The sequence below is a fragment of the Colossoma macropomum genome, unplaced genomic scaffold (assembly GCF_904425465.1).
Source record: "Colossoma macropomum unplaced genomic scaffold, Colossoma_macropomum, whole genome shotgun sequence".
NCBI classification, from domain to species: Eukaryota; Metazoa; Chordata; class Actinopteri; order Characiformes; family Serrasalmidae; genus Colossoma; species Colossoma macropomum.
Genome location: NW_023494793.1, coordinates 42,655,116 through 42,779,539, shown reverse-complemented (window position 1 = coordinate 42,779,539; position 124,424 = coordinate 42,655,116). Strand labels below are relative to the sequence as shown.

The 124,424-nt window shown below is 40.5% G+C and overlaps 3 protein-coding genes across 7 annotated transcripts; all 3 read left to right on the top strand.

Annotated features, from left to right (window-relative positions):
- Positions 1-3,592: 3,592 nt before the first annotated feature.
- On the top strand, positions 3,593-81,311 carry LOC118813965 (choline transporter-like protein 5-B). 4 transcript variants are annotated; one of them, XM_036579606.1, is made up of 23 exons: positions 3,593-3,776; positions 35,049-35,097; positions 43,942-44,015; positions 47,278-47,362; positions 48,426-48,510; positions 50,308-50,436; positions 53,583-53,643; positions 54,636-54,759; positions 54,941-54,964; positions 60,486-60,569; positions 61,384-61,496; positions 62,692-62,823; positions 64,421-64,520; positions 65,124-65,216; positions 65,307-65,394; positions 66,068-66,330; positions 66,698-66,792; positions 67,874-67,977; positions 69,887-69,960; positions 71,008-71,078; positions 71,724-71,812; positions 71,913-71,997; positions 77,820-81,311. In XM_036579606.1, the coding sequence occupies exons 1-23, from the start codon at positions 3,665-3,667 to the stop codon at positions 77,954-77,956; spliced, it is 2,271 nt and encodes a 756-aa protein (XP_036435499.1). In that variant the 5' UTR covers positions 3,593-3,664; the 3' UTR covers positions 77,957-81,311. The 4 variants fall into 4 exon arrangements, with proteins under 4 accessions (XP_036435499.1, XP_036435500.1, XP_036435501.1 ...); XM_036579607.1 differs by lacking the exon at positions 77,820-81,311 and adding an exon at positions 72,897-73,435; XM_036579608.1 differs by lacking the exon at positions 54,941-54,964.
- Positions 81,312-84,161: 2,850 nt separating this feature from the next.
- plin3 (perilipin 3) lies at positions 84,162-100,939 on the top strand. Its single transcript, XM_036579775.1, has 9 exons — positions 84,162-84,183; positions 88,687-88,768; positions 90,203-90,398; positions 91,477-91,559; positions 92,913-93,144; positions 96,545-96,900; positions 97,601-97,651; positions 97,979-98,197; positions 100,916-100,939. The coding sequence occupies exons 2-9, from the start codon at positions 88,703-88,705 to the stop codon at positions 100,937-100,939; spliced, it is 1,227 nt and encodes a 408-aa protein (XP_036435668.1). The 5' UTR covers positions 84,162-84,183; positions 88,687-88,702.
- Positions 100,940-103,413: 2,474 nt separating this feature from the next.
- On the top strand, positions 103,414-120,474 carry zgc:77486 (uncharacterized protein LOC405808 homolog). Of its 2 annotated transcripts, none has more exons than XM_036579605.1 (6): positions 103,414-103,609; positions 110,459-110,663; positions 111,247-111,352; positions 113,413-113,537; positions 115,758-115,865; positions 119,722-120,474. In XM_036579605.1, the coding sequence occupies exons 2-6, from the start codon at positions 110,504-110,506 to the stop codon at positions 119,868-119,870; spliced, it is 648 nt and encodes a 215-aa protein (XP_036435498.1). In that variant the 5' UTR covers positions 103,414-103,609; positions 110,459-110,503; the 3' UTR covers positions 119,871-120,474. The 2 variants fall into 2 exon arrangements, with proteins under 2 accessions (XP_036435498.1, XP_036435497.1); XM_036579604.1 differs by having other exon boundaries at positions 103,420-103,609; positions 113,410-113,537.
- Positions 120,475-124,424: the final 3,950 nt, after the last annotated feature.

Genomic DNA, 124,424 nt, shown 5'->3' with positions numbered 1-124,424 from the left:
GTAAAAAACATGTTTTTCTGCCATTTTAACTACAATAATCTGTACATGACTATGGAATATATGAATAAAATGACACAAAGTAAACAAATAAATATTATAAAATATATAATGAAAGTCATTGTCCCCAGGAGTCGTGTCACTGGTGTTACTGCATAACAAAAAATCTCTTATTTTAAAATAAAAGTCACACTGATGACATCACTCGACTTCCTTTTACCTGTTTTCTGAGGATCTACGAAGAAAAGCACATGGTGAGTCCACTGAGTCTTTCAGTTATCAGAGATTTTCTCATTTAGCTCATGATTTCATATGAAGCTTTTAGCTGAAGTCACTGGTGTGACCGACTTTATTCTGAGGTAATTGTGAAAAAATAGAACACAGATGGATTAAATTCCATATTTTAGTGGATATTCCATGATTGACAACATGTGGTTTGATGCTCTGTAGCAGTTATTTAGTAAAATGCATTTTTCATTAAAAATGTCACTGGTGTTACCTTTCTTGACCCTGCTATCTATCTAGATATATATATGTATATCTAAAGAACCATTTAAGCATGCAAACGGTTATATATAGAAATTATTCTAAATAGAACCATCGCCTTTACTAAGGAGCTCTTGAAGAATCACCTTTTTTTAAGAGTGCAGGAAATCAGTTTGCAAGCAGAATGTCCAAAACCCTGTTTAAGAGTACTGAACATGTAAACTGAGAACATGTATGTGTGTAGATATCTTTGTTATATCTGGATGTTAGTCTCATTTTTCATCTTGAGGAAACATAATCGAGCTGACTTGGCTGAAACATAAGGAACATAGGCGGGAACATTGGGCCCTGGCGATATGGGGCTGTTTACTACTAATTTCAATGATAAAATAGAGAACCTGGGCTTAGCTACACTGTTAAAAAGCTCTTCAAGGGTTCTTTAGCAAAGAAAATGGTTCTATATAGAACCACGAACACTCATGCAAAGGGTTCTTTGCATCATGAAAGAGTTTTTCAAAAACTTTTATGATAAGTGTTCTATATAGAACTCAAAAGGGTTCTTCTATTGTTATGACGTCAAGCTTGTAACAATAGAAGAACCCGATTGGGTGCTATATAGAACTGTTTTCAAAAAGGTCCTATATAGAACCACCTGCAGCACGTTCTCCATCACTCGGAAGAACCATTTCACCATGCAAAGAGCCCTTTAATCATGCATCTCCTGTGTACAGCCCTCTTCAGGTCTACCCACAGATATTCAATGGGATTCAGGTCTGGGTTCTGGCTGGGCCTTTCCACAACTTTGATCTTCTTCTGGCGAAGCCGTTCTTTTGTTGATTTGGAGGTCTGAGGGTTTTGTGGCAGAACTGACTGATATTTGGAACAGTTCATAATTCCCTCCACCTTGACTAAAGCCCCAGTTCCAGCTGCAGAAAAACAGCCCCAAAGCATAATGCAGCCTCCACCATGCCTCACCTTGGGTATGGTGTTCCTTTGGTGATGCGCAGTGTTGGCTTTGCGCCAAGGTCCTATATAGAACCACCTGCAGCACATTCTCCATCACTCAGAAGAACCAATTTCACTATGCAGAGAACCCTTTATCATGCAATGGGTTCTTTGAGTGTTCATGGTTTTACATAGGACCATTTTCGTTACTAAAGAACCCTTGAAAAAACAAAGTGCATTTTAAGAGTGCATATCAGCTACAGTAGCTCCAGTGTTAAAACATCAGAAGCCAAGCTTATCTGGGCTGATCGACTAAGGTTTTGGTAAGAGAGGAGCTTTGCGTATGTTTGTTCTTTCACCAAACTATCACTGTAGCTCCGAAACACACCTTAGACCCGGTCTGTCCGCCGCTACCGCAACCAGAAACTGCACAACCCACTTCACTGATTTAACTGATGCAACTGTTGAGAAAGAAAACCTCAGAGAGTCAGAGAGGCCTTCAAAGCTGAGCCTTCAAACTGCAGCCCTCAGTCTGCGAACCATTCTCACAAGAAACGTCCGATAACTGCAGATACCAGCCTTTCATTTAAAATACTAATGAAAATAAGCTTGTAGACCTCGGCTCCTCCAGCGTTTCTCCTGAGATTAAGGTGTTAATAGTGAGTCTGTGCTGCAGTAACAGCCTCTACTCTTCTAGGAATGCTTTACACTAGATGTCGGAACATTGCTGTGAGGATTTGATTGAGCATTAGTGATGTTGGATGGTCAGTCCTGGATCTCCAACTCATCCCAAAAGGTATTGGATGGAGCTCCATCACTCCAGAGAACACAGTTCCACTGCTCCACAGCCCAGTGTTGGGAGGCTTTATACCCCTCTAGCCCACGCTTGGCATTGGGCATGGTGACCTCAGGCTCATGCTTGGCTGCTCCAAAGTGTCCCATTCTACTGGAGGTGTTTCTAATAAAGCAGCCAGGGAGAGTCTGTGGTGTTTTAATAAGTATTATGTTATTTTTGTCTCATTCCTTATTTTTACATATATATCATCACCGGATCTCCATATATCTAGCACAGCAGCTGTCTTTTTCTTGGAACAAAATCTTTCAATACTTAATACTTATGGAACTTACATATAGGTACTTATGTATAATCATACATATATACACCGATCAGGCATAACATTATAAACACATCCTTGTTTCTACCCTCATTGTCCATTTTATCAGCTCCACTTACTATATAGGTGCACTTTGTAGTTCTACAGTTACAGACTGTAGTCCATCTGTTTCTCTGATACTTTGTTAGCCCCCTTTTACCCTGTTCTTCAGTGGTCAGGACCCCCATGGACCCTCACAGAGCAGGTACTATTTGGGTGGTGGATCATTCTCAGCACTGCAGTAACACTGACGTGGTGGTGGTGTGTTAGTGTGTTGTGCTGGTCTGAGTGGATCAGACACAGCAGTGCTGCTGGAGTTTTTAAACACCTCAGTGTCACTGCTGGACTGAGAATAGTCCACCAACCAAAAATATCAAGCCAACAGCATCCTGTGGGCAGTGTCCTGTGGGCAGCGTCCTGTGACCACTGATGAAGGACTAGAGGATGACTAACACAAACTGTGTAGCAGCAGATGAGCTATCGTCTCTGACTTTACATCTACAAGGTGGGACTGACAAGGTAGGAGTGTCTAATAGAGTGGACAGTGAGTGTACAGCAGCACTGCTGTGTCTGATCCACTCGTACCAGCACAACACACACTAAAATACCACCACCACGTCAGTGTTACTGCAGTGCTGAGAATGATCCACCACCCAAATAGTACCTGCTCTGTGAGGGTCCATGGGGGTCCTGACCACAGAAGAACAGGGTAAAAGGGGGCTAACAAAGTATCAGAGAAACAGATGGACTACAGTCTGTAACTGTAGAACTACAAAGTGCACCTACATAGTAAGTGGAGCTGATAAAATGGACAATGAGCGTAGAAACAAGGAGGTGGTCATAATGTTATGCCTGATCGGTGTATATATATATAGAGAGAGAGAGAGAGAGAGAGAGAGAGCAGAGAGAGAGAGAGAGAGAGAGCACATATCATTACACACATCTCCCCAGTACACACTGCTGCGTGCGCGTGCATGTGTGTGTTAGCTCCGCCCCCTTCCCCTCCCCCGCGCGCTGTAAACACAATGACGCGTTGAACACACGCAGCTGAAATCCAGGCGCTTCAAAGCTTCACCTTTCATATGCAAGCTCACCAACACGGAGTGGAGAGGACGTTTATCCCGAGAAAGACGAGCAGAGTGGACCCCGACGGACAGATGGCCAGAAAGAGCGCCGTTCCTCCGTCCTACTACGGTGAGTGTGACACGCAGTGACCATTCAGCCCGCTGAGCTCGCGGTAATGAAGTTTCTCTCCGCTCAGTCCACAAAGACACCGACGCGTCCGCTTTGTGTCCGAGCGCCTCGGCCGGCGGTCACTCGCCGTCCTGTGGTCACCGTCTCACATTTTCCCGTTTTTCCTAGAGGTCACTGTTCGAGCTCGAGCAGCTGCTGCTGGTCGGAGGTAAACAATAGCGGCTCCTGCGTTTCTGCGCTGCTCGCTGCTGTGCGGGACTGACGGGACGCGGTTGTTTTTCTGCCATTTAAAGGGAAACAGCGCGTTTCAGCCCGAGCTGCGCGCGCTGCTCCGCTGCCTGGGGGGCTTTTCTTCTCCTCCAGCGGGGTCTTTGTGCTTTTACCCAACTGCAGATCCCACCAAGTGATCCGACCTACAACTTTAACCGGGTCCTCAGTGCCCTCGTGCCTTGCCTCGGCTTTGTTTTGCTTCGTTCTCTTGTTTTAATAAGGTTCTTCAGTAAAGGTGATGGTTCTGTTTGGAACCACGAATTCTGTGTAGAAGCAATTCATGCTTAACTGGTTCTTTGCATGGTGAAATAGTTCTTCAGATTGATTGGAGAATGTGTTGTATATGGTTCTGTATAGAACTTGTTTGAAAGTGGTTCTCTATAGCACCAAAAAGGGTTCTGCTGTTGTTGTGATGTTAAGCTTGTAACAATAGAAGAAGTTTTTTGGTGCTGTATAGAACCATTTCACAGTGAAATGGTTCTTCAGATAGATGGATAATGCATTGTATGTGGTTCTATATAGAACTTGTTTGAAAACAGTTCTCTATAGCACCAAAAAGGGTTCTGCTGTTATGATTTTGAGCTTGTAACAAGAGAAGAACCTTTTTGGTGCTGTATAGAACCATTTCACAGTGAAATGGTTCTTCAGATAGATGGATAATGCATTGTATGTGGTTCTATATAGAACTTGTTTGAAAACGGTTCTCTATAGCACCAAAAGGGTTCTGCTGTTGTTGTGATGTTAAGCTTGTAACAAGAGAAGAATGCTTTTTGGTGCTAGATAGAACCATTTCATGGTGAAATGGTTCTTCAAATTGATGGAGAATGTGTTGTACATGGTTCTATATACAACTTGTTTGAAAGTGGTTCTCTATAGCGTCAAAAGGGCTCTGCTGTTGTTGTGATGTTAAGCTTGTAACAATAGAAGAACCATTTTCAAAAATGTTCTATATAGAACAATATACAGCACATTCTCCATCAATCTGAAGAACTATTTTGCCATGGAATGGTTCTTTGAGTGTTCATGGTTCTATACAGAACCACTGTCTTTACTAAAGAACCCTTGAAGAAGCATTAGTGAGGTCAGGTACTGATGTTGGACGGTCAGCTCTGGATCATTAACTCATCCCAAAGGTATTGGATGGAGCTCCATCACTCCAGAGAACACAGCTCCACTGCTCCACAGCCCAGTGCTGGGGGGCTTTATACCCCTCTAGCCCACGCTTGGCCTTGGACATGGTGACCTTAGGCTCATGTTTGGCTGCTCCATAGTGTCCCATTCTACTGGTCAATGCTTTTCAATGGAGAAACACAAGCTGTGAATTGAGCTCCACCTTGAAGCAGCTGAATTCACTCCGTGTATTTCTCTCATGTTACGCAGTCTGGCTAATTATAAGAAGCAGCCTCGTTCCAAAGGACTGCAGCAGCCATCTGGCCACGCCAACGCAGCTGAAGCGTCCAAAATAGAGCCATCCTAGTGTGGGTTCCTACGGGCGAGAGGCTATTTTTGTTGTTTTCTTATTGTTTATTTATTTATTTGGCCTATTTGTTGCTGGTGTGAGAGTCAGAGCTCCTGCTTGGGAAAGGTTGAAGGACGTGAGTCACTCATTAGGGCAGTCGCTGATCACTTAAGAACAAAAGTTAAAGGTTCCCTTGACTTCTCTGGGCTCCCTCGAGGTTTCTGGTTTTACTGCAGACATGACTTTTGAAGTGTGAACTATACTGGGATGAAGGTGGAGACAGAACCCATAAAAACCCTTAAACATGATCCACACAGCTCATTATTTCTGCAGCTCAAACTAACCCGTCACGTTCCACCTTAAACAGTCCAGCAGTTCTGACGCCAGAAGCGCCAGGATGTAACTGCTGCTCCACTTAAGGTGGAACGAGAAAGCTGGCGAATATCTGACTTCAGCTTCATATCACTGAAGAATTAGGGGTGGGTGATAATAAATAATTGCCCCCGCTCTTTGAAGATCATATGATGCCCTAAATGTAACTAAAGCCCAGCAGTGAGGAGCTGAACTTTACCCTCCTCTGCTGTCACTGCAGACTGGCAGGGTCGCCTACAGAGCAGCGCTGGTAGCTGTTAATGAAGTGATGCTCTTTTTATTTGAGGGTCTCATTTCAGAGGGAAGAGTTCAACCACTACCCTGTAACTCAGTTCCAAGGGGTTAGGGTGACTCTCGAAAACAAGGGGTAGGGGTAAAAAGAAGAAATGGGACTGGGCCTAAGAAGCTCTTCAGCTCTATCTAATCTTTATCCACTATACGAGTCTCAGTTACAGTTAGCAAACCAGGGCTGTATCGCTTGGGGTGGGGAGGCTGGTTTAACCCCTAGATTACTTCAGATATACACTTTGATTTTGCATTTATGGCATTTTGGCAGACGCTCTTATCCAGAGCGACTTACAATTTGATCATTTCACACAGGTAGGTGAAGGTAGTGTTGGGAGTCTTGACCAGGGACTCTTATCGGTATAGTGTAGGGTGTTTACCCCGGCAGGGGATTGAACCCCAGTCTACAGCGTAGAAGGCAGAGGTGTTACCCACTACACAATACCAACCACATGTTTATAGTTTGTCTGAGGGATCTTGTGCCTGAGTTTATACAGTTGCTCACGGTATCCGGCCCAAATCTCTACGGGCCCATCAGGGGTTCTGCGGACTCTTCCAATCGCCCACTCCGGCATTGGACTGTTTTATTTTGCCCAGTCACCTCAGATGGAGGCATGAATTTTTACCCCTACCCCTTGTTTTCGAGTGTCTCTTTGCCCCTTGGAACTGAGTTACAGGGTAGTGGTTGAGATCTTCCCTCTGAAATGGGACCCTCAAATAAAAAGAGCATCACTTCATTAACAGCTACCAGCGCTGCTCTGTAGGCGACCCTGCCAGTCTGCAGTGACAGCAGAGGAGGGTAAAGTTCAGCTCCTCACTGCTGGGCTTTAGTTACATTTAGGGCATCACATGATCTTCAAAGAGGGGGGCAATTATTTATTATCACCCACCCCCAGCTGAAGTCAGATATTCACCAGCTTTTTGTCTGAATTTTCCCGTTCCACCTTAAATGGTGCAGCAGTTACATTCTGGCGCTTCAGGTGTCAGAACTGCTGGACTATTTAAGGTGGAACAGGAAAGTTAGCTAGCTAGCTCCGAGACATTAGCATGCTATTAGCGATTTTTTTTATGCTTGTTATGAAGAAAACGACCATAATACACTGAAACGACATTAAACTATGATAATATGATGGTTATCGTAATTTTTAACAGAGAAAATTCTCACATTTCTGTGTTTCTTTGATCTCTTCTCATATCACTCTGTTTGGAGTGTCTGAAAAAACTCTGTTTGGAGGGTCATGTAGCCCCAACACTTCGCCCTACCCCTCTATCTCAACAAGAATCAGGACACCCTACCCCTAGACGTGAACGCGCAATTCAGAGAGGTAGGGCTGAGTGGTGAAATGGGATTGGGCCTGAGTCAGTAAGGTGTCAAGGCCGGGACCTTTGATTTTTGATCATGTATGTTCATGTATTAGTATTAGTGCTCATGTGACCAGCATTCAGGAGATGTTTTACATGTTGCTGTTAACTTAGTCTCATTTAAAACCTCTTCGTTTATAAAATACAAAACCACAAAACTGAATGCTGTGTTAAGATGAGACTGATGAGAAGATGAGTCTTCACTCTTCAGTCAGACCTCTAAGCACTGAAAGATGTTTGAAATGGACCGAAATGAGCTGAAGAAGTGAATCAGATGTGTTTGACAGGTGGGCGTGGTGGAGGTTGATATGACACGCTATTAATAATCTCTACACTTTGTCATTCGTGATGCTTCACAGTTCCTTTTCCACTTTTTTCACATTTCCTGTGTGGAAGAGCAGCGTTTCTCGTTTAGTACAGGCTTCATCACTTATAAGTGAACAGCTGTATCCACTGGGTGGAGTTTATAATTAGCACTGTACCCACACGCCATGCTGAGGAAAGGGTGGAGTGGCTGGACTTTAGCCATAAAGACCAACAGGATGAAAGAAGAAATTGTTCTCATTGTTTAGAACAAAGTACTGGCATCACTTTGAGTCCTTGAGTGCTTTATTTATTATCAGTACAGATTGGAAAGACAAAGGAGGGGCAATATAACACAAATATCATGATACCTGAAGACAGGATGCACAATATGCATTATAATATTTATGTTTTTCTGAAATTTGATAAGAACTGGCACAATGCAGTAGCAAATGTTTAGAAATGCCATTGAAAACTATGAGTACAATGATTTTATTTAAAGTTTCATATCACTGCTGTCGGAACAAAACCTCGTATCTCCATTTATATCCGTCGTTTTTCAGTTTTTAACATAATTTGAAAATGTCTGTCGCTCTTTACATTGTGTGTAAATTTCATGATGAAAGGACCAACAGAAATTACCCAAAATGACTTGGAAAAAAGTCTGGTTCCACTGACTTACATTAAAGTAAAGTATGTTTTTCCTTCTCCTGTGAAGTTCTCATTTTGGAGATACGAGGTTTTGTTCCGACAGCAGCGATACGCTGTGCATCGTTGCATCCAATTAATCAGCATCATTGAGATTCAAAGTCGCAATTTCCCAATAATAGAGGGACATTTTAGACAGCTGTGCCACTCAGGAGCTCTGTTTAACTCTGTTTTTCACAGAACACACAGTTCTAGAAGTACTAACAGTACCCACAATATGCTAACAGACATGCAGTTTGTTGTAATAATATATAATAACATATCATCATATTGCTAAAATCACCCACCTGTGCACCCAGAGATACACTTTCCAGCTCTCCTTTCTTAAAAACAGCTCATATCTTACATTTTTCTTGTATTTTATTTTCCCCTTGAGATCCACTTATAACATTTGTGCGCTTTTATTTTATAAAAACAGCCATAATTCGTTTCTAGATGTCCATCTCTCTTTATCTCTGTAATGAGACAGAACTGGTCAGACACGTGTGTGGATAACGTCAACAAATAAGGCTTCACTGATGTTAGAGTTGTCCAAAGGTGTCGTTGAAAAACAGGCGAAGGTCAGAACCGGGATCAGACGAGTACAAACTAGACAAACCTAACAAATAGACAAATCCAAGGTAAACACAGTCCAAAAGGGACAAAAAGGCAAAGTCGAAAAGTGCTGAAAAAGGTCTGGTAGAAATACGCTCAGTAGCTCTGTAAACAGGAACAGTACAGTCTAAAACAAAACAAAGCAAAACAGTAATCAGATTTCTGTGCAACCAGCCAACAGACGCGCAGAAGCAGACATGAAGTAAACATAACGTAAAACTCAAACTTCATAACGTGGCTTTTTTTAAAACATCGCACCACTTTACCTAAAAACATGAACAAACATCATCTAGAAGATGAAGAATATTCAAATCCTTTATTTCGTGTTTGGTTTCAGCGCCGCTCCAGCAGTGTTTTGCTGCGTCTCTGACAACCACTGTCTGATCTCGCGCATGTGCAGACTGAGAAAATCCAAAAATAAATCAGAGTTTGCATGCACTGAGAAATCTGATTACTGAGCTAAAATCCAGCTCTGTTTATCAGATTACTTAATCGGATTTCTAGATCGGAGTATGGCGTTTACATGACCGTTTGAATAATCGGATAACTGCAGAAATCTGATTATGATCGGATTGTTGAGTGCATGTATACGCACTCAGTGTTTTGCTCTGAAACATTTTTTGGTATTTTAAGTAAACTACCATATAGTTGGATATAGATACAGTATGTTTCCATATCTGGACTGTTTTGAAACTTGAAAGGCCCGTTTCCTACATTAGTCTTGTTGTTTTTTTTCCCAGAGGTCCACTTTATAACATTTGTGTAGGTTTATGTGCCAAAAATCACACCACACACACACACACACACACACACACGCGCACACACACACACACACACACATCCTCTAAGCCGCTTGCGGTCTTCAAACGCAGACTGAAGGCACATCTCTTTATGCAGCACTTAAGTGAGCACTGAGTTACGTGTTCATTGTAATGTACTGCACTGCGCTGTGTTTAACTCTGTTTTCTCTCTGTATCAATATGGGCTTTTGTTTCTAGCAGTATCTGAGCTCAGGACGAGATTTCGCTCTAACCTATTTGTAACTAGCTAAACTAAAGATACTTTCTCTAGGTAGACAAAGCACTTTTTGTAAGTCGCTCTGGATAAGAGCGTCTGCTGAATGCTGTAAATGTAATGCTTATCCTTCTGGGGGATCTGGAGCCTATCCCAGCGGTCATTGGGCGTAAGGCAGAAAACACCCTGGACAGCTCGCCAGTCATCTCAGGGCAGACACACACACACTCACACCTAGGGGCAATTTTGCATGTCCAATCAGCCTGACTGCCTGTCAGACACGGGGAAAACATGCTAACTTAAATCATCTTAAATCATAATTCATTTTTACTTGACCATTTTATAACCTCTCTTTATCCCTTGGAATTAAACAGGCTGTTTTTGTCTCTGTCCCTTTAAGACTGACCTCTCTTCTGATTGGCTGCCCTGTGTTGTGCCTCATTTAAAAAGCAATCCAGGCTGAAACACTCCTTATAACTGTTATGAGTAGATGGAGCTAAACTGCTGTAGGCTGAACGGATAGAAATACATAGGTGCATTGTTTTTTTCACACCATCACAAAAGTAATGAATTCCAAATGGGCTATTTTGCAGCTTGGTTTCCATCCATGTGCTGGAGTGAAGGGTACTTTTTGAAACTTTAGCAATGTTTATCTACTAGATCATGCTACATACTGCATCTGTTTTATTTTAAAAGTCGAGGAATATGAGTTTTCCCATGATATTAGTCCTTTAACGATGCTTACATGCTCCTGCAAAATCTGAATTTCAAAGAATTGAGAAAAAGTCAGATATGGGTCGTTTAAGCTTCAGCTGACAGGCCCAGTAGAGACCAGCTCCTGCGATGCTGTGAGTAATGACTTCTTAACAGCTCAGTAAAGACACTGTAGCAGCTCATAAAGCTCCGTTTGGCCGCTCGGAGCTCAGAGTGCCGAGCTCAGCACCTCGTTAATTAAGGAGTTTGTGGCGTGGTCAGCGCAGCGCTCCGAGTTGATTCACACAGAGGTGGACATATTAAGAGGACTGGAGTTTAGCCTGTGTTACAGAGAGATTCAGCACTGCAGTCACTGTTAAAAGGGAATTCCACCAGTTTTTCAAAATATCTCAGTGGTAAACAGATTCAGAGTGGTTTGGTGTGAAATGGTTCAGATGTCTTTACAGTGGTGGTGATAGGAACCAGGGGTCGCCATGACTACAACACAGATTACAGATTAACAGTAAGTTGGCTTTTTCAAGCAAATCTTATCTTACTTTAGGAATCTTATCTTACATCATCTTATCTTAGGTTAGGAAATCTAGTCGGCAATCAGCCGACCGTGCGCACAGCTGGAACGTAAACACGTAATCAAAATAATCAATGTTGTTAGCCAGACCGCTAGCTACCCTGACAGCAGGAGGATAGTGGACGACTATCGGCCCTCTGATGGCAAAGCTGGTGGCCCACTGGTGTTTTGCTCAGTGTTGTCCGGGTGGCCCACCGGTGTTTAAGCAGAGTAATGGACAAAATTCCACTTATCATCACTCGTTTTCCACTCACAGTCCAGTTTACTGATTTTTCCTTCCTTGCTTTATTTATGGTTTGTAAATTAGTTTAGTTAATAATTTTAATGTAGCACAGTGCCAGCAACATTTTCTATAAAATCATTTTATTTCAGGCCTGGTCATTTTTTGTCTCTCAGTTGTTTGTAATATTTGTCTTAGTTTATTTTCTAAAATAAAAGTCTCTGTGCATTTAAAATCTGTTTGAGGAGATTAAAACTAGAGCTTGTATGCAGGACAGTAATCTGGGTGGTCCGAGGGTGGACCAGCAGTTGCAGTCAGTGGGTTATTGACCTTGTCAAGTGAGCGGACTGGTATATGCTTGCTATCTGGGTACCATTAGGTAGGTAGGTAGGTAGATATAGACATTTAGATAAATAAACTTTTAGATATATAGATAGATAGATTGATATATAGATAGATAGATAGATAGATAGAATATCCTGAAGGGAAATTGCAATTGTTTCAGTAGCAAGACATATAATTGCACATAATCTTACATACAGAAAATAAAAAATAGAAATAAAAATAGACATAAGTTAAATAAGAAATTAGAAAGAAAGGTATGTCTATTTGCATATTTACATACCATATGAGACGGATTTGTTGTATTTACATGATAGCAGGCTCTGAGTGGTATGAGGTAGACTAAAAGCACAATGAGCACAGACATAACTAGGAGTATCTAGCCGTATCTAACATAACTAGCAGTGTAAAGTGCGCAGTGAGAGTCATTACAGCAGCAGTTATGATATATTGCACAGTGTGTTCAGCTCAGTTCAGACAGCAGGAGATCAGTACCGTCTCTGCAGTAAGGAGACTCACTGTAGAGCCGTTTATCAGTGGGTAAGAAAGATCTCACACGGCCTCTTCAACACAGCACATCTGTAACAGTCTGACCTGAATGAGCTTCTCCTTTTATCCAGTGTAGCATGCAGGGGGTGTGAGGTGTTGTCCAAGAATTACTGATGTAAAAAGGTCAAACTAAACTAAAGTGTGCTAAACTGTAAGTAGTGAATACTGTGAGAGCGCCCCCTGCTGTTTATCAGAGCGTCGCCGCTCCCCAGTTTCAGTCTCCGTTTCCCAAACGTTTTAGCCGAGCGCGCTAACGTTACTCCTCCTAATAAACAGACACACGTTCAGCTCCGTCTCCTCATTATTCACCACCATCACTGTAATATTTCATCATCAACATTAACACACGAAGGTGATCAGAGGGGCGGTGGAGATCGAGTCTGCAGCGTCTGAGATCTTTAAAACGCAGAGTTAGAAAAGAAAATCATCTCACAGTGAAAGCAGCGTTTTACAGTAGGAATAAATGGAGCTCATTATGCTGGTAGTGAACTATGCTGCTGACACAGCTTCGAACCCTGGTGACGCCACAGTCATCCGGTTCAACCTGGTAATGTGAACGTAGCCTTAGTGTTCTCCTCCAAGCGTGTTGAGCTCCAGTGATGTTGTGTTAGCGGCAGTTTGAAATGATGTTTAGCATGGTGTGATAGAGGGAGACCCAGCTAGTGGCTTCATGAGGCTTAATAAGGGCATTATAATGTCCCCAATACTGGGTCACTGCAGTCCTGTATGTGTGCCGTGTGGTGTCTGCGCTGAGATAATCAATCCGTTTCATTTCATAACTCAGAGCTCAGACTGTCGCTGACCCCCCTGCAGAGCTGGACATCAGCGTTCCAGCTTTAATACGGTCCAGTTTTAGTCAGCTTCATCAGGGCCAGAGCTGGTCAGAGAACAGAGCGGCTCTTACAGCTGGTGGGAGAAGCTAAATGACACTGAGGGTGATTTATTGAACGGCTAATGGCTCATACAGGATCTCAGATGGGCTTCGGGTTGCAGTTCAGCTCTGATTTCCATCCCTGGCTTTACAGAAGGTTCACAACGAGACACAGACCTCCGACAGAACAGAGCACAGCGCTAATCAGAAACACGCTTCAGCTACGAAGGTCTGAGGAAAGAGTCTTTACTCTGGAGGGGGGTTAAACGAGAGAGAGAGAGAGAGAGAGAGAGAAAGGAAGAAAAGAGTAAACAAGAAAGAGAGAAAGACAGACAGACAGAGAGAGAGAGAGAGGAAGGACAAGGAGATGAAGAAAATAAGGAAAAAAAGGAAAGAAAGAGAGACAAGATGAGAGGAGAAAAAGAAGGAGAGAGGGAGAGAGGAAAGAAAGAGAAAGAGATCCTGAGCAAGAGAGAGGAGAGAGTCACAGAGAGGAAAGAAAGAGTCGGGGGGAAAGAGAGAGAGGGGAAAGAAAAAGGAGAGAGACAAAGGACAAGGAAAAAGAGGAAAGAAAGAGAGGGAGAGAGGAAAGAAAGGAAGAAAGAAAGGAGCTGAGCAAGAGAGACAGAGAGAGGAAAGTGAGAAAGACAGCAAGAAAGGAAAGAACGAGAGAGAGAAAGGACAAGGAGATAAGGAAAGTTAGAGGAAAGAAAAAGGAGAGAAACGAAAAAAAGAGAAAGAGGGAGATGAGAGGAGTAAAAGTGAGAGGGAGAGAGGAAAGAGAGAGAGAGAGAGACAGACAAAAGAGAAAAGGAAGAAAAGAGTAAACAAGAAAGAGAGAGAGACAGACAGAGAGAGAGAGAGGAAGGACAAGGAGATGAAGAAAATAAGGAAAAAGAGGAAAGAAAGAGAGACAAGATGAGAGGAGAAAAAAAGGAGAGAGGGAGAGAGGAAAGAAAGAGAGAAAGAGAACCTGAGCAAGAGAGAGGAGAGAGTCACAGAGAGGAAAGAAAGAGTCCGGGGGGGGGTGGAAAGAAAGAGAGAGTAAACAAGAAAGAGAGAGAGAGGGGAAAGAAAAAGGAGAGAGACAAAGGACAAGGAAAAAGAGGAAAGAAAGAGAGGGAGAGAGGAGCTGAGCAAGAGAGAGAGGAAAGTGAGAAAGACAGCAAGAAAGGAAAGAACGAGAGAGAGGAAGGACAAGGAGGTAAGGAAAGTTAGAGGAAAGAAAAAGGAGAGAAAAGAAAAAAGAGAAAGAGGGAGATGAGAGGAGAAAAAGCAAGAGGGAGAGAAGAAAGAAAGAGAGAGAGAGAGAGACAGACAAAGGAGAAAAGGAAGAAAAGAGAGAAAACAAGAAAGTGAGAGAGGAAGGACAAGGAGATGAAGAAAATAAGGAAAAAGAGGAAAGAAAGAGAGACAAGATGAGAGGAGAAAAAAAGGAGAGAGGGAGAGAGGAAAGAAAGAGAGAAAGAGAAACTGAGCAAGAGAGAAGAGAGAGTCACAGAGAGGAAAGAAAGTCAGGGGGGAAAGAGAGAGAGTGGAAAGAAAGAGAGAGGGGAAAGAAAAAGGAGAGAGACAAAGGACAAGGAAAAAGAGGAAAGAAAGAGAGGGAGAGAGGAAAGAACGAAAGGAGCTGAGCAAGAGAGAGAGAGAGAGAGGAAAGTGAGAAAGACAGCAAGAAAGGAAAGAACAAGAGAGAGGAAGGACAAGGAGATAAGGAAAGTTAGAGGAGAGAAAATGAAAAACAAAAGAAAAAAGAGAAAGAGGGAGATGAGAGGAGAAAAAGCGAGGGAGAGAGGAAAGAGAGAGAGAGAGAGAGAGAGCTGGTTTGGTGTCTCTACAGCAGTCCCAGTTACTGCAGGCGATCGTGCTGTAATTCTTTCTGAATTATTTCTCTGGCAGCTCATTGTAAGTAGTGGGTGTCAGTCCGGACCGCGCTCCTGTTCGTAAGCAGAAAAGGAGATATTTTATTATGATTCGAGTTTGATGAAAAGTTATTGCTGTGTGTACCAAAGGAGGAAAAACATCCTTTATATTTTTACTGTTTTTGTATTTCATTCTGATAGAAAACAGTCAGAAGTGCAGACTCAAACTGCGCCAACCAGAATGTAAAGTAATCATTGTGTAACTAAGCGATTGATTATGTAATAATGTGAGTATGTTTATTAATTTCAGAGCGGTTTGATCTCCAGGCGTGTGAGGGTTAACTGAGGGAGTCAGATCAGGATCTCATTAAAAACCTTCAGCAGCTCATTTCTGTCCTTAAGGACTGAATGCAGATGATCCTCCTGCCCTGCAGCTCAGAGAGCAGCGCAGTTGGAAATTATGTCACTGATTAAGAGAGCAGGCTGTTAATGACAGGCGAGGAGGTTTGCACGGGCATGTAATTGAAGTCCACCCCCCACCCCCACCCCCCACATCCCTGCACCCTCAACATGACCTGACTGGGCCCAGCTGGTTCTGCTAAACCTTAAACTCAAACTTGTTTCTTGCTACACTATAAATACATCACTGTAAAATTACAGTAAATTACTGGACACTAGTTGCATTACTTTCACAGTAATTAACCATAAAATAACAGCTGTAGATTCTGCTGTACACTTACAGTAATAAGCTGTTATTAAAATACAGTAATTTCCTGTATTTTCCATAACAGATGTAAAAAATATTGCAATTCAGTAGCTAATTATACACCGATCAGGCATAACATTATGACCACCTCCTTGTTTCTACGCTCATTGTCCATTTTATCAGCTCCACTTACTATATAGGTGCACTTTGTAGTTCTACAGTTACAGACTGTAGTCCATCTGTTTCTCTGATACTTTATTAGCCTCCTTTTACCCTGTTCTTCAGTGGTCAGGACCCCCATGGACCCTCACAGAGCAGGTACTATTTGGGAGGTGGATCATTCTCAGCACTGCAGTAACACTGACGTGGTGGTGGTGTGTTAGTGTGTGTTGCGCTGGTCTGAGTGGATCAGACTCAGCAGTGCTGCTGGAGTTTTTGAACACCTCAGTGTCACTGCTGGACTGAGAATAGTCCACCAACCAAACATATCCAGCCAACAGTGTCCTGTGGGCAGCGTCGCTGTGACCACTGATGAAGGACTGGAGGATGACCAACACAAACTGTGTAGCAGCAGATGAGCTATCGTCTCTGACTTTACATCCACAAGGTGGGCTGACAAGGTAGGAGTGTCTAATAGAGAGGACAGTGAGTGGACACAGTGTTTAAAAACTCCATTAGCACTGCTGTGTCTGATCCACTCGCACCAGCACAACACACACTAACACACCACCACCACGTCAGTGTTTCTCAGCATGTTTGCTCAGTACTCGGTGCACTTTAATACAGCAGCACCTGAATCGTCAGAATGACTGAATCAGCCAGGCGGCTAAAGGCGATAATATTAACGTGATTTGCACTGTTTGTACTAAAATCACAGTGTCTGTCCGGCTTTAGAGGACAATCAGCTACAGCTCAACCAGCCAAAAAGACTTCAACAAGATGAAGCGTGAGCTTCTTGGATGCGTCAGCCTCGGATGTGATTCCTGCTGTCGCTGTGCTGCTGCTGAAAGAGAAAGATGAGGATCAAAACTATGAAACCTACTTTACCTACAGCTGTACAGAAGAGCTTTTCTGACGGGGAACAAAACTCGCTCTTCTCCACTGCAGCGCTGCTCGATCCAAGCTGACTAACGCAGCATAGGTAGCTAACGCACTTCATTTAAAATCAGATAGATTTATTGATTTAACTGTTAAAGTTCATTGCACTTATTTACACTAACAGCTACTTCATTATAAGTGGGTTAGTGTGGTGTCGGACTTGGTTATCAGCGAATACTAAAAACAGTCTGAAAAAATGGTGTCAGTGCATCCCGAGGCATAAAGGTTATGACAAAAGTTGTTAACGGGTTGTTTCCCGAAAATCACTTCAGATTGTGAAAAGTTGTTGGGAGGGGAAATCGGGATTAAATTGTGCAGTGTAGTGTAGTGTAGTGTAGTGTAGTGTAGTGTAGTGTAGTGTAGTTGGCAGCTGCAGCCCCTACTTCAGTACTGGTTTTAATAAGCCCTTGTCCGCTTGGCCTCATCATTCCCAGCGCCATCTTAAGGGCTGGTTCATTACTTTATTAGCTGGAGAAAAGGGTGTTGGATGAGCCCTAATAATATAATCAATAAAATAATGCTGATAATTTTACTCATTTCAAGAAATATTGTTTGAAAGAAATAACATTTGAAACAGTAAAATGGTCTGGCAGTGGAATAAGACACTCCTCAGATAAAATGACTTAATGACAAGTACAAGAAGTGCAGAAATAAGTTAAATAATCTTATAATCTTCTGACAACAATCTCATAATTAGACATATTGACCAGATTTAAGATGTTTTCACTTGTTAAGATATACTTTTTTTGCAGTGTGTTGTTCGTTAGCTATGCAAGCTGTGTAGCTCCAGTGCTCGAACTAATGAAGCACTTCAGACACTGAACACATCTGGGCTGATGGGCTGCATTTGCACATCTGTTTTTTCACTATACTGTTCGTTTAATTCAGAACACATGATCTGTATAACGGTATAACAGCTCGCTGTGTGGTTATACAGCAGAAGGCCTCTTGGCTTGTTTTCCTGTTTGACCGATTGGCTTTCTGTGCTTTTGTCTGAGCCGTCTTTGTGTGTGCGAGTCAATAACAATAGCGGATTATGCTAAATCTCCTTGCGCTCGGCGTGTGAAACACACAATGGTGTCGTCTCCTCCCATCGCCACACATTGGACGATGCGCTCTGCAAGTTGTCTGGATTTAGTAAATGGACCCCTCAGCACATACACGCCATTCAAATCATAACAAAGCCCTGCCAAGCCCGCCGCTGACTCTGTCTAAAAGAGTCGTTTCACACAATAACGCCACACTGGCGCGGGACGGGAGACTGGTGGGTGGTGGTTAAAGGGCCCATATGATGGAAAACCAGGTTTCTCACTTATTTAGGGTCTGTAATGTGTAAGCGCTGTTAAAGGTTCAGCGTGTATCAGTCCAAACAGCACATACATGGAAACTAAGCTGAAAAACAACTGCCTTCTGAAGTCATTGTTTTTGTGAAGTCACAAAAGCTAACACGTTTACATTGCAGTTTAGCTCTAGTAGGATTACTGTTCATAAGGCTACATAAGCTTGTCATGACAACTGACATAACCGTACATAAATGTTTATAAATGCTTATTCCAAAAGGCATCATTCGCTATAAAGTTTACATTTGCCAGTATTGAAGAAAGTTAGCTAAAGTAGCCTTTGTGACAGATGATGCCTGTTGGAATAAGCCTTTATAAACATTTATGAAGTGTTGTGTCAGTTATCATAACAACCTTATGTAGGTGTCATGTAGTCTTACAAACAGAACCCTACAGTAAAGTGTTACCAAAATAACAGAAATCTAAAAATTAAAGGTCCATATATAACACAAATATCAATGTACAGTGGATTGTACATATTTTCAGTGTGTAAAATGAAATGTACAGTGTATTTATATATAAGTGTAACGCTGGTGTTTCAGCAGAGCTGCTGGATTTGAAGTGGAGAGGTTTTATTTAATTTTTTTTTTGGGTAAATGTGACTCAGGCCGTCAGGAAGTGCGCGAGGTGTGATGGCTGAGGAGGAGTGAAAGCTGTGGGTTCTTTTTTTTAAAAGCTGATAAAACTCTCGTCCACCCAGCAGACGCATGACTTGTAAAAGAGGAAGAGTTTCCACCTCCTCCAATCTGTTCATCTATCACTCGCTGACACGTCTGTCTGTCCGTCTGTCTATCGGACTGACTGATAGTTTTTCTTATTTATTTCATCTGCTGCCCTCTTCGCATGTCTGTCAACTCATCTGTCACTCTGTCTGTCTTGTGTCTGCCTGTCTTTCTTTTGGCCTTTGGCGTGTCTATCAGGTCATCTGTCTATGTTCCTGTCGCCGGCCAGTAGGCCGTCCTACTTTTTTGAAGGCTAAGTCTTAGAGCCTTTAGGTCCAATGTACACTCTCTGGTTTAGAGCTATAAGAGTAAAGGACAGGCTAAGTTTTAGAGCCTTTAGGTCCAACGTACACTCTCTGGTTTAGAGCTACAAGAGTAAAGGACAGGCTTAGTCTTAGAGCCTTTAGGTCCAACGTGCGCTCTCTGGTTTAGAGCTATAAGAGTAAAGGACAGGCTAAGTCTTAGAGCATTAGGTCCAACGTACACTCTCTGGTTTAGAGCTATAAGAGTAAAGGACAAGCTAAGTCTTAGAGCCTTTAGGTCCAACTTACACTCTCTGGTTTAGAGCTATAAAAGTAAAGGACAGGCTTAGTCTTAGAGCCTTTAGGTCCAATGTACACTCTCTGGTTTAGAGCTTTAAAAGTAAAGGACAGGCTAAGTCTTAGAGCCTTTAGGTCCAGTGTACACTCTCTGGTTTAGAGCTTTAAAAGTAAAGGACAGACAAAGTCTTAGAGCCTTTAGGTCCAACTTACACTCTCTGGTTTAGAGCTATAAAAGTAAAGGACAGGCTAAGTCTTAGAGCATTAGGTCCAACGTACACTCTCTGGTTATAGTAAGCTTTATAATTTAGGTGTATACGTGTAAAGGCCAGTGTTAAGTCTTAGGTCCAGTAGAAGGTCCTTAATTCTGTTAACTGCGGTGGAGAACAAATGTTGCCAACACAAAAACTAAAGAAACAGATGTTCATGAGCCCCAATTATCAGCAAAAGCACAATTTTGTCGAGACTGAAGCCTGACATTCTGTGGTTCTTTCACTCGGGACCTGACAGTTGAGAGTTTTCCTGGGACGAGAGGAAGAGACAAAGTGACAGAGAGAGGAAAAATAGACAGCTAGAGTGAGTGAAAGCTGTTTATTGCACCTGCACTCATCCTTAAAGCTGCTTTTCCGAATGGAGAGTTGATGAAAGAAACCTGTGTTTCACAGCAGGACCGTAGCACAGCTCGCTCAGTGTGTGGGTGTGTGAGCGAGAAGGACAGGAGTGAATGAAAGAATTCTTGTTCTGTAAGGGAGTGTACTGTGTTCTAGGTCATGCTGCTCGGAAACAAGTTGATTTTAGCTTCAAGTACAGTAAAGGCTTTATTATAAAAGCGCAGAGGCTGCAGTTTAAGCAAAGAAGCGCTTGACTTTTGCGAGAGTGCACTACTGAGTACATTGTGGGCATTGTGGGAGCTACGAAGCTAATGTAGCTATGTAATAGAAGCTTATGGCCCACCAATTAGCATTGTGCTAACTGCATGCCTAAGTCATGTTGAGCGGTTAAGGAATTTCAGAGTAATAGCTCTTTAGTCTTACTGTAAAACTCATACTCAAAAGGTAGAACATGCAGCTGTATGCAAATGTTTGGCCAAATTACAATTTTCTGAGCTTAATTAACTCGTTAAGCCTTAATTGACTTGTTAGGGCTGGTTAGGCTGGCCAAGTACAGTCATAAGGAATTGTCAGCTGGTGAATTCCAGAGCGCTATAAATTCTCCAGCTCTGGCACTCTTGTGATAGCACTCAACAACCGTGAGCTCCTCCAAGCAGCTGGCTGAGGATCTGAGAAAACTGATGCCTACAAAGCAGAGAAAGCTTTAAAACGATGTCAAAGCACCTCCAGCTCACAGTTTCCACTGTCTGAAATGTCATCAATGGGAACTGCGGAAGTCAAGGCAAGATCTGGAACACCAAGCAAGACCTCAGATATAATTGCTCGTATGCTGGCTGGAAATGCAAAGCAAAACCCCCACATGACAGCAAAGGTTTAGCTGACACAGGAGTGGTGGTGCACCAATATACTGTACAGTGTCACTCGCACAAACATGATCTGCATCAGAAGGAAAATCTCACCTGTGACCTCATCACAAAAGTCAACATCGGCGGAAACATCTAGGTAAGCCAGAGGCGTTTTGGAACCAAGTGCTGTGGGATGCAAGAATGGACCTGAGTCAATGAAAGGTGTGTTTTGGAGAAAAAGGAGCAGCATTTGATGAAAGGAACACCTTTCCAGATGTTAAGCATAGGGTGGATCTGTTATGCATTGGGGCCGTGCGGCAGCCAGTGGCAGGAGAAACATAGTATGAGTAGATGGAAGAATGAATTCCACTAAATGTCAGCAAATTCTGGAAGCAAGTTCAAGAAACTGAAGCTGAAAACAGCTGGCTTCTATAACAGGACAGTGATCCAGAACATACATCAAAGTCCACCACAAAAAGCTTTGAAAATCAAGATCATAGACGGACCAAGAAAAACTAGGAGCATCTGCAAGGAAGAGTGAGTGACAGTTCCTAAAAGAAGAATAGAAAGAAATCAAATGTAAAGTCATTTTCGCTGTCGTTGTTTCCTGCCTTCCGCCCGATGACCACTGGGAAAGGCTCCAGCTGCCCCCGCGACCCAGAAGGATAAGCGGCTTAGAAAGTGTGCGTGTGTTGTTGGAACAAAATCTCGTGTCTCCAAAATGGTAACTTTACAGGAGAAGGAAAAAACCCACTTTACTTTGAATGTAAGTCAATGGAACCAGACTTCTTTCCAAGTCATTTTGGGCCGTTTCTTTTGGTCAGTTCATCAAATTTTCACACAGTGTAAAGAACAACAGGCATTTTCAAATTATGACAAACTGAAAAACGACAAAAATGGAGATACGAGGTTTTGTAGAGATTTGCAGATGATTTTTTTTTAATTCTTTTCACTTCAGAAATCAACAAAATATGTAAATTTGTCCAACTTTTGCACAGAAGCTGTGTTGTTGTTAATGACACAGATCCATGTGATGCAGTCGTGCTGGCTGGACAGCTGTAACTGTCTGTGTTATGGAGCAGATGAAGCTCTGAAAGCTCATTTAAAGTTGATTTGTGTGGAGTTTGAAGTGGCGCAGCGTCAGGTCTGAACGCTCCTCTCGCTCAGTGCAGTGTTTGCTGAGGGATGTGGAGATGATGAGCACCGAGCAGAAATAAAGTCCACAGAGCTGCCGTTATGATGCCATTCCCACAATGCCTTTGGGCTTTTTTCCAAATGTCCGGACCGCTTTGTCCACGGACACACGGCCTCACATTGATCAAGGTCACTGCGCTCTCTCCCTCTCTCTCTCTCCCTCTCTCTCCCTCCCTCTCACTCTCTCTCTCTCTCTCTCTCTCTCTCTCTCTCTCTCTCTCTCTCCCTCTCACCGTCTCTCTCTCTCTCTCTCTCTCCCTCTCTCTCTCTCTCTCTCTCTCTCTCTCCCTCCCTCTCACCGTCTCTCTCTCTCTCTCTCTCTCTCCCTCTCTCTCCCTCTCTCTCCTCCCTCTCACTCTCTCTCTCTCTCTCTCTCTCTCTCTCTCTCCCTCTCTCTCCCTCCCTCTCACTCTCTCTCTCTCTCTCTCTCTCTCCCTCTCTCTCTCCCTCTCTCTCTCTCTCTCTGTATCTCTTCTAGTTTTTTTCTTTCTTTCTGTCTTGATTTATATTTCTTTTTCTTTCTTTTTCTCTCTTCATTTGTTGTTTATTCTGTCTTTCTCTTCTAGTTTAATCTCTCATTTTTCCCTCTTCTCTCTGTCTCCTGTTTATGTCTCTCTCTCTCTCCCTCTCTCTCTCTTTCTCTCTCTCTGTCACTTTTTCCAGCAGTGCTGAATTATAGACATCTGAAATCTTTGCGATTATAAAAACAAACATGCAGCCAGTTGTCCCCAAACTTTTGACTGCTGCTGGCTGTGCTTGTCTGACTGTAGCTGGTTTCTCACAGCGAGGCCTTCACTGTGATTGGAATCAGCTGGTTTCTGAGCCAGCCCTGCTTTCTGTTCTCCTCCTCCAACCCGCTCTCTGGCACTTTCCCAGAAACACTCACTCCGTTTTGCTTCCCAGTCTGCGTGCCAAGGTCAGTCTGGAGGGATCGGAGCCGCTTCCCAGCTTCTGCTGGCTGAGCGTGCTTCCCAATCTGACGCTCCACATGGCGGCCCTGGCTGAGAGATTTCTCAGAGCTTTGGCCACAGAGCTACCTGATCAAAACATCTCTCCAGGTGACAAACTACTACTTATAATGAGAATAATGATAATAATAATAAGAAGAAGAGAAACAAGAAGAAGAAGAAGAAGAAGAAGTAGAGATGTACAGATTATTCATTTTTTAAAGGGGAATTCCACTGATATCTAAACATTTCTGCATAATTCATTCATTATGTGGTTTGGTGTAAAATGGCTGATTGTCGTGACTCAGATGTCTTTACAGTGGTGGTGATAGGAACCAGGGGTCGCCATGACTACAACACAGATATAGACATTTTATTTACTATCAGAACCACCAGTGAACCTACACGAGTCTTCTGAGTTTATATGGAATGATGATGATGGAAAATCTGAAAAAATAAGTTTTCTTCGGGGACTATATTGTTTCTGTACCTCTCCACCATGAAAGGATGTTAAGTCTTTAGAGGGGAGCTTTTAGAGGTGGACGTCTGGTTCCTATCACCACCACTGTGAACGATTCTGACTCTGAATGACAGTGTTTACCATTTAATTATGCATAAATCTTAAACAATCACAGAAATTTCCCTTAATGCACAGTTTCACTGCGGGGCAGCACCGGTGCTGGACAGTTTAATGAAAACATTATCATGATATGAGACTGATTATTATCAGAATGTTTGAATTTACTGTATAACATAGACCAGGATTGGGTCTTTTTATATGGGATGTTGATGATGGTAAAATAGTGGAAAATCTAAAATAATAAGTTTTCTTTGGGGACTATTTTGCCTCACGGTGCCCTGCATGTATCCCTCCGCCATGAATATATTTTATAGTATATTTTAGGCCAAAATCTTCTCACAAGTGTCAGACAGCATATTCATAACCATTTCATGTAGTAACTTTCTGTGAGGGAGCTTTTAGAGGTGGACGTCTGGTTCCTATCACCACCACTGACCACACTGATTATGTGATTTCTGACAGTGAGTGAGTTTACATGCACTTAACATATGATAAATGCAGAAAATCAGATTTTGTCATTAATTCGATCAACAAGTTTGCATGCACTTGAGTAATCAGATAATGGGGAAACTCTGGGTCTGCATGAGTCAGACAGTAATCAGATTTCTGCTTTACGACCAGCCAATAAACTCACAGAAGCAGTCGTGACGTAAACGTAACGTAGAACTCAAACTTCAGCTTTTTTAAACACTTTACCTGAAAATATGAACAAACATCATCTAGAAGATGAAGAATATTTACATCCTTCATTTTGTGTTTGGTTTCAGCGTCACTCCAACAGTGTTTTGCTGCATCTCGCTACATCCGGCGTCTGATCTCGCGCATGTGCAAACTGAGAAATCCGAAAGAAATCAGAGTAAGAGTTCACATGCACTGAGAAATCTGATTACTGAGCTAAAATCCAGCCTCTTTATCAGATTTCTTAATCGGATTTCTGGATCGGAGTATGCCGTTTACATGACCGTTTGAACAATCAGATAACTGCAGAAATCCGATTATGATTGGATTATTGAGCGCATGTATACGCACTCACTGTTTAACACACTACACAGCAATAAACAGGACGAGCCACTGTTTTTATAGATAATGGCTTTTTTACATATAAAACAACACAAAACACGTCTTGGCTGATCGACTATGTTTGGGGAAAGAAGGGAGCATTTCATAAACTTGATTTGTGACTGAACTATCGCTTTAAAGACATGAACTTGAGTAAGAAGAGATGAGAAAACAGATGAGATGTGGTCAGGACCGTAACTCCCGCTGGACCACTCTGAACCAGGCGTGAACTTTCCCAGAAATGAGTGGCAGGCTGGTCTGTGTCGAAATCGTTTTTTCCCTTCCCTCCTACTGCTGTACAATCTGTCTTCCTTCCTTTCATCATCTCGTCCAGCCATACGGCTTTCAAACCCACACTTCGTCACGTGATGCCAGTCTAACTGTGCGGAGAGCTGGAGATGCTGAGGAGTTTCCAGCCAGTCAGATCATTCAGTTCCATTCCAGGCTGCTGGTTGTATTATAGAACACAAATACCAAACATTCTGAATGCCTGAAACGTTTATGAGCTCTAATGTGCTGTGAAAGGTGTCCCTTTATTTTAAAAATATGTTTCTTTGGGGACTATTTTGCCTCATAACTCACTGCATGTACCCCTCCACTGTGAACATGGTTTAGAGCAAAAGATTGTGTCTAAAACAGTGTCTCAGTCATCAGGCAGTGAATTCATAACCATTTCATGTAGTAACTTTCAGTGAGGGAGCTTTTAGAGGTGGACGTCTGGTTCCTATCACCACCACTGTGAACAGTTCTGAGTTTCTCTAACATGGAACATTTTACACCAAACCACTCTGAATGACTCAGAGTGTATTAACCGTTAAATTGTGCAATGTTGAATTGGTGGAATTCCCCTTTAAAACTATTAAAAAGGTTGTTTGAAGCTTTAAAAGTTAAGGGCAGGTTTAAAGTGTTCAGTTCACTGCAAAACCTTCTGATCTCCTCAAATGTCATGTCAAGGACTTTTATTCTGACGTGCCTTTTAAAAAGAGGGGGCAGGGTACTGCACCATAAAAAAGACCCTAAGGCTTTGTTAGGGCTGGGCGATAAAACAATAACGATAATATCGATAAGTATCGCGATATGACTTTTCCTCGATAGAGCGATAAGACAGGTTCGATAAATGTTCGATATAATACACCATTCTCACACTTCCACGTTTTAGCGAAAGCCCTGGTGGCGTTTTCTACTGCAAGGAAAGCGACACTACTCTGCTGTCGCCAGGAGAGGGCGCACTTCCAAGTTTTTCGACTTGATTAGAGAGGGAGGGGGCCACGAGTGAAAAAAGGGTCGCCAAATATACTTTAGCAACGGCTGAAACGCGGAGTTATACAGTCCCTGTTTGAGTGGAGCGCCCAGCGATCTGTACTCCTGTGACCGAGTGTGAGTGACGAGGTCAGTGGTGTAACTGTACTGTCCTACAGCGAACTCACCTTTTTACTAACATCCTAACAACTTTAGCGCCGTGTTACAGCGCCAAACCGCCATATTTTAGTATTAGTGCATTCTCGAGCAACGAAAGTGAAAGAAAGAAGTGGTTCATGTTCGAAAGTAAACTGAGGAAGCTGTGAGGCATTGGAGAGCGGGAGAGCGCTGTCTCTCCAGGCTAGCTGTTTTTAACTTGAAGCAGCGCTCCGGCAAAACACGGTGAATTGATGATACTGTAGATCAAACAAGACACAAAATCACCGCTTTCAGTTTAAACATGCCTAAAAGGAGGACTCTGTGACTGGTGTGAGAGATTCACACTGCAGATAATGCTTTTACACAGCGAGCATCAGATATACTGCGGTTCACCCCTTAAACTACTACGATAGCATAGAGAAACCCAGCCGTCTAGCTGGTGTCTGAATACTGTGATCTGCTCTGACATGGATGTGGTAGGAGTGACAGCAGTGACCTACCGGACCGAGCTGACGTTGTTGAGAAACTAAAGAGTTTAGCACTGTTGTTGGCCACTTGTTTAGCGTTTGTAGCGGGGTAGCCGAGCGCTCGTCACCAGACAGCTAAAATAATCTGTTTTCTTTCTTAAATCATGACTATTACAAAAATTGCAGCTGTGCTTTTCCAGCTGATAAAAACAGCTCAGAAACTTTCTCCCACTGTCCCAAGACAGATTAGTGAAATGTTCCACTGTTTGCCGAGTGTTTGTCATGATCGGACCATAAGTGATAGTGATAGATCAGCCTTCAAACGTGAAAGAAATCATGATTTGACATTTATCGCGATGTGTATCGATATCGAACGATATGAATTTTGTTTGTCGTGATAACGTTTTTGGCCATATCGCCCAGCTCTAGGCTTTGTTCACACAGCAGGTAAAAGTGGCCTAAATCAGATCTTTTTCTTCATATGTGACACAGATGTGTGTCTGTGTGTCAGTGTGAACAGATAAACACAGAGAATCTGACATTTTCAATTCTGATTTGAGACGCTTTTATATGTGGTACTGAAATCCGATACGTATCCGATCTGCAGCAACGCGACTCAGTCTGAACAGCCAGATCGGAATTCATGCGACTTTTATGTCAACCCAACTCGACATTCGTCATAATTTAATGCTGCTGAGACTCATAAACATCTGGGCTGATGTTTCTGTACAAAAAATTAGAAGGAACTTTCCGCAGCCACTCGGAAATGGCCGAACGCGGCCAAAGGAAAACGAGACCGCATCGTCAAGGAAAAGTCTGAAAGCACAGTTTAAAGAATCCGAGGACGCGAACCAAAGAAGTGACTGCGCCCTTTTTACGGCTCCAACACATTCTGGGTGATGAGCCCAGCTGTCAGTCAGTGAAGCTTCATGATGGCTCCTGTGATGCTGGTGAAGATGAAGCTGATCCTCCGGGAGCGACTGGCGTTCGTTGGCGGTCGTGATTGTTTACCTCTGGATGAGCCGTGAAGCAGCGTGACGCTCTGATCTTTAGAGGGTCAGTTTAGGAGCTGATCTGTTCAGACTGATGTCGCATACAGATCACATTTAAAAGATAATCTGAACAGACAAACAAAAAAATCTGAATGACCATTACAGAAATTAAATAATCATTATTTTTGATTCATGGTTAGACTAGTTAGTTTACCAAGTCGTTTGGTTTTGACTCCAGGAAAACCACGGACATGTTATTATTATTATTATTATTATTATTATTATTATTATTATGTTTATTTATTAGAAAAAAATATATATATAGAAACTTGAGTTCAAGGCCAAAGTTTATATGAGAGTCTAAGTACAAAGACTAGTTTACAGACGTTTTCTGGGTGGTAAAGTTGATGATCCGAGTCAACACATTAAACAGATTCTTGCAGATATAAAATAGCACAACATGTACTTTTTAATAGGAATTATAGTTTTAAAAAGCCTTATGTTTCCTTGATCCCACAAAGGGATAAAAGTACAGACACAATTCAGGCCTAACGATGCTATTGTTGCTGTTATTATCTATGCTAATGTACTTCAGTCCATGTTTATAGATCACAGTGAGTCATACAGTGTCAGAAACCACAGAATCAAGTCTATCAGAGACACTGAACACCTCCACACACTTTGAGGCGAGTGTGCATGATGCTAATTGGTGGGGTACTAGACTAAAGAGTTTGGGGTAAGGGGGGGGGCGGATTGGGTAAATGTGTCTACCTGTAGCCTAACCTGTGCTGCAGTAGACGGTGGAGGTAAGATGTGAGCATGTTGATCACAGAGTGCAGTGTTTTAAAGCCGGAGGGCTGAGCAGCGCCGTGAGGATTAGCGTCCAGGCGGGCAGTAGCACTCACTCAGGATAAGCTTTCAGTCAGTGTGAATACTGATAGAGTCACAAGGACACTGCTGCAGCTCTCCGGCTCCTTCAGCCGCTCTTTAATCTGCCTCCGTTCAGCCTCGGGCTCAGAGAGCCGAGCTCCGCGCTTCACGGCGACCTTGACTGAGCTGAAAGCCTTTCACGCGGTTTCACACTGCAACAGTGCAACAATGCAACCACCGACGCACTCGCGCCTCACGAGAGAGAGAGAGAGAGAGAGAGAGAGAGAGGCACGTTCTGAACAAGAGACTATAACCTAGACACAGAGAGGAGCAAAAAGAGAAAGAGAAGAACCTGGCGATGTGGTTTCTCTTATTTACTCTATTTGTTGTTGTTGTTGTTGTTGTTGTATATTATACATCACATTATAATGTTAATACAACTTCATGTTATTTTATATATTAACATTATAATGTGTGTTTTTTCCAGTTTTTGACATTATTTGAAAATGTTGACCTTTATACTGGGGCGGCACGGTGGGTAGCGCTGTCGCCTCACAGCAAGAAGGCCTGGGTTCGATTCCCGGCCGGGCGACCAGGGTCCTTCCTGTGTGGAGATTGCCTGTTCTCCCCGTGTCTGCGTGGGTTTCCTCCGGGTACTCCGGTTTCCTCCCATAGTCCAAAGACATGTAGTTAAGCTGATTGGACATGCTAAAATTGACCCTAGGTGTGAGTGTTTGTGTGATTGTGTATGTCTGTCTGTCTGCCCTGCAATGGACTGGCGACCTGTCCAGGGTGTATCCTGCCTTCCGCCCAATGACAGCTGGGATAGGCTCCAGCACCCCACCGCGACCCAGAAGGATAAGCGGTTTAGATGATGGATGGATGGATGGACCTTTATACTGTGTGTCAACTTCATGATGAATGGACCAAAAGAAATGAACCAAAATTACTTGGAAAAAAGTCTGGTTCCATTGACTTACATTAAAAATAAATTATGTTTTTTCTTTCTCCTGTAAAGTTACCATTTTGGAGATACGAGGTTTTGTTCCAACAGCACCGAGATATGTATATACTACTATATAGGTGCGCTGTAGTCCATCTGTTTCTCTGATACTTTGTTAGCCCCCTTTTACCCTGTTCTTCAGTGGTCAGGACCCCCATGGACCCTCACAGAGCTCCTACCTTGTCAGTCCACCTTGTAGATGTAAAGTCAGAGACGATAGCTCATCTGCTGCTGCACAGCTTGTGTTGGTCATCCTCTAGTCTTTCATCAGTGGTCACAGGACGCTGCCCACAGGACGCTGTTGGCTGGATATTTTTGGTTGGTGGACGATTCAGTCCAGCAGTGACACTGAGGTGTTTAAAAACTCGAGCAGCTCTGCTGTGTCTGATCCACTCATACCAGCACAACACACACTAACACATCCATACGAGTTGACCTGCTCCTCATAATTTACTTGGCTCTCCTGTATTAATTAACTTGCAGTTGAATTGGAGAGAAGTGTTTCGACACCTGAACATCGTTCTGATGCAACTGAATTGGCATGTGCTGATGTTCTAGATGTCTGTCATGTGCACATCATTAATGTAGTACAGCCACATTTTTCAGCTGCTTTATTGTGTTTTAATGATAATTCAGCCTCACTTCAGTCTCAGCTCAGTGTTATTACTGAAGAATCAAACTACCAGGAGATCAGACTTGAGTCTGGAGGATAGATTATATTCGTATGTGTGCAGGTCACAGACTGAACAAGCTGGCTGGGGCACTGAAGAGTCTCAGACACACTGCTGCCCTGGACCATCGCTAAATAAAGTATATGGACCAGCAGCTGCTCTTAGCCTATACATAACAATGCAACAGGTGACCATGACAGACAAAATAACTGTTCAGAATGTCCTGAGGTTCAGCAGTGAGTTCCAGCAAACGTATACAGATCACATACATCAGACAGTAATCAGATTTCTGCTTTACGTAAACGTAACATAAAACTCAAACTTCACGCTGCGGCTTTTTTATTAAAAAAACGTTGCGCCACTTTTATTCATTAATAAAATGTATTTAAATCTATTGTTTCGTCAAGCATGTAGTCAGACTGAGAAATCCGAAAGAAATCAGAGTAAGAGTTTACATCTGATTAAATCTGATTACTGAGCTGAAAATCCAGCCTCTTTATGAGTTTTCTTAATCGGATTTCTAGACCTTACTCTGATCTGAGAAACCAGAGTGTGCTGTTTACATGACCATTTGAATAAATCAGATAACTGCAGAAATCTGATCATGATTGGATTATCGAGTGCATGTAAACGTTATACAGGACCATGAACACTTGAAGAACTATTTGCATTCACATGGTGAAATGGTTCTTCAGCTTGATTGAGAAAGTGTTGTAAATGGTTCTATATAGCGCCAGACAGGGTTCTTCTGTTGTTACGATGTCAGGCTTGTATATAATAGCAGAAGCCTTTTGGGTGGAGCTATATAGAACCATATATAACACGTACTCCATCAGTCTGAAGAACCATTCCACCATTTAAGCATGCACATGGTTCTTTGAGTGTTCATGGCCCTGTCTTTGCTAAAGAACCCTTGAAGAACCACCTTTTTTAAAGAGTGTATAGTGTTTTGTAGAGCGCTGCCTTTAAATGATGACTATGGTGGGACGTGTTGAGAAGGCAGGGTGATTCATCAGAACCTCGGTTTGTTGTTGGGACTGAATATATTTCTTTCTTGCTGTCTTTGGCCTTCAAACTGCTGCAAACGAAGCATTAGATGATATAATGACTCCAGTAGAGTCGTGCGCTCTCTCACTGCGGGCTCTTCTCCACACCGAGCTACAGTCATGACAGCATGAACGGTTCTTGTGTGGTTCTCCGGTTCAGTGAAGAGCTCGTCTAGCAGTTTGTATTGTATGGATTCCACACAGCGCAGGACGTGGTGGGAAAAATAAATCTCCATCCACCCTGAAAGGTTGATGAAACTGATAAAACCAGTTATTTATTCATTTTTGAAAGAGGTTAGAATAATTTTTTTTTCCAGAAACTATTTTTTTGTGCTGCTGAGCTCTTATTTTGTAAAATAAGAGCTCAGCTCTGCCTTCCTGTTAAAGTGAAATGAGCTCGCCACTGCAAAAATGGCATCTTGTGAAGTGAAATGATCTCAAATCTAGTCAATCTATCTAATATTTCTTGTTTATTCACTTATTATAAGATCATTAAGCTTATTTCTAGACATGTTTTACTTGATTTAGGTCATTTTATTAAGTAAATTTATCTCACTGTAGGCACATTTCTTACAACAAGCACAATTATCTGCCAACATAGTGAGATACTTTTACGTAATAAAATGACTTAAAACAAGTAAAGAATGTCTACAAATAAGTTAAATGATCTTAAATTAAACTTACAACAATATCAACAGGAGAAATGGTACATTTCCTGACTGTATTTAAGATCATTTTAATTTTTAAAAATTTTAAAGAATTTTAATGAGATAAATTTGAATAGAACAATGTATTCGTCTGTAAGTGTTTCATTGTGTTTCAGCATCAGAATCACTTTATTTTGCGAAGTATGTTACACATATAAGGAATTAGTCTTGGTGAGTCACACATCAGGGTTCATACGGTCATGAAAATCCTGGAAAAGTCACGGAATATAATAAGTGCTGGAAAGATCATGGAATTTTCTTGGGTGTTTCCCCCACTCAGTTCGTCATCTCATCACATTTGACGTGAGATTTGAGTCTAGATCACAAAAAGCAGCACATGGACCAGCTTTACCAACGTCGTTAATATGAATCTCGACTAGCTGAGGTGTAACACTCAGAATGTGTGTGTTGTGGAGGATGTTTTTATATATTGTTTTTATAAACAAAAAAAAAACATCACTTCATTAACAGCTACCAGCGCTGCTCTGTAGGCGACCCTGCCAGTCTGCAGTGACAGCAGAGGAGGGTAAAGTTCAGCTCCTCACTGCTGGGCTTTAGTTACATTTAGGGCATCATATGATCTTCAAAGAGGGGGGTGATTATTTATTATCGCCCACCACTAATTCTTCAGTGATAAGAAGCTGAAGTCAGATATTCTCCAGCTTCTTGATCGAATTTTACCGTTCCACCTTAAATGGTGCAGCAGTTACATTGTGGCTCTTCGGGCGTCAGAACTGCTGTACTATTTAAGGTGGAACGGGAAAGTAGCTAGCTAGCTACCGAGACATTAGCATGCTGTTAGCGATTTTTTTATGCTTGTTATGAAGAAAACGACCATAATACACTGAAACGACATTAAACTAAGATAATATGATCGTTATCATATTTTTTTAAGGAGAAAATTCTCACATTTGTGGTTTTTTTTGGTCGCTCGCGCAGCCATCTTGCTGTTTTTTCTTTTTTTCTCATAACTCTCTGTTTGGAGTCTCTGAAAAACCTCCGTTTGGAGGGTCATGTAGCCCCAACACTTCACCCTACCCCACTATCTCAACAAGAATCGGGACACCCAACCCCCAGACGTGAACGCGCAAAACAGAGGACTAAGGGCTGAGTGACAGGGGCGAGGGGTGAAATGGGATTGGGCCTTGCTTCTTCACTGTGAGTGAAGCTAGGTTTCTACTTGACACATTGCAAGTGGCACGAGGGTGTGCACGCAGGAAATGACACAAATGCAGCGCTTCTGACCCCCTGGCCTTGCGTGCTCTCGCGGTGCGCGGTTGTGCGCCTCTACATTTTTTTAACTTGGCACTTAAATGGTCCTTATCTATCAAATATATCACTAAAAGGTCAGTTTCACAGCGTACCGGTTTAGATGATATATCGCCCATCACTATGCTAAATGTGTGGCATGGAAATTTCATTTTATGTCTTGGAAAAGTCATGGAATTCCATTGTTTTTAAAAAAAAAAAGTGTAGGAACACTGACACATATGAAATGTAGCATACTGAACAAACCAGACCAGTAAGCAGACTGTTAGGAAGTGTTTAACTAAGAGACACAGAATAATGTGTGAGTATCTGTAGGTACGCAGGTCTGAGTAGACATATACTATAAAGACTATTATATACAGAATATTACATACCAGGGGTGTCCAGTGTTATCCTCAACGGGCCGCTGTGCCTACAGGTTTTCATTCCAACAGCAGGAGGTCACCTGTTGAAATGTTTGATGACGAAGACAGACTGGCCCTTTGCGGATAAGATTGGACACCTCTGATCTATACAGTTGTGCAAATAAGCATCTTGTTACAGAGCAATAAGAGTACAAGGGGTGTATTATGTTTAATCTAAGGCCCAGTCCCATTTCACCCCTTGCCCTTACCACTTTCCACACCCGACCCCTAGCCCTACACCCTCCGTTTTGCGAGTTCACATCTAGGGGTAGGGTGTCCTGATTTTTTTCAGATAGAGGGGTAGGGGTGAAGTGTTGGGACTACATGGCCCTCCAAATGGAGGTTTTTCAGAGACTCCAAACAGAGAGTTATGAGGAAAAAAGAAAAACCAGTAAGACGGCTGAACAAGAGACAAAAGAAACACAAATGTGAGAATTTTCCCCGTTAAAAATTACGATAACCACTGTATTATCTTATATTATGGTGTATTATGGTCCTTTTCTTCATAACAAGCATGTAAAACGCTAGTACTATGCTAATACCAGCTAAATTTCCCATTCCACCTTAAATGGTGCCGCAGTTACCTTCTGACACCTCAGGCATCAGATCTGCTGCACAATTTAAGGTGGAACAGGAAAATTCTAATGAGAATCTGGTGAATATCTGACTTTAACTTCGTATCACTGAAGAATTAGGAGTGGATGATAATAAATAATCTTTGAAGGCATATGATGCCCTAAATGTAACTAAAGCCCAGCAGTGAGGAGCTGAACTTTACCCTCCTCTGCTGTCACTGCAGACTGGCAGGGTCGCCTACAGAGCAGCGCTGGTAGCTGTTAATGAAGTGATGCTCTGTTTATTTGAGGGTCTCATTTCAGAGGGAAGATTTCAACCACTATCTGTTGTAACTCAGTTCCAAGGGGCAAGGAGACCCTTGAAAACAAGGGGTAGGGGTAAAAAGAAGAAATGGGACTGGGCCGAAGTGTCTGTTGTTTGTTTGCTGTAAAGCTCGAGCACATTTTAAATGAATGACCTTGTTTACTAGTTGTGCTGTTGTTTACCTGAGCAGGGTGATGACAGGATAAACAGTGTAATGTATATTTCTGTCCTCTTGCTGTTCCCACACTGTAGTACTGACTGGTTTGACCATTAATCAGGCCATGCAGTAGCAGTGGATATATAACTGTGTGCAGTGTTTGTGCTGATCTGTGTTGTGTTATGAGTTGATGTCTGCTGTGATGATGTAATACGTTTCTTGTTGAAGCCGTAGCCGACGTTCTTCTTGACGCTGGTTTTGTTTCTGTGTTACAGGTGAGCCACACAAGTTTGACCCAACGTTTAGAGGGCCGGTCCACAAAAGGTATGATTGCACCTTCTTTTTAAAGCGATAGTTTGGCATAAATCATATTTTCAGTTGTGGTCATTCTGCCTAGTTTATCACACGCTCACCTCAAACCGTGTGGAGTTGTTTAGGAAACTCTAACAGACTTGACTGTGTGGTTTCAGGCTTCAGGCTGCTGCTGCCATTTTTAGCCGTGAAGTTGATTTTTATAGATACCAGTATGTCATACAGTGTCAGGTGCTAATTGACTGACCGGCCCTGTTATTGCAGGACGTGTTGCCTTCATGGACAGGCTGGTTACCCCACTGACCTCATTACTCCGCTGGCCTCGTCCTCTCTCTGCTGGTGGATCAGTGCTGAAGCGTTTAAGTCGTAGCTCAGGGGAAAAACTACACAGTTATTCTGGTTTGACATTGTAATGCATAAAAAAGGACAGAAGGATGTTGCAGAGCTGCGCCTTGAAAAATGAAAACTGTCCATTCATCAGCTCATGTTTATAGAATGAGTCATACAGTGTCAGAAACCACATAATCAAGTCTAATAGAGATACTGAACAGCTCCACATGGTTTTACACCAGTGGCGTAGGCAGAATTTCATTTTAGTGCGCATGGTTCAGGATGGGGGCTGGCTAGGGACCTTTATGCCCCCTAACAATCAACAACAAGCCTAATTCATTGTGTCTGGGTCATTCTAGACATGTCCACTTTTCTATCTCTCCCTAGGGGTCACTGGTGTTACAGATCCTCATTGGTGTTACACATAATAAAGGGAACACCAGAGACATTTTTAATGAAAAATGCATTTTACTAAATAACTGCTACAGAGCATCAAACCACATGTTGTCAATCATGGAATATCCACTAAAATATGTAATTTAATCCATTTGTGTTCTATTTATTCACAATTACCTCAGAATAAAGTCGGTCACACCAGTGACTTCAGCTAAAAGCTTCATATGAAATCATGAGCTGAATGAGGAAATCTCTGATAACTGAAAGACACAGTGGACTCACCATGAGCTTTTCTTCATAGATCCTCAGAAAACAGGTAAAAGGAAGTCAAATGATGTCATCAGTGTGACTTTTATTTCAAAATAATAGATTTTTTGTTACGCGGTAAAACCAGTGACACGACTCCTGGGGACCACAACTCACATTATATATTTGTAATATTTATTTGGCTATATATATAAAAATCTATATATTTTATAATATTTACAGATAGCTGTGACATCACTGGGAACCAAACTCACAGTCTCCTAAAGATGGGGTCAATGCTTAAACCGTTGCTCCCCTCTGAAGCCCATAAACGCAGAGCTAGCTAGGCACATGAAGCTCCACCACGTCATTTCATACAGCTGCTAACGCAGCGTCACTGGAGCTCAACACACTTGGAGGTGAACACTAACTGCTAATTCTGTTACCTCAGCTAACAGACGTCTACATTGGCTAACATTGCATTGAGTAATGGGGGGAGTGATTACGGATGGCTGTGGCATCGCTGGGCATCGAACTCGCAATCTCCTGATGATAAGGCCAACGCCTAGACTGTTCCTCCCTTCTGAAGCCCATAACCAAGGCGTTTCCATTAGCATTGGCCACCACGTAGCTACATCCCTGTTATAGGCTTCCACTACTTTCTGTTACATTAGCCTTGTAGCTCCTGACAGAAATATTTAATGAAACATTCCTGATTAATAATCAATAAAGTAAATATTAGCTAACTTGAACATTTGGAAATCTCCTAAAAAGGTAACATTGGGAAGCAGGTTATAGACTGCATGCATTTGGGATATCACCTCTAAAGGGGATGAACTCAATGAACTCTTGAACTGTACAAAGTGTAGCTACAGATTAGGGCTGAAAGGAGGGGATTGTTGGATGATGTATAAACTATAGCTGAGGTAAAAACTAAAAAAGGGGAACTCTGTTAGATGACAGTGTAAATTATAGCTGAAGTGAACTCCTGAACTTGGCTGAAGAAGCTGTGTCAGATGACCCTGAGAGGATGGAACAGCCTGATACAACCAGGTCAGCATGGTTTTTAAAAAAAGGACATCATGAGTGTTTGGCTTTAAGGGTTGCCAAAAAGGGTGCAGGTTCTGGATACAATGGGGACTAAGATGATATGGAATTGTGTAAAAATCACCCCAAAAAGGATGTAAAAACAAGACGCCTCGAGATGATCTTTGCATTGTGGTGGTCCGGGAACCATCTTGCCACTTAAAGTTCAATAAAGAGAAGTCCTTTTCCTTCCTTCCACAAGAACTCAGCAGCTGAAGTCTTTTAATTCCTTTTTGTTCCTTTTTATCCTGTTTTACTTTATTCCTTTAATTCTTTTTGAAGAAGTTAGACTACAGTTAGTCGTCAGGGCAATAGTATAGAACATATTAGAGATATTCATATATGTCTAGACCCTGGGCAGAAGAGACAGGTCTTGGTCGCGACACTCCAGTGCAAAACTAAAGAAGCAAACTTCTTTGTCTGTCCTGATCTACGTTAGGTGGCGGGTAAACACTGTAAAATTGATTTCTGAAACTGTCTCTCGAAACGTTTGTCATAGCTGACTTTGTCTGTACGGGCTAATAGACTCATGACGTCAGAGATGTTGTCCTGACCGGCCCTGTTATTGCGGGACGTGTCGCCTTCATGGACCGCCCGGTTACTCCGCTGACCTCATTACTCCACTGCTCTCGTCCTCTCTGTGCTGGTGGATCAGTAATGATTAGTGAGGCCGTGAAGGCGGAGGCCACAGCTGAGTGCTGTATTCTCACCCCAGAGCGTCGCGCACATACAGATCGAACAAGATTGACTTCATCAACACTTCGACTGGAAGGACCCCGGGGGGATTTTATTGCTTAATTACAGGACAGTAATAAACTGGCCGAAGCGCTTGGTCATGTTTTTACTGGCCGCTTATTTTTTGTATGCAGGCCTGTAGCTGTGGGTGGGCCTCAGTGGGGCCAGGCCCACTTAATTATACTGCTAGGCCCATCCAGAAAGTAGTCGACGAATAAATTCTGTATAGACTTCACACTTCATCACTCTTACATACTCATACGGTACATATATATTTTTGTTTGACAGGACATTCCAGCCAGTAGCAGTTTTGATTGGAGAAAATATAGAAGAGACATATTTTACTCCTTTTTCTCAGTTCAATATGTTTCCTAGTGCTCTTTGAAAGAAATCTGTGATGAGTGGGAGGGAAAAAACACTTTAATCCAGCTTTTCTGTGGTGTGTTTTGACCTAGTGCAAGGGTCGCAACCCAAATGTTAAGAAGAGCCATTTTGTCCTTTCAAGAAAAATCAAACCGCCTTGGGAGCCACAACATTTTACGTCCATTTTATTGATGTAATGTTTTACCATCTTGGCTGTAAATATGTCTCAGTATGTGCTGATGTCCCAGTGTAGACTAAAAAATATAATATAAACAAAAACACAGACTTACTTTGCTCTGCTTTAAGCTTTAGTTCAGCTATAGCCGCTTTTCTCGCATCTCCGGCAGGAAACTTTTCCGCAAAAGCAGAACAGTTTCTAATAAAATGTCTCTCAACATTTGACTTTTTACGAGGCTGAAATCGCTTCTCCTTCTCCAGCTTCTTGTTCTAATTTTCCCGTTCCACCTTAAATTGCGCCTGAGGTGACAGAATGTAACTGTGGCACCATTTAAGGAGGAACGGGACAATTAGAACGAGAAGCTGGCGAATGAGAAACTGACTTCAGCTTCACGATTTGTTAGTGTTTGTCAGTTTCTCGTTGCAGATTAAACGTATCAGGAAACCAGCTGGAGTGATTTATAAACACAAATAAGTCCATTCGTCTCCAAATTATCAATGTTCGTCTTAAATCTCTCTCTTTGCCTTTTCATTAGCTACTAGATTGTTGTCTGTGTTGCTATGGTGACCAGCAGTCTGCGCTGATCTTCAGGGTTAAAGGGTGAATCAGCAGTTCTACATTAACTCCAGAGTTTAAGACCATTTATTGTTAAACTGTGTTGAACGATCAGCAGAGCTTTATTTTACTGTAAAGGAGGATTATTTTATTTTTACCTACTAATCTGATTCTGCTGTGGAGCCACAACAGGACAGTCAAAGAGCCACATGCGATGAGCTAGTATTTTCTCATCTGTTAAGAAAGGGATGTTTGGTTCTATCTATGATGTTGATCCTATATTTAAATGAGAAGACTCTCATTGGCTGACTCTGTGGGGGGGGTGTGACTGGGCCACAGCATTGTGAACTCAAATCAGATACAGAACACAGCACTGCTGTGGAGGCCCGACTGCCAATCAGGTTGCAGCAGGATGTTTCTGAATGATGAAGGATTCAGGTTCCCTGTTTTTTCACTTTGTGAGAGTAGGGTGGTTTATATAAGCTGTCTTGCTGACTTATCCAGCGCACACAGGAATTTAGTGTTAACGTGTTGCAATGGAGGAGTGAAGCAAGTCGGTCGTAAGTGCGAAGTGTCTTTATGTGGGACAGTCCAGTAATTACTTTCATGACAGGCAAGGGTCAGAGCACAAGCAGGCAACATAAGAGGCAGATTCATACTCAAAAAGAACTTAAATGTCAAAGATTATCTCACCTGTCTTTACCATTACCTGTGTTCGACTTTTTTCTACAGCTGCCAGTACATTTTTCAAGTAATTATAAGGGACGGAGTCACAAGACCTTTAAAGAGTGGGCACTTAAAAAGCTGGTGTCATTTTCGTTACAGCAGAGTGCTTTAAGACAGTACCTTACACATGTAGTGGGCAGTATGGCAAAATATTTACATCACCGTTCTGAATTAGTAGTTCTACAGTTACAGACTGTAGTCCATCTGTTTCTCTGCATACTTTGTTAGCCCCCTTTTACCCTGTTCTTCAGTGGTCAGGACCCCCATGGACCCTCACAGAGCAGGTACTGTTTGGGTGGTGGATCATTCTCAGCACTGCAGTAACACTGACATGGTGGTGGTGTGTTAGTGTGTGTTGCGCTGGTCTGAGTGGATCAGACACAGCAGTGCTACTGGAGTTTTTGAACACCTCAGTGTCACTGCTGGACTGAGAATAGTCCACCAACCAAAAATATCCAGCCAACAGTGTCCTGTGGGCAGCGTCCTGTGACCACTGATGAAGGACTAGAGGATGACCAACACAAACAAAGCAGCAGATGAGCTATCGTCTCTGAGGTGGACTGACAAGGTAGGAGTGTCTAATAGAGTGGACAGTGAGTGGACACAGTGTTTAAAAACTCCAGCAGCACTGCTGTGTCTGATCCACTCGGACCAGCACAACACACACTAACACAACACCACCACGTCAGTGTTACTGCAGTGCTGAGAATGATCCACCACCCACATAGTACCTGCTGTGCTTATTTGTGGCGTACCGGTATAACAGTCATGACAAAACTCCTCCCTGAGGTAGAATTTCAGCCGCTAGACCACCTACTGGCACAACGAGTACTCTGCACAATTCTGGACAGTTGAAAACGTCTTTAAACTTTCCTACTAAATACTAAATTCTGACTGGATGATTAAACAAATGGTTAAATGATTGTGAATGGATGATTAAAAAACAGCCACATGCTAACATGAATAATTATTACGTGAATTTGGTTTGGGTGACGGATCTGTAAGTTTCTATACAGTAAGATTTACAGCAAACTTGCTCCCATAACAGCTGGTCACTTGGTTGAAGTTAATGGGCTGTCATGACTGACCATTTGTTTGGCCGGATTTGGCCTTGATTTTAATTAAACTGCTGTATATTTACATTTGTATTTAATTTTGCTGTTATTTCACCCCTGAAATGGAAACACAAGAAAGAAAGAACAGCTTAGGCTCCAAAATAGACATAACTTATAAATACAGTCAGAAAACTTGTGATAAACCATCATCAGAGCCTTCGAGGAAGGAAGGAGAGATTAACAGAAAACCTCTGTGCGTTTCCTTTGTGCTGTGCTCTGTGTGTCTCCATTAAAATGGATTCTCCAGAAGTCGCATCCTGCTGTGTTTCATTACGTTCCTGTTGCCTTCAGGATCTCGGTGACGTGTAGAAATCCGTACCCCTGTGTGATGGTGCGGCCTGTCAGCGCCGCTGCTCCGGAGCTTTGTAGTGTGTATAAATAAATGAATAGCAAATATGAATTGATTTCTGTGACATTGCTGTTTCGCTCAGTGAGCTGACAGTAAGGACATAATATTGTCTCCTTCTGCTTCCTCGTTCTACCTACGAGCCAAACATGTACAAACACCAACATTCTCCAATAAACACCAACGTTCTCAAATAAACACCACCAACGAACACCAACATTCTCCAGCAAACACCAACATTCACGGATAAACACCAACAAGCACCAACATTCTCCAACAAACACCAACATTCACAGATAAACACCAACAAGCACCAACAAACACCAACATTCTACAACAAACACCAACATTCACAGATTAACACCAACACCAATGTTCTCCAATAAACACAGACAAGTATGAACATTCTCCAACAAACACCAACATTCACAGATAAACACCAACATTCTCCAACAAACACCACCAAACACCAACATTCTCCAATACACACCAAGTATCAGCGTTCTCCAACAAACACCACCAAACACCAACATTCTCCAATAAACACCAAGTATCAACATTCTCCAAAAAAAAATCCTCCAATAAACACCACAAAACATCAACATTCTCCAGTAAACACCAACAAGCACCAAGATTCTCCAGTAAACACCAATAAGTATCAACATTCTCCAACAAACACCAACATTCTCCAATAAGCACCAACAAGTATCAGCATTCTCCAACAAACATCAACATTCTCCAATAAACACCAACAAGTATGAACATTCTCCAACAAACACCAACATTATCAGATAAACACCACCAAGCATCAACATTCTCCAATAAACACCAACAAGTATCAAAATTCTCCAACAAACACCAACATTCACAGATAAACACCAACATTCTCCACCAAACACCAACATTCACCACCAAACATTCTCCAGTAAACACCACCAAACATCAACATTCTCCAGTAAACACCAACGAGCACCAAGATTCTCCAGTAAACACCAATAAGTATCAACATTCTCCAACAAACACCAACATTCTCAGATAAATACCAACAAACACCAACATTCTCCAATAAGCACCAACAAGTATCAGCATTCTCCAACAAACATCAACATTCTCCAATAAACACCAACAAGTATGAACATTCTCCAACAAACACCAACATTATCAGATAAACACCACCAAGCATCAACATTCTCCAATAAACACCAACAAGTATCAAAATTCTCCAACAAACACCAACATTCACAGATAAACACCAACATTCTCCACCAAACACCAACATTCACCACCAAACATTCTCCAGTAAACACCACCAAACATCAACATTCTCCAGTAAACACCAACGAGCACCAAGATTCTCCAGTAAACACCAATAAGTATCAGCATTCACCACCAAACACCAACATTCACCACCAAACACGAACTCTTTGCCCCCCGCCTTTGGTTTAGCAGTGTAGTGTCCTACATGATAGGAGACGAGCTCTGCTGACACTCTTCTGTGAAAACCATCACTCTCTCACAGGAGAATGTAGAGAGAGAGATGGGGGAGAGAAAGAGGCGAGGTAAGAGAGAGAAAGGGAGCTAATGAGCGGGAAGAGAGAAAGAGAGAGAGTTTGAGTGATGGCTCAGATGGAAAAGATCTTGATCTGACATGAGAAGAGATCTCAAAACCTGCGTGCAGAATGATTGAGAGTATGTGTGTATGTATACGTATATGTGTGTGTGTGTGTGTGTGCTGTGTGTGTTGAAAGAGAGAGAGAGAGAGAGACAGAGAAAGAGAGAAGAGAGATTAAAAGCAGTGGAGTTGCTGAAAGTTCCCTGAGGAGGACTGCAGGATCAGCAGGGGTTTGAAGCTCTTTCCCATTATAGGTCCACCAGAGCTTCTCTACTGTCATCTACCCTGAACTGTACAGAGAGAGAGAGAGAGAGAGAGAGAGAGAGAGAGAGAGAGAGAGAGAGAGTTCCTACTGTAGTATCAGAAGTCAGTAAAGAGATGCTTTATCAGGACCACCTGCTTATTTACTTTCTTTCGTCCTTTTCTCTTTTCTTTCTTCTTCTCTTCTCTCTCCCTTCTCTTTCTCTCTCACTTCCTCTCTCTTCTCTCTCCTTTGTCACGATTCTCTCTCTTTTTTCTCCCTCTTTGTGCCAGTTTCAATGTTCTTTCTCTCTCTCTCTCTCTCTCTCTCTCTCTCTCTCTCTCTCTCTCTCTCTCTCTCTCTCTCTCTCTCTGTGTTGTCTGAATGTTTGAACGTTAATGTCTTTATTACTTTGATAATAATGAGTTTTTTATTTTTTACACTGGAATAAATAAACTAAAAAAGTCCATTTTCTGCATTACTGCCTCAAACACAGTTACAGTACAGATTTAATCATTTGATCAGATCCGTCAAAACCTGTTCATTCTTTTCTGGTCAGTTTGGTGACGTTTGCTTGAAGACCCAGATACTGTCATATTTGCTGAATATAGAGTGATTAAAAACAGTGAAATATGTTGATTCATATCAGTTAGATCAGATCAGTAACGAGCATGTGGCTCTCACTTCATCTCTTTGTCATTAATGAATATTGCTAATTCTGCTGTGTCATTCTCTCTCTCTCTCTCTCTCTCTCTCTCTCTCTCTCTCTCTCTCTCTCTCTCTCTCTCCTCTCTCCCTCTCTCCCCCCTCTCTCTCTCCTCTCTCTCCTCTCTCTCTCTCTCTCTCTCTCTCTCTCTACCTCTCTCTTTTTCCCTCCCTCTCTCTCTCTCTCTCTCTCACTCCCTCGTGTCCGTGATTTTGCTCCAGGGGCTGCACAGACGTGCTTTGCTGTGTGATCTTCGTCATCGTCATCCTCGGCTACATCACTCTCGGAGCAGTGGGTGAGTAACGCACTCATTACTGCCAGTTTCATCATCACATCACTTACATAACCCGATCTGTTCCATTCACCAAACCGGCCTGCCGGAGCGGGACAGACTGAGAGGGAGATAAGAACGGCGGGAGCTACTACTGCTGCAGAAATGCGTCAGCTTATCCATCATCTGCATTGATTATGGGATGTTATATTAAACCGGTAATCCACTGTCGAATGTCTGTTACAGTGATTTTCCCACATTGTACCAGAAAATCAAATGTACACAATAGAGCTGAAACAATGTAGACAATAAAGAATCATAAATTTTCCGTTCATGATTCCATTGACAAAGTGACGTCCAACCTAGAGCGAGTGAACGTCTTAGCTTGTATAATCTCCATAGAAAAGCATGACTAATAAGCTCCCCAGACCAAAAATTAGTCACCTTGCATGTTTAAGGTGGTAGTAACTACAGACTCCTGCAGATGGCGCACAAGGATGATCAGGCTATAAATACCTGCGGGGTGTGTGACGGGATTCATAGATTGAGAAAAGGTGGTACAGTGCAGTGAATGTCTCGTTCAATGTGTGGAAAATGGGTCGCAAAGGCGACGTTAATGATTGGCAAAAAGAGTGATTGCATTTGGGCTGCAAAGGCCACAGTGTGAGGGAAGTACGAGGCGTATGGTCATACGGGTCGACCAGCAGTGGCAAAAATCCCAGTCTGCAGGAAATTCCCAGTCTACAGAAGGAATTGTGGCTGAAAGACGAAACTGACGGACTGAGACCGCTGGCATGTTTCACGGCTTGTGAATAAAAACCGCTTCCAGGCAAGAATTGCTTTTTGAAATCAAACTGCACAAGCAGTTTTCTGAAAGAACTCTCCGCAGGGAACAGCATACCATAAACCTACGGAGCAGAGTGGTGCCTAAGAGGCCTTTGCTCGTTTCTGCTCACAGAGTTGCTCGGTTACAGTGGATGAAGAGACACAAACACTGGACTGTTCGTGATTGGAAACGTGTTATCTGGCCAGATGATTTCTGCCTGTATGCGAATGACGCTCAGCGTTGTGTTCATCATAAACCTCAGGAAGCCTTCCGTGAGGACTGCGTGCAGGGTGTGGTTCAAGCTGGAGGCTCTGTGATGTTCTGGGGGTGTTTTAATTATGCTGCGATGGGTTGTTTGGTTGAGGTGACAGTAAATTTGACCCACAGTGCCGGCACTGAGCTGCTGGACACCCAGGTTTTGCCTTTTGCTCATCATCTTACCGGAACATAACGTTCCTATCCCTGAATTCCAAGATGACAATTCTCACATTCACAGGGCTGCAAATGTGACTGATTGACATAAGGAGCATTAACACATCTGGACTGACCTGCAAAATCCCCAGATTTCCTCTTGAATCCTCTTGAAAATCTGTGGGATGACCTGGAACAACGAGTAAGACGCCAAAGAAGGCAGGTTTGCCTTTAATAACGCATTTGGCATTAACTGTGTCTCCTTTCTTAGCAGTGAATACTTTATCTGACTATGTACAGCGGCTTAGTTCTTCAGATTGAGGGAGAATGCGTTGTATATGGTTCTGTTTAGAACCTTTTTTGAAAATGGTTCTATAGCACTAAAAAGGGTTCTTCTATTGTTAGCATGTCATGCTTGTAGCCCTTTTTGGGGCTATGTAGAATCCATCAGTCTGAAGAACCATTTCACCATGCACGGAACCACTTAAGCATGAAATGGTTCTACGCACAACTCATGTTTCTGAATAGAACCTTTGCCTTAATCCTTGCAGAACCATCTTTTTTGCATCTGTAGCGTCCCACTAGCTAGATTTTCGTAAGTCTTCTATGTTAGGCATTAATAGAGATCACATCTGGCACCACAAGATTCATCCTCTTGTGGCTGAATGCAATCAGATTTACACAGCAACGTTCCAACATCTGTAAAGCCCTCCCAGAAGGGTAGAGGCTGTTACCTGCAACCCCTGTTAGGACCCTTGAATGCAGAAGAAACGCTGGAGGAGCAGGTGGTGGATTCAGAGACTCGTGGTTTGCTGCTGCATGTGTGAGTGTCCATCATCAGTGAGTGAAGAGGATACAGATGTTTTGGTTCGTGGTCTCGTCCCTCTCAGCACAGCTGTCTGTGTGAGGAGGAGTGTGTGAGTTAACTGAGCTGATGGAGCAGATCTGCCGGTCGTTCGAGAGTGGGTGTGTGGAAGTCTCGCTCTCTCTCTCCTTTATCTGAAGAAGCCATTCATCCTCCTGTTCGAGTGTAGATCAGACTGAATCAGGCTGAGCTGCACTGATGAGTCTTTGAAGTGCTCGATGAGCTCACGTGACTCCGGAGGGGGGGTGAGATCACTGCTCCTGTATTGTGGTCATCCATAAAGAGACGTAAACTGAGCTGTTGCTGCACTTTATCACGAAAGGAACGTTTATTTTTCGCATCACAGCCTTTATCGCTTCAGTTATTCATATTAAGACTGATTATTCAGTATCTAATATGAATAATTCAGTATCTACTATAAATTATTCACTGCCTACTATGAATTATTCAGTATCTGCTATGAATTATTCAGTATTTACAATTAAATTAATCAGTATCTACTATGAATTATTCAGTATTCACTACAAATTATTCCATATCTAATATGAATTATTCAGCATTTACTATTAATTATTCGGTATCTACTATCTACTACGAATTATTCAGTTTCTGCTATGAATTATTCAGTATTTACTATACATTTTTTCAGTATCTAATATGCATTTTAAAGTATTTACTATTAATTATTCAGTATCTACTATGAAATATTAGGTATTCACTACAAATTATTCTATATCTAATATGAATTATTCATCATTTACTATTAATTATTCAGTATCTACTATGAATTATTCAGTATTTACTATCAATTTTCGATATCTACTAAGAATTATTCAGTATTTACCACAAGTTGTAATGATGCGGTTTCATTGTGTTGAGAAAGATTTTGGAAATAAATTTACACAGAAAAATTTGGATGACTGTTGACTTCAATTGTTTGTTAGTGATGTTAGCCTCTCAGCTCCAGCTTACAACTTCAGAAGCAAAGTTTGGACACCAAACATGTCTCAGCTGATCACGCACATCTGGAGTAAGCGTGAGGAAATTGTGTAAATGTGATTTTGTATCGTATCATTTCTTTAAGGTAGTTTGATTTTCATACAAAAATGAGGGATTTGTAAATAACTTAATGAATGAACTGATTAATGATTATTCTATCGTTTTATTCTCTCGTGCATGTTCAGCATGGATGCACGGTGATCCGCGGAAAGTGGTTTATCCCACAGACAGCTACGGCCAGTTTTGCGGCCAGCAGGGGACGCCCAACGCGTGAGTAGACACTGTAAAACATCATACATGAGCCTATGTGTGTGTGTGTGGGAGTGTGACCAGGCCATTCAGTGTTTTATGTGTGTAAGAGGTGTGTAGATGCGTAAGATGCAGAAGTCAGAGACGACCCCCCCCATTTATTAAACTTAGTCAAAGCAGCTGTTGAGTACAAGTTAATCATTTTTCAGATGAGGAGATTAGATATCAGATAATCCACTTACATGAAGAAGGAGAGAGTAAAAGTGAAAAACCATGAGTTTCCAAAACTGGAGCTCAACAAACTGAGTAAAAGATCTAGAAAACATGAGACTCCTAATAACCACCTGGAAGACCTGGTCGACCCCAAAACTGCCCCCAGCAGATAAACAGCACTTAAAGCTTTCATCTCTGAGAGAGAGGAGAAAATCAAGCTGCTTCAGATCTGAAAACATCCACAGGTGTTTCTGTCCATCCTTCCACTGTGAGAAGACGACTCAGCGCTGTGGGTCTGAAAGGATGTGTAGCTGATCAAGAAGAACCTCACTGAGAAAAGGAGACGGACACATCAAACAAAGAAGCTGAACAATGGACTGACCACCCCAGAGTCCAGTGGGGTGGTCTGCAGATTCTTTGAGGAACTGAAAGTGAGTCTCCTGAAAAGAATGGAAGCTGGAATAAAGGGAAAAAGTGACTCACTGACTCACACAGCTGAGATTGATTTAATTGTTGAGGTTCTGTGTTGTTTTCTGTTTTTTCCTGATGCTGCTAAAGAGTAAGAGGTACTTAATGGCTGTTTAGACCTGAAACTCAATAAAGGAAGGGTCTCTGACTTTTGCACAGTGCTGTATGAGTGCATGACACACAAGTATGTTGAGTAAGTTTGTGATCTGTTTCTCACTTCTTGTGTTGCGGAACTTGTTAGATGTCACTGGTGTATGATAATGAAATGCAGTTTTTACTGTCAGATATTGATGTGTGTGTGTGTGTGTGTGTGTGTGTGTGTGTGTGTGTGTGTGTGTGTGTGAATAATAGATGTGAAACAGTCTGTGTGTGATCAAAAATTCTTTTTCATCTCTTCACACAGAAACAAAGCCATATTGTTCTACTTCAACATTTTACACTGTGCCAACCCAGCAGTTCTCATCAACCTGCAGTGCCCTACAACTCAGGTACAGTTTTAACCCTCCAGGGTCCAAAAACTCACCCACAAAGTCAAATTTAATGTTTTTATATTTGTGTCTGTATCTTTGTCATAATCCAGCACCAGTTCAAACATCTCCTGAATCTGTAGAGTCAGCCTTTCCATTCCATCTTATCATACGTGACTCACATTCAGAGTTATGAGCCTATATATATATATCTATATACATACATACATCATCTAAACCGCTTATCCTTCTGGGTCGCTGGAGCCTATCCCAGCTGTTATTGGGCGGAATACACCCTGGACAGGTCGCCAGTCCATCGCAGGGCAGACAGACAGACATACACATTCACTCCTAGGGGCAATTCAACACATCCAATTAGCTTAACTGCATGTTTTTGGACTGTGGGAGGAAACCGGAGTACCCGGAGGAAACCCACACAGCTATATATATTATACATATATATATATATATATATATATATGTGTATAATATATATAGCAGCGACATATATGTATGTTGCTGCTCTTGGGACAAAACCTTGTGTCTCCAAAATGGTAACTTTACAGGAGAAGGAAAAAACCTTCTGTACTTATAATGTAAGTCAATGGAACCAGACTTTTCCAAGTAATTTTGAGCCACTTCGTTTGGTCCATTTATCATGTAATTTACATACAGTGTAAAGAGAAACGGGCATTTTCAAATTATGTCAAAAACTGAAAAACATCAAAGGTTTTGTTCCGACAGCAGTGATATACATCGTCACTGTCCAAAGAAAAACGTCTCCATTTTTGTCTGTTTTCATTTTTCTACGTCATTTGAACAAGGCAGGTCTTGTTTACATTGTGTGAGAATTTTATGATGATTGGACCAATAGAAAAGCCCCAAAATCAGTTAGAATAAAATCTCTTTACATCAACTTACATCGAAAGTTAAGGGCGTTTTTGCCCTCTCCTGTAAAGTTACTATTTTGGAGATGCTTGTTTTTCTTTGGACAGCGCTTGTATATATATGGTGTCACATATATGGTGTTATATATCATGTTAGCTTCACCTGTTTATTACTGAAAGTCTTTTTCTGTACATATCATATATTGACACTGGTGACCGTGGCTGTTACAGCTAGGCCTTTAATTTGGGCCCTAAATCTCCTTCAGAACATGAGAAAAATAACTCCTCAATGACAATGCTAACTTCTGCTAGCATCCCTATAGGACTCTACTAGCTTGTTAGTGCTCAGTTAACAGTGATTCACGTGAACCTTTTCTGGCGAGGCTGACGTTAGCTTCTCATTTGAATTTTCTGTTCCACCTTAAACGGTGCAGCAGTCACATTCTGGCACGTTCAGGCACTGTATGTAACTGAAGATCATAAACTCCAGTTTTCAGTATCTTTATCTCTCGCTGGTTAATGCTGTTTTTCTTTTTAAAGGGTTTCACTGATCTTGCTGTATTTATAGCTTTCTCTACAGCAGGCAGGGTTGCCAGGTGAAGTAAAAATCCACAGGCCACCGTTTGCTTAAAAGTCACCCACCAGAAGCTGAATCTTTATCAATTTCTACCACGACAGCATTTTCAAACTAGCTCAATTTGGCAGGCAAACCTGGCAACCCTCTCAATCCGCAGCACAGCCAATGAAAGTGGAAGTACGTGATTGCACATAAGCTCCTCTCTTGTAGGTGCGCGTGCTCAGCTCTGATCACAACATGTTTATTTCACCTGAAGGACTCCTGTCTCACATATGGATGGAATGAAAATGAAAATTGATATATAGATATTCACTAACTGACACATCGTCTCTCTCTCTGTCCCTCTCTGTCCAGCTGTGTGTATCCAAGTGCCCAGACAGATTTGCCACATATTTAGACATGCAGTATAACTACAGCAGGAACCGGAGCTACTGGGAGTACTACAGACAGTTCTGCAAACCCGGCTTCGACAATCCAAAAAAGGTACACACTGAGAAAGTCGAGTCAAAGTTTATTTATATATCGCTTTTTACACCAGACGTCGTCACAAAGCAGCTTTACAGAAAATATCCGGGCCCAAAGCCGCCATTAGGGTCACCAGTGGCGACAGCGGCGAGGAAAAACGCCCTAAGCAAGAGGAAGAAACCTTGAGAGGAACTGAGACTCAAAAGAGAACCCATCCTCCTCTGAAAATGTTCTCCTATTCGTGGATTTTTAGTTGTGCTGTTCTCTTATTGGTGGATTTTTAACTGTGCTGTTCTCCCATTGGTAGATTTTAAACTTTACTCTTCTCTTATTGGTGGATTTTTAACTGTGCTGTCTTCTTATTGGTAGATTTTAAACTTTGCTGTTCTCTTATTGGTGGATTTTTAACTGTGCTGTCTTCTTATTGGTAGATTTTAAACTTTGCTGTTCTCTTATTGGTGGATTTTTAACTGTGCTGTCTTCTTATTGGTAGATTTTAAACTTAACTCTTCTCTTATTGGTGGATTTTTAGCTGTGCTGTCCTCTTATTGGTAGATTTTAAACTTTGCTGTTCTCTTATTGGTGGATTTTATAACTGTGCTGTTGTCCTAGTGGTGTATTTTTGCTGTGCTCTTCTCCTATTGGGTGAATTTTAGCTGTGCCATTGTCATATTGGTGGATTTTTAGCTGTGCTGTTGTCTTATTGGTGGATTTTTGGCTGTGCTGTTCTCCTGTTGGTAAATGTTCAGCTGTGCCTTTTGCCTATTGGTAGACTTTTGCCAATGCTGCCATTCTTTTATTGGTGTGTTTATCTGTGATGCTCTCCTTTTGGTAGATTTGTAGCTGTGCCCCTTTACTGTTGGTGGGATTTTAGCTTTGCCATCGTCCTACTGGTGGATATTTAGCTGTGCTGTCCTCTTATTGGTAGACTTTAACCTGTGCTGTTTTCGCATTGGTCGATTTTGTAGCCGTGCTATGCTCTTTTTGGTGGATTTATAGCCGTGCTGTTCTTTAAAAAAGGTTCTTCACACTTATCATTTACAAATATGGTTCAACAAGAAACTACTAACTGAAAGGTTCTTTAGGGAAACAAAAGTGGTTCCCTAAACTGTAGAGAGTAATAAAAGTGTAAACTGTGCAGAGTCAGAGGTGATGAGAGAAGGAGCTGAAGGAGCTGTGAGGAACATCATGAAGTAAGTCCGGACACAGCGTTCCAGAGACAGCAGCAAACGTAGCTGTGCTAACTGTGGAAAAGCGTGCGTGTGACGATGATGTCAGCGCGCTGTAGTGAGAATGTGCACGGACGGCTGTGACTGACTGTGTGTGTCAGCGTTAGCGCTGTGGTGATGCGGTTCGTTACTAACGCAAACCATGACGATGTTTTTCGTCCGAGTCACTGCTTCTTCACGGCTCTTCCCACGCTGTTTCTGGTGTTTCTGGAGCGGAGCAGTGCTAGACTGACACACACACACACACACAAACACCATCACAGACACGCACGTGCAGTTATCTCAGGGCCTCTTAAAAATCTGTTTTCCGCTTTTTTATCCCTTCCATTTAGATCATTCTTCTGAACTGGTTCAAAGTCAGAGTTGAAAACTTTGCTCATGTTGGACTTCAGACTAAAATCCTTTCGCTTTGAGTGACTCTGCAGCTTAATTATGTTGATTTCATTCAAACAGATAATTGAACATGGTATTGTGTCACTACCAAAACAATCATAACTCTACCTAAACTTTACTTTTAGTTCATTTTGAGCTCAAAAACGCAGCCAGTACATGACCAGCAAACAGCTTTGAACAGCTGTACACATTCTTAATGTTCCACAATAGCCACGTTTACATGCAGCCTGATAATCTGTTACTAATCAGACTGATAGCGCAATCAGAATAGAATACATCCATGTAAACACCTCAGTCGGAATAGTCTAGTCCGTTTGAGGCCATTCGGAATATAGTTTCTATCCGATTGATCGAGGTGGGTAATCCTGTAAATAATCCGTTAAATAGAAGAATAATATCCGTGTAAACGCCTGTATCTGATTACATTCCCTATCGGAAAGTTTAAGTCCGTTCTGATCATGTTCGTCACGTCATAGTGAGAGTTTATACCGTTCAACATGGCGGAGCAGAAACTGGTCTGCAGAGGAGACGAAGTTTATGCTCTGATCTTTAAAAGACGGCGGTGGGACGGACGTCCAGCTTATGTGTCTCAGAACACGACGTCTTCCTCTCGGCCTTCTTTAATAAGGACATGTGAAGGACGTTTTCCTGAGTCTGACATCATTTTAAAAAACACAAGCACTGCTCACTGCTGCTCGTCTCACTCTGACTGGACTCACGTGATGCTGGTTGTCATGGTAACGTCTACACTAAGCGGTTCTCTGCACGTGTGTAATTTGGATCGGAGTAGAGTGAGCATATAAAAACCTCAATCTTAATCTATAATCGGATGCATTCAATCGTTGCATGTAAACACAGACACTGATTTTCGGACTTTGGGACACATTTATGTCAAAACAATGGGATCTAACCGCTCACCATGTGGCCATGAGGGACAGGGATGCAGCCTCACTCTAAAATGCAGGGGCGTGGCTAAAACAAAGCCCCACCTACTGACTAAAACTCTTTGTTTCGGTAGTGACATGAAAACATGGGACAGGATTTTTTGAATAAACGTGGATGCATTAGACTGCACACATAAATTTTATCATGTCTTAATATGCTGAGGTTTCTATGTTCTGTAAAAGCAGCGAGCTACTCGAGGCACAGGTGTGTCACCCTGCTCTGCAAAGCCACAGCAACTCAGGGACGCAGGGAGCCTCGTGGCTTTTTGCTCTAAAAGCACAACACAGACAAAACAGGACCTAATTAAAGCCAGCAAGCCCAGACAGATCAGGGAACAGTGTGATTCGGGAAGTTCAGTGAACATTATCACAGTTATATCTTGCCATATATTCTGTCCAATCAGGTGTGACCTTTTACTCATATGACTTTTCTTTACATCTTTTAGTCTGATATTAAATATGTCAGCAGGAATGCTATGCAAACCAGAACTAAAGTGCAACAGTGAATTCATTTTCTGCTTTGGTCTGGACCAAGAGAACCGAGCAACAAGTATAAATGCACCCTAAGTAAATCTGTTTTTGTGTCTTTCTCTCTCAGTCCGTCGCTCAGGTGCTCAGGGATGAAGACTGTCCCTCCATGCTGGTTCCCAGCAGACCCTGTGAGTGAGTTGGTGAACAGTCTTAAAGCAAAAGCTCAACAAAAAGTCAAATTTACTCAGTTTTGCCCTCTTTACCACAAAATAGAGTCAATCAGCCGGGACATTTTTCAGGTCTGAAGGTTTTCTTGTTTGGTTTTAGTGCTGAACCTACGAAGCTAATGTACAATGTTAAAAATAATTCACTGTAAAATGACAGTGAATTACTGGCTGTCAGTGTCAAAGTAATTTACTGAACCATGTTAAAAGTACATAACCGTAAAATAACAGCTGTATACTGTGACCACAGGATTAGTGTGATTAGTGTGATTAATTAGCTGTAATTAAAATATAGTTTCCTGTATATTTACATACCAGCTGTAAAAGTCATTAGCCAGTAATTTATTGTAAACTCACATATGAAAAATCTGACTTTTAATTGCGCCAGACCTACAAATATGTACATTTTAAAAGATGTTAAATAAAATAAAATAAAAACAATAACAACATATTTGTTCCGCATATTTTAAACAGTTTATCTTTGCTCATAACTTGTACCAAAACACGTTTCTATGCTCATTGTCCATTTTATCAGCTCCACTTGCTATATAGCACTGCTGTGTCTGATCCACTCGTACCAGCACAACACACACTAACACACCACCACCACGTCAGTGTTACTGCAGTGCTGAGAATGATCCACCACCCAAATAGTACCTGCTCTGTGAGGGTCCATGGGGGTCCAGACCACTGAAGAACAGGGTAAAAGGGGGCTAACAAAGTATGCAGAGAAACAGATGGACTACAGTCTGTAACTGTAGAACTACAAAGTGCACCTATGTAGTAAGTGGAGCTGATAAAATGGACAATGAGTGTAGAAACAAGGAGGTGGTCAGAATGTTATGCCTGATCGGTGTATTTATGTTAATATATAAATGTGATTTTTGTTGAACTGTCACTCAAAACTCACAAGCAAAGTCTGTGCAGCAAATTAAAGAGATTTTTTTTCCCATCAGTCCTTCAGAGGTGCTTTCCAGATTTCATCACCAGAAATGGGACGCTAACCGTCGCCAACAAAACAGACTTTAAGGACGGTCTAGGTAAAACCCGGAGTGTCGTTGATCTCAGAGACGCTGCCAAGTAAGTGTAAACTCCCCACAGACTCATTCAGTCGCCTTATCACCTAAATATATCAGAGTTATAGCACCCCCTGCAGGATGTAGAGTTGGATGCTTTATCTTTAATAAATAAATTTGTGTTATTAAGTCTAGGCTTTGTTTTGTTCAGTCTGTATTCTTAAGCGTGTCGTCTTTCCCTCCAGGGGAGAGCAGTCAGCTTTATTTGGGTATGACAACCAGCCTCTCGAAGGCCAAGCTGGCCAAACAAAGTCTGGCCTTATACAGCTTGATCATACGCTCAAGCTGTGCATGCCTGCATGAGTTTACTGCTGATTGAGCTGCTCTCTTTGCACAAAACACAAGTCTGACAAACTGCTGTATCTGATAGCAGGATGGCTCTTCTGCCGCTCACTGTTCACTATCAGTGTTGGATAGAACAAGCAGAATCCAAACTGATCCATCCAGGCTCCGCCCACACGCATTCTTTCATAGCTACTGTTGCTAGGTTGGACAAGCTTTACAGAACTGGTATTCATCTTAATGAGAAACTTAGGTTGAATGAATAACCGACTCTAAATGTAGGTATTGTGATATAAACTGAGTCTGTTCTACAGTTTCTCATTAGGCTGAATGAATAACCAGCTCTAAATGTAGGTATTGTGATATAAACTGAGTCTGTTCTACAGTTTCTCATTAGGCTGAATGAATAACTGACTAAATGTAGGTATTGTGATATAAACCGAGTCTGTTCTACAGTTTCTCATTAGGCTGAATGAATAACCGACTCTAAATGTAGGTATTGTGATATAAACTGAGTCTGTTCTACAGTTTCTCATTAGGCTGAATGAATAACCGACTCTAAATGTAGGTATTGTGATATAAACTGAGTCTGTTCTACAGTTTCTCATTAGGCTGAATGAATAACTGACTCTAAATGTAGGTATTGTGATATAAACTGAGTCTGTTCTACAGTTTCTCATTAGGCTGAATGAATAACCGACTCTAAATGTAGGTATTGTGATATAAACTGAGTCTGTTCTACAGTTTCTCATTAGGCTGAATGAATAACTGACTCTAAATGTAGGTATTGTGATATAAACTGAGTCTGTTCTACAGTTTCTCATTAGGCTGAATAGATTTGCTTTTGTGCGTTTGACATTTATGGTGTTCCTGCACCTGTTTTGGTGTTTTTGGTTAACGCTGGTTGGTGTGAATTGTTCTCTTCACTGTGTGAGCTGAGCTTTAACGGGCTGAATGCTTCTCTCCTGTAGCGGGGTCACAGCCATGCAGCAGGGAACTAAAAGGTCTCCGTTTATTTTCTAGCCTTTAGCTCCTGAGCTCCTCTGCTTTGCAGGACTAACCTCCCTCACATGTTACAGCACATTATTTTCTATATTACACACCTAAAAGATACAGAAAGACAAAAACTCTTACAAATAAATGCACCACTGTACCAGGAGAATTGAAGGAGTATTTTGGTGCAAAATCAAAAGGACACAGTTTCCCCCTTTATTCTGAATGTAGTTGACGGATGTTTTGAATAAACAATCTTTATCTTTTGATAAAGTAGTGTTTATTAACCAATAGTAATCTTCACATTGTAAAATAGGCCTTAGCTTCAAACCCTGTTTGTAAAAGGGGTCTCCTGAAGCTTGTGAGGATCTGCTGTGTGAGCAAGAAGAACTGTCCTTGAGATAAGAACCAGCCCTGGAACAGGCGAACTTACAATGCAACCAGTCAAAGCTAATGTCCTTGGGAACTGGAACGTTCTGGCACAGCTAAGATATATTAAAAAAATATATATATCATATCATGTATGATTGGAAATAAGGGTTCCCAAGTGCAGATGTGACAGTTCCCACGTACATGTAAGGTTTGGAAATGATGGGAACTAAGATGGTATAGAATTCCATAGAAAAGGATATAAAAGTGGGTGTTTTTGACATGTTCTTTGCATTGTGGTTGTCCGGGAACCATCTTGCCATCCAAGCTCAATAAAGCAGAGGGCCTTTTTCTTCTTCCACAAGAACTCAGCGGCTGAAGTCTTTTATTTTCTTATGCTTTTTACACTTTTTGACATTTTTCTTATTTTGTTAGAGAAGTTATATTGCGGTTAGCTCTTAAGGTAACAGCATTAGAACACGCTAGGAGGATCCATCTCTGTCCACGGGCCTTGAGCACAGAAGAGAGGCTTTTGGGCCCGACAATCATCCAATCATCAATCAGCCAAGACATGTTTGGCGTCTGAAGTTTGCTTCTTTGTGTTTGCACTGGAGCTTAAAGGCTAATGTAGCTAACAAGTAATGGGGATTAATGGAAGCTTATTATGCTAAATCAGCAAATACCTCCCTCAAACTGTCGAGCCGAGCTGCTAACCTCTTATTCACCAGGGTATATTTTGGTTTTTCCCTCTGATTTTACGTGACCAAATCATAAGGCAAATTATTCAGTAACTGCATGAAATAAATGCAATTTTTTTGTAAAAGCTCCCCTCAAATTAACAGAACATGTGTTTTGATCATAAACATATTGATATATGCTTACAATTTACTGCTGAAAGCCAAAAATCTTAGACGCTCTTTGTATTATTTTATAAAAATAATGTTTACAGAGCAGATCACTGAAGAGACGCCGTCTGTTTATAGTTTATAGCCCAGAAAGCTATAAAGCTATAAAGCTAAGCTGTGGAAAAATGGGTCGACTTTCAGTAGAAAAAAAATGCTGAGTTCAGCTTCTTTTATTATAAGGGTTTAAAATTACATCACCCATCTATTTGACTGGAAAGAAGACAGTTACAGCCTCATACGACCCCCACCTTTAGAATGTAGCTTATGAAATATGAAAGTTATGAAGATATGACGAAGTGCGTTTTGGAACCACCGCTGGTCCCAGTGGACTTGCTTGTTTAGCACTGGAGCTATGAGACTAATGTTTGGTGTCTGAAGTTTGCTTCTTTAGTTTTAGCTCTGGAACCACAAGGCTAACGCAGCTAACAAGTAATGGAAGCTTATATCTCACGGAATAGCATGGTGCTAACTGCTGGCCTATATCATCACACACTTGCCTCAAATCATGTCGAGCTGTTAAAATCTGTAGTAGACTCGGCTGCTTAGCATTATGTGGCTATGAGGCTAATGTAGCTATCAAGTAAGCTAAGCTTATAAGCCCACCAGTTAGCTCTGTGCAAACCACGCTGACTCGCTTACATGGTTTCTGACACTCAGTGCATCTATAAAATGTTAGCATAGCTAAAAAACAGTATTAGCAGCATCTTGAAACCTGAATTTTGTCCAAATTTGAGCCAAGTGTGAGACGATGTTGAGGCTGGGGTGGGGTGTAAGCTTCTATGTTAGCTACATTAGCCTTGTAGCTAAATCAACGCTTGAATTTTTTTCCACTAAACTATGTTTTAATAATCAATGCAGACAGTTATAAACTGTTTCAGTTAAACTACAGTCGTGCAAATTTACGAGAGATACAGGGTTAGCAGGCTTATTACTGCAGGAATATTGTCCTTAAAACAGGGAATTATGAAACAAGGAGAGAGTGAAAGTCTATGAAATGATAAGCTATGAAGTAAGGAAATAAACCTAATATTCAGAATGAAATTCTAATAAAATTAATATCCAGATTGAAATTCTAATATTCATAATTAACCTGCTTTCTTAAATAAACCTGCTTTTGCAACAATTGCAACCAAAATTTGTCACTTAATGGTTTTAGTCAGTTTGTTTAACAGAGAGAACCACATTGTGTGTGTTTCCATGTGCTTAATAATCTGATAACTGCAGAAAATCTGATTTTGTCAGTAATCTGATCAACAGGTTTATTTGCTCTTGAGTAAGCAGATAATGGGAAAACTCCAGGTCTACATGAGTCAGGCAGTAATCGGATTTATAACCAGCCAATAAACTCACAGAAGAAGACGTGATGTAAACGTAATGTGAAGTTAATTGTCATTTCATGGCTTTTTTTTTATTCTAAATTACTTTAGCTGGTAATATGAATATACATAATTTAAAAGATGATTATTTAAATCCTTCACTTCGTCAAGCATATAGTCGGTTTTAGCGTTTCCCCAAAAGTGATGTGTTGCGTCTCGCAGTTGCTGTGTTAAACGCTGCTTGATTTTTCCAGGACAGCGCTCTGTTTTCACACATGCACAGACTGAGAGAAACGAAAGAAATCAGAGTAAGAGTTCGCATGCACTGAGAAACCCCATTACTGAGCTCTAATCCAGCCTCTATGTCAGATTTCTTAATTTCTAGGCCTTAAGCCGTTCTAAGCAATTCGAGTGTGCTGTTTACACGGCAACTTGGATAATCAGATAACTGCCAAAATCTGATTATGGTCAGATTATTAAGTGCATGTAAACACATTCATTAATGAAGCTTGTTGTGAAGGGTTCTTTCATAGACGTAAGAGTAGTGTGTCCTAAACACTTGTTGTCTTCCATCATCAGTCTGTCCATAATCGTAGATTAAACAGCCTCGTTTGTAGCTCAGTTACGTACAAATTATCATTAGGAAAAACCAACACATCTCTAAATCACTGATCTTTCCTCTGTTCAACCAGTAACGCTCATGCTAAACATCCTCCCGGTTGTTTTAGGCCTGTAGTGAGCAACAGCGGAGTGACGTGTATGCTTGGTGGTTAGCGCTAATGCTACTGCGTGAGTGACGTTTAAAGCAATAGTTTGGCAAAATGTCACATTTGCCTAATTTTCCCCTTTTTACCCCAAATCTAGACAGTCATCCAAGACTATCGCTTTAAAGCCCTTCCACACCAGTCAAACACCAACATGCTTATGTTAGACGCTGGCAGTTCAGTGTTCCAGAAACAGAACTGGAGTGTTAATGAACCATTGTGAGTGAGGGAAGACTTCTAGAACAGTGTAAATGCGTGAGAACATTCTAGAGCAGATGAAACGTGGGAGAACATTCTAGAACAGTGTGAATGGGCAGACATTCCAGGACAGTGCAAATGGGGGAGAACATTCTAGATTGGGAGAACATTCCAGAACAGAGTATTCTAGAACAGTTTGAATTGGGGAGAACATATTAGAACAGTGTGAATGAGGGAAACATTCTAGAGCATTGTGAATGGGGGAGAACATTCTACAGCTGTGTGAATGAGGAGGACATTCTTGGTGAGAGAGAACAGTCTAGAAAGTCTAACTTGGGGGAACATTCTACAACAGTGTGAGTGGAAGAAACATTCTAGAACAGGGAGAACATTTTCGGTGGGGATGACATACTAGAACAGTGTAACCGGGAGATCATTTCTGATTGTGAGAACATTCCAGAACAGGGTGAATAGGGAGAACATTCTTGATGAGAGTGAACAGTGAGAACAGTGGGAATAGGGGAGGACATTCTGGATGGGGAGAACATCGTAGAACAGTGTGAATGGGAGAGCATTTTTGATGGAGGAGAACACTGTAGAAAAGTGAGAATGAGGGAGAACATTGTAGAACAGCATAAATAGGGAGGACACTCTAGAACAGTGTGAAAGAGGGAGAACATTCTAGAGGCTCCAAACAATCTCACGCAGACACCCTCACTATAGCCCATTGTTTGAATTTGTTGGTGTTTGTTTGGTCAGAGTGGAACTGTTCTAGACTCCACGCTCACTCCACTGAGCTGTACGTAGAGCTTCGTGTGCTGGTAGTGTTAGTGGTGTAGAGTCAGTGTAACATGCTGAGGTGACCTTTACTGAGGTCTAATCACTGTGTTTTCACTCCTGCAGTGGCATCGCCAGCCTGCTGGACGCCAAGGAGGTGGGCACCAAGATCTTTGAGGACTACGCGAGCTCCTGGTACTGGATTTTAATGTAAGACATTTCTTATATTTACAATTATAAATGAACTGAGGTTTGAGCAAAATTATTGCTGCATAACATTATATTACAAAATTCAGGCTTCTAGAAAGCTGCTAACTAATCATAGCTGTGTGATGTATTTCGCTTATTACGTGTCTATTAATGTCTTGGGTTTAAATAGATCAGAGCATAATCCTTGTAAATATGCAAGGTCTGAATACTTCAGTCTATATTTATATGAATACTTCATGCAAATAAATACATATGACTGTATGTATATAATATACGACTGTGTATGTAAAGCTTAAAACGTGAAATGTATGACTCAATATTGACAAATATTGGAAATTAATACAATCTCAACTGGTGTTTGGAATGTATGGTGATAACAACATCATAATGAGAATTCCTGGTCATGTGATGTCACGAAGTATTTGTCCTTTCAAAGTAAAAGACCCTTTTTCCACCGTTAAATAGGAAAACACAGATTTTATATTACTGCTTTTTATTAAAATTGTGATAAAGTAATTGTTGCCATATGGCAACACCGTGCAATAGAGCTCAGCTCTGACTTTGAACCAGTTCAGTAGAATGATCTGAACTCTTTACAGTGAGTGAAAATTTCGTGATGAATGGACCGAAAGAAAAGATCCAGACTTCGAATCACGTTGTGTCACATTAACTTACGTTAAAGCTAACAGCGATTTTTCTTCACCTGTAATGTTACAGGAGGAGTATTAAAATGAGAGAATAAATAAAAGCAGTGATGGAAAGCAGAGATGGACTGATGAATTGAGGTATGAACCGTGTGTTGTGTTCTCCTCAGAGGTCTGGTCATTACTATGGTGATCAGTCTGCTCTTCATCCTCTTGCTGAGGTTCACTGCAGGAGTGCTGCTGTGGTGCGTCATCTTCGGAGTGATCGCTGCGGTGGGATACGGTGGGTGTATATACACACACACACACACGCACACACAGCTGCGCATGTAGGCAGTGATATGCTGTAAACAGAGAGCGAGCCGTACTGTAAGAGCTGATTCAGCGCAGTGTAATAATTCTCCACTGTGCTGTTCCAGTGATGCTGTTAGTTCACAGATAAATACTGTAATATTCCTTCAGCTGTTAGATTCATTGATGCATAATAGATCTGTGTGTGTGTGTGTGTGTGTGTGTGTGTGTGTGTGTGTGTGTGTGTTCTGTGCTGTGCTGTTTATTAATATCTACTGTAAACGCTTTTAAAGCTTTTGCTGTAAATGAATGGGATTATAATGAAACTGAACATGAACCTTTGCCTTATCGGTGTCTCTCTCTCTTTTTCCTCTCTCTCTCTCACTGCCTCTTTTCTCTTACTCTCGCTATTTCTCTCTTTCCTGCTTCTGTCTCTTTCCCCTCCCTTTCTATCTCTCTCTTTCTCCCTCTCTTCCCTCTGTTTCCCCTATCTCTTTTTTTTCTGTTGCCTTACTTACTTTTTCTCTCTCTACACTCTCTCTCTCTCTCTCTCTCTCTCTCTCTCTCTCTCTCTCTCTCTGTCTCGTCTTTTGGTCTCTCTTTTCTCTTACTCTCTTCCTTCACTTTCCCTCTTGTCTTACCAACACTCTCTATTTCTTTCTCTACACTCTGTCTCTCTCTTCCCTCTCTATTTCTCTCTCTCTCTCACACACACTCTCTGTCTCTCTGCACTCTCTCTCTCTCTCTCTCTCTCTCTCTCTCTCTCTCTCTTTGTCTCTATCTCTTCTGTTTTACTCTCTCTTTATTTCTTTCTCTCTCATGCTTTCTGTTTTGTCATTCTCTCTCTCTCTCTCTCTCTCTCTTGCTGTCTGTTTTTTTTGTCTTTCTCTCTCACCCTCTCTCTCTCTCGTCTTACTTTCTCTCTCTTTTTGTCTTACTCTCTCCCCTTTCTTTCTCTCTCTCTCTCTCTCTCTCTCTCTTTTTTCTCTCTCTCTCTCTCTTCTGTCTTACTCTCTCTTTATCTCTCTCTCTCTCTTGCACTCTCTCTGTTTTGTCGTACTCTCTCTCTCTCTCTCTCTCTCTCTCTCTCTCTCTCTCTCTCTCTCTCTGTCTCTGTCTCTTCTGTCTTACTCTCTCTTTATCTCTCTCTCTCTCTCTCTCTCTCTCTCTCTCTCTCTCTCTCTCAGGTATCTGGCACTGTTATTGGGAGTATGTAGCTCTGCGGGGGAAGCCCAACGCCGATGTCACTATTTCTGATATTGGCTTCCAGACGGATTTCAGGGTTTATCTGCAGCTGAGCCAAACCTGGCTGATCTTCAGTAAGACTTTATTTTACTAGAGCGCCACACAGAGCGGCTCTTAATGACCGTTTTCACTCAGGGTCCCTACAGGCTGACCGCCTGTCTGTAACGACTGGAAGTCAGACGCTTTAATTAGAAGAGAAACCAGGACAGCGTTTTTCTCAGTAAGATGAGATTAAAGAGTCTGTAATCCTGGACAGTATGGTTGTGATGGTGTTTAGCCCCGCCCACTAGACCCACAGCACTTTAACCCTACCCAAACTTTTATGTGTTTTTTGGGGGGGTTGGGGGGGGGTTGGGGGGGGGGTTGGTAATACAAACAATGATGCCTCAGTTAAAATAAGCCTGGATGATTTTAGTTTTTAGTAACATTTTCTAATTTTAGTGACAAATTTGTATCACTGCAACATAGATTCACAACTTTTCTTCTCACTGATTGATTATGTTGGTGTATTATTGATTGTGTTGGTGTGTTATTGATTAATAGTGTGTTATTGATTGATTGTGTTGGTGTATTATTGATTGTGTTGGTGTATTATTGATTGTGTTGTGTGTTATTGATTGTGTTGATGTGTTACTGATTGTGTTGGTGTGTTATTGATTGTGTTGGTGTGTTATTGATTAATGGTGTGTTATTGATTGTGTTGGTGTATTATTGATTGTGTTGATGTGTTATTGATTGTGTTGGTGTGTTATTGATTGTGTTGATGTGTTACTGATTGTGTTGGTGTGTTATTGATTGAGTTGGTGTGTTATTGATTGTGTTGGTGTGTTATTGATTGTGTTGGTGTGTTATTGATTGTGTTGGTGTGTTATTGATTAATGGTGTGTTATTGATTGAGTTGGTGTATTATTGATTGTGTTGATGTGTTATTGATTGTGTTGGTGTGTTATTGATTGTGTTGATGTGTTACTGATTGTGTTGGTGTGTTATTGATTGTGTTGGTGTGTTATTGATTGAGTTGGTGTGTTATTGATTGTGTTGGTGTGTTATTGATTAATGGTGTGTTATTGATTGTGTTGATGTGTTACTGATTGTGTTGGTGTGTTATTGATTGTGTTGGTGTGTTATTGATTAATGGTGTGTTATTGATTGTGTTGGTGTATTATTGATTGTGTTGATGTGTTATTGATTGTGTTGGTGTGTTATTGATTGTGTTGATGTGTTACTGATTGTGTTGGTGTGTTATTGATTGTGTTGGTGTGTTATTGATTGAGTTGGTGTGTTATTGATTGTGTTGGTGTGTTATTGATTGAGTTGGTGTGTTATTGATTGTGTTGGTGTATTATTGATTGTGTTGGTGTGTTATTGATTGAGTTGGTGTGTTATTGATTGTGTTGGTGTGTTATTGATTAATGGTGTGTTATTGATTGTGTTGGTGTGTTATTGATTGTGTTGGTGTGTTATTGATTGAGTTGGTGTGTTATTGATTGTGTTGGTGTGTTATTGATTGTGTTGATGTGTTACTGATTGTGTTGGTGTGTTATTGATTGAGTTGGTGTGTTATTGATTGATTGTGTTGGTGTATTATTGATTGTGTTGGTGTGTTATTGATTGTGTTGGTGTGTTATTGATTGTGTTGATGTATTATTGATTGATTGTGTCTTTTGTCAGTGATCTCTCTGGCGGTGATAGAGGCTGTGATCATTATGATGCTGATCTTCCTGAGGAGGAGAGTCCGCATCGCCATAGCTCTGCTGAAAGAGGGCAGCAAGTACGTTTTTCACAGCCTTTACAGAGTGAAGGACATGGAAACTTTGTTAATAGTTAGCACTGCTGTTCTTTCAAGACCTCATAACTTTTTTTAATTGAAAACACCAACTGTTTTGTATATTGTGTGAATATTTCATGATCAATGGACCAATAGAAATGGTCCAAATAAGTGTACTATATAATCTCATTAAATTTAATAAAAATAAAAAATAAATTAAAAATCTTATCTGAAAAGTGAACATTTGGTAGATGTTATGACAGCAATACCATTTTTCATGTCACTAGCACTTAAAAGTTTGAAATCACTTGCCATATTTACAGTTTTTGGTGTTTTTTACACATTAAAAAATTAAATTTGACACAATGTAGTTTTAGACATTTCATTCAATATTTCAAAAATATATGGAAATGAAGAGCAAAAATCACTAGTCACTATAGTCACTATGTTATACTACATTATGCAGTACAAATATAGTACAATATACTGACTATAAAGGTTTTGAAGTATAAAACTATTATATAATTAATACCATATAGGATATTTGTACATATACATATGAACTGTAACTTTACTAAGTTCTCTCTTTCTCTCTCTCTTTCTCAGGGCTGTCAGCTACATCATGTCGACTCTGTTTTATCCCATCATCACTTTCCTCTTGCTGGCTCTCTGCATAGCGTACTGGGCTGTGACGGCCATGTATCCTCTCTGACTGTGTGGGTTTTGATAGTGTTATAAAGTTTCAGTATAATGTTGTTTCACTGAATCCTTAACCTGAGCTGCCCGCAGTTTCTTGGCGTCGTCCGGTGATGCCGTTTATAAAGTGATGTCAACACAACCAAACTGTAAATACACCAACATCACCTGCAACCCTGAGGTAAAATACACTGTTTAACCCTGAATACATCATTACAGACATTACCGGTCAAACACAGTAGAAGTTACATTATACAGTCGCATGTAGAGCTTTTTTTGATTTTATATGCTAAAATAAGTTAAACACATCGTTTACAGGGAACTTAAATATGACGTTTTTCTGTAAATTTTACTGCACATTTTTACTTATTTGCTGGGTTTAACAAACTGGAAAAAAATGTAAAATGTTAAATGTGCCATAAGTTTCGCAAAGGTCATAGTATATATATATAGTATATATATATATGTATATATATATATATATATATATATATATATATATATATATATTTTTTTTTTTTTTGTCCAGTGTGCTAAACTCTGCAAGTATTGCAGTAATACTCTAATTTCACTTTTAGGCTTTTATTATAAATCATTTATTATTTATTATAGATTATAAATAAAAACAAAAAAAAAGCTGCAAAAGCAGTTAATTTTGTATTCATTGTTTTTAGGACCAACACAATTACACTTATCCGCCTTTTATAAGTGTAACAGCAGTTTAGCCCCGCCCACTCACACTAAGGTTATAAGAAGTGTTTAATGTTTGTGTGTGTGTATATACATATATATATTTATATATATTTATATCTGTGTGTATATGTATATATATGTTTGTGTGTTTTGTGTTCCAGACGTTCGGTCAGTCTAACGTCAGCCGGGTGTGTCCAGGCTCTCAGTGTACGTTTGCGTTCTACGGCGGTGAGAGCGTGTACCACCGCTACATCTTCGTCCTGCAGCTGTGTAACCTGCTGGTCTTCCTCTGGCTCGTCAATTTCGTCATCGCTCTGGGTCAGTGCACGCTGGCCGGAGCCTTTGCCTCATACTACTGGGCCCTGAAGAAGCCTGCGGATATCCCAGCATGCCCTCTGGCTGCCTCCTTCGGCCGGGCCATCAGGTTTATTTTCTATTTGTGTCCCACTGTGATGCGCATTGACACGGATCTGAACTGCATTCAGTTTAAAACTTTATTTTGGCTATTAACAATATGCTTATATATATGTATGCTTATATATGTATATATATATATGGATAGATAGATAGATAGATAGATACATAGATAGATGTAGATATATGTGTTTTCTCATTATTTATTATTAATCATAGATAATAATTGTAAATATATATACACTTTTTGCAATGGCAATTAAGTACAACAGTATCATTATTATTATTATTATTATTATTATTATTATCATTATTATTATTATCATTATTATTATCATTATTGTTTGATTTAGTATTGCTTATGTTTTTTGTGGCAGGTATCATACGGGTTCTTTGGCTTTTGGTGCATTAATCCTCTCCATAGTGCAGTTCTTCCGGATTGTTCTGGAATACCTGGACCACAAACTCAAAGGTCAGTGACACTGCAGTTGTTTTTCTTTTATCACATTATATTTTTTCATACCATTCAATATTGGTAATAATTGATGATCATCATTTGCAGTTACACACTGTTCTGTTTGAAGTCTGATAAGTATTCAAATAAAGCCTTATAGTGTTGCATATAAAAAAATAACTAACAATAAAGGCAAATTATTCAGAGCTCTGGGTATTAAAGCTAGCGTGGCTGAGCTTTAGCATGCGCTCGGGTATTTTGAGCATCTTAAAACCCTTCACTGCCTTTACTACTTTTTATTAGGCAGAGAAAGAAAGGCAGCTACTTAGAGCCCAACATGAAAATACAGATTATTTACATTGTGTGTATGCTGATGTTAAAATACCTGATCTGAACTATATATACATTATAAAAATAGCTGTCATTTCTGATAATAGCGATTATTTTTAGTAATGTCAACGCAGCCCTATCATCTGATGGTTAAAATGGACTGTTCCATGTTGTTATGTGATGACACAACTGCGTGAAGACTGGGGTTAAAGGCTACGTTCACATTACCAGGTTGAAGTGGCACAAATCTGATTTTTTGCCCTAATGTGACTCAGATCTGATGTTTTCGGAGCTGTGTGGACACAAATCTGATCTTTTCAAATCCAGCTTGAGCTACTTTCATATGTGGTCCTAGATCAGATACGTACGTATTTCAATAAGGTTTTATTTAAACACAAAAAATAACTGAAATTAACTGAAAATTCTAACAACTAGGCAAATAGTAAGAATTTAAAAACTATTAAGTCATTAATTGAAACATATTTTCTTATTGTTATAAAGCATTAAAAAATATCAGAGATAATACTCGATAAAATATTGGAAATATTCATTACTTGCCGTCCCAGATTATTATAGTCACGGTTCTCTGGAGCAGCACTGCGTGTTCGTCGGTCTCGGTGCAGACTCTGTTGTGAGTGTGTGAGCAGAGAGAGGAGAGAAGAGTCTTTGTAGTGTAATTCTCCAGATGTTTGAGGTCTGTCTGGGGGGATTGTGCTGTGGATAATGACGAGTGCTTTTCCTGATCTGCTGTTCTCCTGCGCCGTCCCAGGTGCTCATAACGCGTTTGCACGCTTCCTGCTGTGCTGTTTGAAATGCTGCTTCTGGTGCCTGGAGCGTTTCATCAAGTTCATGAACAGGAACGCATACATTATGGTGAGTTTCATTCAGACAGGCTGCTTTTAGGTGCAGGTGTTTCTTTTGTGTGTAGTTTAGTGTTTTCTCTGCATACATGCACTGATTCAGGTCATTAGCTCAACCAGCAGCCCCATGTGAGATGAAGGGGATGTGTTAGAGCTGAGAAAGCGCTAATGCTGAGGTTTAAGGGGATTGAGAATCACATGCGTAGCTTTATATTGCATGAATGTGAAAGTCTTTTGTTTATGAAGAATTATGATCGTTAAAAAAAGTTTCCTTTTCCTTAAACCAGTATGAGAATGGGTCGAATGATGTTTAAAGAGCCCATATCATGGAAAACCAAACTTCAAAGGGACTTTTAGGTGACTTTTTTAAAGATTTTGATGAAATATGTAACCATGTTTAACATATTTAAACATACTGTTCACTCGCCAGTCCATACAGACTGTACGTGGATATTAGGTCACAAAACAGGCTGGTTTAAACTGGTTGTTTGTGATGTCGCAAGAACCAGACCATTAACATTTGTCCGCCTATTTAGCCTACTGAAGTTTAGCCCCGCCCACTCACACTGTTATAAGGAGTGTTTCAGCCCTGCTTTTTAAATGATGCACCACACAGGGCAGCCAATCACAACAGAGCTCATTTACATGTCAGTTGTAAAGGCACAGTAACAAAAACAGCCTGTTTAATTCTAAGGGATAAAAAGTGGTTTGAAAATTGTCAGGTAAAAATGAATATTGACTATTTTATATATATATATATATATATATATATATATATATGAATCAGCATATGTGCTATGAAACAACATGTAGTTATGTTATAACTGAAGTTTGGGGGGAGGAACATGCCTGAAACCCCTCCTTCTTCCAATCTAACACCCTATAATTTCACATCCTCACCTTCTGTTCCCATGACGAAGTGTTTGCAGTCCCACCGCCTCCCCGTCTCCTCCCTGTTCCTCAGTCATACATTAGATCTACCACAGCTATGAGGGGGTCCGGCCTTCTAGCTACAGGCAGAAGCTGCCCAGAACTCCAGCCCAAGTTCTCAGAGTTCTCCCCCTCCCTCAATCAGTCTTCCCTCATACTACCACCGCCATGTTGAAGGCACAGTCTGAACTCACAAATATACATATTCAGACAAGTAAGGAAAAATTCAGAATACAGAATGGCTTCTACTAGGGGTGGGCAATATGATCATATTTTATCATTATCATGATAAATCATGTCACAGTACACTTTTCTGAGCTAACTACATGTTTCCTTCACAAACTGACAAACTGAGCATAATTAGGCCTGTTTAATTGGATTTGCAGCAGTACGTTTGTAAAACACTGAATAAAAATCATTGTAGTTATTATTACTATTATTATTATTATTAATATTATTATTGTTGTTGTTGTCATTGTGTTTTATATGTGCCATACAGGTTCTATTTTGTCTGTTCCAACTACCTAAATATTGTGATGCATATTGTGTATCATGAAAATGCTTTGAAGTATTGTGATATAACCATCAGCCCAGCTTCTACAGTTTTAGCTCTGATAATGTACTTTAGTTCATGTTTATAGGTAACAGTGCATCTTACAGTGTCAGAAACCACATAATCAGGCCTATTAGAGATACTGAACAACTACACACAATTTGAGGCAAATGCAGTTAGCATGATGCTAATTGCAACATTAGCCTCATAGCTTCAGTGCTAAAACTAAAGAAGCAAACTTCATACACACGTCTCAGCTGATAGATTGTACAGGAGGGGAGTTTGATTCAGATTTTTTAGCACTTAAATGAATAATATCTCCTGTGATCAATAGCTTTAGCACTATTATTCTGATACTCAAGTGCCGACTGAACTGAAATGAGGCACAGCCGGATCTGTATTCCCCCACTGATTGGTGTGTCGTGCTGAATCTCCTCAGATTGCGATTTATGGGAGGAATTTCTGTGCCTCAGCGAGAGACGCTTTCTTCCTGCTGATGAGAAACGTGGTGAGGTAAGAGCATTTCAGAGAGATCACGCCATCGCGCCTTTTTCAGGACTTATCATCAACAGACAGTGTGAAGAAGGCTTTTCCAATAGAGAACACTAGAGAGAGAATACAGCACTGCAATGGTTTAATTTTCCATTTTTGCTTTTGTTATAGTTTTAAATTATAGTCTTTCTTTTAATACCTTGTATTTTTTTATTTATATTAGCCTGTATTTTTTTTTATTCCTAGTTTAATTTTTTTTTGTTTATGCACGGTTAGGTATGCTACCCCGTTCCGTTGTACCCTGTGTAATGACAATAAAAAATCTTGAATCTGTACGGACTGAAGTACGGGTGAAGTTCGGACTGAGCCATAAAACTGACACAATATCAAGTTCAGCTCAGTTTTGTCAGTTTTTGCCAGATGAGTATTAATGTTGTTTTGTTCCAGCCAGTCTGTAAAGCATCTTACAGCCCATTTAGTTTGGCGAATGGTGTTGGGTTCATTTCTGGCTGATTCCAGGTTGTTCAGCTGTTCTTCTGTCACAGCTGCCGACTGAAAAGCTGCTCAGTGGTGATGACAGTTTGGGAATTTAGTGTCGTCTCATCTTCAGAGTCTGACCAAATCGGCTGTCGGTCAAATGTGATCTTAAAAGTGTCCATTTTCTGTTTGTGGCAAAGTAAGAAGTAAAAACGTTCAAATGTCTTGAGCGTCTCCTACAGCTGTCAAAGTCAGCAACAGCGTCTCAGTGGAGTGATACAGTATTTGTGAAAAACCCGTGATGTTATGGTGAAATGACAGCACAGTTAGAACGCCTCTCAACCAATCAGGTTGCGTGGCTGGAAGTAACTGTTTTATAATAACATCTAATTATGAAGTGTGTGTGGATATAAAAAATGTATTTGATTACTAGTAGATTAGTAGTTTTCAGTAGTCAACTTATTTACTTATTTACTCATTTATTAATACTTGTACTTGTGCTCGAGTAAATGTTCACTACAGTATCAGTAATTTTCAGTACTTGTTCCACCCCGGTACTACGGTGTGTATGTGTGTTTCTTTGTTTTGTAGGGTGGCCGTGCTGGACAAGGTCACTGACTTCCTGCTGTTTCTAGGGAAGCTGCTGATTTCGGGGAGCGTTGGTATGTTTCTCTTTCTCTCTCACATATATATTTATGATAGGCACTACAGAGGGTTTAGGGAAATTTTGGGTTTTGCCCACCTACTTCAAAGCCAAATGGCTTTGGTCTCATCTCATCTGCACATTTAACCTAAAAAAATGTCGAGTGTCCTTCTTTTTCTTTGCCTTGCAAGGCGGGTCCCTGAATTATATTTGAGCAGTTGATCAACCCGAACCCCCCCATAGCAACCACCTAGCAACACCCTAGCAAACAGTAAGAATACCTTAGCAACTGCCTAGCAACACCCTGGCAGTCACCTGGGATACCAAAGCACTGACCTAGCAACACCCTAGTAACCATCTGGGAGACCATAGCAACTGCCTAGTAACACCCTAGCAACCATCTGGGATACAGTAGCAGCTGCCTAGCAACACCCTAGCTTCCTCGGTTTCAGCAAGCTGCCAAGAACTTCTGCCCAGGTTTCTCAGAGTTCTCCCCTCTGTCCCAAGCTCAGCTTCCGGCACCGTCCAGGTGCACGAGCCAGATGTTTACTACATCACAGACATTCAGTGGGAAAATCTGAATTCTGCACTATAGCAACACGTAATTAGGGGGTCTTTAAATACTGTAATCTCTCTCTGACCAACGCAACATTCTGTGTTTCAGGCGTCCTCGCGTTCTTTTTCTTCACTCGCAAGATACCGGTCATTCAGGAGGAAGTGCCATCACTAAATTACTACTGGGTCCCCCTGCTGGTGAGAGAGGAAATTACACACATACACAAACACGCCATCCACAGGTTTCGTCTGTCTCCGGTTTAGGTTTCCTGATGATTCTGTGTTTGTTTTCTTGCAGACTGTGATTTTTGGGTCCTATCTGGTTGCCCATGGGTTCTTTAACGTCTATGCCATGTGTGTGGACACACTTTTTCTCTGCTTCTGTAAGTATCCTGGCTTCAGTTCGTATATGTAGCACAGGAGAACAAGTTGGTAAATGTAGCTGAATTCCAAACAACAAAAAAATTCACACTGAATTTTGCACCAAAACCTGGTTTTATTTCACCTTCTTTTACACTTAATCAGCGTACTGTCCTACGAAATTGAGCTGCACAGCTTCATTTTCATTCCAAAGCAGGAGAGGTAGAGGTACAGGGTAGGTGTTTCTAATAAAGTGGCCAGCTGGTGGAAGCACAAGGTAGGTGTTTCCAATAAAGTGACCAGTGAGTAGAAGCACAAGATAGGTGTTTCTAATAAAGTGGACAGTTAGTGGAAGCACAAGATAAGTGTTTCTAATAAAGTGGCCAGTTAGTGGAAGCACAAGGTAGGTGTTTCTAATAAAGTGACCAGTTAGTGGAAGTAGAGGGTAGGTGTTTCTGATAAAGTGGTCCGTTGGTGGAAGCACAAGGTAGGTGTTTCCAATAAAGTGGCCAGTAAGTGTAAGCACAAGGTAGTTATTTCTAATAAAGAGGCCAGTTAGTGGAAGCACAGCGCAGGTGTTTCCAATAAAGTGGCCAGAGAGTTTAAGTTGTAGAACCTAACTAAACTTTAACCTGGCACTGTTGGGATCTTTTTCTGTCCTGAAACTTAACTGCCTCTTTTCTTGCTTGGTGTCCTTTTAATAAAATTGATCTTACATCTTAATCTCGTAACTTTCCCGTCACATAAAAACACAGATATAATTTGATTTCTTCTTCACTTTTAATTCTATAATCTAACCTCACTGTCTTCTTTCTTTCTTTGTCTCTCTCTCTGTCTGTCTTTCTTCCACTCTCCTTTCTCTTTTCTTCGTTCTGCACACTCTCTCTCATCTCTGTTCTCCTCGTGATGGAACGTGTTTCAGGTGAAGATCTGGAGAGAAACGATGGATCTGCTTCCAAACCGTACTTCATGCCTGCAGGCCTTCATAAAATCCTAAAGAGATCTGATCAACCTGCCAAAAAATACTCCAGATCCTGAGACACTCTCTCTCTCTCTCTCTCTCTCTCTCTCTCTCTCTGTAATCAGATGCACACTGTGCTTTTGGGTTCGCTTGCTCAGACGCTTTCACAGGCCTCACTGATTCTCTTCTCTGGAATAGAGCAAAGCCTGCTGGGATACGGCTCAGGAGCCAAATGGCAACAAATGGAACAATTCAACATTTTTCATGCTAATCTGCTGTCTGCAGCGCACAGTCGATTACCAAATACAATCATTTTAACAGGTTTCCCTGAACTGAACGTTAACTCAAGACTCACTTACCACAGGAGTCAATGGTCAGACGCTGAATTCTGCAACCAGTGTTTTAAATTTAAGCAGTAGAACCCGAGAGGGAGTGTGTTCTCGTGAGAGTGTTCTATTGCTTTAATACAACATTATAAATAAAGTAATAAATTAATAAACTGGGCCGTGAACGCGGCGTTTAATATGTTTTAATGTTCGCAGTTCCTTCACCAAATTATAGTTCCTTAACGAGCAGCTTGTTGCTGCGTCAGAGTAACGAGCTCCGCCCACTCGCTGCACAGCCGGCAGTTCGTTCTCCAGCTCCTCACACTAAATTCCCAAACTGTCATCACAACTGAGCAGCTTTTCAGTCGGCAGCTGAGACAGAAGAACAGCTGAACAACCTGGAATCAGCCAGAAATGAACCCAACACCATTCACTAAACGTGTAGTCTGATCTTCAGAGTCTGACCAAATCAGACTGAGCCATAAAACTGCCGCAATATCAGGTTTAGCTCAGTTTTGTCAGTTTTTGCCAGATCAGTATTAATGTTGTTTTGTTCCAGCCAGTCTGTAAAGCATCTTACAGCCCATTTAGTTTGGCGAATGGTGTTGGGTTCATTTCTGGCTGATTCCAGGTTGTTCAGCTGTTCTTCTGTCTCAGCTGCCGACTGAAAAGCTGCTCAGTGGTGATGACAGTTTGGGAATTTAGTGTCGTCTCGTCTTCAGAGTCTGACCAAATTGGCTGTCGGTCAAATGTGATCTTAAAAGTGTCCATTTTCTGTTTGTGGCAAAGTAAGAAGTAAAAACGTTCAAATGTCTTGACCGTCTCGTACAGCTGTCGGGGTTGTTGCTTAGCAACAACGTCTCAGCGGAGTGATACAGTGTTTGTGAAAAAACCTGTGATGTTATGGTGAAATAACAGCACAGTTAGAAAGGGGGTTGCACACATTACGTTGAAATGCATGCTGGGAACTGTAGTGCAGCAGTGAAATGGGCTAATATTAACAGAAAATCTAAATAACTTGCAGGCCAAATAGGATTCTGCTACTCGGCCCGCAGGCCTTGTGTTTGACACATGGGGTCTACAGTAATATGCATAAATCTTTACTGATGGATTTCAGCAACTGCCCATTGGCTTCTGTTATAAGCACATTTTGGGTCAACAGGTCATCTTCTGTTCTTCTCTAAATTCTGGGAAACATGTCAAAATCATTATCCATTGTAATCGACCATGCAGTACAGATGTGGCAGACGGACATTAGATAGAAAAATAATGGAGCGTTCCTTAAGGCTGTACGTTTTCTGCTGACTCTGCCTGAGTCCTGCCTTGTTCTCCTACGTTCTGCTTCTCTCTCCAGTCGGGCTCTGTTATTGTCTCTCTCTCTTTCTTTCCCTCTTTCTGACCGTGTCCTGTTCTTCATTGCCTTACCTTCAGCATCTTCTCAGTTAGCCATGGATGTTAGCTAGTGAGCTGTTTCTCAGTCCTGCACATTTCAGTGTTTTTCCCAGCCGAGCGCGACAGTTTTCTCCTCCTGAAGGGCTTCTAAATGGGCTAAAGAGTCGAATCAGGTGTTTTCCGGCAGGAAAATCACTACAATGTGCAGTGCAGGGTTTAGAAACAGAGAAACAGGAGCAGGGGGAGTTCTTTATGTGGCATAGACTAGGTTATATTAAAGAGGGAACTCCTTTTGTTGTAACATCAGCAGCTGGATTTATGCAGGCTTTATTATCTGTCTTCATATAAACAGACTGAATTTCAATCCAGGGTAAATACTTCAATATAGTGACCGCTGACTTTCCGCCAGAACGTTGGTAAAAGTAAATAAATAATATTTATTATAGAATAAATAATAAAAATAAATAATACAGTGGTCAGTGAGTGTAGAATTTAAAGTACAACAGAAAAGCTTCATTTATTGTTGATAACTCGGCAGCTGAGGGGTCTAAACAGATGCAGTATATCTTTAAAACGCATGTTTAAGTGCTGCACTGCAAAAAATGGCCTCTTGTCAAATGAAATTATCTTAAATATAGCTGATATATTTAATATTTGCCATTTTGCAGTGGTTGTGCACTTATTATAAGATTATCTAGCTTAGGCTACGTTCACATTACCAGGCTGAAGTGGCACAAATCTGATTTTTTTGCCCTAATTTGACTCGGATCTGATGTTTTCAGAGCTGTGTGGACACACAAATCTGATCTTTTCAAATCCGACCTGAGCCACTTTCATATGTGGTCCTAGATCGGATACGTATCCGATTTGTGCTCAGATCTGAATTCATGTGCTTTTTCTCCGCTGTGCGTGCGCTATCATTCAGCGTTACCATGGCAACAGCGCCGAACAGAAGTTAATGCCTGTAAACGGTGGAAAAGCAGCTCATCTCACCTTTTTCTCCTTCGTCTCGCTCTAATAATGAAGCTGAGAGCTGATCAGAGTTAATGATCTTCTCAGCGAAGCTCGTTCTGCTCGTTAGTTTGTGCTGATGATGCTCGTGATTCATTCACGTGACGTTACTGAGTAGGATGAGCTCATGAGGGTCATTTCAGGACGCCGGTTCGTCACATTAATGACAGATTTGAATCACTTACCTAAACGAGTGTGAATCATCCTGTCAGAGATCGGATTTGAGCAAGAAATCGGATTTGAGAAATGAGGCTTGTAATGTGAACGTAGCTTTATTTCCAGAATTTGTTTACTTGTTTTACGTCATTTTATTAAGTAAAAGTATCTCACTGTTCTGGCAGATAATTCTGCTGGTTTTAAGCTCATTTCTTACAACAAGCACAATTATCTACCAATATAGTGAGAAACTTTTACTTAATAAAATTATTTCAAACAAGTAAAAATGTCTAAAAATAAGTTGAATAATCTTAAATTAAGCTTACAACAATCTCAACAGGAGAAATATTGGATTTCTTGACTGTATTTAAGATAATTTTCCTTGACAAGACCATGTTTTGCAGTGTGTAAAGACTCTCATGCAGTGTTGAGTAACTGTGCCTCATTCGAGATGGGGAAGCGCTTCTCTCTGGCATTCACGGTTTTACACTTCTATTTTTTGAAGTAGAGTTTATAAAAGGAGGTAAAAGCCATTTTTGGTAATATTTTGTATGATGTGGAGACTCGGTGCTCTGTCCGCTCCCCTCTCTGCTGTTCTGGGGGGGTGTTTCATGTCTTTTTATATAAAAAGGATTGTTTTGTAAAAACAAAGACAAAAAATTGACTAATGGATCAATGAAAGTGTGATTTTTTTTCTCTTTGAATAAAATTGAGTGCTGTAAGTGTTTTAACAACCTGTCGCATTCATTTCTTATTATTATTAATAGAAAGTAAAGGAATTTGAAACGATATCAAGATATGAATGTTTGGATATCAGCTTAATGTGGGAGAGAGTTGGAGAATGTGCATGTTTTGTTAATAGCAATAATAGCAATAGTCCAGCAAATTGACAAATTAAAAGTCCCCCACCCAAAAGGAAGTCAGAAAAGTCGTGTTTGGTGTCTGAGGTTTGCTTCTTTACTTCTGCACTAATGTGTCTAACAAGTAATGGAAGCTTATACCCTACAAATTAGCATGGTGCTAAATGCAGGGCATAGCAAAGGGGCAAAAAACAAGTTGACTATCCATTGCTTGTAATTACATTGTCCACTTTTTTAATCGTTGAGATGTAAACAAAATCATTCTGAGTGGTTTGATGTGAAATATCACATTGATAAACTTTTTATTTATTATCCAAAACCATCAGTTTTGTATGTAATGCTGATGATGGTAAAATAGTGATAAATCTGAAAAATACGTTTTTATTTTGCTTCGGACCCTGCATGTGTCCCTCCACCATTAATTCATTTGAAAAAAATACATTCTAGGCCCAAAATCTTCTCAAAACTATGGCAAAACAGCATCTCAGTCATCAGACAGTGAAATCATAAACATTTAATGTAGTAACTTTCTGTGAGGGAGCTTTCAGAGGTGGACGTCTGGTTCCTATCACCACCACTGTGAACGATTCTGACTCTGTAAGTTTCTCTAGAATTGAGTATTCCACACCAAACCACTCTGAACGACTCTGTTTACATCTTAACCATATAATTATGCAGAAATTTTAAAAAAATCAGTGGAATTGCCCTTTAAGTAATCTCTAATAGACTTGATTATGTCGCTGCTGCCGAACCTCGTATCTCCAAAATGGTAACTTTACAGGAGAAGAAAAAAAACTTCTTTACTCTTAATGTAAGTCAATGGAACCAGAATTTTTTCCAGGTCACTTTGAGCCGTTTCTTTTAGTCCATTCATCGTGAAATTTACACACAATGTCAAGAGCAACAGGTATTTTCAAATTATGTCAAAACTGAAAAACAGCCTTTAGCCTTAATAAGCTTCCCTTTTGAGTGACATCATAGCCTCATAGCTCCAGTGTAAAACCAAACTTCATACACCAAACACGTCTTGGCTGATCGTCTGCATTTGGGGTTTTATTTTAAACAAACTCTCACTTTAAGCCCTTCCTATAAACATGTGACCTGTTGCCCCTGATTGATTGCTGCACCCTCGTCCTCAGTGGTGGATCTGGAGAAGAACGACGGCTCTGCGGCTCGGCCGTACTTCATGAGCAGCACCCTGAGAGCCATCCTCAACAAGAAGAACCACAGGAGGGCACCTGAGAAGAAGAGAGCCAGAGCAGGGAGGAGAAAATGATGAGAAAAAAAGACTTTTTTGATAGTTTGAGAATGAGAGAGAGTTCTGAGGAGGTGGCTTTAACCTCCTCAATAAGAGAACAGGTGAGATTTATCACTTACTCACCTGGCAGGTAAGCGTTTGTGAGCTGGAATGGGGAAAAAACATCACTAGTGCCAATACAACACATACCTTCAGGAAAAACATCAATAGAAAATATTTTTTATGATAATTATAATAACTAAGATAATCTACATGTATGCATTTTAGCAGTTATCATCAGAGGCTCGTTGAGCAAGAAGGCAGTGCAGGCCGAACCTGGAAGTTTCTGGCATTTAAAGAGAAATTCCACTGATTTTTAATAATTTCTCATAATTAGATGGTTAAGATGTAAACAGAGTCGTTCAGAGCGGTTTGGTGTGAAACGCTCCGTTCTAGAGAAACTTACCGAGTCAGAACTGTTCACAGTGGTGGTGATAGGAACCAGACGTCCACCTCTAAAAGCTCCCTCACAGAAAGTTACTACATGAAATGGTTATGAATTCACTGCCTGACGTCTGAGACACTGTTCTGCCATAGTTTTGAGAAGATTTTGGGCCTAGAATGTATTTTATTATGTCTGAGACGTTGTTTTATGATAAAATTTTGGCCTTAAACATATTTTTAAACTCCATTCCTGGTACAGGGATACATGTAGCATGTTGTGAGGCTAAATAGTCCTCAAAGAAAACGTATTATTTTAGATTTAGCACTATTTTACATCATATTCCTTAAAAGACTTGTGTAAGTTCACTGGTGGTTTTGGATAGTAAATAAAATGTCTATATTTGTGTTGTAGTCATGGCGACCCCTGGTTCCTCACCACCACTGTTAGGAGATCTGAACCATTTCACACCAAACCACTCAGAATCACTCTGATTACACCTCACTCACTCAATCATCCAGAAATTTTGAAAAAATGGTGGGTTTCCCCTTTAAGTGTTTTTAGTTGTGGTACTTGGGAGACCACAGGTTCACGATGGACCAAAAGAATGAAAGCCATTTCAGAGATCTAATGCAGAACAAACATATTACTGTACGTCAGCTCTCAAAGAGAACTAAATATTAATAACATACATCAGAGATTGGCTTTTAGCACTGATCTGCTCCATCCTCACTGACTCAGCACGTACAGGCTTCCTCCAACAAACTGTAGTGGGAAAAACAGTGCACACTCGATCTTCTCCATCTGCTGTGGCTTATTATATTCATTTGTATTGTATAATATAATATAATATACTTGAATTCCGAGTGAACTTAATTGTTCTGAAGTAATTCTTAAAATGTAGTAACTCCAGATGTCCATTAGGGGGCTCATTAGCGTGAGCCTGCAGTAAGCAGTGTTTTATTTTTAGAATTCTTTTTTATTATTTATATTACTCATATTTAACACCTATTCATTTTCATTCATATGAACCCCCCATAACTGTGTAACATATCTGGGGGGTGCGCTTATTTCTTCTCTCATATTGAGAAATTACAGCCGACTCGCCGTCCATTAAGCCATGTTTTATGTTTTGTGTGGTTTTATGTGTTTTTTACACATAACTGAATCAGAAGCTCCGTCAGACCCTCCAGCTCTGTTCTGCCATGCAGAGCTTTTTAACCCGTTTCAGCTGATCTTTATTCCCGTTGTCAGCTGTTAGCGTAGCTGAGTTTGTGTTATATTGGACCGTCTGAGTGTCCGGATGTCTGAATGTAGGGCAGTAATTCGTCTGAGCACATTTATGAATTTATAATCATATTCCACTTATCTCTGCTAACTGCCTGCATTTTCGAGCTCTCATTTTCTCTTTCCTCTCACGTTTAAACGCCGTCTTTGATGACTGCACTTCAGAAAACACCACCACGGCGGGTGAAAACATCTTTAATGTAGGTAATATTCTCCCACTGAGCTGGCAGATCATTTTATTTCCTGAAAACATCATTTCTCAAAACAAACAACATTATAATACAATCATTTCACCTGTTATTATTGCTCAATATAAGTAAAAGAAAATATTAGTATAATAATAATCTTAAAGTCTATGGTTATGCTACACCCATTTCCATAGTTACACTACACCAATTTTCATGGTTACACCACACCTGTTTCCATAGTTACGCTACAACTGTTTCTATAGTTACACCACACCTGTTTCCATAGTTACGCTACAACTGTTTCTATAGTTACACTACACCTGTTTCTATAGTTACACTATAGCTGTTTCTATAGTTACACTATACCAATTTCCATGGTTACACCACGCCTGTTTCCGTTGTCATGCTACACCCATTTCCATAGCCATGTGCATTTAATTTTGTAGTTACACTACACCTGTTTCTATAGTTACGTTACACCTGTTCCTATAGTTACGCCACACCTGTTTCTATGGTTACACTGCAACTGTTTCCATAGTCATGTGCACCTAATTCTATAGTTACACCACACGTGTTTCCATACTTACAATGCACAGTTTCTATGATTATGCTGCAACCATTACCATGGTTACGGTTTATCTTTTTCCATGGTTACACTACACCTGTTTCCATAGTTACACTATGCACATTTCCATGGTTACACTACACCTGTTTCCATAGTTACACTATGCACATTTCCGTGGTTACACTACACCTGTTTCCATAGTTACACTATGCACATTTCCATGGTTACACTACACCTGTTTCCATAGTTACACTATGCACATTTCCATGGTTACACTACACCTGTTTCCATCGTGACACTATGCACATTTCCATGGTTACACTACACCTGTTTCCATAGTGACACTATGCACATTTCCATGGTTACACTACACCTGTTTCCATAGTGACACTATGCACATTTCCATGGTTACACTACACCTGTTTCCTGTAGTTACACAAATTCCCATGTTTACACCTGCTTCAGAATTATGCTCCTCTTTTGTTTGAACGTTTGAGCTAATCTGTCTGCATTGCTTCAGGAACTTCAGTGGTCGACCTGCAGTGTCAGATATATAATAAAATGTGTGCGGAGCTGCAGTGATTTCCTGTACAGCAGCGTTATTCGTGCGATTGCTGTGCCTGTGTGGTTAAATGAAGAATTTCTGTCTTATTTGTGCTGTTTTTACAGAACTGTCTTTTAAAACGTGTCCAAGAACACTACTACACAATTACACTCACACTCAAACATCCTCTTTGTTACCATGTTTATGAACCATGTTTTTTTTGCTCATTATAATGTGAATAATATTGTTAGCTTTAATATTCACAGTCAGTTTTTTAATGCATGGTTTTGATTAAATCAAACGGATCTAAACTGACACAGTATATGCATTTTTTTTTTGTGTTGTAAATAAATGTAAAGAGAGATTTCCACAGTGTGCACTTTTATTGTGTAGTTTCTTCACATTTTTTAAAAACTGAATCATATCAATCATATAATACAAAGCTAACACAAATGACTGATATTCACACCAATAAAAGTACAGTATAAAATACAGTACATTCAGAATTTGCATATATTTGTTTGGGCGTCTCAGTCATGTTGGTTTTCTAGGTGTCTTTCTACAGTGAATAAACTGAAATACAGCACTTCCCTGCAAATTTTACTGCTGATACATTTTTTTCTGCAAATTTCTGTTTAATTAGGTAAAAAATAAACATATTATGTTCTGTAACTTTTGCACGTTTTCTTATGTTTTGTTTTTCTTTTTCAACATGTTAAATTCCAACACTGCATTAAAAACAGAATAAAAATCATGGAAATCACTGCATGGGCTCAGAAACACTTCTGAAAACCACTGTCTGTGAAAACAGTTCATCACTGAATCCACAAGCAAGTTAAAACTCTAAAACACAAAGAAGAAACCAAATATAAACAGGATGCAGAAACACTGCCACCTTCTCTGGGCCTGAGCTCATTTAAAATGGACTGAGAGGAAGTGGAAAAGTGTCCTGTGGGCCGACGAATCAACATTTGAAACTCTTTTTGGAAATCATGGACACTGTGTCAGCACGCAGTTCAAAAGCCAGTATTCATGATGGTTGTGTGTTTGATATGTAGTCTTTGTACTATTTTCAAATAAATATAGGGTTTAAATGATTTGCACATCATTTTGTTTTCATTTACATTTTGCACAGCGTCCCAACTTTTTTGGAAATGGGGTTGTAGCAGCGTTTATAGTGGATGTCACAAAATTTTCTACAACTAAACCACAAAACAACTGATTGTTGATACTAAAACTCAGAGAAAGCTCCTCCCCCTCACTACATATCACAATAAATTCTAATTAATAAATTCTTAATTCTTCTTTTAAAATAGTATTTTAAAGTATTTTACTAACAATGTACATTAAGTGTGATGTTAAAAATTCTTTCTTCTTTATTTCTATATTGTTGCCCACCACAGACTCTGCACTTTGCCCCCCAAAATGCAAAAAGTCTGTGCTCCCCTGTGCAGAGTGGCAGAATGGGACGTTTCCAGAGCATGTGAGAATACTGCCATCGTGTGGTGGAAGTGAATAATGTCCACTGAGCGTTGATCTGGACTCCTAAAAAAGATGGTTCTTCAAGGGTTCTTTTGTAAAGAAAATGGTTCTATATAGGACCACAAACACTCAAAGAACACTTGCATGATCAAAGGGTTCTTTGCATCGTGAAAGCGTTCTTCAGATTGATGGAGAATGTGCTGTAGATGGTTCTATATAGAACTTTCATGAAAAAGGTGCTATACAGCACCAAAAAAGGTTCTTCTACTGTGACAATGTCAAGCTTGTAACAATAGAAGAACCCTTTTTTGGTGTTTACAGAACCATATACAGCACATTCTCCATCATCTGAAGAACCATTTCACAATGCAGAGAACCATTTAAGCATGCAAAGCATCATCTCTTGAAGAACCATGTTTTTTTGTATCATGTATTCTTCAGGTTGATGGAGAATGTGTTTTAGATGGTTCTATATAAAACCTTTTTGAAAAAAAGGGGACTCTATATAGCACCAAAGGGGTTCTTCTCTTGTAACAAGCTTGACATCGTAGCAGAACCCTTTTTTGGTGCTATATAGAACCCTGTTCAAAAAGGTTCTATATAGAGCCATCTACAGCATATTCTCCTTCAATTTGAAGAACCTGTTCGTTGAGAGTTCCTGGTTCTATATAGGACCATTGTCTTTGCTAAACAACCCTTGAAGAACCATGTTTTTTGTATCATGAAAGGGTTCTTCAGACTGATAGAGAATGTGACTTAGATGGTTCTATATAGAACCTTTTTGAAACAGGTTCTAAATAACACCATAAAAGGTTCTTCAATTGTTATGATGTCATGCTTGTAACAGTAGAAGAATCCTTTTCAAAAAGGTTCTACACAGCACCACCTACAACACATTCTCCATCATTCTGAAGAACCCTTTCACGATGCAAAGAACCCTTTGATCATGCAAAATGTTCTCTGAGTATTCATGGTTCTAGATAGAACCACTTTCTTTACTAAAGAATCCTTGAAGAACCATCAGTGTAGTGAGAACTCTGGCAACTTTGTCCAGCTGAGAGACGACAGTAATCAGTCCTGCTAGATAGTTTATTATATACAAATTTACTCATATTTAATCTTTGATATCACAGATTAAGATCAGTGACACTGTTGATCCTGTGCTCAGGGGGTTAATAGCACTCAGCACTATCAATGAATACTACCAGCATGGAGCCTGTTTCACAACCCTGGAGCTGAGACTGATTGGTGTAGTGGGAACTCCGCCTAAACAGGGCCTATTTATTGCTACTAGCAGAGGCTTAACCACAGTTCAGCAGCAGAGCAGAGGACACTGCGCTCCATACTGACAGGTCAGTGACAGTCACACCACTGTTAGGGGGGATAAAGGAGAGGAATGACCGCTGAATGGGTTTAGAGTGAGCTGTAATCAGTTTTTCATTGCTGTAGAGGTTAGTCTGCTAGTTTCTGTCAGTGGGAGTGGACTTAGCAAGCTAATGAGCTAACATCAGCCTTCCAACATCCAAGTTTTGTCCTGAAGCTCATCCAGACCTTTGGGATTTTGAGATTAGGGGTCTTATTTTTTAGAAGAAGCCTCCGATTTCCAGCAACAGCTTTTGGTTTGCAGTCTAAGTGCTGCTTTTCCAGAGGAAGAGAGAATGAAAGTTGAGGGAAGGGAAGTAGGCCAAAGTTGAGCAGCTTTGTGGCAGTGAGTAGACAGTAGGAATGATTGACAGTTAACTTACAAGTCCCTGAGCTGTGAGTAGTGTTTCATCACATCATTTCATTCTAAAATAAAACTGCAGTAATAAGATGTAAGATGTCTATAGTGCTGTATGATCCCACTATAACACTCTATAATGCTTTTAACTCTGTATATTCCATATAGTGCTGTGGTCTCCTGTATTAAACTACAGCAAGTGTGTGAATTATGATTCTTTTAGGAATCCTGTAGAAATTTCCACAGCAATATTGTGGAATTGTTTAGTTAGGGTCGGCCAAGTTCCCCTAACCAGCTGTTATACATTAATGGTCTATATGCTTTGTATAGTTCCACCAATTTTTCATAAATTCTGCTTAATATCAGTGTGTGAGATGTAATCAGAGTGATTCAGAGTGGTTTGGTGTGAAACGGTTCAGATGTCTGTACAGTGGTGGTGATAGGAACCAGGGGTCGCCATGACTACAACACAAATATAGATATTTTATTTACTATCTAAAACCACCAGTGAACCTACACGAGTCTTCTGAGTTTATATGGAATTTTGATGATGGAAAATAATAGAAAATCTGAAATTATAGGTTTGCTTTGGGGACTATTTTGCCTCACAACACCCTGCATGTATCCCTCCACTATGCCTGGAGTTAATATTAATAAGTTTTAGGCCAAAATCTTCTCAAAACTGTCATAAAGCTTTTCTTTAGGCACTGTTTTGCCTCTCATATGGAACAGAAGTATAGTGTGTTTATAAAAGACATTTGAAAAATGTATTTTTGCTTAATGTACTTGAGGTGTTATATCGCTGCTGTCGGAAGAAAACCTTGTATCTCCATTTTTGTTTTTTTTTTTTTCAATTTTTGACATAATGTGAAAATGCCTGTTGCTCTTTAAGTAGTGTCAAGATTTCATGATGAATGGACCAAAAGAAATGGCACAAAATTACTTGGAAAGACGTCTGGTTCCATTGACTTAAGTTAACGATGTCAACAAAAGAAATATTAGATTCCTCGAATATATTTAAGATAATTTCACATGACAACATACTATTTTTGTGTGCTTATTATTCAGCCATCACTGCTTTTTCAAAATATTTAGCCCAAAGAAGCTCAGTCAGAATTCACTGGATTGTAACTTGATTAAAATCTGTTAAAAATGAAAGCAAAAAGCAAAGCAGCAATAAAAACAGGAGAAGCTGTTGGACCTTAATGTCCATATCTGACATTTTAAATTTGGTCTGTGTGCTCTCTGAGCTCTGAGCTCTGAAAGTGTTTTCACTGAAGAGCTAAATGCACTGCAAAAAATAGTCTCTTGTCAAGAAAAAATAGCGTAACCCTTGTGTGGTGTTGGGGTCTGTGGGATTTTCAATGTTTACCTAAAGAAAAAATGCTGGGACCTATTATTAGATGAGATTCTTGGTCTTTGCTCATTTTCTGTGAAGAACATATAAAATAACCCATTTTCAGTGTCTTCACTCTGTTCACCCCCCACACATTTATATTACACATGTGGTGTTGGGTGAACCTGCGGGGAGTAAAAGTGTGGAGGTGCTGTGTCCTTCACTCTGTTCTCCTCCTACATGGCCTGCTGTTAGTGTGTGTGTGTCTGTGTGTGTATGTGTTTTTATATATGTGTGTGTGTGTGTGTGAGGGTGGACAACATGGACAGGCTGCTGACTGGCTACAGCTGCTAAAGTAGAACCCTACGCTGGACACTTGTGATATTTTAAACATCTGGTATTTTTACATATTGTTGTGGCTTTATTGATTTAAAAATCAATAATGTGATGGGTCCAGCAGACCAGTGAGTAACAAACACATCAACACCACACAAGGGTTAAAACTATTCAGTATATTGAATATTTCTCATTTTCAGATTGTAAGCTTTTTATAAGGTCATTTAACTTATTTCTAGACATTTGTAACTTGTTTTGAGAAACATTAGTGAGTCAGATTATCTCACTGTACTGGCAGATTTCTTGCTTTGCCTTTGTTTCTGACAGATTTAAATCATGTTCTAATCCAGTGATTCTGTCTGAATGTGAGAGTCTGTGCTGTGCAGGTTTAACCTCACTGCTCCTCCATCCTGACTCAGACTGTGGGATGATTAAGAGCTGGACTTTGCTCGATGAGCTGTCACCAGTCAGGTCATGTTTTGGTGACGCAGCGTGTCTGACAGGTTTCACATTCGTGAATGGCAGCAAGTAAAAACATGTCACCTACTGGAAGCTGTTGGACTTTAACGTCCGTGTCTGATGTTTTAAATTTGGTCCGTGAGCTCTGAGCTCAGTCACACCATCTGACCAACAAGTTCGATAATTATACAGTCTTCGGGTCACACGGGATGAATAACAGTTAAAAGACTAAAGAAAGTTTTGATTATTTGAATTTATTTAAAGAAACTCAGTCATGACCGTCATACAGATAAAAGCATTCTCAGAGTATGTGGTACGACAAAAAGTTACAGTTAATTTTCTGTTTTGTTTTTTGGATTTTTTTCTCTTTGTCCACATCTGCTTCTCATTAATATTGAATATTTTTACTGATATTTATCAAATTGATTTCTGTTTTTTTAAGTACAAAATTTAGTTTGTTTCACTTTTAACTGTTGAATCTTTTCACTTTGATGTTTACCTTAACATAATCTAGCAGAGGAGAGAGAGGAGAGAGAGAGAGAGGAGAGGAGAGAGAGAGGAGAGGAGAGGAGAGAGGAGAGAGAGGAGAGATGAGAGGAGAGAGAGAAGAGAGGACATGAGAGGAGAGGAGACGAGAGGGGAGAGAGAGGAGAAAAAGGAGAGAGCTCTCACTCCATTTAAGGTTCTGTTTAGAACCCTCTCTCTCTCTCTCTCTCTCTAAAACTTTCCAGACTGGCTTTATCACAGAAAGAACTCTCTGTCTGATACACTCACATGCTGGGAGGATCTTGTGATCGACACACTTTACATTCAGATTTCACACACACACACACACACACGCACACACACACACACACACACACACATGTTAGATGTGAAGATTTTTAAATATATTTTTTAGGAAGATTTGAAGATTTTTTGTTGTTTTCAGTAAAATTTGAATTTTGTGTCATTTTTTAGTAATATGTGAAGGTTTTTGTGTAGGTTTTAGTAAAGATTTAAAAATGTTTGCATAGATTTTAGGAAAGTTTGAAGATTTTCTGTATCCTTTTCTAAAATTTGAGGAATTCTAAATGAAAATGGTGAGAATGGTTTCTGTGATAGGAGGATAAACTCTGACATCACTGTCTAAAACATCCCATTTGAATAATATCAACAACAAAATCCCATACAGTGAGATAAATAACAGTAATATAAATATGAAGTGGAATGTGAGGGTCTGATAACAGACAACATTCCTTCATTTAGTCATTTGTACATATTCGGGCAATTTGTTCATCTGATGTTTACATTAGTATCGAATGCTGTCAGTAATGCAGTCTGGCTCCCAGCATGCAGCGGTGGTAAATGTAGTGCTCATTGCTGCATAGACCACTCTCTTATCTTTATGGGGGGCTTATCTGAGATCACTCTACACTTTAACCCCTCATGTGACCATTTCAGGATTGATTGTTTACAGAATGTAATCCAACACTGATTACAGATTACATGAATACAAACATAATCAATAAAATAATCATTTAGATTATTCACGTCCGGCTGACTGACACATTTGAGTAAGGTCAATTAAACGCAGCATTCTTCGGGATGATCACAGTGAATTTGTTGTGATTATTTAAAGGCTTAATTTGCATATTTCAGTCTCCTGCAGTATCACTGTTGCAATAATGATAAACAAACTATGTGTTGTGCAGTAGGGCATAACATAAAATTTGATGTTCGATAATGTAACGCAATACGTTATTATTATAATAGTGTGCCTCTGACTGGATGTGAAGCAAGTACAGACTTTTTTGGACATGTAAACAGAAATCTAACCAACCTCTCCTTTATGCAAACAGCAGAATATGAAATTATAAAAGCACCATTCACTATTTTTCAAAATAAAAAGAAATGAAACACTAACAGCTGCTCACATCAGAACTGAGAGCACATTTTTTGTGCATTGAAAGGCTGAGAAACAGTCAGCATTACCTCAACAGCTTTTCTATAAGGATATTTGTTATTTATTTTTTTGTTTGTTTGTTTGTTTGTTATTAAATATGTTTGTTGTGACAGTAGCCACTACAGCCTCACATGCCTAAAAAACAATACTGGGCTTGAGAACAATCCTAATGTTTGATGCCTTTTGTTTTGTAATTGGCTGTTTAGCCTAGTGGTTAAGTCACTCGTGGGAGAGCAGCGTTCAGTCCAAGCTCTGAGAAGCACTTTAGGCTTCTAACAGTTAATGCTGGCAGTGTAATGATCTCTGCAAGTTTGAGGTAATTTGATCTGTTCTGCCATCGCAGGTCTTAACGATGTGTTTATCGTGGAAACTCATATCACAATAACGATAAAAATATGATTTATTGTGCCGTCTTTTTTTCCTCACTTCTACCTGTATTGCATTTCTTTTCCTGTCTATTATCAGGTTATCTTGGTCCACAATGTCAGAGAGTGAAAAAATGAGTCAGATGGACACGGAAACGCCAGCTGCTGCTCAGGATCAGCAGGTGAGTCGAGACAGAAAAAAACATTTAAGCCATTCAGGGCTGAAAGTGTCAGAGCACAATGGGTCATCATAAAATGGTAGAGCAAGTATCAGTGTGAACACTCTCTCTCTAATCCGCTGCTTTAAGCCCCCGATCCTTTGGTCCACCAAATGTCAGGCTTGTGTATAATAGCAGAACACTTTTTGGTGTTGTTTAGAACCATTTTAAAAAAGGTTCTATATAGAGTTTATAGAGTTACAATAAAATGCCTTTGAAGTGTGAAGTATGTTCCTATTCATGTGTTTAAATTGGCAGTTTATGACATAAAAATTGACACATTTTTCAGCTTTTCATAGATCATATCGTCAAAACATTGTATCTCCAAAATGGTAAATTTACATGAGAAGGAAAACACGTTCTTAACTTTGAATGGAAGTTAATGGAACAATAGTTTTCCGTATAATTTTTGTAGCATTTCTATCGCTTCATCCAGCAAAGGGCAGCTGGCGTTTTTTAAATTCTGTAAGGAAAAAAAAAAAAGAAAATAAACAATAAAAATGACACAAGGTTGGTCTGCTACGATATTCTTTACATATCAAAATCAGTAGCCGACCATGTGTTTTAGCTAGTCCTTCAGTCTGGGCCATAAATATCAAAACTCAATCAATAAACGACAAAAATCTATTACACGAACATACGAATTGTTAGCACCACTATTGGATTTCTAGCATTATATTAGCGCTAACACTGTTGCACATGATCATTTTCCGACTGTTCTGGCTTAAACGCAGACATTTGATGCTTGAAAAAGTCACATGCTTTATTAGAAGCTTATAAAGACATCAACACATATCTGAGCTTGTATGTATCAGTTTTACAGTGACTCTATCAGTAAAGAGTTCGGACATAGAGCTGCCGCCGCTGTTTTACATTCCTAACAACTAACCCAAACCTGCTCAGACTACAGCTCGTATTCACAGTCAGTGACTTATCTAGAACTTCTCTAAGACCTTGAGTCATGTTTCGTTCCCGCCCATTGTAAAGCAGAACATGATTTGTTGTTAATTATGTTGGTAGTTAATCTAAAGGCCTTCTGTCCAGCTCCTGACGTCCTAACCAATGGGAGAGCTTGCATTGCTTTATCTACCTAGTTACCACAGAGAAAACAATCCTGATTGGATAATTATCTCTTGGCCATTTCAAGATTTTAACCCTTTTGTTTCCAAGTAAAACAAAATAATGAAATAAAAGTATGAGTGCAGAGTTTAAACACAAAGTTCCCAGAAATCGTTAGGCTCTCTTTGAAGGCCTAGAAGTTCTCCAGCAACAGCGTCAGCAAAATCAAGATATTAACAGAAATATTTGTTTTTTAAATTGACATGACAGGTTTAAACATGTACCTGAGCCGCTTGCATGTCTGAGTGCTTTTGAAGTGTGATGTTCTCTGGTCTGTAGAGCTTGATGTCTCGGTTCAGTAACCTGCCTCTGGTCAGCTCGGCGTGTGGCGCGGTGTCCAGCGCCTACAGCAGCACTAAAGACAACGTCCCTCTCCTCAGGGGGGTCATGGACGCGGCCGAGAGCGGAGTCCGCACGCTGGGAGCGGCGGCCAGCACGGGGACCAAACCCATACTGGACAGACTGGAGCCACAGAGTGAGACCTGCTGTCCCGTTTTTATTTCCTCATTAACTTCCACTCCAACCTCCCAAACTTCATCACTATAATAAACTAATCTGTGTTTTTTCACTTAAAAACAAACCCAGTAACTCAGGTGCAGCACCTGAAAGTTGAGGTAATAATGTGGTAGAAACTGACAAAGATCTTTTGTCCTGCACAACATCCATGTTTAATGAGTTTCAGTGAATGGCCAAAAGTATGCGGACACCTGACCATCACACCTACGCTCTTAACAAAGATGGTTCTTCAAGGTTTCTTTAGCAAAGGGAATGGTTCTATTTAGAACCATGAGTTCTCTGTAGTTCTGTCTTTTATGCTTAAATGAATGTGTTTCTCTGTAGAAGCTGCTGTTATGATGTCAAGCTTGTTACAGTAGAAGAACCGTTTTTGGTGGTGCTACGTAGAACCACGTACAACACATTCTCTATCAATCTAAAGAACCGTTTCACCATCCAAAGGACCAATTAATCATGAAAGAACCCTTGGAGAACCATCATTTTTTAAAAGTGTTTACGAGCTTGTTGGACATCCCATTCCAAAATCATGGAGTGACAAAAAAGCTCATGTAAATATATAATTACAGTGTATTAATAACATTTTATTCACTTCTTTTTAACAGAATATATTGGATGAAACTATGCAGAAATACCTTTTTGGTGAATATTTTGTAATATTTAAATCCACTTCCACTTTATCTCTGTATAAAATACAAAAAAAATGTAAATATGGCAGGTGATTCCAAACTTTTGGACATCACTGTCATAATAAGATAGTAACTTTTCAGAGAAGGACGAAATGCACGTTAATGTAAGACGATTCTACTGTAAATATTTTGGACTGTATATTTTGCTCAACTCATCAAGAAATATTCAGCCAATGTAGAGAACAGTTGATGTTTTCAAATGGAGTAAAAATACAATAAAATGAGATTTTGACACAGCAGCAATGCCACACTATCAATAAATGAGCTATATTTAATGTAATAATTAGTATTTTTGCATTATTAGTATAAAGCTCATTCACTCATTTGTCTGTTTACTTATTTATTTTGCAGTTGCCATGGTGAACGAGTATGCCATGAAGGGGCTGGACAAAGTGGAGGAAAAGCTTCCCATCTTACACCAGCCAGCAGACAAGGTACAGCTGAGCGTTCTGAGCAGCTAAATTGCTAAGCTAAGAGTGCTAATGCTGCCTTTAAACACTTCAAAGCAGCCGAAAGAAGAACTTCAGACGTAGATATTTAATAAAATCTGGGGGTCCGATGTGCTGAGCTATTCTGCCCCTGTGTTCTGTATGAACAGCCGATACGTGCAGTCAATGGTCTGCGTGTATGGACCCTCACAGAGCAGGTACTATTTGGGTGGTGGATCATTCTCAGCACTGATGTGGTGGTGGTGTGTTAGTGTGTGTTGTGCTGGTACGAGTGGATCAGACACAGCAGTGCTCCTGGAGTTTTTAAACACTGTGTCCACTCACTGTCCACTCTATTAGACACTCCTACCTTGTCAGTCCACCTTGTAGATGTAAAGTCAGAGACGATAGCTCATCTGCTGCTGCACAGTTTGTGTCGGTCATCCTCTAGTCCTTCATCAGTGGTCACAGGACGCTGCCCACAGGACGCTGTTGGCTGGATATTTTTGGTTGGTGGACGATTCTCAGTCCAGCAGTGACACTGAGGTGTTTAAAAACTCCAGCAGCACTGCTGTGTCTGATCCACTCATACCAGCGCAACACACATTAACACACCACCACCACGTCAGTGTTACTGCAGTGCTGAGAATGATCCACCACCCAAATAGTACCTGCTCTGTGAGGGTCCATGGGGGTCCTGACCACTGAAGAACAGGGTAAAAGGGGGCTAACAAAGTATCAGAGAAACAGATGGACTACAGTCTGTAACTGTAGAACTACAAAGTGCACCTATATAGTAAGTGGAGCTGATAAAATGGACGATGAGCGCAGAAACAAGGAGGTGGTCAGAATGTTATGCCTGATCAGTGTAGATTCTTTATTCCTTCTGATTACTTTTACTGATTATTTACTGCTAAATCTGATTACTTTGTGTTTTTACTCCTCTCCTTTTATTGTTTTGTTGGTTTGTGTATTTTTTTATTGTTTTATTTATTATACTTGATATTTACTTCATATTTATTATTAAAACTATTTTATTATTTCATGCTTTAAAAGTATTATATAAACAATTTCTTGTTCTGTGATTAGGATTTTCTGTGTTTTCAATTTGCAAACTACTTTAAAGCGATTTAAGTTACATGTTAAATGCATTAAAGGCAATACATAAGTTGCAGTTATTATTATTATTATTATTTTTTTATTATTATTATTGTTATTGTTGTTGTTGTTGTTGTTGTTGTTGCTCATAGTACCACACGGTTTGATGAAACTGAAACTTTTCTTCAGATTTAAAATGTGAATGTCAGATATGGACATTAAAGGGTTAATCTGGACGCGACTCTGTCGTCTTTCCTGCAGCTGGTGTCTGAGACGGTGGACAAGGTGTACCAGTCTGTGACGGGGGCGAAGGATGCGGTGGTGGGGGCAGTCCTGGGGGGTGTGGAGATGACCCGTACGGCCGTAAATGAGGGCATTAACACAGTCATGGGCACCAGGGTGGGTCAGATGGTCAGCAGTGGAGTGGGTCTGGCTCTGACCCGCTCTGAGGACTGGGTGGACCAGCACCTTCCGCTTACTGAGAAGGAACTGGGTGAGTCTTGTGTATGAATGACGTGACCTTCAGCAATATTTTATGGGAATAGTTATGTGGAAAATAAATAAATAAATCATTTACACAGTTTTACCCCACTCACCCCAGATGTAGTCAAATGTTTGCTTCTTTAGTTTAGCGCTGGAGCTATGAGGCTAACAAACACTAGAAGTCAATAGTCACCCAAATTCTGTAAATACATCCACAAAACCTCTCTCAACCCGCTCAAACTCTGTGCACGTCTTTGTTTAGTTGGGTGTATCATGTAAAACTAATTTCCCTCGCTTTTTAAAAAGTTAATATACAAGCTAATATACAAAGTTTCAAAACCTATCGTTCACCCTTCAGTTCATACAGGCCATGTATGAAAACTATGCTACAAACAGCCCATTTTCAATTCATTGGTTCTGCGATGTACAACCCCATTTCCAAAAAAGTTGGGACGCTGTGCAAAATGTAAATAAAAACAAAATGCAATGATATGGAAATCATTTAAACCCTATATTTCATTGAAAATAGTACAAAGACATACATACATACATCATCTAAACCGCTTATCCTTCTGGGTCGCGGTGGGGTGCTGGAGCCTATCCCAGCTGTCATTGGGCGGAAGGCAGGATACACCCTGGACAGGTCGCCAGTCCATCGCAGGGCAGACAGACAGACATACATATACAATCACACCTAGGGGCAATTTAGCACGTCCAATCAGCCTGACTGCATGTCTTTGGACTGTGGGAGGAAACCGGAGTACCCGGAGGAAACTCACGCAGACACGGGGAGAACAGGCAAACTCCTAGTACGAAGACAACATATCAAATGTTGAAACTTTGAAATTTTATTATTTTTTTGAAAAATAAATGCCCATTTTGAATTTGATGCCAACAGCACGTTCCAAAAAAGTTGGGACGGGGGCCTGTTTACCACTGTTTCATCACCTCTTCTTTAACAGCACTCTGTAAGCGTTTGGGAACTGAGGAGACGCTGCTGTAGTTTAGAAAGTGAAATGTTTTCCATTCTTGTTTGATACAGGATTTCAGCTGCTCATCAGTTCAGGGTCTCATTTGTCATAGTTTTCATTTCATAACGTGCCGAATGTTTTCAGTGGTGACAGGTTTGGACTGCAGGCAGGTCAGTTTAGCAGCCGGACTCTTTTAATACAGAGCCATGCTGTTGTAATCTGTGCAGAATGTGGTTTGGCATCGTCTTGCTGAAACAATCAGGGCCTTCCCAACATTTGATTTGTTGTCTTTGTAGTATTTTCCTTTAAAAATATGGTTTACATAATTTGCATATCATTGCATTCTGTTTTTATTTACATTCTACACAGCATCCCAACTTTTTCGGAAATGGGGTTGTAACAAGAACCGACTCATTTACGGACATCTGTCTATTCAGTTTATTACTATGCGGCAGTTTATTCCTGAGTAGCTGAACGCAGCGAGCAGCCACTTTAAACAACCGCGTTGTGCCGAATTCCAGCTCCCCTTCACGCGCACATGCAGACATACAGCCGTATGCAAAAGTTTGGGCGCCCCCTGTCAAATGACACTTGTTGATTTTCAAAGTGAAAATAAGTTTAGCTGAGTTGAACACATTGGATGGGAAAAAATAAAACATAAAATATGAAATGGGTCATCTTTGCTCAGGCCACATACTAATTTTTCGTCAGTATGTTTTCTTCAGTAGACAATTCATTAATATATTCATTAATATGTGCAGATGTGTGTCTCTGTAGACGTGTTCACTTATTTACACTTAGAAAATCAACGAAACGTAATCTGACCAGGGGCGCTCAAACTTTTGCATACGACTGCATGGACGCTACATATTACATTTGTGGTAAAGTTTGTGCACCCTGTATGACGTTTTGTGAAAAATAAGTTCCTTATCATCCTCTACAGAGAACATTTGAATGCACAGTTACTGTTCATTTGTTAATTTAACATATTGGACAATAAAAAATAAATAGATGAAACATAAAACATGGCATGTGCAAAAGTTATTGCACACTTTACATTTTATGTTTTTTTTTTTCCAAAATCTTTTCAGAGAAGGACAAAATGCATGTTAATGTAAGGAGATTCTGTTTCAAATATTTTTTGACCATTTCTATTGGTTCACTCGTCAAGAAATATTCAGACAATGTAAAGAACAGCTGATTTTTTTACATTTTAAAAACCAATGAAAATGAGGTTATGAGGTTTGAACACAGCAGCTAAAACATACTATCAATAAATAAACAAACAGAGAACAATTATTGCACAATTGCAGTTTTTTTGCTAATTAGACAAAAAATATATAAATAAATAAAACATAAAATATGGCATGCGAACGTTATAACACACTTTACATTTCCAAAATGATAAACTCAGCAAAAAAAAATTTAAATCTACACTACAATTTGCAAAAAAAACAAAAGCCATACTACTTTTTTTTGCTAATTTTCACTTAGAACTTATTTTCACTTCAATACTTATTTTTAGAGCAATTAAACACTCGCCAGGGGGCGCCCAAACTTTTGTATATGACTGTAAGTTCACATGACGCAAGTGAACGCGAAGTTAAGTCAGATTCTACAAGGGAAGCAGATTTTGGCACAACACCAGCTGTCTAAATAGGCTGATCACAAAGTTGATCCTGAACTGCACCAACAGTCAGCAGTCCTGTCCTGTAGACCTGGGTGTGGTTTAAGTACATTGAGAAAATGTTTGGGGCTGCATTTTCAGCAAATATGCTATAATAGACTGTTGACTTCTAATGTTTGTCAGCTACGTTAGCCCCAGAGATCCAGCTTAGGAATAATGAAGCATAATATGAACTCTAAAATGTCTTCACGGCTCGACTGTATCTGCGGAAAGTGGAAGATTGTGCAAATCGTTTTTTTCACCCAACCATTCCTTTTATCATCTTCTAAAGAGTTTGAAGAGGGCGATCTATAGAGCTCACAGAGCTGATGTTACTGTGTGGAGTCACAAGACTCCATCTGAAATCAATTCCGGCTACTGAGTAGAGAAACCACACTTCATCTGTAAGGATCTCAGTCCAAATTCAACAGTTTGTTGCTTGCTGAAACATAGTGTGCCTCATTTCACCTGTGAAGGGGCCAGCCAATCAGAACAGAGCTCATTTACATATATCAGTCTTAAAGACGCAGTAACAAAAACAGTCTGTTTAAAGGGAGGTTGGAAAACGGTCATGTAGAAATGAATTATTTGAACTATTGAACTATGAACTATTTTATAGTTAGTGTTTTACAAAAGCTCTTATTAATAAACTTTATTATTAGCTATTAATTAACCTTTAGCAATTAAGCAACCAATATTGAATCAATTAACCACCACCTCAGAACCTCATCAGACCAGTTATGTTTTCTGTTTTTTTTTGTTTTTTTTTACAGCTGCTCTGGCGGAGCCTCTGCCGGACGAAGAGGGCGGGGCCGCCCTGAGCTCCACCTCCAGCTACTTCGTCCGTCTGGGTAAGCTCTCGGCCCGCGTCAGAGAGCGAGCACTGGAGCTCTCCCTGATCAAAGCCCGAAGCGCCCGGGACGCCACACACGCAGCCGTGACCCAAATCACCAGCACGCTGGACCTGCTGGAGGCCGCCCGCGCTGCCCGCGCGACCGCCAGCCAGCTAGGGGGCGCTCCAGAGCAGCTGCTGAAGCGCTGGAAGGAGTGGAAGGAGGGGCAGCCCAAAGAGGAGGAGGGGCAGGAGACAGAGGAGGCGGAGCCTAATGGGGTGGAAGATCAGGGGGAGGTAGGAGAGGATTTAACAAAAGTGTTTAGCGTTGAAATCAAAACTGACCTGTTTTCACCATGTTAGTTAATGTTTACGCTCATATTAAGCACGATTCATCATATGGTCTCGTCTAAAGAGACCTTCCAAAAGGTAATGGCATTAGCCCCGCCCCTAAAACATCTTCTAATTTTTTGTTACATCACCGTGCACCAGCAGGCGGGGCGAACTAATATTAACCAATGATATCATGGTTCCCCTCTAACTCCCACCACCCCCACCTATCATGAAGAGTGCTTCCTTTACACTATGTGGAGGTTCTTTAAACTTCAACATGGTTCTTCATACTCATTCTTATCATTTGAAGGGCAACTCCACCGATTTTTGAAAATTAGAGAGTCAGAATTGTTCACAGTGGTGGTGATAGGAACCAGACGTCCACCTCTAAAAGCTCCCTCACCGAAAGCAATTACATGAAATGTAATGAGCTGCCTGATGTTTGAAACGTTATTTTTTGATATGTTTCAGAAGATATTTAAAACTCATTCATAGTGGAGGGATACATGCAGGGCGGTGTGAGGCAAAATAGTCCCCAAAGAAAATTATTTTTTTGTGAATGTAGCACTATTTTACATTACATTACATATAAAAGCTCACAAGACTCGTGTAGGTTCACTGGAGGTTTTCGGTAGTAAATAAAATGGCTATATTTGTGTTGTAGACGTCGCGACCCCTGGTTCCTATCACCACCACTGTAAAGACATCTGACTCGGTAAGTTTCTCTACAAAGTACCGTTTCACATCAAACCACTCTGAATGACTTTGTTTACATCTGAACCACTGAATTATGCAAAAAAAACTGGTGGAATTCCCCTTTTAAAAATGCCTCCCTTGAAAGGTTCTTAATGCAACCAAAAGTGATTCTTCTATAGGTGTTTGTTTGCATGTATATTGTGTTTATTTGCCTTTATTTGTACTTTACTACTACTTTAGAATTACTCTTTGTATTCTGTATCGTCTGTTTACTCAACCATCAGTTTCACAAAGACTAAATTATGGATTGAAATAAACCTGTTCTGATTCTGTTCATGTTCTGCAGCAGCTAGAGTGGCGAACTCTCTCTATGGTTCGTGGCTTGAGTGAGCAGTTGCGGCTGGCCAGTGCGAGTGTAGTGTCCAGCGCGCAGGGTCTCCCCGGAGCCGTGCAGGAGCAGCTGCAGAACGCCCGCCGCACGGCCGAGGACCTGCACTCCTCTCTGGGCAAAACCAGCACCCTCACACCGCTGCTGCTCCAGCAGAGCCGCCAGCAGCTCACACAGGTACAAACAGCATCACCACACAGAGCTGATAAAACACTGCAACAAACAGGATAAATCGCTGTTGTCGGAAGAAAACCTCGTATCTCCATTTTTCAGTTTTTGACATAATTTGAAAATGCCTGTTGCTCTTTACATTGTGTGTAAAATTCATGAATAATGGACCAAAAAAAATGTCCCAAAATTACTTGGAAAGACGTTTGGTTCCATTGACTTACATTAAAAGTAAAGTAAATGTTTTTTCTTTCTCCTGTAAAGTTACAGTTTTGGAGATACGAGGTTTTCTTCTGACAAAACCTCATTCTGCAGTTTTAGTGTTATGGCCCCTAGACTATGGAACTGTCTTCCTTTATCTCTCCATGACTGCTCCACCTTGTCCTTCCTCAAAGTCCATTAAACTTATTATCATTATCATTATTATATTATGAGTGTATATAAATGTATATTAACCACGTAATGGTTAACTAGGCATTAAGAAAATGTTAATACATTACAAAATAGCAGGATAGTAAATAACTACTCTCTTCAAAAAGATGGTTCTTTTAAGGGTTCTTGAGTATTTAGAACCATGCGTTCTATATAGAACCATTTGCATGCTTAAATGGTTCTTTGCATGGTGAAATTGTTCTGATTAAAGGAGGATGAGCTGTAAAAAGTTTTATATAGCACCTGAAAAGGGTTCTGCTATTGTTATGATGTCAAGCTTGTCCACATTAGGAGAACACGTTTTGGTGTTATACAGAACCATTTTCAAAAAGGCTCTATCTAGAACCATACACAACACATTCTGCATCAATTTGAAGAACCAATTAAGCATGAAATGGTTCTATATAGAACTATATATGGTTCTATATAGAATCATAACAACAGCAGAACCCTTTCTGGTGCTATACAGAACCATTTTCGAAAAGCTTCTATATAGAACCATACACAACACATTCTCCATCACTCTGAAGAACCATTTCACCATGCAGAGAACCACTTAAGCATGAAAGGTAGAACTATATAGAACTTATGGTTCTAAATAGAACCATTCCCTTTACTAAAGAACCCTTGAACAACCATCTTTTTTAAGAGTGTACTTGATCATTTAAAACACGACATAAAAAATCTATTCTGAATTATTATGAATTGTTTTTATGCAAGTAAGTAAATGCTTAATATGTCAAGTTATGTATTTACTGAGTAACGAGTATCAAATAACTAAGTCCTATAAACTGATCCCCTCCAGCAAAACCATATATTAAACATTAAACGACTTTTTCGGATATCAGTTACTTTATTTTCTGTTTTATTTTGTACAACCTTTACATTAAAAAGCCAAACTATGCTTTATTTACATTTTATTCACCCCTTTATTTTAAACAGGGCGTCAAACAGTGCCAAATCATCCTTATATGAATGATATTTACAAAAAAATGTCACATATACTGTTTTTCATATCAAGGGCTCGAAGAATGATCAGGTTTCTGCAACTCAAATTCATTATTGATTATTCACATCTCAATAAGTGAATGGTTAATAATTCAAATGGTAGCATTTATTAATGCATATGTAACTATTACACAAGCATTAGCAGTCATTATACAACAGTTAGTTCCGGCCACGTGAGCTGATTGGTTGAGAAGCGTTCTAACTGTGCTGTTATTTCACCATAACATCACAGGTTTTTCACAAAATCTGTATCACTCCACTGAGACGCCGTTGCTAAGCAACGACTTTGACAGCTGTAGGAGACGCTCAAGACATTTAAACGTTTTTACTTCTTACTTTGCCACAAACAGAAAATGGACACTTTTAAGATCACATTTGACCGACAGCCGGTTTGGTCAGACTCTGAAGATGAGACGACACTAAATTCCCAAACTGTCATCACCACTGAGCAGCTTTTCAGTCGGCAGCTGAGACAGAAGAACAGCTGAACAACTTGGAATCAGCCAGAAATGAACCCAACACCATTCGCCAAACTAAATGGGCTGTAAGATGCTTTACAGACTGGCTGGAACAAAACAACATTAATACTGATCTGGCAAAAACTGACAAAACTGAGCTGAACTTGATATTGCAGCAGTTTTATGGCTCAGTCTGATTCGGTCAGACTCTGAAGATCAGACTACACGTTTGGCGAATGGTGTTGGGTTCATTTCTGGCTGATTCCAGGTTGTTCAGCTGTTCTTCTGTCACAGCTGCCGACTGAAAAGCTGCTCGGTGGTGATGACAGTTTGGGAATTTAGTGTAAGGAGCTGGAGAAGAACTGCCGGCTGTGCAGCGAGTGGGCGGAGTTCGTTAGTGATGATCTACGGCGACCAAATCACAGCCGTGATGATATTTCGCAATAACACACTCCCTCTGTGTTCTATTGCTTAATTAACAAACTATTAGATGATTAAAGTACTATTTATTAGAGTCTGTTATTCTAAAATGTTACCCAGAATATCATCTCACAATCGCCTTATTATAATTAACATAGTTATAGTTACAAACTGTATGTTTCATGTTTGAAAGTTTTCGAAGTTGTTTTTGAAAGCAAAAAATAAAAAACTGGCCAAAAACAAAACTTTAAATTGCTCATTTCTTTTCTAAAGAAAGCTGCTTCTTTTTTCTTCAGAACATCCAGAGCGTTCTTATTATCGAGAAAATGGTTTCTTCTGGAAATAGGCTTCATCCAGGTCTGCAGCAGGTCTCCCTCTCTGACTCAGTGTTTATCTTCTGATGATTCAGAATTTGAGCAGCAGGGGGACGTAGCTTTGTGTGTGAGTGACCGAGATCTTCAGACTGGAGCACCTTTTGACCTCGACTAGATGGTTTCCAAACAGCTGGAGTCGTTTGCTCTGAAAATGGAGCAGAGTGTTACATCAGAGCTCTTCTATTCAGAATCCAGTGAGTTTAATGTTGATGTGAGGGGGAGCCAGTGGACGTTAGAGGGCAGGTGTGGCACTTTATGTCATAAAAATCTGTGAAAAAATAACTGATTTAATAATAAGAAAGATATACACTGACCAGCCACTTCATTAAGTCCACCTCCTTGTTTCTACACTCATTGCCCATTTTATCAGCTCCACTGACCATATAGTTTCACTCTGTAGTTCTACAGTTACAGACTTTAGTCCGTCTGTTTCTCTGCATACTTTGTTACCCTGTTCTTCAGTGGTCAGGACCCCCATGGACCCTCACAGAGCAGGTACTATTTGGGTGGTGGATCATTCTCAGCACTGCAGTAACACTGACGTGGTGGTGCTGTGTTAGTGCGTGTTGTGCTGGTCTGAGTGGATCAGACACAGCAGTGCTGCTGGAGTTTTTAAACACTGTGTCCACTCACTGTCCACTCTATCAGACACTCCTACCTTGTCAGTCCACCTTGTAGATGTAAAGTCAGAGACGATAGCTCATCTGCTGCTGCACAGTTTGTGTTGGTCATCCTCTAGTCCTTCATCAGTGGTCACAGGATGCTGCCCACAGGACGCTTGGCTGGATATTTTTGGTTGGTGGACTATTCTCAGTCCAGCAGTGACACTGAGGTGTTTAAAAACTCCAGCAGCACTGCTGTGTCTGATCCACTCAGACCAGCGCAACACACACCAACACACCACCACCACGTCAGTGTTACTGCAGTGCTGAGAATGATCCACCACCCAAATAGTACCTGCTCTGTGAGGGTCCATGGGGGTCCTGACCACTGAAGAACAGGGTAAAAGGGGGCTAACAAAGTATCAGAGAAACAGCTGGACTACAGTCTGTAACTGTAGAACTACAAAGTGCACCTATATAGTAAGTGGAGCTGATAAAATGGACAATGAGCGTAGAAACAAGGAGGTGGTCATAATGTTACGCCTGACCGGTGTATTTATAATATTACTGTATACTTTGTTCATATTCACTGTAAGACTCTTATAGAAATCCTGTGAAAATTCCTGATCTTTTTCATAAGGGAACCTAATAACTTATTTAATGCTAACCTAAATATCATCTGATGTATTTGAAAATTGGTTTAATTTTGATTTGAATTTTATTATCATCACCTGAGTGAATCTTTTTTGGTAAGGGAGGGAACTTCAATACTCCAGATTATGTAACTCTAAATTGTATAATCTGAATGATAAACTTTATGAAGTTAAGATGTAGATTCTAATGTTTTTTTTTTTACCACCAAAAAGTAACAAGAGTAAAAAATAACATTCAAGAACTAAAAAATATACATATATTCATAGCCAAGGGTACATAGAGAAAAAATTATCACATCATATTAAAATATTTGAATACATTGATTGTCTTTAGTGCATTCTTATTTTTTGAATGGTATATAAGGATTTTATATTGTTCAAAATTTTCCAAAAGGTTTGTAGAGTTAGGTTTGACCATGAAACTTCCCTAATAGAAGAAACAACTGTTATATTGTTCATATGTAATTGTCTTACTTCACACTCATTATGTCTAAAATAAAATAAAACATAAAACAAATATATCAATCCTTATGATACTCTCAAGCTTTTTCCCAAATACAATTGCATACTCTTTTGGTACAGAGTCCCTGAGGTGACATGGTGATTATTTTCTCATGAGGTGAGGCCACAAATAAATATATTGAGGCCATCTGTTACTATATTGAGGCAACAAAAAATTACTATGTTGAGGCCACAAAAAATTACTATGTTGAGGCCACAATTTACTATATTGAGGCCACAAATTAATATATTGAGGTCACCAATTACTATATCGAGGCCACAAATTACTATATTGAGGTCACAAATTACTGTATTGAGTCCACAATTTACTATATTAAGACCACAAATAACTATATTGAGGCCACAAATTACTATATCACGGTCACAAATTACTATATTGAGGCCACAAATTAATATATGAAGGTCACAAATGACTATATCGAGGCCACAAATTTCTATATTGAGGTCACAATTTACTGTATTGAGCCCAAAATTTACTATACTGAGGCCACAAATTACTATGTTTAGGCTACGAATTACTATATTCTGGTCACGGCTTACTAATCGAGGCCACAGTTGACCATACTGAGGCCATAATTTACTACATTGAGGCCACGAAATAATATATTGAGGCTCTGAGTTATGTGAAACTTAACCCGTGCCCTCAATATATTATTTTGTGGCCACGCCTTATGAAAAATTAATCGCCGTGTTACTAAGAGGGCTCTGTACTTTGGTTCTACTGGTGTCTGAAATTTTTGGAGGAATTCACTCAGCGGCAACAACTGGCCATTTGCATTAGCTGTAGTTTCTAATGGAGTTGGCTGGCTCGCTGCTCTGCCGCTGACGTCACGGCCGTTGTTTTCCAATGACGGGCGTTTAGCCGGGGAAGGCCGCAACTTACACTGATTAGCTCTCCGTTTCTGAGGATCAACAGCGCCAGTTTTTCCTCTCCAGTCGCTTTTAATTGCAGGTAAAGATGTCTTTAATTGGAAAACGGCGTCAGTAATGTCTTACGGGACACTTTATACTTAACGGCGATCGGGCTTTGCCTACGTGCCTTCACGCAAGCTAGCAGGCTAATGCTAACTCGGTTAACGGGGCAGCGGTGGCTGATATCGCCGTTAAAAACGAGCCAAACATAAAACAGCGGAAAACAGAACCGCGATAACTGTGTTCAGGGAAAATGTTTTGTTCTTGAATTGATGGATAAATACAGCGCTAAGGCGTCGTCTGTTGTGGTTTAGCTAAGCTAGGCTACGAAGCTGAAATTCGCTTCTTGTTCGAATTTTCCGTTCCACCTTAAATGGTGCCGCAGCTACGTTCTGGCGCCCGACCGCCCGAGTGTAGCTCCTGCTTTATTTAAGGTGGAACGGAAAATTCGAATAGGAAGCTAATGTTGCTTGTCCTGCTAGCTCGGGGTCAAAGACGAACATTTTCATTTTCTTTTCTGTTTTTTTGTAATTTCAGTAAAAAAATACGCTAAACTGCTGTTAGGTGCGATTTATACTGGTCTTATTCATCTACAGTGTAGGGATAAAGTGGCTTGTTTGTGTCTGCTGGAGAAATTTGAGCTTTATTTATGTTTTGGTTAAGTTTTAGTTTAGCTCTTCTGACTGAAACAGTTATAAAAGGACTATTTTGGGGGGGGATCTTATGTAAATGACTGTAATTTAACCACCCAAAGTCTTCTAATTCCACATTTTTTCTCGTTGGATATCCACACTATCGTTAGCCCAGACCATTCCTTTCTTTGTTCCATTGCTGACAACAAAACACTTTTGCTTTTTTTCATGCTTTAGTTTGGTCCATAACATTGTCCTCCTCACAGCTAACTGGACCTCTACAAATGACCCGAAGCACTTTTGTCTCGTGTTTGTGGCTCAGTGTAGTGATGTGGAGAGGAGGAAATGGTGCCAAACTGAAATGCAATGCACACTAGGGCTGGGCAAAATTAATAATTATTAATTAATAAGTAATGTATATCGTTATTGTGATAAATTATGTCACGGTACAAAACAGTACGCTTTCCTGAACTTTGTCAGTACTTGGAACACAGACCATCAGCATGTTTCATTATAAACAGAGCAAAATTAGTCCTGTTTAACGATATTGAGGCCACAAATTACTACGTTGAGGCCACAAATTACCATATTGAGGTCACGGCTTACTATATCGAGCCCACAACTTACTAATCGAGGCCACAGTTTACCATACTGAGGCCATAATTTACTATGGGTTTACTGCAACACAGTATGACAGATATTGAATAAAAATCATTGTGTTCAGTTTTTTCTCTGTTTCAACTGATCAGATGTCTGAAAAAATAAATATCGTGTCATATTGTGTATCGTGAAAATTTCTCAATGTTATATTTTTGCTATATCGTGTACTCGGGCTGGACCTGAATATTTGACTATTTGGATATTCGTTCGTTGGGTAGATATTTTGTTTTTAAATTTTGGGATCCATATTTTTATTCATTTTATTATTATTATTTATTTATTTAGCCTAAAGCCTAGAGGCTTTAAATAAAGGCGAACTACAGGATACTGTAACATTCAGGGTTCTCGGGAGTAACTTGAGACGGTTTTACTTATAATTTCCATAACGCGGCTTTACTTTCAATTAGCTGAAAACAGTGGCAAACACAGCGAGAAGAAACCTCTCCTGCGCTAACAGTTAAAAACACAGCCCTCTACTCCGGAAAACCCACCACTCCACCCGCGTTCAGGCTCTTCAACATAAAAGTCCTTGCACGAATAAACCTAAAACAGCCGAACATAAACTTTCCTTCTCTTTAAAAACTGAACTGCTTACAGCGCGATGCTGCGACGACACGGTATATTTCGTCAACACATTCTTGTGCGGTATTTATACTTTCTAATTAGACTGTTAAAATATGGAGATATAGACCATCTCAGCCGCTAAGAGAGGCTAGTAGATGGAGCGAAGCCATGCTGTGAGTGCTGCAGCGCTTTGTGAGGAAAGCAGGAAGCCTGGAGATTTGGGTTTTACAGCAGATGAAGCTGTGGATGTGCTTTTAACACGGGAAGCTTTGAATATTCGCTGTTGGTTACTGCAGAAGCAAAAAATTATATTTGGGACAGCCATAAACTGTAGAGCCACTGGTGCTTTGTTCTCTGTTCCAACTGATCAGATGTCAGAAAATAAATACCGTGACGTCGTGCATCATGAAAATTAGACGTGCACCGAAACCTGATCCTTTAGTATCGGCCAACGCAGAGTGCCGCTACTAACTCTGTCTAACCTAACTCACCCATAAGTCCTGATATTTATACAGTTACATTTTAAAATATTTTATTTTGGTAAAAATCTATGTTCTGTGTCACAAATAAAACACACTCAGATAGATGTCATTTACTTGTTGAATTATATTTATTAGATGCTTGAGAGCTTATTTTTGTTTATTTACTGTATATATTTAGTATTTTCTGCTGTATAATTAGTAATAAGAAGCATATTTAACAACTTAAGTAAATGTAAAAATATCTTTATTGTGCAAAACAGTTAAAAACAGAGCTGAACAGTAAACAGACGAACCTGTGGTGTTTACACATCAGCACCCAGCAGCTTCTCTGGCTCAAAAACGGAGCTGAATGTTGAAAGTTATTTGTCTCAGACATGTTCACTCGCACCGCATCTCTGAGCATCAGTTCAGTAAATATCACCATCGTTCACGCTGTCAGTATCAGCGAGTTTCAGTGTATGTTCTGGCTTGGTTAAAGTGACGGTACAGCTGACCGACTGAGGTGCTACGCAGGCGGGGCTAGTAGTCGCACAGGCCTGGCTAGAGGGCTGCTATGCTAAAGGCAAAATCGAGGCTAAAGGTTGTCATTACGCCGAGCGGCCGGCGGTTCTTTCGCTCTCTCAGTAACATTAACTCAGACTGTTAGTGACCACACAGTGGCAGACGAGTGATACTGAAAGAAGCAGACACACGTCAGAAATGGTGGCTTCGTGGTGGCAGTAATAGGCATCGATATCCCCATCACCGATAACGATACTGCGCTTAAGTGCCAGTGTCAGCGCCGATACTGATGCCCACCTGAAAACCATACATGACATTACTTTTCTATAGTGTCAAATTGAAAAACAAACCCTCTATTACATGACCTCTCTGCTGAAAAACAGTACGTGAGGATTTGCGTTTTAAAAAACGAAATGCTTAATTCATGTCAGAATTGAATATGCCTTGAAATGTAAAGAAGGCACGACTATTGCTTTCCACCGTGCATTACTTTAAACAACTTTAAATCAATGTAATGGACCTTTTACTTTTTGTTTTGGCACATTTTCCACATGTTACTGTTTAAATGCACTGTTTTGGTTTCACTTCAGTGAGGCGAATACACCGATCAGGCATAACATTCTGACCACCTCCTTGTTTCTACGCTCATTGTCCATTTTATCAGCTCCACTTACTATATAGGTGCACTTTGTAGTTCTACAGTTACAGACTGTAGTCCATCTGTTTCTCTGATACTTTGTTAGCCCCCTTTTACCCTGTTCTTCAGTGGTCAGGACCCCCATGGACCCTCGCAGAGCAGGTACTATTTGGGTGGTGGATCATTCTCAGCACTGCAGTAACACTGACGTGGTGGTGCTGTGTTAGTGTGTGTTGTGCTGGTCTGAGTGGATCAGACACAGCAGTGCTGCTGGAGTTTTTAAACACCTCAGTGTCGCTGGTGGACTGAGAATAGTCCACCAACCAAAAATATCCAGCCAACAGCGTCCTGTGGGCAGCGTCCTGTGACCACGGATGAAGGTCTAGAGGATGACCAACACAAACTGTGCAGCAGCAGATGAGCTATCGTCTCTGACTTTACATCTACAAGGTGGACCGACAAGGTAGGAGTGTCTAATAGAGTGGACAGTGAGTGGACACAGTGTTTAAAAACTCCAGCAGCACTGCTGTGTCTGATCCACTCAGACCAGCACAACACACACTAACACACCACCACCACGTCAGTGTTACTGCAGTGCTGAGAATGATCCACCACCCAAATAGTACCTGCTCTGCGAGGGTCCATGGGGGTCCTGACCACTGAAGAACAGGGTAAAAGGGGGCTAACAAAGTATCAGAGAAACAGATGGACTACAGTCTGTAACTGTAGAACTACAAAGTGCACCTATATAGTAAGTGGAGCTGATAAAATGGACAATGAGTGTAGAAACAAGGAGGTGGTCAGAATGTTACATTTGAAGTACAAAAAGGAGATAAAGTGACATGAAAACAATGTAATAGAGGTTTTGTTTTTCATCTTGGCTTGTATTCTCAATGTCACTATGGTGAGTAATGTCGTGTGCACTACAGTTGCACTGTAGTGATCGTTTTTCACTTTGGCACAAATTCCTATCCATAGTAGTAATGCAGCAAAGCTGGCAAACAGTCATCACTTTAAGGGGAATATTTTCTTTCTCACTGCCTGGACTGAGTCATAAGTCAAACCGCTGAACACAGAGAGATCCTAATCCTACATCTGTGTCCTCTGCATTACACATTTTAGTGCTTTTTAACCTCATGAATGGTTTGGAAATGAGCTGTTTATTTGAATCGGGTGTGTCAGAACAGGAAATACCTTAAAATGGACCATCTGCGTTCGCATAACTCGATCGCTGAGATGTAAACAAAGTCATTCAGAGTGGTTTGGTGTGAAACGCTCCGTTCTAGAGTCAGAACTGTTCACAGTGGTGGTGATAGGAACCAGACGTCTACCTCTAAAAGCTCCCGCACAGAAAGTGAAATGGTTGAATTCACTGCCTGATGACTGAGACTCTGTTTTTCAATACTTTGAGAAGGTTTTGCTCTAAAATATGGTTTGAAAGTCATTCATGGTGGACATGCCGAGCGTTTTGAGGCAAAATAGTCTCAGAAGAAACTTTTTTTTTTTTTCAGATTTATCACTATTTGAACAACATACTGCATATTTCTTATATCAGATTTAAGCCATAATCAGATTTCAGGAAAACAGAAAACGGAAGCAGTAAATGCTACACGCTTGATTCAGCTCAACTACATTGAAAAGCAGACAAATGACAGCATTTGCAATTTGAAATCTTGAAAATTCCCAAATATGTATTTGTCAGTAAACAACATGGTAAAAAGGAAAGCAATGCCTGTTAGTGAAAAACAGAATTTGATTATTTCAGTTCTGTATTTTCTTTCTGAGTTTCTTTCTGAGTTTATTGCAGTTAATGTTCTGGATCTCTATGGCAGCAGTTTATTTACTTCCACCTCTCACTATGTTTAGCAAAAGGCTGTTAAGGCCAGACTCTCCCCATCTAAAAATCACTGTTAAAGACAATACAGAACAAATGCATTAATACTGACACATTTTTACCCAGTCCTTCTGAATAGTGAAGTACTGGCACCTCGAACAGTTAACCAAGTGCACATCGCTAGCTGTGAGTTGTGAAACACTGTTTTGGTTCTACTCTGTTCCCTGAAGGTCATTCAGTGACTGTAGTAGGGCTGAAAGATTAATCATTTTTATAAATCATGATTAACACCAGGCAATTTTCAAATTGCAGGACCTACAATTTTTTTTTATTATAGCCTACATGATAAAAAAGTTGAGAAATGGAGAAATGTAACCTAATAACACAGAGCTCGTGAACTGCCTGTAGATGAGTTAGACCAGGGGTCGGCAACATGCGGCTCTTTTACTGCCCTGTTGTGGCTCCACAGCAGAATCAGATTTGTAGGTAAAAATAAAATAATCCTCCTTTACAGTAAAATAAAGCTCTGCTGATCGTTCAACACAGTTTAACAATAAATGGACTTAAACTCTGGAGTTAATGTAGAACTGCTAATTCACCCTTTAACCCTGAAGATCAGCGCAGACTGCTGGTCACCATAGCAACACAGACAACAATCTCACCTAGCTAGTAGCTAACGAAACGGCGAAGAAAGAGATTTAAGATGAACATCGATAATTTAGAGATGAATGGACTGATTTGCATTTATAATCACTCCAGCTGGTTTCCTGATACGTTTAATCTGCAGTGAGAAACTGACAAACACTAAAAAGTCACGAAGCTGAAGTCAGTTTCTCATTTGAATTAAGGTGGAACGGGAAAATTCAAACGAGAAGTGACTTCAGCCTCTTAAAAAGCCAAAAGTTGAGAGACATTTTACAAGAAACTGTTCTACTTTTGTGGAAAAGTTTCCTGCTGGAGATGCGAGAAAACGGCTACATCTGAGCTAAAGCTTAAAGCAGAGCAAAGTAAGTCTGTGTTTTTGTTTATATTATATTTTTAGTCTATACTAGGATTTTAGCACATACTGAGACAGATTTACAGCCAAGATGGTAAAATGTTGCTTCAATAAAATGGACATAAAATGTTGCGGCTCCCAAGGTGGATTGATTTTTGTTGAAAGGACAAAATGGCTCTTCTTGATGTTTGGGTTGGCAACTCCTGAGCTAGACCGATCAGAGGCAACCAAACCTCCATGTGTTGACATCATAACCACAACTTACTAGCAGTCTCACGCACTACACTCAGGGGTCGAGCCTCAATCCAGAAAAGGTGGTTATTCTGGTCTTCTTGGCCAAAAAAACAGGCCTGAACCTTAATGTATAGAAAATAATCACAATATTAATACTTTAATCGCAATATTACTCAGAAAAATCGCAATTAGATACTTTCCCCAAATCGTTCAGCCCTACACTGGAGTACGTGTTGTTCTGCATGCCGTCCCTGATCTTTGTCTACAGGATTCATTAGAAAGGCATATTTAATATTATGCACAGTCTAAAGTGGCTGTAACGTCTTTAATTCGTTTATTTTTTTCCAGAATTGCCGTGTCCCACCCCCCCTTGCCCCCCCTATCTCAGAGAGCATGGCTCAGGAGACGAATCAGACGCCGGGGCCCATGCTTTGCACTATGGGATGCGGTTTCTACGGTAACCCCCGCACCAATGGCATGTGCTCCGTCTGCTACAAGGAACACCTGCAAAGGCAGCAGGGAGGGGGGCGGAGCAGCCCCCCAGGTGAGAAAGGTAGGCTGAAGAGAGAAGGACCGGGTACCTTTGGATGCTGATCATGCTTCTCTTCCCTCTGCGTTTTTCCCAGCTGTTAAACATGTGTGGCACATGCACGGCTTAGCTGATCATTTGAATCAGAAGCAAATTAATATCATCAAATATTGATTTGAAATATCGGTCAAATCTAAACATCTGAACGATGCTGATATTATTGCTACCAGTATGATCATACAGCCTTACTATGGGCTAATATTAGCATGGTGGCAAGTTTGTCGTTGTTTCCTTTGAGTCTAGTTTTGGTTAACTACAGTATTATGATCTTGCTTAGTAGCTTAGCATTTTATTTTGGAAACTCAGTTAGTGAATCAAAAGTCTAAACTGAGTCAGGTTTAATGGGATTTTTTACCCAGCAATGTGAAGCTCGTTCAACCTGACAGTAGCTAAGGAATGAATTTGTGAGTATGGATAGGTCAGTTGTTTGTGGATTCAGACGTAAATCCTTTACACCAGTATGTGTATGTTCCTGAGTAATAAGTCAAGGTTAAGGTATGAATGTAATTTGATGTTAATTCAACTGACCTCTTGATCCTTTTTCCAGCTGCCACTTCTCCAGCAGGGTCTCCAGGAGCACCTACCGTAACTGTGGAGCCGACCCCTGAACCCACGTCGGAAGCAGTCTCCCCGTCAGAGGAGCGCACATCCAGGTAGGCAGTTTGAGAAGTTTGGCTGCGTCCGAAATGGCATACTTAAGCAGTACGTACTAAATTTGACCCTCACTTCCTCACTTGCTGTTCTCCTATCAGCAGCATTTTACAGCTTGAGAAGAAGTTCACGCACTTACTGGTGGCAGCAGCTATTAGTTTACCCAAACTGAAACTGGCTCAGCTCGGTAGCATTTGTATTTGCCTCAGCTGGTAATCGGCGACAGACAAATTAGTCTGTAGTTCACAGCAAAACTCCTCGTCTTTGGTGCTCTAGACTGAAGAAACGTACTGAAACGTTACTAACAGTTACTGAAACGTAAAGCTACTTTCAGAGATGAACATTTACGCCTCATACCGCTAACCTTAACCACGTTTACACTGATAAAGGAGTCAGTTACAGGCCGATTTACAAGCCAACATATTAATTTAAATTGACTTGCTTAGCTATAATACCTCAACATAAACACTGATAACTTTAAAAAACGCATTATGCACTTAAAAACTGTCAAAGCTGTAAACAACAGATACACTAGGTTGGTAGTTCAACATAAATCCCTCGCATTTGGTGTTATACACAACGTGTGTTTCGTTTGTTTGAAGCTATAATGTTACTCACACTCGTTCAGAGCCGCCTCCTCCATTCAGCCGCTGTAAAATGACGTCCCTCCGCTTCGAGCGGCTCTCCAGCTCCAGTGGAATCATGGGAGAGGACAGTGTGCTGTGGTCACATACTTCAAAATCTCTGCCGATGTAGTACGTCATCAGGAGGATTTTCGCATTACTGTTCTTTTGCGTACTATATAGTACGGAAGTGTGCCTTTTCGGACGCAGCCTTTCCCTTTCACTGTTCTCATGTACGATTAGCCGTAGCTATAGAGATGTTTCATTACTTTAGATCAATCAGAACTCATTCTGTGGCATTTTTACAAACTAGATTCGACTCTACTACATTGAAAAGCAGATAAATGACACCAGTTTGAAACCATAAAACTCCCAAATAAATGTTTGTCAGTACAACAACATGGCAGAAAGGAAGCTGCAGTAAGGCATTTCAGTTTTGCAGTTACAAGGTGCATAAGCTGTATATTTAGTAAGAAATCAGACTCTTGACTAATTTGTGGAGGCCAGATTTCCTCAGTTATCATACTTCTCAGGTGCTTTTAAACATGTGGAACAAATGATTCTGTTCTCTGGAGTGATGGAGCTCCATCCAGTACCTTTGGGATGAGTTGGAAGTCCAGAACTGACCATCTAACATCAGTGCCTGACCTCACAAATGCTCAATCAGATCCTCACAGCAATGTACCAGCATCTAGAGTAAAGCCTTCCCAGAAGAGTAGAGGCTGTTACTGCAGCAAAGGGGGGTGAACTCCCTGTTAACACACTTCATTTCAGAAGACACACTGGAGGAGCAGGGGACCGTTGTCCTCCGTTGTGCAGGTGATATATATACATATATATGTATATGCGGTAAATTATGTTAGTATGAAGAATCTAGAAGAATGAAGAATCTCTGTCCCTGAGCCGACAGTACGTGACTGAAGTGCCCTTGAGCAAAGCACCTAACCCCCAACTGCTCCCCAGAAGCTGTGGACAGGGTTGCCCACCACTCTGGGCAAGTGTGCTCACTGCACCCTAGTGTGTGTGTTCACTAGTGTGTATGTGGTGTTTCACTGCACGGATAGGTTAGATTGCGGAGGTGAAATTTCCCCATTGTGGGACTAATAAGGGTCACTTAATCTTAATTTTAATAGTTATTACTCATAATGCACAAACAGAGTGAATGGGTGCACTGGTGCTAGGTGGCTAAAAAATCTGTACAAGGAAAATTTGGCAGTGAACAGCTATACATTTTTAAATAGGCTGTAGCTATAGAGATGTTAATTAATTTAGATCAATCAAAACTCATTCTGTGGCATTTTTCCTCATCATACTAGGTGTAGTTCTTAGACATGAATGGGTTAAATATTATCTTTCACTGGTGTCGTAACAGGTAGTGGTGTAGTCCTGGGTGTGGGGTTTGAGTGGTCTTCAGTGAGAATATGTTGTAATTGCAGCAGCTCTCCCAGTCCGGTTACCCAGCAGATGACGGCAATGAGCATCTCCCAGGACACTGCAGCCACTGACTCGGACAGAGCCGACGCCGAGGAGGAAGACGAGGACGAAGGCTCATCCAAAAGCTCAGGTCAGCTATACTCGCTCGTGGCGCACAGACACAAGGACCAGTACGTCATTCACACACACATTACAGACTAGTATGTTTGTTCCCTTTTGCCTGTATGTCATTCATGAATACTCTAGGGTCCAGTACGTCATCCATATATGCACTATAGGCCAGTGAGTCATTTAAGTATTCATTAGAGGCCAGTGTGTAATTCACATATATGCGAGGGGCCGGTATGTCGTTGGCGTACGTGCCAGGGGCCGGTATGTCGTTAGCGCATGTGGCCGTTGACAGTATGCCGTTGGCATATATGCCTGGGGTGGTTGTATGGTTCATGTATACGCTAGAGGCCAGTATATCGTTCACTGTACACCAGGGGCCGTGTCGTTGGCGTATGTGCCAGGGGCTGGTATGCCGTTGGTGTATGTGCCAGGGGCCGGTATGTCGTTGGCGTATGTGCCAGGGGCCGGTATGTCTTTAGCATATGTGGCAGGTGATAGTATGTGGTTGTCGTGCACGCCAGGGACCGGTGTGTCGTTCACGTATGTGACGGGCGGGCGGGACATTGGCGTATGTGCCGGGGCCAGTATGTTATTTGTGTATACCCTAACCACCGGTTATTAAATTCATGGCAGTAAAGTATACACTAGAGGCTGGTATGTCACGTATTCAATATAAGCCAGTTTGTAGTTTACATATACGTTATGGACCAGTATGTAGTCTAAATATTTTCCAGGGACCAGTTTGTCATTTATGTATACACTTAAACAATAAACAGATTTCACAATACCACAATACCAGTATCGTCCCATCGTGTGACATATGACACTGTAGTACACTGTGAAAGCATGGGGAAGATTGTCACTTATTTATTTATATGAAAAAAATTAATTGAAATACATTTTGGGTGAGCAGTTGTCTCTCTGAGGAATATCATGGAGTGTTGTTTAATAAAACCATTACAGTTTTCATCAGTCTGATATCAAAAGTATTTTTATATAGGGCTGAATGATTTGGGGAAAATAGCTAATAGCCATTTTTCTGTTTAATATTGCGACTGCAATTTAAATTGCAATTATTTTCTATAAATTAAAGTTCAGATCTGTTGTTTTGGCCAATAATACTCTTGTGATTTGAAAACTGCACTCTAAATCTAACTGGGTTTGATTCACAGCATAATGTTATGATGCAGCTCCCTTGTTGAAAAATGAATTGTGCCTGAATATCTGTAGTATACATTCCTGCATTTGTATGCGGTCTTGTTGTATCTGTCTCTCTCTCGCCCTTTTCTTACCTGCTCTTTCTCTTACTCACTATCTCACTCTCGCACACACTTAATCACACCCTCCCTCAGTTCACCTTATTCTTTTCTCTTCCATTTGTTCTTTTATGTGAAAAATAACCACAATAATTGTCCTACAGTTCTGTTGTCTGCATGTGTGCTTCTTTTGTATTGCTGTTATTTTTCATTTTGCCCATGCTGTGCATTAGGTTACACTTATTACTTTGGACGGCAAATTTGGACTTTGATTGTTGCTGAATTGGGTTGTAATTATGTGTAATTGCACAGTGGAGAAAAGGCTCAGAGCATAGTTCAAACTGCTTCTACACAGACTTTTGAAAACTAACTTTCTGTTCTACAGGAAAGATTCAGCAATTTTCATTTTAAAGGGCCTATCCTGCATTTTTTTTGTATTTTGTTGTTGTCTCCCCACTTCTGAGTGATTGTCTTTGCCAAAATCAGCTATAATTTGAATCCTCTAGTATTAAAAAGGCTTTTTTGTTGATGTGTTACTGTAAGACTAATATGTAAACGTGCTCTGTTCTGATTGGCTGCCTTATATCGTTCCTCTTTCAGAAAGCAGTCCGAGCTGAAACACTCTTTATAGCTTCAGTGTGAGGGGGCGGAGCTAATCTACCGTAGGCTGTATATCTGGAGATATGCAAATGTGTTGTTTTTGTGACATCACATGAGCTGTTTAGGCAAAATTGGCCAAATTTGCAGCTTATTTTTTCTATATGGACTCAGAATAAAAGTTTACACACTACGCAAAAACAAAATTAAATAAATTATTAAAAATGTGTGAGGAAAATTTCATGCTGTGGGTCCTTTAAAGCTGCTAGTCCAAACAAGCAGTGAACTACAGAGGAAAAGATCTCAGCGCAGTCGGACCCGAAGGGACAGAGTTGATTGGGTCGATGAGTCAGGAGATGAGACGCTGACCGTTCCTTTTATCTCAGGTCCAGTGGGAGAGGCAGCGCAGGCTTCTTCAGACGGAGATCAGACTCCTGACAAGAACAAGAAGAAGAACCGATGCTTCACTTGCAGGAAAAAAGTTGGCCTCACAGGTGAGATAAGGGTGGAAAAGAGTCTTTCTTGTTATTTAAAGCAGCTGCAGAAGGGTTTATAGTAGGGCTGCACGATAAATCCTGTTTTTATCGTTGTCACGATGTTTCTGTAATAAACACATCGTTAGAGTGGCGATAACAGAACAAATCAAATAAATTAGGTTAACGAGTGCTTCTCTGCGCTGGAACTGAACGCTGCCCTACCACATCCAATCCAAAATACACACATGCACAGATCAAACACTCCTCCATCCCGATCTACACATCTGTAAAAACGCATCAAGCATTAAGATTGTTCTCACACTCAGGGTTGTGTTTTTAAGCATGTGAGGCAGTAATGGCTGCTGTCACAACATATTTAATCACTGAACTGAAATAAAATGGGAAAAAATGTGTGCCTATATTAAAAATAAGTATATACACCGATCAGGCATAACATTCTGACCACCTCCTTGTTTCTACGCTCATTGTCCATTTTATCAGCTCCACTTACTATATAGGTGCACTTTGTAGTTCTACAGTTACAGACTGTAGTCCATCTGTTTCTCTGATACTTTGTTAGCCCCCTTTTACCCTGTTCTTCAGTGGTCAGGATCCCCATGGACCCTCCTCGTCTGCTGCTGCACAGTTTGTGTTGGTCATCCTCTAGTCCTTCATCAGTGGTCACAGGACGCTGCCCACAGGACGCTGTTGGCTGGATATTTTTGGTTGGTGGACTATTCTCAGTCCAGCAGCGACACTGAGGTGTTTAAAAACTCCAGCAGCACTGCTGTGTCTGATCCACTCGTACCAGCGCAACACACACTAACACAATACCACCACGTCAGTGTTACTGCAGTGCTGAGAATGATCCACCACCCAAATAGCAGTTTCCGCAGATGTGCAGACTGAGAAATCCAAAGAAATCAGAGTAAGAGTTTACATACACTGAGAAATCTGATTACTGAGCTAATAGATTTCTTAACCGGTTTTCTAGACCTTACTCCGATCTAGGAAATCAGATATACAAATATATATATATATATAAACTTGGACTAGAGTGCATCACATAGCTTAAAACAGTAGCAGCTAACTTGGCTGAATTTGTCTGTATGTTTGTTCTGTGCTAGAAACCACAAACAGGTCTGCGTTATGAGGCAAAGGGAACGTTGTTTTTTTTTGTTTTGTTTTGTTTTGTTTTCATCTCCAGGGTTCAGTGCTGCTGTAGTGAGGGACATACTGCAGCCTGGTGCAGCATTTCTCATGCTGCTGATCTTCTTAGCACTTTTCCACTTCCGTCCCAGCTGTTTCACTAATGTACCTCACCTCAATAAAGCTTGTGTTGTAGCCAACAGCGGCAAACTCGGCAAGCAGAGATGTAAATCTCTGACCAGTTTGATTCAGTCACAGCATGCCTCGTAATCTCAAATTTCAGCATGATTCATAAGCTTTTTTGGTATGGTTTATAGTTAAGAATGATTTTTTTAAATATGTTGAATGCACAAGTGGCTGGAGGAGCTGAGTACACAGTAGTGGAAGTCGGGGTGGGCGATACAGACATTTAATGTTACACAATATGTTTTTGTTTTGTTGTTCTAGGGTTTTGTAGGTTGCAGACAAATTGCACCAGCAGTGCTACAAAACTGCGATAATAACTAAATTTTTTTAAGTTAATATTTCACGAACTGCACTGCACTAAATCCAATTAAACAGGAGTATTTATGATATTGATTTAACTCAGCATCATGATGCCTGTCAGTCATAGACGATAGTTGATGGCATCGTCTATCAACCCGAGCCCTACGGTGGTAAAGGGTTATTATTTTGAAGTAAAAATGTCCCAAAGTCTGAAAATCGGTGTGAAACATTAAGAATTGTCACTACCGAAACACCCATTTTGTGCATTTAAGTAAACTTTGTTGTGTTTTAATGAAATATTTGGTGATTTTATGTGTGAACAGCTGCTCAAAGATGTGTTTGCTGGTCATGTACTGGCTGCGTTTTTAAGCTCAAAATGAGCTGAAATTGTCACTACTGAAACATTTGGTAAAGCCATGTTATGTTATGATTATTTTGTTGAATGTTCAATCATTTGTTTTAATAAAATAATCATAATTAAGATTATAGAGTCACTCTAAGCAAAAAGATTTTAGTCCACTATCCAAATCAGTTAAAAGTTTGAAATGTGTTGACTTTGAATTAGTTCGTTAGAATGATCCAGATATGAGCTGTGATGTGATATGTAAGGTAAGGCAAGTTTATTTAAATAGCACCTTTCACTACTGTGGTCATTTAAAGTGCTTTACAGATTATGAAATACAAACATTATTCAAATCAAAATTCAAAAGGTGGCGAATTTACGGAGAATAGAAATTCGAAACATGATTAAAACAATAGATTTTAAAAGAGAAAATGATTAAAATCAAAATCAAGTTAAAAGTGTCCAGTGTCAGGGCTCTTCCAATGCTCTGTCAACTGGTTCTATTAAAGGGGAGGGGGGGGGTGATGTGTTCCTTCTTTTACTCCTAGTGAGACTCTGGCAGCTGCATTTTAAATCAGCTGAAACTTCTTGTATTATTCGGGAGTTCAGTTAGGAGACCATTACAGTGATCAATGCTGCTAGAAATAAAGGCATGGGTGAGTTTCTCCAGGTCTGCTTTAGTCAGAACATCTCTGATCTTGTTGATGTTCTTAAGGTGATAAAAAGCTGATTTAGTAACTGCTTTGACACGACTGCTAAAACTAAGATCAGAGTCCATCAGTACACCAAGGTTGCTTGCTAGTTCTTTAGATTTTAGGGCTTTCGAGTCCAGATAGGCAGCTAGTCTGTGCCTGTCATTGCTGTTCCCGAATAAAATAATGTCTGTTTTATCTGTTATTAAGGTAATATCATGTTGCTCAACCCTAAGTGGAATATAGAAAGTAAAAACAATACACCAGGCTTTACATTCTCCATATTTCAGATCGTATTTCAGTATAAATTGCAGATACAAAAATGGATTTGGTAAATTGTTAGGTAAGAAAATAGGCCAAGTGTATATTAAAAAGCAGTAAGCCACGAGAGGCCGTGTATTACTGCGATTTTATTACGGGAAGGGTGTTCGTAAAACTCTGTAAAACTCCCTTCCCTGTGATAAAATCGCAGTAACACTCGGCCTCAAGTCGATTATTGCTTTTATAAAACAGTAACCAACATAAAATATGATGACAGAAAGTAATTAAAGTTATTATTAATAATATTCGACATAAGTATTCCGTCAAGAAATGTAGTTCCTTTAGTGTACAGTATCGTTGCAAAGCAATCATGGACCGCTGAACGAGGAGAACGTTCGGTCGCCATTGCTGTATTTTCCGGTCATTTCATTATTTTTTTTAAGGTTTTGTCGCATAACACTGAACATATGATATCACAGCACTGTTTAATGCAAAAACCTTCGCTTTATAAGTACTTTCTGGTCACCAAATCACCACCGGAGTCTTATTTAGCACCAATTCAGCGGCCCCTCTTCTCACGCTGGGGCTGAATCTCAAACAGCTCCCTGCTCCCTACATAGTGCACTACATAGGAGTTTAAATACTGGATCCTGCAGCCTCTGTGAGGCGTCATAGGTGTGGGCATATCTTGGATTTTACAACGGCTTCAAACACAGCTCAGCCAATCAGATTTTAGGGTGGGAACTGTCTTTTATTATGCATATTTATTTATTTATAATATTATTTTATGATGACCTGTTATAATTTTGCAACATCGAATGCATCTTTCTGGCCCTGAAAAGCAGCGTTGCCTGATTTGTCTTGGATGAAGTTCCTTTATGTGTCAGTGATTCCGCCATAAAAGTGATAATGCAATCCTAATGTGGCCCCTCCCTCTCTGCAGGCTTCGACTGTCGCTGTGGCAACCTGTTCTGCGCTATCCACCGCTACTCGGACAAACACGACTGTCCCTACGACTACAGAGGCGCGGCCGCCGCCCGCATCCGCAAGGAGAACCCCATCGTGGTGGCAGAGAAGATCCAGAAGTTATGAGGACTGATCACGTCTGAGAGAAACGACGACAATGGAAGATAAAAACAAAAATTTGTTTGACCTGCAAGTTTGTTTTCCGAACAATGGCGGCTTCAGAATAATAGCGTTCTAAAAACGGCTCCATTTCTTCACGGTAGGATCAGGTGGGTGGAATCGCACCTGTCCGGCCGCTCCCTAACCCGGCGTCTCCCCACCTCTCTCGCGGCGACTGTGAGCGTGTGTACGTTTGCGTGTTGTATATTTTGGCTGAGAGTCGGGGAGAGCACCCCGGGTCAGGCGGGCTTCTGCGTGCTTTTATGGGAGGGAGGACTTTTATTTTTTTTAGTTTTTAGCCTTCTATGATTTCCTTTTCTTGGGATTTGCATTCATTTTGATAAATAATGCTCGGAGATAAGGGAGCAGAAAATGGGGGACGGATTGGGGGGGTGAATTCCTAATTTTAGTCCTTTTTTTTTTTCTTTATTTTTGGTTTAAAATATTCATGACGTCATCAATTCCCAGTGTATTTACAGCAGATTGTTTCTCTTTGATATAGGCTTATTGACTTATACTAACGTTTGGGGTGCATGAACCCTTCTGGATGCAGATTATTTTGTGGTATTCGGTGGGGTTTGGTGGGGTCATAGCAAAAGCCTTGACGTGAGTGAGTTACTGAGTGTTTGAGTTTTCTTTCCTGTTCTGTTTTAATGAGCGTATGACATCAGAGGATCTATATTAATATATTGTAGTTAGCTTGAATTGTGTGATTGCTTTCTATTTATTTTATCTTTATTATTTTTCTTTTTAATTTTTCAGTTGGTTGGTTTGTACTGGCAGATTGGAAGCATGTGTCTGGTTTAAAAAGTCGAAAACATACTTAATTTGCTTTGTGCTTAATCTCTCAAGCATAGTTTCAATATTGATTATGTATCCGCTTAAAGACAGAAATATGTATGATGAGTTTGAGTTCTGTTAATATCTCTTAAAAGGCTACTAGCAGGACAGATTTGGAATCAAAGCACAAACCATTATCTCCTCAGTATCTGAGCACAAACAGAGCAGCGGGGTCTACACTCTTAGGTAAAAGGTGCCAAATGGGTTCTTTGGAGCTGTAGAAGAACCACTTCTGGTTCATTTGTCCTTAAAAAAGACAAGAATTTGAAGCCTCTCAGCTGAAAGTAAAGGTGGGCGATACCACGATATTTCGCAATTATAGTGGTAACTTGCATCACGATACCCTTTCATCTTTAGTCACTTGAAACCTACATGGAACTAAATTACAAATTGCAAAGCATCCTGCAACTCATTTGAAACTCGTCCGCAACAGTTGCAAGCATGTCAGCTGGAACAACTGAAATAAGTTTCATGAAATGAATATTTTCAAACAGTAGGCAGATTTTTGGACGATACAAAATGAAATCATGAACGACTTTTATGCAGATTTGGTAGTTTTTCATATTGTCTGTTTCTGAGCCAGAACAATAAACAAATGTGAGTTTTTCAAAGCTAACAGCTGGTTTAACTAGCCAGCTAAGGCTGTCAGCGGTATAAACGGCTGCTTGTGCTAGCGTCTATTCTTCTTTAACCTGCTGTTATTGTGATCTACATAGCTACATTACTCACTTTCTCCTCTTTCCTTCTCCATCGCTTTTAGGACAGGATGAATGAAGGCTGTAAAAAGGTGGCAAATATGTTAATAACACACCACACAGATGCCTTTACATAGCAAGAACGATATGTTATACCAAAAAACATGAGCTGCCAGTTTGGTCAAATAGTGGAGCGATTGTTTTTAATTGCTTTAAACTTTTTAATTGTTTCATGTAATGGTCAGGTTACATTGAAATGATGTTGCATGCAACTAGTTGCACAAAAGTTTCGTCTTGTAAAACCAACTATAGACCTACAATAGAGAGCCTGTAAACAACGACCAGTGATTTTTTTTTACTGTCCAATTAAATCTGCGTAGTGGCAAGTAAGCCTGGCCCGAACATCACTGTACAGGCTTGGGATGCTTGCTGGTATTTCCAAACAAGTACTCGAATAGTTCTTAATTCACCTTAAAAACAACGTTTGTTTGTTTCAGAGTTAAGCATTATTTCAAGTAGGATCATTACTGCAGTTCAAAATATGGCGAACGCGTATTTATAGTGGCGTAAAAGAACTGGAACCAGCCAGAGAACTTGTAGAGAGGAGAATTTCTGCTCTGTACTGTCTTCTGGGTTTCTCAAACACTAGAGGGCGCTCCCAAGCGAGTCCAAAATGAATAGGTTGATATGGAGCATTTGAGTAAAATCATAGTTTATTAATGCTTAAACATATTTAATGTAAAAGAATACAATCCTTTCCTGAGCACAGAACAGCATAAAACATTTTAACACTGCTGTTATATTTTAAGAGCTTTTAAACTCGAGTTATAGGAGTTTAAAATGGCGCCTCGTGCACGTTCATAACGTCTGTGAGCACAAACAGCCAATGAGCTGCTCCGCTCTCCAACCAATCAGCACTCAGTAGCGGTAATGTTAGTGTCCTGCTGCCCAAAACCTGTTTGCTGTAGAACAAAGGAAACATACAGGTGAGTTTTCTTAGCTTTTTTAGTGAAATCCATCCTTCTACTTTCTAAAACTAAAGGAAAGTTCTGGTTCAGTGATTAGAAACTATTTTAAGTTTTCGTTTTTAGCCGTTGAGCTCCTTTTACTCCCATTCATTGAGGACTTACTCACGGGCGCCCTCTGCTGTTTAGCAGACCTTTTGATATAACGGGGGAAATAGGAAGTGGCCAGACTCCTCTTAAACTGGCTCTGAACCAGCTGTGTTTTAATAAAGATAACTATACGATCTAATTAACTATCACTGTTCTGACTGAAGGTCTTTGCGTATAAAATGCACGGTAATTTAGGCTGCCACCTTTGTGGCTGGGAAAAAAAAATGAATGCTAAATAGAGAAACAAATACCAAAAATACATGTTCAAATTATTCGGGCTAGCATTAGTAACACGTAGAGTATTATTCCGTAATGACTTTTTTTTGTTCTGTTTATAGCGTTGAATAACAATGTCGTTGTACTTCAGATATAGTTTTTATTTACTGCTGTCGACTCCACTTTCTTCGTAAACCTCAGAAAAAGAAACCCAACGCGTTAATAAAATGTCTAAGTATTGCAGTATCGTCCACCTCTTGAAAGGTTCTTCAGGAAACCCAAAATGGTTCTTCTATGGCATTCAAAGATCCCTTTTTGGCACTTTATTTGTTTTTGTTATTGTTTTTAAGAGTGTACATCGTTGTTGGCGAACTTGGCATGCTCGTTAACGAGCCCTGACTTCGCTCGGGCGCGTAGCGGCGACGTCCGCATGTCTCTATCTTTACATTGTTGAGCAAGTCGAGGCTTTTCCACAGATATTCCTGACCACCAGCAGACCGACGAATGACGACGAACCCAGCGGTAAATCGTCATTTCAATAAAATCACGTTCAACAGCTTTAGCTATGCGTATACGCCGCATTTTGACGACGTCACATAACAAGACGTAATCGCTTCCGGGAAGATGAGGCTGGCGTGCCTGCGCAGGTGTTCGCACAGCCGCTGCGTTATTCGCTTGACCGCGCCTTCGAACTAAGCTAGAATGTACGAGTTTTAACGTTAACGGCATTAACGCAGAATGGAGTCTGAGTTAACTGAGGATTCGTCCAAATTAACAACCCTCTAGTGTGTGTTTTGTGTTTTTTCTTCAAATGTATATAACGTGGCCACTGTTCAGATAGTTATCATCTAACGTAGAATGTCACGAGGTTAGTGAGCGTGAAAGGAGAGAACACGTTAAATAAAGTGTACGTCTCGTATGTATCCAGTGCTAATCTGCTACTCGTATGGAAGGAGAGAAATGAAGGCGTGTGATTTGGGGTCGGGGGGGGAGGGTGTTTATAGCTTTTCTCTTTTTCGTTTAAAGGGCTGATGTCACTGAAGGGGCGGGGTTTCTACAGTATTCGTCTTCAGTGTTATCGTCGTTGCAGAATTCTTCAACATGTGCGGGTTTTACGCGACTCAAACACCAGCTGAGCAGATAATAGAGAAACTGAAATTTCAGTCTGTGAATGTTTTTCCCCCAAAATGATTCATTAGAGTTTCTGTTTTATCTGAAAAGAAAACAGTGACGGTTTGAAATAACAATGTTATCACGTTAATGATGAATTACTCATTAATGACCTCGTTTATATAAACAGGAAATAATCTGCACTCGCTCGCTCTCTCTCCCTCTCTCTCTCTCTCTCTCTCTCTCTCTCTCTCTCTCTCCCCCTCTCTGCTCTTTGCTTTCTTTTTCTCTTCTTTCTTTCTTTCTTTTCGTTCTCCTCTTTCCTCTCACCTTTTTCCTTTCTTTTATTCTCTTTTGTTTTTCTTTCTCTTTGTTTTTTCTTCCTTTCTTTCTCGTCTTTCCTCTCGCTCTTTATCTTTTTCTTTCTTTTTTCTTATTCTTTCTTTTTTCTTTCCCCTTCTTTCTCCTCTCTTTTTCTTTTCTTTCATTCTTTCTCTTTTCTTTTTCTTTCTTTCTTTTCTCTCCTTTCTTTTTTCCTTCCTTTC

Coding starts and splice junctions, on each gene's coding strand:
- LOC118813965 (XM_036579606.1), top strand. CDS start 3,665: ATGCAAGCTCACCAACACGGAGTGGAGAGGACGTTTATCCCGAGAAAG. Junction 48,511..50,307: donor TGCAGTGCCCTACAACTCAG/GTACAGTTTTAA, acceptor CTCTCTGTCCAG/CTGTGTGTATCCAAGTGCCC. Junction 69,961..71,007: donor CTGATGAGAAACGTGGTGAG/GTAAGAGCATTT, acceptor TTTGTTTTGTAG/GGTGGCCGTGCTGGACAAGG.
- plin3 (XM_036579775.1), top strand. CDS start 88,703: ATGTCAGAGAGTGAAAAAATGAGTCAGATGGACACGGAAACGCCAGCT. Junction 97,652..97,978: donor CTGTAAAGACATCTGACTCG/GTAAGTTTCTCT, acceptor CATGTTCTGCAG/CAGCTAGAGTGGCGAACTCT. Junction 98,198..100,915: donor GCCGCCAGCAGCTCACACAG/GTACAAACAGCA, acceptor CTGATGATTCAG/AATTTGAGCAGCAGGGGGAC.
- zgc:77486 (XM_036579604.1), top strand. CDS start 110,504: ATGGCTCAGGAGACGAATCAGACGCCGGGGCCCATGCTTTGCACTATG. Junction 110,664..111,246: donor CAGCCCCCCAGGTGAGAAAG/GTAGGCTGAAGA, acceptor TCCTTTTTCCAG/CTGCCACTTCTCCAGCAGGG. Junction 111,353..113,409: donor TCAGAGGAGCGCACATCCAG/GTAGGCAGTTTG, acceptor TTGTAATTGCAG/CAGCTCTCCCAGTCCGGTTA.